This window comes from Drosophila persimilis, unplaced genomic scaffold (assembly GCF_003286085.1).
Source record: "Drosophila persimilis strain 14011-0111.01,24,50 unplaced genomic scaffold, DperRS2 tig00000000-arrow-pilon, whole genome shotgun sequence".
In the NCBI taxonomy this organism is placed as follows: Eukaryota; Metazoa; Arthropoda; class Insecta; order Diptera; family Drosophilidae; genus Drosophila; species Drosophila persimilis.
The window spans coordinates 19,303,675-19,424,832 of record NW_020825288.1 but is presented as its reverse complement, the minus strand read 5'-3'; the positions used below and the strand labels follow the sequence as shown (position 1 = coordinate 19,424,832).

Genomic DNA, 121,158 nt, shown 5'->3' with positions numbered 1-121,158 from the left:
TGGTAGCGACCGAACGGATAACGCCACAGCGTTCACCACAGCAGGAACGCATTGTAAAACAATATACAAAATAAGCACAAGCAAAAATAAAAATAGCAACAAAAGAACTTCCACGTCCAGTTTAGCTACAGAGAGATGAACGAAGCACAGAGTGGCCAACACAGAAAGGCAGCAAGCGCGGTGCGTGTGTGTTAGTATGTTAAGATAAGCAGAATGTAGAATAATCGACTCAGACAGAGTACAGAGTAAAAGGCCTAGGTTAGGTTATGGTGGTATCCGGGAAGGAGGACCGATCTGCCAGTGTCCTGTGATGACTGTGAGTAACTGCAGATCACTGTGCTCTACTGGGGCCATATAGCTCCACAGATAGCTTCTTCGATCAATATGGCCATATCGATCTCCCAACTTTACAGGAAGTGGACCAGAGCTGCTTGCGGCGGAGACGAGAACAATAAAAAGACCGAAGAACGACCGTTTTTCATTAATGTGACACTGCGAATCCCTCTTCGTTTATTACCCCAAGCTATGCTGCAGCGAATGTTGCTTCATTATTTTGGGCGTATGTGACTATGTTAGGCGGTAGATCTTAAGGGTAGCGACTTCATTCATTTTCTTTACAATTTAAACTAATTTATTTCAAATTTGCGGCTGCATCCACCGCTGTACCGACACTGGGGTAGTTTCCCCGGTTTAATACGAGTATGAGCATCTGAGTGGTCAGTAAATAACTGAAAATAACATAACTGATCGTGATGTGCTTTGGCGTTGCACCTCACAATTAGACCGATGTCCTTGGTCTCTCAGTCTATAATGGCGCACGGAGGGGCGCCTGTGGAGTAGGGTCAGATTGGTCATGACCCATATCCGTGAAGCAGATCCTCAGTGAGCTCTCCTGGCTTTCGGGGCTCACTGCTGTGTGGTCTTCATTGCTGAAATTGCTGGCTCGACCTTCGGTTTCCAGCCCTTTAATTCGGGTTTTTACAGAACTATGGTTATTTTTTTGAAGCCATAGTCTACAACTCCGTCCATACTACAGAGGAGGTGTATCGACGATCGACGACACCGATCGGGTGTAGGACGATAGGGGTTGCAGATCTGCAGAGTCCGCAGAATCTTTTTCTGGCTCTGCAGGCTTCGCCAAGACTCATGCTCTGGTCTCGCTTTCGTGTAGAGGGCCCCGCGTGGCTGGCTAGACCTTTTTGGCAGTATCTTCCTTGGAGCGTTGCCACCTATTTCAAGCCTTGGCTGCGCCCTTACCAGTTTTGGCCGACTGGTCATCTGTCAGGATCGTTTTAGTCCACTGCCTCAGCTCGATCCCTTGGATAAACAATGGAAATGCTGGATCTTCTTTAACCAGGATTAAAGCCGTGAGTCTTCTCTCTTGATATTTTGAGACAGCAGCGCCGTCTGCTGAGGTTGTCAAGGGCTCCTCGGTACCGGTAATCGATTCGCCCCTGGGGCCCACGACGTGGATTGGACCGATGAGCTTTTCGAACCTATCCTCGCAGCGCTTCTTGCCTCAAGACGGTGGACCAACTTAGTATCCTTGCCCCGCTCGCCCCGGGAAGTCTGACTTAACGTGGAAGTCGACAGACGATCCGGAGTTCGCTTATTAGCGACATATGGCATATGGCATTAGGCATATGACAGCGTCACCTTTGGATTGGGGTAATTTCACTGAGAGTTGTCTTTTCTCCGCCCGACTACAATTTGCTAGCATCCATGGCAGACACATGACCGTACCAGCACCTGTTTCGAACCGCCCTCCCGGAGAGAATACTATTATATTATATTGCACTATTGCAAACACTATTATATTTGCAAGACTACGATAAAATAGCCTGTATACGCGGTTCAGCCGAAAAACCCAGCGACGAAAAACAAACGCTTCCCGTTTTCTCTCCTGCTTTTGCGTCAGCTTCTAAGGGCTTTGCACTAACACAAACGAGAAAAAACCAGCTTTTTGACGGGGCTTTTTTTTGCCCTCAGCTATAAGAACGACTGCGCTTATATATATGTATATGTATGGCTACAGCCTTTTTAGAGCACGAACTTTGCAGTGAACAGTACCGAATTGCGTTATGTCGAATATCACTGCTTTGTGTGTTTCTTGTGTTTGTGCGCAAACAGATCACGTCGGGGTCACTAATATGTTTACAGAAAAACATCAATTATATCACTTTGATATAAATAAAGACGCACGTAACAGTAAATTAAATGTGTTAAATGTTTATAGGCTCTGCACACTGAGCCCATCCCAGGGGAATGGTGGGATATTTTGACAGATGTGAAACTCCACTTCACACTGTCACCATCCATCCATATTATTATTATACACTATAACCAAATTAATAAATAACATCTATATCTATTAAACCACAGGAATTTGCTGCTCCTTCTTCCATTTTATATATATTTTCCAACTTTCGACATTTTTCATCTGTTTTGGAATGCTTGGAACGTTAAAACCTTATGGACCATCCCCGAAATGGATGGTGGAGCTCGTCAGTGTGAATATCCTAGTATACTGTGTTTGTGGTCGGCGCTACTCCGACAGCGCGGCCCGGCTGCAGCAGCAGCCAAAAGCTCAGATCAAGCGCAAGACCGACAAAGCTAACCAGTGAGCAAGATTTAGCGGGGAAAGCGCTAATGGAGCGATATTTAAAAAACATGCAAAATAGCATAAACAAACAATGATGCTCAATTTGTTGTGTTTCATTTGCATTGTTCCAAATCATAAATTACTTGCTAACTTATCAAATGTTTTTTTAAATTAATCGAAAAAATTGTTTTTCGATATAGGCGTAGCCATTTTCTTAAGAATCAAACAAAGGTCGCGTAAAACTATTTATTAGGAAAAATGGGGACATTAACTGATTTTGGACAGATTGCTTTAAAATGGGATCCAAAAAATTTAGAGATACGTACCATGTCAGTAGAAAAGACATTGGAACCACTTGTGCTTCAAGTTACAACTCTTGTAAACACCAAAGGTCCCAGCAAAAAGAAAAAAGGTAAAAGCTACCGCTAATTTTACAAAACTACGGTCTTAATAATTAATAAAATAAAAAGGTATTTAATAAAAAAATAAAAAGGTATTTCTGTAATCAATAAATAAAATTTGCATGGACACGCAACTTACATACACGGCAGGTCATGGATATGTATCTGTCTATTAGGCGATGGTATACACATACATATGTATAAGATGGTATTGCCTTTTTTAATTACTTTGAACGGATACCATACTTTAAAAAGGATATTTTTTTGTAAAAAAAACTAACCAATCTGATTTCGAGCAATTCCAGCGCATTAAGTGATCTGTATGTATGTCTGTTAGTATGTCTCTTGATGCTTCAATCATCATAAAATATGTATACATATATTAATATAATATTGAAACTAAAATATAAAAAAAAAGGTTTTTTGTCCGAATATGTTGTGCGTAAAAAAGTGGCCGTTTTGATACTTTAAGTTTTTTCATATGCCAAAGAAAGTTTTTTTTTCTGTTTTTATGTTTAAAATTAGTATTAGTATCATTGATCTTCATAATGAAATAAAATATTTTTGTTAAAGTTAAATAGTTTTCAAGTCATTTATAAAGAAAGTTGAAATAGACGGGTGTCCGAATAAATGTTGGCCTGACTGTATGTGTGTATATCTTCTATGAACTTTCACTGCGGTTCATCTTCATTGGACGTACCACCTTCATGAAATGTCATGACATCGTTCTATATCCATTAGATCGGTAAATTTAAACCTCACTTATTATCTAATGGATGCGACCAAAAATATGAAAAAGAAATTTTAAAAGAAAAGCAGCTCAAAAAATTTGTCTTCGAATCCGGCATACTTAAAAAAGAGAACAAAAGTAATTGTATTTAGCAGGGAACTGTAACAAGTTTAAAAAAATTGCAGTATAAAAATGAATTTTTAATTAATTTAATAAAAAAAGACAATTTCAATTCAAAGAGATCCTTTTCCTTAAGATATTGTTCAAAAAAAAGAGCATGTATCCACTCTTGCACGCTTCAAATTTGTTGTTCCAAAGGGCCTTAGCTTTTATCATATTCTGAATAAGTATTGGCATGCTCTCGACTAAATTTAGTAGGTGCAGGCCAGGTATCATGCGCCACTCCCACTTCAAGCGCTCCCAAAGACACCCAATCCCTTTAGTGCAGACTCGTACTTTTCCAATGTTTTTTAAACAGAGCCCATCGATTTTCAATGGGATTTAGATCTGAACTATTCAGCAGGCCACTGGAATGAATAAATTATATGAATTAATATTCATAGATTAATAGATTAAAATAGTTTTGGAACGTCGTCGGCGCATCAGACGAAAAGAGGTGGAAAAAGTAATTTTCTGATTGAGTACTTTCGATGATTTGAATATTTAAATTTGAATTTTTTTAAAATAATGGAACCTTTCAGAAAATAGAATTTTCAGTTCAGGAGGTATGAGCATTCAAAGATGAATGCTAGTATCAGTATCTAGCAATTTACTCGGTTAGTATGCAGATACTGCGTCTTTCGGGTCAAATGCAAAATAACAGTAAACAAAAATTTGACTTAATTTTTTTTTTTTTAAGTTTTTGTTTGATTTTTTAGGATAAAAGCTCGTGAAACTTTCTCAACAATATAAATGTCTAACGAAACACATTAGAAATTTGAATTTAAACGTGTTTGTTTATCCTTACATAAATTAAAAATTCACTCTGGTATTCACTTTTATTATTGTACGGAAAAATTCATTCTAGGTTTGTAGTCTGAAAGTAAAATGGTTTTCTATTACATTTAATTCTATGAATATTGAAGAGTATGAATTAGTTAATTAGTGACAGCCTTTACATATCCTTCAATTAGTGCCAGATACCCAACTCTAAAATAAAAAAAACATCCCCAGACCATCCTGCCTTACCATTCGTTTTAGGCATTAACTTTTATAGCGTTCTCCGACCTTGCGATGATCATTCGTCCTACTTTTTCAACATCGCGTTTAGCGAAATTTCGTATAAAATTGTTTAAAGAAGACCTATCCCAAGTTTGGGGCGAATCCTGAGAAAACTAATGTTTTCTGACCGCAATGCAATATAGCTGCCCCATCGACTTAAAGTTACATAACACGAGTCTCCAAATTTCACTGTCCGCCACTATAAATACATCTGTATGTTAGATATGACTCTTGTCTTGGTCCTACAAATAACGGTTGACACTTTCGAAGTGTCTGAAAAAAACCTCTCATTTACGGACACGTTGAGAAAAGAGACAGAAAAGACCAGATCAAATCTGTTTTTGCTCAACTCGCTCAAGCCAAGACCGATTTTTTCACATCTCATTTGCTACACTTTTTGGTTTTGCTCATCTACTGACACTTTTTCTGTGAGCGCTTGAACAAAAGTGTATCTCTAAGTTGTCTCTAAGTTTGTCTACAGCAAAGGGAAAAAGTGTTGACCGTTGTTTGCGAGCTTTGCTCTTAACCCAATACGGGTCGCTCCCAAACTTTTGGAAACACCCAAACCGTGTAAAACCAGAATTAGGTTTACATATCATAACATAACTTAAGACCGTAAGCCATAATGTTACCACCAACGTGATACTCCCTTAAGCTCAATTTCTATTCTGATAGGGAATGCATTTTATAAAAACGACGGCATTTGTGTAGGTCAGAAAATTTCAAAAATTGTAAATTTTATTTAAGGCTTATTGATTTTATTTTTTAAGGTAAATCCAAACGTGCCAGTGCATTAGTTGCAGCGGTTGAAAAAGCTACAGAAAACTTTATTCAGAAGGGAGAACAGATTTCCTATGAAAATCCAGACATTACACAAGAAATGCTCACCGCTGTCGATGAAGTACGTAAAACCGGAGATGCAATGAGCATTGCAGCCAGAGAATTTTCTGAAGATCCGTGCAGCTCGCTAAAAAGGGGAAACATGGTTCGAGCAGCCAGAAATTTGCTTTCAGCTGTAACTCGTTTATTGATATTAGCTGATATGGTAGATGTTCATCTGCTATTGAAATCACTTCACATAGTGGAAGATGATTTAAACAAACTTAAAAATGCATCCAGTCAGGACGAGCTTATGGAGAACATGAGGGTATGTCTGAAGTCCTATTTTTTATTTTGCTGTCTCATTTATCTGTGTTTTTCATTTACCCTTAGCAATTCGGGCGAAATGCAGGAGAACTTATAAAACAAGCAGCAAAGCGTCAACAAGAACTTAAAGATCCCCAATTGCGGGATGATTTAGCAGCCGCTCGAGCTATGCTTAAGAAACATTCCACTATGCTTCTAACCGCATCCAAAGTCTATGTTCGTCATCCGGAGCTGGATCTAGCAAAAGTAAATCGAGATTTCATTCTAAAACAAGTTTGTGATGCTGTAAACACCATTAGCGATGTCGCTCAAGGCAAGTCATCTCAACCGACAGACATATATAGCGGCGCCGGGGAGTTGGCTGCTGCTTTGGATGATTTTGATGTAAGTATAATTCATTAACGATGATCGGTATAACTGCTTCCATTGCACATACACCAAAATAACCAAATACAAAAATTAACAAAAAAAAAAAAAGCGAATCAAAAATTAGCACAGAATATGTCGATCACAAATTCCAATTATGAAACTATATATGTAACTATTCTATAGTTGCATATAATAGCTATAACTATAAGAACAGGTCAAAAAGATAAATGGCACTTTGAAATCCTCGGAAGAAATATCCGTTTTTACTACGATCAGAATCCGACCGGAAATTGTACGACTCTTGGGTTGAATCTCTTGGAAGAAATTCATGCAGAGGCCATGTTTACTGTTCCAGTGGTTTAGATATAAGATAATCGGGGAGGAGAATTATAATGAAGGAGATGTTACGCTTATCGGTAAAACCTCCGAAAAACGACCTGTATAAATTAGCTTTATACTTTTATAAATAATATAATTGTGAACAGAGTATTTAAAACTAAGTTCATCTTCAGGTCTTTTCTTCTTGTTTTCATGAGCACCAAAATTGATTGATGACTACATATGCTGCATTATTTGCTCTCATTCGTAACTAATTTTATTTAATGTGTAGGAAGGTATTGTTATGGATCCCATGACCTACAGTGAGAAGCGTTCTCGTCAGCTACTGGAAGAACGCCTGGAGAGCATTATAAGTGCAGCAGCGCTAATGGCGGATGCCGACTGTACAAGGGATGAGCGACGAGAAAGAATTGTCGCTGAATGCAATGCTGTACGACAAGCTTTACAGGATTTACTCTCCGAATACATGTCCAATGTAAGAATTACCGCAATATTTATACTTTACGTCTAAAATTATTTAAAAAATGAACTTCAGATAAGTCAAAAAGACAACAGCCCCGGACTGGTTCGTGCGATTGACCAAATGTGTCGCAAAACTCGGGATTTACGGAGGCAGCTGAGGAAAGCTGTTGTTGATCATGTTTCCGACTCATTCTTGGAAACGACTACACCCCTTCTGGATTTGATTGAAGCTGCTAAAAGCGGCAATGAGAAGAAAGTGCGCGAAAAAGCCGACATTTTCACCAAACATGCTGAGAAGCTTGTAGAGGTAGCCAATCTGGTGTGTAGCATGTCTAGTAACGAAGATGGTGTTAAAATGGTTCGGTATGCTGCTGCCCAGATAGAAAGTTTATGCCCACAAGTAATAAATGCAGCATCCATCTTGACTGTGCGCCCAAACTCAAAAGTTGCTCAAGAAAACATGACCGCCTATCGCCAAGCATGGGAGGTCCAAGTTCGTATTTTAACTGAAGCCGTCGACGACATTACTACCATTGACGACTTTTTGGCAGTATCTGAGAATCATATTCTTGAAGATGTAAATAAATGTGTAATGGCCTTACAAGTGGGCGATGCTCGAGACTTGCGCGCAACTGCTGGATCCATTCAAGGGCGTTCCGCTCGAGTTTGTAATGTTGTTGAAGCTGAAATGGATAACTACGAACCATGTATTTATACCAAACGGGTTCTGGAAGCGGTTAAAGTTCTTCGAGAGCAAGGTATGGAATTTAAAAAGGCCACATTTCAGATAAAAATAATTTTCGCATAGGTAGACAGTTTCTGTACTTTGCAGTTTATGGTGTGGAGTCTCCGAAAAAACATGTTTTATTATTTTAGCACTAGCTTAAAGAACAGTTTTAGATTTTTAAATCGAGTTTTAGTCGCGTTTTTTAGATGCGGTTCGCAGATGAGATTTCATAGAGGTCTCGGAAGTAGCAATTTTAGTTCGGTTTTTTATGTTTTTGCCATAATGTTTCAGAACACACCTAGTTGTACCAATTTTATCACTTATTATTCATTATTTTTCAATGTGAATGTCGTATTCATGTGTCGCATTTTTTAAGAACGAGTTATGTCAATTACATTTTTTTTCCTCAATCTACTTTGATGAATATTATTATTTTTTTTTTTATTCAAAATTCAAATTCACCGTTTTCTTTGGCTTGTGCCGGAAATATTGGTGACTAAAGTGTACATTTTTGTGTTTCGAATTCAAGTGTCGAGGAGTATATATGTATGTATATTTTTATAAACGTAATTAGAAAATGCTTTAGAGGAATACAGAGAAAGTGAGACAAAGCTACCAGTATATTTCTAGATTCTAGTAGATCTGTAATCTGCATTCTCTGCCTACTTGATCTACCCAATCCGTTATAATATGATACAAATTCGTTTCTTCCAGTAATGATTAAATTTGAACAACGAGTGGAAGCTGCTGTTGGAGCTCTTTGTACTAATACTAACAAAGATGTCGACGAAAATGAGTTCATTGATGCCTCCCGACTGGTTTACGATGGAGTTCGCGAGATTCGCCGCGCCGTTTTAATGAATCGAGTAAGTAGAGTAGTGGCTACCAGTTATTTTCCTTTTCCCTGCATGTTACATATAATATATTAACTGATTATAAATAGCACTACGTAACAAAATTTATCTTTTTAGGCATTTAAAAAGGTACAACCCTTGAAAAACATTAAAAGAATACGTTATTTTAAGTTTCTTTAAAAACCATATCATGACAAAACCCTTTTTTGACCCAAATTGTACACAGCACGGAATATAGTTATTCTGAAAAGCAAAATCTTTTTATTGTATCAACTTTTTTGGTTCCCAAGATAACACAGCCATCGTGCGCGGCTGACCAGAGTATCATAACCCTATAATTATTTTATTCCCTGAACACGAATCCAAGAACAGATTTGTTCCATCACGTCAGGTTTTTTTTTTTCCTAACCTCAAACATATTTGAAAAATTAATCGGATTCGCTTCACTCGTGGGCTGTGTTTTCCAAGCAAACGATACAAAATTCATCTAAATATATTACTAAATTTTGTAAAAGTACTGTCAACTGATTCGACAGATTCTGATAGGTAGGTCTACAGAGTTCAGTTTATTAAGCATTTAAGACAAGTACCATATTTATATTGTACATTTTGTGTATTGTATATTTATATTATAACAATTTTGTTTAAATAATTTCACTTTATTTATAATTTAATTTTAGAGTTCAGAAGACCTAGACACAGATACAGAATTTGAGCCTGTAGAAGACTTAACCTTGGAAACACGAAGCCGATGTAAGAGTTTTCCACTTTAATTTTTGTATGCTTGCAGTATTAAAGCTTGATTTATCTTTCAGCAAGTGCACATACTGGGGATCAGACTGTCGACGAATACCCAGATATTAGTGGTATTTGTACTGCTAGAGTGAGTTCAAATATTAATTGATATACTATACTATACTATTTATGGCACAAAATATTTTTATCAGGAAGCAATGCGGAAAATGACCGAGGAAGACAAACAGAAAATTGCCCAACAAGTGGAACTATTTCGTAGAGAGAAAATGACTTTCGATTCCGAGGTCGCAAAATGGGATGATACTGGCAACGACATCATTTTTCTAGCCAAGCACATGTGTATGATTATGATGGAAATGACCGACTTTACAAGGTTTGAAAAAATTGTCTATTATGTTTTCTTCTTTTCGTTGAAATGACTGCCAAAAATGGTACCCTAAAGAACATATCAGGTTATCGTCGATGCAAGGGTGGGAGTATTTAGCATGCATACATATATACAGAAAAGACACTTGCCGTTCGCTCGGGACAAAGTGCTGAGTGAGTAATAAAAGATAAGTGTACAAATCTGTCTTTACTTGCGCGAAGAAGGAATTGAGCAAATATATATTTGATCGGGTCATTTCAGTTTTTTTCTCAATGTGTCCGTAAATGATTTTTTTTTAGTGTAAGTGTAAGGGTCAACCTTTATTGGCGAGGTCTGGTCTTTAAAATTTGCTGCGATTGCTCTCCACTTTTACTCTACACATAGCTACCACAATTTCGGTGTTCGAGCTTTCAGAGTCGGCGATCCTATTTGTCCTATTTATATGTATGTATAAGAATACTGCTGGTTCTTGCACTTCTTGAACTTACACTCCCCGACACTTAAATACGACATACTAAAATGTACACTTTAGGCACCAATATTTCCGGCACAAGCCAAAGAAAACGGTGAATTTGAATTTTCCTCAAATCTCTATTCAATTTAGCAAAAATTAAAAAAAAAATAGTAGCAATATTCATCAAAGTAGATTGAGGAAAAAAATTTAATTGACATAGCTCAAAAAATGCGACACTTGAATACGACATTCACATTGAACAATTTTTTATTTTGGATATGGTCGCGACCGGACATCGAATAAATTATCCAAAATCAATTAGAGTGTCCTTATTACGAGAAAAAATTTGGGTTGTGGTAAGTCCTTTTTAAATGATGAAAAGTCGACAATAAAAGCCTCGAAGGAAGAAGTTTTTGGGTCTAATTTATAGCTATGTATTTTATGTATCAGAACTGCAATTTTTTTTACAAAAACCTCAACAAAAGTCATTTAAAAATTTAAGGGTGATTTTTTTAGTTACATAAGAATTGTAAAGTAAACAGAAAAATATAAAGATTGTGGTAAATGGAAAAGGACAATATGGTAAATTTAAAATTTATGCTACATTTTCTCAGAGGTCGTGGGCCCTTGAAAACTACCATGGACGTCATCAATGCCGCTAAGAAAATTTCTGAAGCAGGTACGAAACTAGACAAGCTAACCCGAGAGATAGCGGAACAGTGTCCAGAAAGTAGCACCAAGAAGGACCTATTAGCTTATCTGCAACGAATTGCTCTTTATTGTCATCAAATCCAAATTACTTCGAAAGTCAAAGCAGACGTACAAAACATAAGCGGGGAGCTAATTGTTTCTGGGGTAAGTAAAATAATAGATATTTGAATTGTACTTTATAATAATATTTTGATTTCATTCTCAATTGAAAGTTGGATAGCGCAACATCGCTTATTCAAGCTGCTAAAAATCTTATGAACGCAGTAGTTCTTACTGTTAAGTATTCCTATGTAGCTTCGACTAAATATACTAGGCAAGGAACTGTATCAGTACGTATAAGTATTTCTGAAATTTTACCCACGTTCATTTACAATTTTACATATTTATTTATTCAAGTCTCCAATTGTTGTATGGAAAATGAAAGCACCAGAAAAAAAGCCTTTGGTGAGACCAGAAAAACCCGAGGAGGTTCGAGCTAAAGTTCGAAAGGGCTCTCAGAAAAAAGTTCAAAACCCTATACATGCTTTATCTGAGTTTCAGAGCCCCGCTGATGCCGTATAAGGAAATTTAATTTAAATTTAGTTTTATAATAATCAAGTAAATTATATAAAATAAATTAAACATTAAAATATTTTAGTAAAAGTCTAAGTTACAGTTTCTCAATACTAAGGATTACAAAAAATCATAAATAAACATTGGTACTAAAACTTGTTCCACTGAGAGTTAGTCCATTTAACGGGTACTTGTGACTTCTTTTTCATGTCAATTGGCCTGACCTTGCGAGTCCGAACTCTGATTTGCACTCTCTGCACTTAGAGGATGTGCACTGGGAAACTCTATGCCCAGATTGAAGGCAATTAATGCACAGCTGCTTGACCTTTGCGAATTCGAACCACTCCAACACGGGTATCGCCCCAAATCCAATTGAGTCCAATTTAGAATCGAGTGGTTGGAGCCACAATATTGTGACGGACCTATTTCAGGCTGAGGTATGCACAGTCAAGTCCAGGGGACATCCACAAGAAATTTGTAGAAATGGATGGTGGGCTGATCTGTAGTTTTATTGCACGTTGGGAGAGGCGTTGTAACGAGTCCTTTTAGATTCATTACAATATATGCACTTTGGATCGATAGACTTTAGGACATCATAGTCCTGCTGCATAGACCTTGACAACGCCAGATGTACGATCATAGAGTTAGCAACCTCTTGCTCGTCTCCTAATGATAAGAGCGACTCGAAAATTGCTGACACGAAACCTATAACTAAGCGCAGAGAAGAGGCGGACGGCATAGTCATGGCCGGGATTCGAAACAGCTGGGCAAGTGTATCGAAATATATTAAGCACTTGTTGTCATATACCCCCTTCAAAATTTCTATAGCCTTCGAATAGTTTTTATCTGTGACTTGGAATACCTGTATCGTTCCCAAGGCTTCATCGGACAAGCACGAAATGAGATGGTTGAATTTCTCAATATTGGCCAACGACCAGTCGGAAGCTACCAAACTTTCGAACAAATTAATAAATTGTTTATATTCCGCGTGCTTGCCGCTGAACTTTGGCAACTTTAATTTTGGCAAATTGGAACGGTGCTGCACGGGAACTAAAATTCCTTGTGGTTGGGAAGACCTGTTTGGCGCTGCCGACATGTACAACGCCTTTGTAATCAGACACGTTTCTTCTAATTCCGACCTTTCCGAGTTATCTGGATCTACACTGTCGATCTCGGACTGCAGGGCCACTTCTTTGGTAATGTATGACTCTAATGATTTCCAAACGACATTGGATTTGTAGTGGATCTAGCGAAATTGCACCCTCCTCGAAGGCTATTCTCATTCGATTAATATCTTCGGTAACCTTGTCCCGCTGCGTATGTAATTTGGTCAGTTTCGCGCTTCCACACATCCAGCCCGCGTTTGTCTTCTATTCACTATTCTTTTAGCCATTTCGTTTTTTGTTTTAATTTATTAAATATAAGGCAATAAAATGTTTAAATAAAATATTCGAACGCTTGAACGAAAGCACTTCGAACTGTTCTAAGCGAACGCTACCAACAGCAAAGCTTTGGCTCGAACCACGATCGACACGATACGAAGCGTGCGATGCGCGAAACGCTAAGCGCGCGCAGAAATACGTATGTAAGTTAAAAGACGTTAAGTTAAGTTGCCGAAGACGAAGCGGCAAACAATGTTCTACTTAATCCCACAAATTTAAGAGAATGTTAACCATTTCCACGAACAAATAACGGCAATGCGCATTGACTTACCGCTGCAAGGGTCAACGTTTTCTCGAAACGAAAGTTACGTTTATCTATAGCATCACTCAAGAGGCCAGAAAATCCAGCGCATTTTGCGTGCACCACGCTGTCGCAGAGCCAGAAGGGAACATTCGGCTGATCGTGGGTAATCTGCTTCTTACAATTTTTTTTTGGCGAAGACCACAGCGTATTCTATTTTTATTATTTATTTATTTACAAATTTGCAACAAAAAATTTCAAAAAAATTGGTATCAGACCAATGTGCCAGACAATGCTCAAAGCGGAATTAGTAAAAAAGAGAGCAGGTTAAATAGCGGTTATAGCGAGAGGTACTAAACAGAGAGAGCTATTGCTCAGAAAGTTTAAAGAGCGAGAGAGAAAGAACAGTTGTTTGAGTTTGGATAATAGGGAGAGAGTGATAGCTACAGCAAAGGCTACGGGATAAGAGCGGCTTAAGCGCTGCGTGAGCGTACTTAACGAAAGCAACACTTCTGAACTTCCTTCGGTTTTATTGGCCGACCTTTACTTACGAAATAAGATTCATTTGCATCACAAAACTGCTTCATAGTAAAAAAGTGCATTGCTGCAATACTGTTTTGCTATTCGCGGTGCTGTAGGCCTGATTTAAAGTTTGTACCGCGCGCCAAGGGCGGACATCCGGAAACAGTACTCCTTCACTGTTCTCTTCGATCGTCTGGTTGTATTAGCCATATTAAAATGGACTTCTTCTTCTTCGTCTGGGTTAGCTTCATTCTGTACCTGTAATCTTGTATAGTTGCAGCGAAGTTGTTTCATGTGGTGTGTAGAACAGGCGAAGAATCGAACCACATTTTGTTGGGACCCTTTGACCGATGCTTGCCTAACGTTCAGCGTCTCCTCATGTTGACTAGTAATTCCAGCTCCTTGTGGCAAACTTACGTCTTCAGATTTTTCATACTCAATTAGTCGTTGTATTAATTCGGGTCTGGACCCAGAAAACGCCAAGTTCCTCTCTCGTATCAGGAACCTTAACTAGTCACCCCTAAGTTCCCCTATTTCCACCATTTTTCTTAATATGCTTGTCACTCTCTCAATGAATTTTGTCTGCTTTTAAGCTTTTCTTGAGCTTCTCTTACAACTTTTTTGCTCTACACATAACCACTGAGAACTGTGAAGGGATGTCTTTTTGATTAATATTATAGTGTTTATTGATAATGAGAGTTGAAAATATATGTACATAAAGTTCTTAATTTTATCTGTTTTGCGTCGCTTCCTCTTTTTTTCTGGTTATCTTGAAACTATCGATGTTAATGTCTATGCTGACACAGCCACACTGCGGCTCGTTCGCCATGCTGAGTATCTCGTCGTCATCTATCCGGTGAGAGATCATCCAGTCCTTTACCTCTTCTATGAAGGTTACGGGATTGGGACCCGTCGAACCGCACGCTCGGGAACCAACCAAAGAGAGGCCCCAGTCCCTGGCTCGAACGGGTCCGCGCTACGCTGTCCTTCCTCTGCTGCCCCGGGTATTAGAAATAGGTTTCCGAAAAATGTAGTCCCTGGTATTTCCGTGTCACCTAAAGTTTAATTGGGGGATCTGCAAAAAACTAGACTGAAATTGTCCTTGGCACCGGAAAAGGGATTGATAAAAAGTAACCGATACGAAATTAATAAAACCGATTGATTGTATATAATGAAAGCATGTCTAATTTTATTAGCAAATTTAATAATTTAATAAATAGTTAAGTACATTTTTCAGTCTTCTAGAAAAATTATATATTCGGACTACGCCTATTTTCATCTGAAAATTCTTTAAACGAAAGTTATAAACCTTTTTGTGTCTATTATTAATTCTAAAAATCTTAATAAGACCTAATCCAGCGGTTTACTGTAAGAGGTGAAAAGATATATGTATTTATAAATGAATAGTTTATATGTATGTATGTTCGAGTCTTTGCAAGATATTATGCTCTTGGCCACAATACTAGAGGAAAACATTTAGCCGGCAAGGCTACACTGGCATGATTAATATTAATTTTGGATATATCAGCACTGGTAATATTATAAGACTGCACAATATTTGCTAATAAAACGAACCCAAATCCCCGCACTAGATTTTGTCCTATGCACGTGCGCTTGCCTATACTAAAAGGTAGGAAATGAGGAATATTTTTTTTTAGTTGGTATCCACATTTATCATTAAATATATTTTTGCTTTTTTTTGAATTTTTTGTACTTGTTAACTTATCAATAATTATTTTGTGTACATGCGTGTCTTTTTCGAACTCAATACCGGAGTCGGATCCCTCAGAACCGCGTCTATTGTCGTTACATTTTACAACTTTCCAGATGTTCCTTCTATAATTTTCATCAAGAAATCGTTCTGGTTCAAAATGGTCGGGAGAGTTCCAATATTTTTCACTCATATTTAACATATAATTATTAATGAAAATGATAGTGCCTCTAGTTACGCCAAATCCAGCAATAGCTGTGTCTTCCATTGCTACATGTGGAACAATAGGTGATGACGAATATCGCAGGACCTCAAAAATTGTAGCCATTGTATAGGGCATTGCGTCCATGTCATAAAGGTTTATTCTGCGACGTCCTTTATTTGTAACGATATCAGCTTCATGTTCAATTCTACGACCAATCATTGGATTTTTGGCTATGTATGCAAGTGCTAACATAACCAGATTTCCGACAGCAGAGTGGCCACCAATAAAATCTTCGAGCATAAATATAATCGTGTTACGCGATACATTCTGGTCTTCTTTAAGACTTCTTAGCAAGGCATCTGTGAAGTCATTTTCAGGTTCGTCTAAATCGAGCATTTCTTCGCGTTGATGAATAACCCTATCCAAAATAAATTTACGTATTGTTGTAGACCATTGCACTATTTTTTGAGTATGATTCTTATAAAACGGTAGCATCCATGGTAGGAAATCTAAAGAATATCCTTGGTTAATTTCCCAAAATATTTCGTCAAAATATCTCACTATTCGCCGAAACTCCTTGTCATTATAATCAAACCGTATTGAGCACATATATTGGCAAAACATATTGGCGCTAGCTCCAAGAATTATTTTTTTTATATCGAAGGGTTTTCCCGGTTGGGCTTTATTCAGCTCACGCATTAAGTGATTGATCTCATTGCAGCCTATATGAGACATTTTATTAAAATACGGAGACGATTCCCGCGGAGAACAATGCCGTCGAGCTAAGTTTCGCCGTTTTTGTTGCAAGTTTGACCAGTCGCACAGCGCAAGTGCTATAAAATGTAAATAGAAATATACATATTACTTATATACATATATATATATCGGATTTTAAAAAAGTCGTATCGTATATAACATCTATGTATTCGTATTATATGTAGATGTATTCGTTATATTAAGTAGTATCTAATACACATGGAAATTCATACAAAAAACACAACAAAACTCATAAATAATAATATAATCTATTGGCTTCTCAAAACCGTTGTGATCGGATGAATATTATAGCGGGCATGAGGAACATAAGCGGGGCAGATTATCTCGCCCACTCACACTTTGTCCGGCATGAACTCAAGAAGAGAGCACCATCATCTTTATCTCCTTCCTTGATAGGTCACCCTCAGTGAGATTCGTAAAAAAAAAGTGAAAAAAGCTAGCTGCCACACCTGCACGTTGATGGTTGTTTATTGTATATTGGTAATTAAGCTCTCGACATGATGCTGAGATTGCAATTGAGAGACTCATGAGGGATACAGGGTTATCGAAAAAGGCATTCTTTGGTCCTTGAAAATTCCTTTACGCTGAAGATGTTGAGCATGTTACAACGCGAATTCTGCATTTTTTCTGATTTTTTATGATTGAGATTCAGCAAACTATGTCGTGTAGACAATCAATCAATTCAATTTCAATAAATTTGTACATATCATTCCTGTTGGATGAGGACTTAGGAAGAGTGAAACTTGAAGTTAATCCTGATGCCGAATAACTACACTATGGACGATGACATGCAATGACTGCATCTTAAAAGAGGCGATGCAAGTACTGCACCGTCAAGTAGACAGTGTGACACCAGCAGAAGGCTGTTACGCGAGGATCCCAGGCGAAACGCAGCCCTCCTCCCGCCCAACCGAGCGAGGGGCGCTGCCGCATGACGCGCGACGTGTTAACCGAACCGAACGCGAACATGGAGGAAAGATAGCTGTTAAACTAATATTCGAGGACCTTTGACCACCTCTTTATAAACCCAAGCACGCCCATGGCCTTATTTACCATGGTAGAAATGTGTTCGGAAAACTTTAACTTGGGGTCTAACATAACACCCAGATCATCTACCAGAGTAATTCTCTCAAGAGAACCACCAAATAGGGTATAGGGAGCCAACAAAGGGCTAGAACGATGAAATGTCATAACTTTGCATTTCGAGTCATTGAGGTTTAACAGTTTACACAACACCATGACTGACGGATTACAAACGAGAATGAAATAAAATGTCCTTACACTAGGCCCAGAGTTTAAAATCATCCTCATACATATGTACTCGTGTGTATGTTAATAACGACGGCAAATCATTAATAACGAGTGTGAGGATGAAGGGGCCTAGGTGGCTGCTATGTGGTACTCCTGAAAAAACCTTTACTGGTGAAGAGAGTGACTCTAAACTCTAACAAATTCGTGGTGGTTGATCGCCGCCTTATAAATCCATGCAGAGTTGGAGCTATACATAAGTGAATTGCAGAGGTGTCGCAAGTGCGGAGTTAAGACTTTCTCAAACGTTTTAGAAATATCGGATAACTTTGATATACTTTGATGCTACCTTTTTTATGGAGAGAAATTATAATCGATTCTTTCCAGATCGGGAAGAAGCAAGAAGATTAAATGGACAAGGTGAATAGTTTAAGCAAGGGTCCACACAGTGCCTCGGCGCAGTACCTGAGTACACAACATAGAACCCCATCTGGACCCGGTGAAAGCACCGGCTTAAATAGTCGAAGATCATGAAGTAAAGAACATTCATTTATCAAGGGACTGTAAATGCCGTTCGAACTCGGTAAATCTTATGGGGACGGATGACCAGAGTAGCTTTCCTCAGAATAGGTAGTCTCGAAAAATTGGGCAAAAAGATCTGTAATTGCCTGATCATTATTTGCCGACGTACTACGAAATGATAGCGAAGATGGGTGTGGGGACTTTCTATGATTACTGCTTACGAAGCTTTAAAACTGTTTTGGGTCCTGTGAAAAACTTATCCTGAATGGAGATAGGTAGTTCTTATTGCATTGAGCATTAAGAACTGAAAAGTTTGACCGAGCTATTACATAACGAGAGTGAGAGGTAGGAGAACCAACTTCTTGCAATTTTATATAAAGTCATGATTTTAAGTTTTTAGACTGGATAATTCTTTGGTAAACCAAGGGGGCTTTCCAGATCTAATCGGACAAGAAAGCGGGACACAAGAATCAAAAAATGTGCCAAGAACATTGTAAAAAATGTTTGTGCCTTTTGTGACATCAGTGCACAAGTACAAAGCGGACCAATCAAATTAAGCTTATTAAATTAAGCTTCGCAAACTTGGCTTTACGAAATCAGCGGACATATATATCTAGCGACACTTCGAAAGTAGGATGGTAGGCGTCTTAAGGTATAGTGAAGCAAGCCGTCAGCAAAGTCATGTCGTGACATTGGCACTAGGTTACTAGACTCGTTAACTGAAAACCAAACAGTACCAGGCGAGTTGAAATCACCAAGAACTATCATATGATCTTTATCTGATAAGTTAGAAATTACCTCATTAGATGTGAGGTCAGGGGCCTGCCGTAAAACAAAAACTTGTCGCTTTGGTGGAACCCCCACCACTGGTTGGGGCACCACAGGCCTAGTACCTGTGGTCACAATATCCGGAGGTTCGGAACTTCTATTCACTGGTGGGATCGGAATTCACGGGACAGATAGTGAGGTTGCGGACAACATGGAGACGAACGTTATTGGCTGCACGTTCTACGAGGCGATGAATTCGGCTACGAATCTGCACCGCCAGCAGCTGTCGTTGCCTGTGGGGTGGCAAACGAAATTAGCTGCAGCACACTTTGAGTGGTTGGAGTCAGTTTGACTGAGTGACTGTTGGCATTTGCAGATCGCTCAGAGTGACCGTTTTGCGCATCGGAGACTCATTCAGCAGTTTCGGACCGCTAAACTTAGCCTCCATGGCGCCTTTTGGCGTAGACCACAGCGAATTCCTTTTAATAATTCCATAAAAATTCCATATAATAATTATATTTATTTATTTAAAAATGTTCAATACAAATTTCAAAGCAACTGGGTATCAGATCAAAGTGCCAGACAAACCCTCAAAGCGGAATTAGTGTAAAAAAAGACCACAGAGGAGACTGGTTACAGCAAGAGCTATTAAGCGCTGTTGCTCAGAAAGTATAAAATGCGAGAGAGAAAGAACAGTTGCTTGCTTATGGCCGTTCGGCCCAGCTTAGATTCTCCATTAATAGTAGCTGTAGTAACTTGAGTTATAAATGAACAAGTCGATATCTATGTCATTGCATAGAAGACAGGAGAATTTAATGCAAACCTGGACATCCATAGCATAGTGGTTGTAGATATGAGAGTTAGATTTCACCTAAAGGGCTTATGTACTGCAGGTTGTTGTAAAGACTGGCTCCTCTTAAAACTAAAATAATAAAAAGCCTTTGTCATTTGTTCCAAAAAGGTAGCCACAACAGAAACAATCTTAGTCATACATCTTAGTCCTGTGTACTGAGCAAAATAAGCCCCAAAAAGAGAGTGCGTTGAGTGAATACACAAGCGTGCATAATTTATAGCCAGCAAAACGTGTCAAAACGGTAGGGGAAATTTGTAAACGCACTATTCATAAGCTGCGGACGAAACTGATTCTGTTTATAATCAAATTTACAGTTCTCAATTTGGAATTCGAAGCACCGTACAACGAGAAAACCCTGATGGTTGGATATATCAAATGAGAATTTGTTCGATTTTCCACTTTTGCAGATACAACTTCACCACTGTTGAGTATCAGGTGATGTCCTTTTACTCGTTTTATGACAGATTTGAAGAAAGGTGGATTAGAAATTGAAATAATTTTCATAAATATCAATATCAACTAAACAAAAACGGAACCTAGGTTATAAATGAAATATAAAAACGATTTTTCCAGCAGACTATCTGTGGGTTCTCAAAGATCTACGAGAATAGAACAGAAATCTGGTTAGACAGAGTACAGAGCTCTACTAAAATTACTGGTTGACTTTATCAAGTAAACGGCTAAAAAAACAAGGCGTTGTGAAAATATTCTATAACTGAAAATATTAAAGCAAAACTTTAACAAGCTACCATTCTCCATGGCTGCACCAATTATTTCAGTCGCATACGAACATACATACTAACGATTTACCTTTATTAACCATTCTTTGAAATTTTTAAACTAATAACCACATCTTCTAAGACTTTATAATGCATTTAGCTTGTACTTACAATTGTTTCGATCACCACCGAAGAGCTTGTGATATCGTATAAAATCCGGACGTCCACCAATAAATTTGCCATTTTTATTAAGAACTTCTCGAATTAAATCTAAGCTATTTACTACCAAGCATCTTGAGTGACCAAGAGTCAATGAATATATATCACCATACTGCTTTGTTAATGCTCCAAGACCCTCGAATGGGTTGCTTTTAAATCGACCTAATAGATCGAGGTTCCCGATAATTGGCCAGGGTTGCGGACCAGGAGCCTGACCAAACTTTCTAATTGCTTTTTCAGGAATGGAAAGCCCGATTCGAACAGTGGCTTTTTCATTGCACTTAAATATGATTAATATGTAAGAAATCACTATTGCTGTAATGCCAATAGCGATTATCAAATAGCACACCGAAAAAAACATGCTTGTTTCCTGCGCAAATTTTCACTCAAAGAATTTACTAGTTAGCTCAATATTCTCGACTAAACAGATAACTGTTTTTGCTACGTATTTATATGCACTCTCAGCGACAAAGCTTCTGTCGCATTTTTAACGTTCTTGTTATTCGAAGCGCTTTCTTTAGTCTTCACATTTGAATGTCTAAAGTTAAAGCGCAAAGTTATATATCATTCTTATTTGAATGTACATACATATGTACATGTATGTATGAGCGTACGTAAGTCAGATCAACGTGAGGCAACTAAAACCTAGGAAGTTAAAAGTACATATGTATGCAAATACATATATTCATGGGCATACACACACACTCGCACATTTATATTGATGTATGAACGTATTCAGGTGTTCTTAAGGTGGTGCTAAAAGTTTGATTTTACTCATGTTAAACGAATTTCCGATTTGATTAAATTTGGGAATGTCTGACAGTTCCTATTTTATTTAAAGTAATCCAAATTTAATATTTAGCTGTGTACATTTACAGGTAGCTTATTTGTACAAAATTAATAAGAACAAAACTAAATGGTTTTTGTAAAAAAAATATCTTTTGATATAGATATAAGATTGAGCAAAGATTTTTTTATTCTATTATATTTTAATGTCTAAGTTTAAATAAAAAAAATTTTTAAATTAAAAATATTACCTTTTCCTTTGTCCGCTATATTTCATTATCAATAGTATCATTCAATATAGAAAATTAACTTTTTGATCGTTTTACATTACATAAAAATTGTTTTATATATATTGTTTGTCATATATAGCCCTTTTCATATTCGTGCAGCTACCACTCTACAGGAAGCTTTCCGTGTAAAATTAAATAATACGAGCAAGAACGTTGTGAGTCGCGGCAAGCCCCGCGGCTCTACTTTTATACCCGGCTCCCATTTAGTATATACAATAAGCCAGGCTGCGGTTTTCATTTGCACAAAAGTTTTCCGATCTATTTTTTAAATCACATAAATTAGTGCTCCCATTTTCACAATCCGCAAGATTTCTCCAAATGAATCAATTAAACAGATTTTTATAAAAAAAAAATAGATACTTAATGATGAATTAACATAAATTGTACACCATTAATATGTAAGAAGCTTGTGCTTTCTGCATAAATAATTTTAGTTTAACCCAATCTTAAATTTGGATCGGAAATAACTCGTCAGGGCAAAAACACTTTTCGTTTTCGTGCTAACAGCTGCTAACAGCAACAAAGTAATCAGTTTACAGTTAAATTTCCATAGTAATGGTGTCAAATTTATGTTAATGCATCAATAAGTCATCTATGTTCCTTTTGCAATTATGATTCGTTTCGTTGTATTTATAGCCGTTTACTTATCATTTCGACGAGGAATATTTTTCCGTTTTGAAATCAGGAGCACCAATGTATGAGTTTTCAATTGGAAATCAGAATATTTTGTGAAATTGAAAACCGAAGCCTGCCTGATTCTGTTAGTTTCGTTTATTGTTAATTTAAATATATTTAATCTCTTGTATTTGGTTGCTAACCTTGCATTGATTTTGTTTTTTAGCTGGCTTTATTTTGTGTCTGATGAAAAGAAAACATTTGCTAGCAAAATTTTTTGCTGTTAGAGACACATTATTTAAAGCAAATTTAGAGATGAAGAATACCAAGAAATTAAAAAAATGCACCCTCTAAAAAAATAAAAAGTCAACTTTTTATACCCGATACTCAAAATGAGCCCGGCTGCAGCAGCATCAGCCGAATGCTCCGATCGAACGGAAGATGTGTCAAAGCTAACCAGAGCGCATGCTTTAGCGGGGAAAGCGATAATCGAGAGAGATAACAAAACATGAAAAAGAGCAAAACAAAAAAGGAAGCTCGATGGCATTTACTTTAGAACAATTCTGTTGCGTTCTGCTACGAAAAAATTGATTACCCTTTCAAAAATTTTTGATTTTTATAAACTTTTAGATATATTTATGTATGTATGTACATTAATAAGAAGTATATTCTGTGGCAGGAGCGTATTTTTGTATATGTATATGTATATCGCACTATAATCTTGAACTCGTAAGTAACTTACTCAAGCAACTCCTTTTAGAAGTTTGAACTTTACCTGGACTTAACTTCATCCTTTTTTTACCAGATACTCAAAATGCGAATAGTGGTATATTAGATATGTGCTGAAAGTGGATGTGTTTAACGTCCAGAAATAAACGTGTCCGGCCCCATAAAGTAAAAAATCAATTTGCACTGGCTACGTAGTGCACGACGACACGTTCTAATTGATTTTCTGGCTCTCTCGCACGAAATCTTTGTCGTGTTGTTCAAAGCTAGCTCCGCCTGGCGATATTGATTATGTATCGGGTATAAATGTGCTAATTGATTGTCCGTGATCTTGTGGACAATGACGGCCATGATGTTAGTGGTGAAAATCCGTAATTTCAGGACGAGTACCACCGAGAAACTTTCAGTTGATTTGGGATTTCGAAGTTGAAGCAGATTAGTTAGACGAGTAGTTACAAAATGCATTTGCGATCGCCAGCCCAACATTGCATGAAAGTTCCAGCGCTGTTTTTGACGAGAACGCCGACGTTGGCTAATTACATAGCATCAGACGGCCTCTGGATATAACAGCCGGCGGCAAGGAGGGCGACAATGGTGGGTATGTCATGGTTGCGTTTGTGACGATTCATTTGGAGAAACAGATTGGAATGAAGGAAATGCAAAAAAATGTGGTGCTTCGATTGGCAAGTACGGCAGGGGCCTGATCAATACTTACCATTGTTTATTGTTTAGAGTTTATAGTTCAACAATGATCAGTTAAACTGTGTATAAAAAAGAATATGAAAATCATAAATTATATACTACTGGCAAGTTCGCTAACATAATTTAGGACACACGAAAGTTAACTTAAATTATTCATTAATGAAGATTTGACTTTGGAAGCACAAGTATGAAAAGAAAATAGGAAGGGGTAGTTTCAGAAAATTCCTCAGACCGACTTTTGATAAAACCAATGACTTCTTTTGCTTTATTCGAAATAGCGGATATATGAGAATTAAAATATAAGCTACGTTCAAAGGTAATCCTCAAGTCATTAAATTTGTACAGGCGTTCCAAGGAAATGTTGTTAATTGAAAAGTCCGAAAGGTAAAGCTTGCTGCGATGGATGGTCATGACGTTACATTCCGAAATGTTTAGAGGAAGAGCCGTATTAAAACGCCAGTTCAGCCACAAGAATTAAATACATGTTATAAGATTAAACCAAGTCTCTTTTTTATTTTGGAAACAAATGGGTGTCAAAAAATCTCATCCCATCTCAAACCGTGTTCTTAACTGGTTTTCTTTTTCAATCCATACCTATCGCACCGTTCACTCACGACGTGAGACCCGCTTACCACTTATCCTGCGCTATTCCCCGTCAACTCTTTCTCCGACGAAAGCGCCGTTGATGTGGGGTTTTCCCGAGGATCCCGAACCAACTCCCTCAGCTTCTCGTTCTCTGGATTGTCCCCAGCTTCCAACCAGCATTGCTCGGCTTCCACCGCCGTAGACGGCGGCGTCGGTAGCTTTCGCCTTTCTTTTCTGCTGCTGCCGTGTGGGTTTGTTGCTGCGTTCTGCTCTTTCTTGATCCGCTGCTGGCACGACGTTGCTGTCTCATAATTTACGGGTCTTTCTGGGCCTTGCCTCTTCCCGTCCGGCGATTGCCTAAGCCCTCTCGGTGATGCCTGTCGGCGTCCACGTTTGATTCCGAGTAGTTTGTAGTCCCGTAGGATCCCGAAGGTGCTATCCGGCGATTGCCTAAGCCCGGTCCCCAGTGTGATCGCGACCCCGTAACAATCCATGGTCTGATGGGTCCAGAAGGTGCTGTCCGGCGATTGCCTAAGCCCTCTCGGTGATGCCTGTCGGCGTCCACGTTTGATTCCCTGTAGTTTGTAGTCCCGTAGGATCCCGAAGGTGCTATCCGGAGATTGCCTAAGCCCACTCGGTGATGCCTGTCGGCGTCCGCGTATGATTCCCAGTAGTTTGTAGTCCCGTAGGATCCCGAAGGTGCTATCCGGCGATTGCCTAAGCCCTCTCGGTGATGCCTGTCGGCGTCCACGTATGATTCGTCGTAGTTTGTAGACCCGTAGAATCCCGAAGGTGCTATCCGGCGATTGCCTAAACCCTCTCGGTGACACCTGTCGGTACCCAGTACGGTGGCGATCCCCGTAACAATCCATGGTCTGATGGGGTCCCGAAGGTGCTGTCCGGCCCTTGCCTAAGCGCTCTCGGGGACGCCTGTCGATGCCCCAGTGTGGCCGCGATCCCCGTGGTAACCCAGAGACAGATATTCCCGCAAGGGCCGTCCGGTGATTGCCTAAGTGCCCTGGTACGTCTCGTACGGTCCTCTGGGCTTCAAAGTTGACCACCCCACTTGGAAGAGCCAATGGGTGACCTCTCTGGGTCTTTTCGGGGCGACTCAGCCATTCCCGCCCGCGGGACAGACTCTTCGTCCACCATTGTCGGTTCAAAACTCCGAGTCAAACTATAAATATTGCTGTAATTTCGACCCTGGAGAAGATTGAGATATTTACCCCAGCCAAAATCACTTCCTTACACTTTTTCAATTGCTTGTTGTGAAGCAAAACGACAGCAAAAATTGCTCTAACTAAGACGATGAAGACATCTTAGATGCAACACGTTGTGAACATATCTGACATCATATTGAAAATTAAATTGCTAGTGGTTAACAAATTAATTTTTTGTACCAACATTTTCGTTTTGTTGTACAAAGAGCCATTTCTTTTCATTTCGGCGAGGAAAATGTTTCCGTTTTGAAAACGGAGAAATATTGTGTTTTCTGAAAACGGGAGCACCAATTCATGTGATTTCAAAAGTATATCGGAAAATGTTTGTGCAAGTGAAAACCGTCGATTACGTGACGCAATAAATTTAAATTTCTTTGCGAAGACGATCATGATACTTTCTCTCGCTTATTATAATTTGAGGGCGTAAGTTGGGGCGATGGGATGAACCAGCTCACTTGGACCTGTTAATGGTCCATTGTGTTGTCGCATGGGCGCATGGCATGCCCTTCGAAAAGTTCCGAAATGTCCATAAGGAACGGCGCCCCAAGAAGACGATTTCGATGATTTCCTAGGGCCGCGCAGTGGCAGAAGAAGTGGAGGACTTCTTCCTCCTCTTCCTCGTATCGACAACTCCTGCAGAAGTCATTGTGAGGGATTGACAGTCTAGGGGCGTAAGTGCCGATCTGTCAGTGTCCCGTGATGGTCCCAGATGGTCCTATTGAGTCTATATAGCTGCACCGAGCGCGGAGTAGAGATCATTCATTTAACTGTTTGGGTACAAATGACCAGAGTAGCTTTCCTCGCAACAGGTAGCTTGGAAAAATTGGGCACCAAGATCGGCAATTGCCCGATCATTATTTGCCGACGTATTACAAAATGCGAATTAGCGAGGATGGGTGTGCGGACGTTCTACGCTTACTGTTTACGAAGCTGTAAAACTGTATTGAGTCACTCGTGCATCTCATGCACTCTCGTGCATCTCATGCACTCTCGTGCATCGAGATAGGTAGTGTTATAGCATTAAGAGCTGACAAGTTTGACCGAGCTATTACATAGCGAGAGTTATTGAAATTTGTTATACATTTGTTTCAATTTTTTTGACTGGATAAGTCTGTGGTAAACCAATGGGGTTTTTCAGATCTAATCGGACAAGAAAGCGGGCTACAAGAATCAAAAAATTTGCCAAGAGCATTATACAAAATGTTTGTGCCTTTTATGACATCAGTGCACAAGTACAAAGCGGACCAATCAAAATTCCTAATGAGGTTATTAAGCTTTGCAAGATCGGCTTTACGAAAGTAGCGGACACGTTCAGATAGCCTACTCGACGGAGTAGGATGTTAGGCGTCCTCAGATATAGTGAGCGGTGCGATCCGATACAAAGCACAGATCAAGAAATCGACGTAAGGAATGTTGTACGTGATTGACATGAGACAGGGACAGGTCAAGCACGCTGCCAACAAAGTCCTGTCGTGATATAGGCAATAGGTTACTAGACTCGTTTACCGAGAACCCAGCAGTTCCTGGCAAGTTGAAGTTAATGCGGATAAGTGCTGCCCATAGAAGAATATATCCGAAGAATGTGGAATATAGCGAAAGCAGAAAGAATCAGTTTTACACACAGAATGGCACGTTGGACTGATTTTGGCGATTTATGGGGAGCTATTATTTTTCTTAGCCTTAAACTCTTTCACCACAAAATGCTCCGGGGAAAAATTGTCAGAACAAATTGTGTCGAATTGAGATGGGGAGACGCTTATCTTAATGGAGGCTATCCACCTTTAAACATGCGGCTTTTATTTGGATTTCTATAAAAGCAGTAACATCATCATGTGAGGTCAGGGGCCAGCCGTGAAACAAAAACTTGTCGTTTTGTTGTAACGGCCACCAGTGGTTTAGGCACCACAGGCCTAGCACCTGGGGTGGCAATATCCGTAGATCCGGATCTTCTATTCACTGGTGGGATCTCAATGGAGGGGACAGATAGTGAGCTTGCGGACACAACGGACGCGGACGCTACATACGTTACTAGCTGCACGTTCTCCGAGGAGATGAATTTTAGTAATATAATAGTGTTTGGTGGCTTTTATTTGCATTGGCTACAGAATTGTAACACACAGAATGAAACATATCCAACCGTATTTAGCTCTTTAAAATAACAGAGTATTAAATTAGTTATAATTGGTAAAAGTGTAAATATTTTAGTTATTATGTAAATACATATGTGAATTAATTTGAAGTTTGCGCCTTACATTGTGTACAGATACAGAAGTGCAATCGATATTATCGATCCAAAAAGGTCTGATATAGAGATAGATTTAAGAGATATACGAAATAAAACGAACGAGTAAGGAACTACATTGAGTGGTTAGAGGAAGTCTAAAATTATAGACGGATCCCATTGCAAAACTGTGGGGGGACTTAGCTCGTACAAATTAGTCTGCACAAATGAGAACTTTTGGTTGGGGTTTCTTCAAAAACAAAACAAAAAAGTTTTTTAAACAGATTTAAACATTACAGTGTGGTCATCCTGCCATGCTGATTCCAGCGAAAAAAGTTAATATCTAGATTTGAAAGCCTCTTCAGCTCAGATGCACTTTCGGCCCTCTTTCAGCTAAAGTGTGCGCGAGGCCTCGGAGTATACAAAATTTGGAGCGCCAACACTAGCGTTCTTAAAAGTAACTGGCCGCTAATTGAATTGAAAGTTCATTATTTAAGTCTCAATCAAATATTATATTTAACTGTTTATATAATCCTAAGCTCTTAGAACAAACCTACTTATTTTAATATGTCATTAAGTTAAATTTTTGTTTTAATTTTAATTTTTATCCAATTTAATTAATTGGCCGTTTCGCATGCATCTACCCAATCATTATAAACGTCAATTGGCTCTGATAAAAAATTAATTCCAGTTTGAAAGTCTTCCAAACACACTCGACACGTGATTTTTGCTGTGTTTCTTCCTTTATCCCTGAAAGTTTTGAAATTAAAGATGTAATTGGTATACAAGAATTTCAAGCCATTTAGAATAAAAACCTTAAAGGGAGAGTAATATTCCCGCCGTGATATAAAGTTTAAAAAAGAAAACTCATACTTTTATGTACATATTTAGGTATATGTACATACAACTGAAGTGCTGTCTGAAGTTTTGAATGTCTGAATGTGTCGTGCAATTTTAAACACCTTGGTGTTTACCACAAGCCGCATACTGCCCTTTGGCATTTTTTTTTTTTACAAAATAACAATTTCGATCTATTATAATCTTTATATGTTAAATGCAAAGGTATGCTTATATCAACTGTAATATGCTAGGTTTTAACTCTTAATGGCTGTAATAAACACATTCGTGCGTGTCAGTAAAGATAATTACATTTTCACTTCACAGGATTTTTCATGGTTGCAGAACGGACAGTTAAATTGCTGGTCCAGTGGTTCTATATTTTTCCTTTTCGGTGGCGGCTTTCTTTTAGATTTTCTTCGCCCCATCGTCGGCACAGATTGACAACAAAGTTTGACTAAATTGCCTAAAATTGCTAAGAGAAAATATAGTTGACATTCTATTGCCTTTGGAACAATGGTAAGAATCTCTGAAATAACGTTCCAAGCATGCCATACCATTTTCCAAAATTGATTGTTCATACTATTTGCTTTTGCACACTGAGCACAGACCATGATGCAATTATACAATTTCCCCAGTCTGTGCTGGGGAAACGGTTGATAATTTTGTCAGATGTAAAACACCATCCATCAAAAACAGATGATTTATTAATTACTTGCTCTCTTAAAAAATTGCATCAGTCCTTCTGAAATTTATTTTGGGTGCTGATCAGGTCCTGAATGCTGCTTTTGATGAACTAGATTTTTTTTTGTCGTTTTCTAGCGATCTCTGTGAGCACAGTAGACCAACCACTTTGTACGGGCGCTGCAGGATCTGTCCAGTTGACGTCGATAGAGTCCCAAACGAATTTATTAACATCTGCAATGAACGCTTATAGTTAAAAATAACATCTGGGGTTTAGGAATATCCCACATGGATGGTGGAATAACTGGGAAATTTTCGGAGCGGCAAAACCTTGCCATCCCAGAAATGGATGGTGGACAGTGTGAATAGGCTACTAGGGCTGCTAATTATTATTCGGCAATAGCAAATAAAAACCAAAACTTTTAAATGAAAAAGTCTTTACTGTTTTTCAAAATACAGCAGCTTATGATCAATATACTTTTGCATACGTTCGAACCATTGCTCAAAGCTGTTTTTTCATTCCTCTTGAGACACCTCCAAAGCATGGTTTTTAAACGCTTCTTCGGCGCTCATCAATTGTTAACCACGCATTTTTTTTTTTATGTGAGTGAATCAAATGAAGTCATTGGGTGCCAAGGCAGGACTGTAGGGCGGATGAGACATCATTTCGATTTTTTGACTGTCTGAGAGCTCGCATTGTCATGATGGAGAATGATTCGTGTTCGGCAGTTGGTTTTGCGAATTTCTCCGAAGACCTCCGGCAAAAAAATGGTCGTGTACCAATCAAAATTTGCAGTCCTACGTTTCTCTAGCGGAGCAACGGCATCATGAACAATTCTCCCGAAGAAACAGTCGATCATTTGCTTCAAAGTTGAACTGCTATTGGAACACCCACACGGTCGATTGCTATTTAGTTTCCGGCTCATACGTATATATCCATGATTTATCACCTATCCCGATTTTATTAATGTCTTTTGAAGCACCACCGTCGAACTTTTTACGCATTTCATCGATTGAACCACCACGATTACATTCGGCAAACCAGCGATAAATTGTTGAAGATCATCAACCCATTCTTGTTGGGAAAAATAATCCAAAGAAAAGCCTCTAGAGAAATTTCCTTTGTTTTGGCAAATTAATTTTTTGAACTGATTGTAAACAAAAAAAACCATTGTACGTATATATGTATATGCTAAAAAAAAGACAAAGTTCATTATGGCGTTGTCAGATTTTACGTATTGACATTAGTATTGCCAATTCCTGAAAACAACCTGTATTTTACATTGTTTTGTTTACCACAGATAGCCCAACTTCCAAATGTGTTTATACATACTACCAATGGAAAGTGATCACAACCACAATAAGTAGTGTTCTTAGGTCAGTTGTTTCTTGTTTCAAAAATTCTGCTTACTTGCCGACGCTAACTTGACTAAATTCCTATCACTTTGTCCACTTTACTTAATTCACCCAAAAATTTATATTTATATTTGGGACAATTTGTAAAAATTTCGTGGAAAATGCCAGTTGAAGAGAAAGTATTCCTTGAGGATAACGTCGGAAAACGATTAGATCGCTGTGTATCAGATACCATTGTTAAAGGAGGTGAGTAACTACTTATGTAATGCACCATCGGTATATGCAGAAAAGTTTAAAGAGTAAATCCAGGATTTGTTCTAAAAAATGTCGCATTTAACTTGTCGTAGTGCAAGTAATAAATATTTGTGTGGGTGTATCATTGAATATTTATTAAAGTTCCATATCGGTGAAATCAGGGAAGAGGGTGTACAGTTAATTTATAATACACATACATGTATTCACAAAATCCATTTTTCAGGTGGAGGACTTATTATTGGATCTGCTGTGTCCCTACTCTTTTTCAGACGACGAGCGTGGCCGGCATGGCTGGGTACTGGATTTGGAATTGGCGTGGCATATAGGACATGTGAAAAAGATTTAAACAGTTTGAAGTAGAATGTAAATAAGAGTTAGTTTCATTCTGTTCAATTAATTCATGTGGTATAGAAGCAAATAATGTAGTATGTTAGAAATAAATTCATGACGGCATTCTCTGTTCGCTAAATACTGGGTGCCAAATAATAGCTAAGTTTTTCATGGAAATACACCCATCCTAATTACATATTTTTTGGTGGTTTAATATACATATATTTCGACCCTTTGGACAGACTGCGATTGAAGTTGATGGCACTAACAATTATAGCTGGAGAAATATCGATGCTAACATCGATGTTTTCTGAAACAGCAGAATGTTGTTACGCGCACATCTCAGGCAAAAACGAAGCCCTCCTCTTGTCCAAGGGGCGTTGCTGCATGACGCGCGGCGCGTAAACCGAATTAAACAGGAACATGCAAGAAAGAAAGCTGTCATAATAATATTCGAGGAAAATTAGAACTAAACTTAATAAAAGAACTCAGCATGCATTCAAAATACAATTACTAATTACGGAAAAGGTATGTGAGTATTAGTAATTTAATAAGAGGAATTGAATTAGTGGAAAACTCCGATTCACACTGGCACCATCCACCATCCGTCAAAAACAGCTAATGCCAATGACAAGTACATTAAATTTGAGGGGAAGATTTATTAATTTTTGTTCTTATAATGGATGATGAAGATGTAGGAATTATTTCGGCCGTGGTTCAACAGCAAAATATGCGAACAGCCTGATAGCAGCAACAGTTCTGGTGATTTTTATCACCAGAACAGATACGATCTGCCATCGCAAAATATTGTTTAGACCATAATGCAAATTATAAACTTATTTATTTGTATTTCTCAGCACTCTCAGCTCTATTTCTCTCATTTCTCAGCTCTTCGAGTCGCTCTCTGGCGATCTCTGCCATCCAAGAAGTGTCGTCTTTTTTGGTTCGCTTTGTCGGATGCCCTTGTTGCTAGAAAGGGTGATGGAGGTACATGATCCGTCCAGATCCAACTCGATAATGTCCGAAAAAAACTGATTATTAAAGAATAAATTATGTCAGTCGTCTGCCATTTATTCGCTACACACTTGCAACTTCAGCCTGGCAGACTCGGCCACGCCGCATTCTATCTCATCGCCAGCCTTGATTTTTTTGACTTCTTTTTTGCCGCCCCGGTACTTTCCACGACTGGAGGACGAGATCTGAACCTATTTCCAACGACCTAAAGAGGCTTTTGAGGCGTACCTCGTGGACATTCGACTAATGATGCAACGCGCCGGATACACCGAGGCTCAGGAACTGTAAAGGATATATTATAAATGCTTCCGGAATACTAGCTATTTACAAGACAAATGATTTATGAAAAACATGAAAACAAAAATGTAACATTTTTGAAGGCAATAATCGATTAGGAAATGTCGTTTTATCGGCTTATCGTTTTAAATTATTTTCTATGGATTGCCATTTCTCAGTTGTGAGCAGCTAGTTTTGAGCACCACTCCACTTTTTGGAGTGTTGAAGTCTTTTGTACTTTACAGTTGGAGTGGAGTATGCGTATCCGACGTCCTAACTTTCGTTAGCTTATAAGCGATAGTTGGAGATAAATCATTTGTCAAATCACATAAATCTTTAAGACCGAAACATAGCTTTAACGCATAAGGCGCGGATCTAGACTTTGGGTGGACCCATTTTAAAGCTATTCTTTGAAATTATGAATTCCTTGAAAACGGGAGCTTTGGGTCATTGTAAATGTCTTTTTTGTGTACTGTATTCTTCTAAATTTCATCTTCGACCAACTAATCGCCTCGGAGCTTTTTTCTGATCAGTCGCGCGCTTTCGCTCTCATATTTTCATCCGTCTGAATCGCTGTATATCGCCGGAATAACCCTCAGTGAAGAATTTCACTTCCTCACAAAGAGAACAAATTAAATTATTAATAATTGAATCCATTTTTATTATACATTAAACAGTTTACATTCAATAGTAATGTTATGAACTGCAAGCTATGGAATGAAATATGTTAGTTTCCAATCTTTTCAATGTCATCAGCGCTATCAGTATTTAAAACTTGAATGTCTTTTTTAAAATGTTTTTCAATGGCACTACACACTGCCATACATTTTTCTCCGCTTACAAGGTTTATAGCGATTCCAGACTTTCCTGAAATAGAACGCAATATAAGTGGTGATTAGATAGAAGTACTTTGAAATCAAGCTTCGGGTGCCGAAGAATCAATATAAATGCAAACGAAAGCACATATGTATGTATAAATCGTCTCCGAGGCTGAATACGTACATATTATTGATAGGCATTATGACAATAATATGGTCGGACTATCTTTATATTTATATGCGATTTTCGTACAATTGAAACAATGGGGGTGGGGGGAGATCACTCGCGGCATAGGCCGCGGCTCTACCTGCACGAGTGCATACTAATTCGTGCACAGTATCAAAACACGATTCATGTTTCCTTTTCACACTATCTTATAATTCATTTTCTTCCCTTCATTTGTTGACTACGATTTGTTAATGGTATGTTATTGATTCCCCTCACTGTTCTGTTCTATTGCTCTGTTCGCTGAAGTTAGTTCCCTAGATCTCGCTTTCACGGAAAGAGTGTTTTCCCTAGCAAAGAACCTAATTTGCGAAAAGAAAACCCATTTCAAGCAACTACGACATGGTGAACAAAACTATGTTTTTAAATATAAATAAAAAAAATATATTAATATATATATATATATATATATCCTTCTGCAATTTCATTTGTTCCTTCTGGATATAATAATGATCCGATCTGTTTCGACATCATCAAAACAGTGAATGACATAGATTTGTGTCCTTTGTGGGGGCGGGGCGAAATTTTGAAATACACTTGTAATATTGGGATATCACAGGAATCTGGATACAAAATGTTGTTTCTCTAGCTTTTAATTTCTGGGATATAGGCTCTCATCGGACCGACAAACAGACATGGCCATATCGACTCGGCTATTGATGCGGATAAAAAATATATATTTACTTCATGGGGTCGGAAACGCTTTCAAATTTGTTGTTTTAACTAATATGACATACCAAATCGTCCGGTACGTCCGATGCGATGCAAATATGTCTCGCAGTCTGCGTTGCCTCGAATATCTACCGGCAGGTCAAAATTAACGACAATTGTAACTTGTTCAATGTCAATACCTATAATGAAGAGTATAATTTGAGTAAATAAATGTTTGTTATATTCATTAAAAAATTACCCCTTGATAAGACATTTGTGGTTATGAGAACTTTTTCTAGTCCTGAACGAAATCGATCCAAAACAGCAAGTCGTTGATCAACAGTCAAGTCACCAGAAAGAACAGCAACAGAATGACCATCCGAAGTCATCTTCGATGCAAGCCAAGCAGCAGTACGACGCGTCTAAGAAATAAAATTTAAAAAAATTTGTAATCATCCCTGTCATGCATCGACATCTTACAAATAATGGCAAGGGAAAAAAGCGGGAATGTTGTGAACCGCGGCAACAGGCGCGGGTCTACTTTTATACTATGAGGATCCAGCTGGGAGCCTCACATTCATAAATACTTACACTCCTAAATTATCCAAGACCTAAGCCAATCCTAAGACACATCTCGTATTGAAGCGAGCCCTTTGCATAGAACACTGAAGTCAGAATTATATTTGCTCATAGCCGAATAAGGTAGAACGTATTAAGCCTTAGCATAGTCAAACACGCGCCAATTGATTAGCTCACCCACACCCAAGAAACAGCGGCGGAGAGGAACCACCACGGATAGCAACAGCAGGGAACGAAATTAATATCACAAAGAAAGAGAGACTCTTCACTCTTTATTAATGACTTGCCTTCGGTATTAACAAACTCTCGAGTACTTATGTATGCGGATGATGTCAAACTCTGTGCCCAGTATAAGGACATTTCATTTCATTCTCGCTTGCATGCTGATATCAATAACTTTCAGTCATGATCTTGTGAAAACTTGTTACTAAGCGAACTTCACCGAATTGTTTCGTGAAATCACGGCACGTCTTTAATAAAGTCGAGCGAAAGTGCTTCCTTACATTTTTCGGCATAAAAAGCCCGTTTTTCATCATTCAGAATTTTCAACCTTCGATGGCCTCATAGGACTTGACACATTAACCGAAGCTGGCGCCAATATTAACCTAGGGACAAAAAGACTTCACTTCGGAAATTAATCTGAAAAGATTTTGTTCCACAAGTGCCCCAGCGTCAAGTTCACAAAAGTGGACGACATCGAGGTTCCGCCAGCTGTAAGAGACGAATTTCTCAAAATAATGGCCAGTCGCATAAAAACATTTGCAGATCCAAACGAAATGATGCCCTTTAACACGGCTGTAGTCGCTACGATCAGAACCGAAGATGAAGAGCCAATTTACTCAAAAATTTACCCTTTCCCTGTATAATCCACTGATTCGTTAATGACGAAGTGAAGGACTTATTGCGGAACGAAATTATTCGGCCATCCGAATCTCCGTACAACAGCTCCATATGGGTTGTTGGAAAGAAAGGAACCGACGACTCAGGTTCAAACAAAAAACGGTTAGTCATAGACTTCCGCAAGGTAAACACAAAAACCATGCCAGAGAAATACCCGATGCCTAGTATCTCCATGATACCTTCGAAGTTGGGAAAAGCAAGATATTTTACAACCCTTGATTTAAAATCGGGGTACCAACAAATCACGCTAGCTGAAAGCGATCGTGAAAGATCTCATTTTCGGTAAACGGAGGAAAATATGAATTTTACCGTCTGCCATTTGGCCTAAAGAATACTTCAAGTATTTTCCAGCGGGCGAGTTGGTGCTTACGCTCACTTTTTGTACTTACTCTCTCACCATTATAAGAATTATAATAAATAGTTATTGCCTAATGCTCGCAGTAGTAGAGAAACGAAATTAAAAGAAAAAAAATTATTTAATCACATACACCAAATACGAACTCCCCCAAAAATGTTGGGAGAATTTAGTGGATAGTGTTAGCTTAAATCAGTTGTCTAAAAAACAATATGTAATTTTTACATGAAATTTAAAAAAAAATTGTTTTAGGAAAACCCTAAAATAAATGTACTCTATAGTTAGCTGTCAATTTTCGATAATAAGCATGAACTTTGTACTCACATGACAAAATATGATGGCTTGGCCAATGCTGATGCATCCATAAATATTTTGTATTGCATTATATTTTCCGTCTTCATTTTTACATTTAACGTAATACTGTTTAATATTATCCAGAGATTCCTGCTCTCGATTCAATCTAACAAAAAATTAAGAAGTTCTTAAGTGAAAAAGTAGGAAATATAAATATTTACATATAAATATATACATAGATAGAAGGCACTCCGATTGAAAGCCGACAGCTTAAATGAATCAGTTATACCATTCAAACCATCTTTCCATTGTTCATTCAGGTTCTTTATTTCAACCTCTGTTGAAATGACGAACCCGAATTCTAAAGTTAGACATGAAGGAGGACATGGGCTTTCGTTATTATTAAATAATACAACAAATACAATAATAAAGATTTAGTAACTATTTTGATTGCTAGTTTATAATTTTCTGTAAAAAAAAAATGTCCAGAAATTAGAAAAGCCCGAAGAACAAAGTGACTATAATTTTGAGATTCTACGCAATTTTAAAAGACAACAAAATTATGTGATCAAAGACTAATTCAAAGATGTGGATTCTAGACCATCAGTACGAATGTTACGAATATACGAATGTACGAATATGTTATATGTTGTAAGAATATGTTATATATATATATATATATATATATAGAACTAAGAGCTTAATTACCTTATAATTGTTGGCTCAGTAACAATTAGTTGAGCAAAGTCCATTACTTCCCTATCATAGGTAGCAGAGAAAAACAACATTTGGCAATGAGGATTGAGCATTCTGAAATACAAATACATAACATTTTAGAGGATTTGTAATGTAGGTAAGGGAGGGAGGTAATTTTGTTCGTAATGATATGACAACAGTATGAATAGAGGCTAGCAGTGGTCTCAACTCGAAACTCGATCGAAGCCAAAGTGTAAATTTTGTACTATCTTTCTATTGCCAACAATTCGTTTTCTGTGACGTTTTGGTTACTAAGCTAACGTTACGAAAGAGTACCTTTGCCTTTGCTCGCTCAGTACCATGCTCTCATTTCATCATATATTCTTTATCTATACTCGCTCTTGTTATCTTTTCTTTCCTAAGCCGTCGCTAAGCCAGCAGCAGCCATCCTGCTGTAGTTAATTACTGCTTGATATAGTTGGAGGACAGACCTTTTTGTCTTCATTATATTACTTTAGCTCGAGATCGGCTCGCTTGTCTCATTCAATCATTCGTTAATACTATATAGTAAAAGGCTCTGGTATCTTCGGCCACCCTCAACATACAAATTACCTACAATAAAATTTATAACGTAGTTGAAATCATTAATTCGTGAAATTATTTAAAAGCTAGTCAGCGAAAAAGCTCGTTGTCTCAACAAATTTCGACAAGTTAATATTGAAAGTCCTTAAGCGGTGAAAGCAACAGCATATTTAAAATTTACATTTTGCAAGGTGAAACGAATGAATGAATAATAATAAAAAAAAACCGTATGCACAGTCCAGAGTAAAACAAAAATGTCGCAGGAAATAAGCGACACAAAATCTGACAATGACACTAAGTTGTTCCTGCTGTTCAAAACACGATATCTCTTATGGTTTAGGAAGCCATATCCGCTTTATGAAAGACTCATTTTTTAAAGTTTTTCAAAAGCATATCCTTTTCCCTGGATGACCTGACATCTATCCTTTCCGGATCCAAGTCCACTGCCTTAACTACACTGGACTTCTGCATGTAGGGTTTCATGCTGGAAAAACGCAAAAGCCCAAAAAATATGCCTTCAATGACAATCTCATTGTTCAGCCAAGTTTAAAACAAAGGCACTGATAGTTTGTTAGTTTTAAGCATGAATTGATGATTTTATAAAATTAAATGTATACATACTTATGTATTCGAATACACTGATCATGGTGACCTTGAGTGGCTATCATAACATCTGCTTCGTCCAATACAAAAACTGAAATTTTTTTCATGTCAAAAAGACGAAACTTGTATCCCCAGTCTAACATTTTGCCTGGTGTTCCAATTAGGATGTGCTCAGTAATTTTTTTATTACGATCAACTGAAAAAAAACAAATTTCGAAAGTTTTCAATCTTAAATTGATATGAGCTTCTTATGTTTTACAGACCTTCTTCGCCGCGAACTGCAAATCTTAGTTTGATGTCGGGACAGTACTGACCCATACGTGCAGCAACTTCCCCTGTTTGGATTGCCAATTCATATGTGGGCGACAAGCACAGGACCTACAATTAAATTTATGAATTAAATATAATTTACATTTTGGTCAAAAATTCATTTATAAATCTAAGTAATACAATATGGTTTTCAGAATTTAAAAAATACATTTTGTGGAATGTAACGAAAACTGTAAATTTAAATCTACAAAAAATAACTTGCGTGAAGTCTGCTTTGACAACTCCACTTTCTTTTTCAAATTCCCTGGCTGTCGATCTGGCACTAGGAATGCTTTTTACTCCTTCAGGCCCGCGTAAGCTTATAATAAAAGAGCAATACAAGCGACTAACAGACAGATACATATGTGGAAATTATTACGACAAATAGATAGAAAGCGCACCTTTGAGCTCTGCAGACTTGGCAGAAAAAAGGGCAGTCATACATTGGCACGAATCAAATATACCATGTGCTCTTGCAGTACCGGGTACATTTACCTGTGGGTGATTTAAATTAACGTTCACACGGCTAAGCATTGCCAAGACAAAGGCAGCCGTTTTTCCTGTTCCAGACTGGCTTTGAGCTATCATATTTTGTGGTGGATCTGCAAGGAGCGTTGGCAAAGCAGTCTCTTGTATTTTCGACGGCGTGTTAAAGCCCATTGCGTAAATGCCTTTTAAAAGTTCCGTCTTCCTATAATTACAAATCTTGAAGCATTTAAGTGTTTAAGTATTTTTTTAACTTACAGATTTAATGCTTCGAAAGTTTTCACAGAATGTAGGGGTGAATTCGGATTTTTTTGCTGTACATCAAGAGATAATTTTGTGTTTACCAATCCTTTTCCCAATATTTTAATTAGGAGGCTGGTTTCAGCAGGGCTATAGGATAAAAATGTGTAAACAGTTCAGTAAATTCAGTAGTTAATTACATTGTAAAAGCTTAGCAACCGCCTGAGATTGATTTCGAGCTATCTTTGTTTCAGGTCTCAAAGAGTCCTCTTCAAAAAAATCCTCTTTTCACCAGCCATCTAGGCCCCTTACTCTTGAGCTCTGTGTCCAGTATAAGGACATTTCATTTCATTTCATTCGCGCTTGCAATCCGATCTCAATAACTTTCAGTCATGGTGTTGTGCAAACTTGTGATTCCTTAATGCCTCAACATTTCAATTTTCTCGCCCCTTGTTGGCTCCCTATACCCTATGCGGTGGTTTTTTTGAGTGAATGGTGGATGATCTTGGTGTTGTATTAGCCGCCAAGCAAGGGTTTTCCGAACACATTTCTAACATGGTAAAGAAGGCCATGGGCGTGCTTGTGTTTATAAAGAGATAAAACACCAGCTATGGTCGGATTCGATACAAAGCACAGATCAGAACAGATTCCCATGGTTAACTTGAAACATCATATCGCGACATAGGCACTAAGTTATTAGACTGGTTTGCTGAATACCATACAGTACCAGGCAAGTTTAAGTCACCAAGATCTATCATATGATATTTATCTCATAGCGAGGAAGAAAGTTTTTACAGCGGACAGGTGCTGCTCTTGAATTGAAATATCCAAAGAAGGTGGAATATACGGTTTAACCAGGTCTTGGTTAACACAACAACTTGGGATGGAAATGAGACGAACACGGACGCTATTGACATTTCTGGCTGCATGCTCTCCCAGGTCATAAAGTGCCCTTGCACTTGCAAAGCTGATGAACTAAAGGCGTCAGCGATTGGTATTGGTCAGCGATAGGTATTTTAAAGCAATCCAAATTGCACAAAAGCTTTTGAAACAAAGCATTACAAATCAACTGGTTGCCTGTTTGTTCGAAAACTGGTCAACAACAACTGGTAATGTATCAAATTTAAAATTTCAATAGAGGAGTAGGAAGTAGGAAGATCAACTCTGAGTGGTAATCTGGTAATTCTGGTTATCTCGTGATGACCGTTGTTGTATCTTAAAATGTAGACGCAGACACCGACAAAACAAACATTTCTGCCTGCATATTCTCCAAAAGGACACTATCGACAAGCACATTTAACACATCGAAGGCCCTCTTTGGTCTTCGAGTGGAACATTTTTTAGAGTCCCAATTTAAGTGGATCGTGTCGGTTCTTAGAACGGTGTGGTCGGAGTTGAGTTGAGCGATCTATGCTTTGTATCCACTCACCACTTTGCGAACTCTATTGTGTTTCACAATTCATTTCGACCGGAAACGACTCAGGTACTCGATAAATATTTGTTGTACATATAAATGTACTCATACATATTTTTTTTATAAATATTTCTATAACCTTCTATGTAAAATAAATATATGTATGTACTTGTACTATGACTTTTCCTTGCTATGGCCAAATATATACAGATATGTATGGTTGTATAAATAGTTTTATATTCTAGGTACTTACTCAGCGACGTCCGGTTCGGATTCTTCATCATTTTTCGTTGCCGGCAAATCATACACAGAACTGTTGTTCCTGATAGCAAACGCATTCTCATCAGATTGAATTTGTAGTTGGTCAACCTATAATCGACAAATTATAAATATATATATTTACACAAAAGGTTCAAGTACATCATTCCATACCAGCTTGGTTACTTCTTGGTCTTCTGCTTTTTTAACCCAATCCGTCATATTTAATGTTTAGCTCACAACAAAAGAATTGATAAAATTTAAGCGTAAATATCAATAAGTCGATACTCATTCGATATCGAATTATTATCGATTTAAAGAACTAATGCAAAGTTAGAACACTAAATAATCGAACACTGGATAGCATTAAAATATTAAGGTAGACTCCAGTTTTAAATTACATTTGGGTTTTTAGGTAATCCCGCTTTCACAAATTTTTCTCATCTATACATATGTTTCAGTATTCTCTGATAAACAACAATAGTTGACCTTTCGTAAGTATACAATTTTTTTTTTTTAATAATAATATTTTCCATAGCTTGTTTAGACGGAAGAAAGTGCGTGATTGAAAAAGATCAAGACATCTTTAAGCTATTTTAAAATTTGTTTTATGAATAATAGTTGTTTTTTGTGACAGTCTATATATATTATATCTGTATTTTTTTCAAAATGGTAACATTAATATTTCAAGAAAACTGGAAAAGTTGAACGATAAAAAACTTTGAAATGCGATTTAAGGAGGTTCGCCCATTTTCTAATTTAAAAGTTTAATATATTCCATACGGTATGCCGGAGCTACAAAGAGATATGATTTTAGATTTTAGGAATTGCAAAAATTCAATGCAAACAGATATAAGATACTTTTATGTGAAAATAAGGCACTAAGATTAAAAATAAGTGAAACAAATTTAAAATCTTAACAATTAAAAAAATAAATGCTCCGGTTTTCACCATCTTTTTGGACAGCAATAAAAGAAAAGGCAGTAAAATTTGTTTAACGGAACTTTGGCAATAAATAAATATTTACGCATATCAGCACAAATGTGCATGTAACAGCACTGAGTGTTCTCGTAACATGCGCATAACAAGACAGCGCGGTAAGGACAGCTATTTCCCGCCACATTTAACTTTAAATGTTGCTGCAACAAATTATTTTGTGATAATTAGCAATTTCATTTTCTGAACCCGAGCTCCCTTACTATGTTGTTTCATTTACTTCGTTCCACAATCAAAGTTTATTTATTATGTCGTAAACGCTGTGTGTCGGTGCAACTCTGATTGTATTTTCGCTCGTCAGAAGCCAACTTCACGTCCTTCCTTCTTTTAGAATTTGGTCGTCTTGTAAGCAGGGTGTGTATAATATTGGATGTAAAGAATCTAGTGATACCTTTGCAATCTTTCGTTTAGTGTGTTATTTTTCAATTTATTGTGTCGATCAGCAATACCGGAGTTCATTTTTCTATATATATCGTAGACCTCGTTATGCGGCAAATATTTCTTGCATATTTTACTTTGGCTGGACGACCTTAATATATTTTTAAATATTTGAAGCTAGTCTACCTTCTGAATAAATTTGAACATATATTAAACCCTTATTGATATTTAAATTATAGATAACAAAATGCACATCTTTGGATTTAAAATGACTTTACAGTCAAATGAATTGATGGACCGATGATGTGACTGTTATTAAATATATAAATAACATATAAATTTGTTACTAGGTCTATCAAGCATTGGAAATGGGGGCCTATCGTTATATGCAAGAACTGTATAGGAAGAAGCAAAGTGATGTTATGCGTTACTTGCTGCGTATACGCGTCTGGCAGTACCGCCAATTGACGAAACTTCATCGTTCGCCTAGACCCACGCGCCCAGACAAGGCACGTCGTTTGGGATACCGGGCCAAACAAGGATTCGTTATTTACAGGATTCGTGTCCGCCGTGGAGGACGCAAGCGTCCAGTGCCAAAAGGTTGCACCTACGGCAAGCCAAAAAGCCATGGCGTTAACCAACTAAAACCCTATCGCGGATTGCAGTCAATTGCCGAGGTATGTAAAAAGAATAAAAAAAAGGGTTGTACAAAATATAATTTTTCTTCTCATGATGACAAAAATTTTGGTCAAAAAAAAAAATGTTGACATAACTTCCTTAGATGTCTGAAATTATTTTCCAATATAAATAACTATATACCTATATGTTTCATTAAAACTAATAGTTGAACTATTGTTTTTTTTTCCTAGGAACGTGTCGGCCGTAGACTTGGTGGATTGCGTGTCTTAAATTCCTATTGGATTGCACAAGACGCTTCATACAAGTACTTTGAGGTCATTTTGATTGACACTCATCATAGTGCGATTCGCCGTGATCCTAAAATCAACTGGATATGCAAACATGTGCACAAGCATCGCGAGCTTCGTGGTCTTACCTCTGCCGGTAAGAGCTCCCGTGGTATTGGCAAGGGCTATAGATATTCCCAGACAATTGGCGGATCTAGACGTGCTGCCTGGAAGCGCAAGAACCGTGAGCATATGCACAGGAAACGTTAAATTGTAAAGTTTCATTTCCGTCGAACGCGGCTTTTGAATAACAGTGATGTATTTGAAAGAATAAAAAAAATGTATATCGCATTTTGTGTGTTTAATTTAGTCGCGCAGGTAACGAACCGCCGAACCTGTGGATAAAAATCTATTGCAAAATATGAGTTCTGAGATGAGTCTCTGAGATCGACTATAAAAGCTAGAGCAACCAAATTTGGTATCCACACTCCTGTGATATCGGACCTTGACCGTTTTGTGTCAAAATTTCGCAACGAGCCCAACTGTATTCTGAGTACCTTGTATCATATCGCTATCGTCCTTTATAAATGACTTTGGTTTAATTCCTGTTGGTGGTCACCTGCGATACTCAACTCTTTGATGCACGCCAACCAACTATTTTGCCCATTTCGTCATCATCACGCCATTTCATCGGACTTATCACCATGCTGGTCCGCAGTCGGGACTTTGAGCGAAAATGCCTCATGTACTGCCGGTCCAGACCTCGTCTTGTGGAACAAAACATGGCTGCCTTACCGTACGACCGAGTACTGTAGGACCTAATCATTGCTGCTTTCTTGAGCGCATCATTCCCCGATGCATTTTGTCGGTGCCCCGATGCCACCAATTTTGTGGGAGCAAGGAACGAATTAGAGGAACTTCGATTGCTATTTATGAGCGAGAAGCATAGTGCTGAAGCTCAGAATTAATGCAGCACATTGCATTCACAACGCCTCGCTCGCCGCATTTCGTCGGCTTGTTGAAGGCAGCAGTGAAGACGGCCAAACAGCATTTCTATCGCGACTTGGGATCGTTTCGCTTGAATCAAGGATGAAATCTTGCCATCGTTGAAGTTGCCCTTATCATCATGGAGCTGATGGCGCTGTGCGAGCTGCCATCCTGCAGACCCCATCTGGACAAGCTGTGGGTCCTTCCAGTTGAGGATCCTGTTAAATCTTGGATCCTGGACTTTCAATGGGGGGGAGTATGATCGGAGCAGCAGCCGTTAAAAGCTCTTAAGACACGGTAAGAACTTTTCTCTTAAGTTTTTGGTACGTACGCTCTTACTATTTATAATCCACTGCGTCGACCCTTTCGTTAGTCAGTCGGTCAGTCCTCTTCGTCATCGAACACCTTAATCTAAGTTCACGCCCACCGCTTCTACCAAAAAGACACAAACATCGAACAAGAATGAGGCTGATACATCAAAATTTTGAAATTGTGTAAATCTATCATTTTTGGTCGGTGTCTATAATTCTTGCCTTGCCTAATTGTTACAAATTACTGGTGACCCGGCAAACATTGTTTTGCTAGTCGAAGAAATACATTTGATATAAATGCTCGATGAAATTGTTGGCGTTGTTGGTCAATTCCTCTATGTCTGTCGACTATATATTTTTGTGTGTTACTCTCCGTTCTAGTTGCCTTTGTGGATTTCGTTCGTCTCGACTGTGATTCGCGTAACTGCGCCATGCTCACACGCTCATCTGCATTGTTTTCTTGGATTTGTTCACCTTAAATTTGTACTCTTATATCTCGCATGGTTCCAGATTTGATCTTTGACGACTCAAATTGGCACCTCTGCGTCTTATTGGCATTGCTCAAATATATTAAATTCTTGGGTTACAATGTTTGTTATTGAACTTGAAATTTTATCACGAAAATCGGTCGTCATTTCGGAGGAGTTCATTGTGCCACGAAAATAGCAGCCCGATATGTCCAATCAAAGTAAGCGGAAAACCGCCTTCTTCAGTTATATGCATTGAACCATTGTGCACAGACTTAAAGTCGAGACAGTTGTGCATATAAACATCCCAATATTCATGTCTCTTTATGCTGGTCAGGAAGGTGAATCCTTGATGTAGTCACAGATGATTTAAAAATTCACCACTGCACTTTGTCCATTTTACAAGGGCGTGTATAAAATGATACATAATATAATTATAAACGCCAAGCGTTTTTATTTAATTTTTTTCAGCTACTTTTAATACGAGATTTGTTGGATCATAGCGAGTCATTATGCATCATCTCTTGGAATACCCAACTCTGAATTGGTCCATTTTGATGGGGTAGGGTAGTCGAATTCTCCCTATTAATTAAAAAAACTTTAAATATTGCATATATATTTATAGATAAGGTCATACCGTTATGTGATCGGGTTCATGCCATAAGTGCCATATTACCCACCACCACATTGCTCCACCAACGACTACAGCTCCGATTTTAGTTGCCTTTGAGTGCTCCGGAGGAGCACTTCGGTACGACACACTGAATAATATTATATAATAACATCAACTGAACTCGGATAAAATTATTAATGAATACTTACACATGACTACCTCTTTTTAATATTTGATTGCCCAGAGCATTGCGCGCATAATAACCAACAGCGAGACGGCAGGACATAAAATTTCGAACAATATTCATATTGTACGAATTATGATTTTAGCACTAACAACCAGAACGATTGACAAATATATAATTTTGATATCGTTATCGAAATAGTGAGCTGCGGAACTATTAGACGGGGAACAATAGAAAGGAACAAAAATATAACTTCTGCAAAATCTCAAACCGCTCAAAATGAAAACGGACTGTTTTATTTTAAAAAGTAAGACGCAAAAATAAGTGACAATAGAATGTCGGTTGGTTATGTTTTTATAATTTGACCGGCTGATAGGCAGAGTTTCAGGTTTTTGCATTACATATCATTGTAGCAGCGCTGCCTGTTGGACAATATGAGCGATTTTGCCACATCGTTGGAACAATCGCCCCATCATTCACGGTCGCGACCCAACTGGCGGTTCCACTCCGAATGAAAGCATTTATCGGCTTGAAACGATATTCAAATTATAGCAAAGCTATCCGCTATTCGTAAAATGTTTGAGAAAATTGTAACTTCGCACTTGCAAAAGTTCTGCAAGTCTCTTATATCTCCAACTCAGAATGGTGGTCTAAGGCGGCGATCAACCACCACGAACTTTTTGGAGGCTTTCATTATTAAAGGCTTTCAAGGTAACTTACAGACGGATGTTATTTATACCGACTTTAGTAAAGCATTCGACTCTGTGAACTATTCTTTTTTAGTATAAAAACTTGACCTTTAAGGATTTCTGCCCATCGGGAGTACCACACGGCAGCCATCTAGGCAGCCATCGAAATGCAAAGTAATGACATTTTATCGTTCTAGCCCCTTGTTTGCTCCCTATACCCTATACTTCTCTTGAGAGAAGTACCCTGCTGGATGAGCTTGGTGCTATATAAGACGCCAAGCTAAGGTTTTCTTAACACAGTTTTACCATGGCCAATCTAAATAAGACCAAAGGAATTAGACGACCCCTACACAGACTCTCTATACCTCGCTGTTTCTTCCGATCTTAGAATACAACTCCCGTGTACGGTGCACTCAGTACAAAGTACAACTGGACCTTTTAGAATCCGTTCCTTTTTGCTCTGCTGGGCCTTAACTGGGATGTAGGTGTGAGAATGACATCTTACTCTAGTAGACTGCTATTATTATACCTCCCATCCTCAGTTAACCTTAGAAAAATGCTTGGTGTAATTCTTATGCTGAACTTGATCAACGGAGACGTAGATAGCCCTGATCTTTTCAACCGCATAAGCTTCACGATTCTTGTGGATTGAATTATTCCTTGCATGAACCGTCAATGGTCTTATATTTGGAAATTCCCTCTACTATATTATATCTACCACTTATACCAAAGACTATACAATACCAAGATGTTGCATGAGCGACCAAAAAGCTGTTCTATGGCGGGTCCTAACATTAGGACCCAAAAGGCACGAGGGAGCGCGCGGGGTTTCAATTCTCTTTTCGCCTGTACTTCGTCTCTACCGCGACCCCGCTGCCAATCGGTTTCGTCTGTTCGGCAATGCCTTCACCAGCCACGAATTAATTCTGGACTCTCGAGCCTCAGCACCGTCGAAGCGGTGGTCGCGATCACGCTGCCTTACGGTTTCGGCACGCAGACACTGACATGCTTTCACACCGACTCGACGCTGACCGAGGCATTGACGAAGCCGAGTAGCATTTCGGAGGCGAAGGTAGCGTAAAAGAGAATTGAAGTACTAGACCCGCGCGCCCGGGGCTTCAAAACGAAAATTGAAAAAGCATTTGTTCCTCATGCAACATCTTGGTATTGTATAGTCTTTGCTAATACCCTTCCCCTTCTTATATTACCTATACTGGTATACCTTTCTCGTAATTAGTAATTGTATTTGTATTTTGAATGCATTCTTAGTTCTTTTAGTAAGTTTAGTTATAATGTTCTTAGAATATAAGTCTAAGGTATTCTTTAGCTTCCGTTCCGAACAAACTGTGTGCTCCGGCTGCCTATTTTTGTTAACAGGCATGACAACTTATAGTCGTTACAATATATTTTGCCATCATGTTTGCGATCGGTTCGGCTAACACGTCGCGCGTAATGCGGCAGCGCCCCTTGTTTACTTGGATGATTTTGGAGCCGGCTTCTGTCACCAGACTCCTAAGTTCTTCCGGTGGCGCGGGCCTATTGTGTGCCATGTAGCAGGAAGATGCCATAAGGCACTTTTCCTCACTCTCCAGCATCACTACCATCAGGTCGTCCGTGCTGTAATTAAACATAAGATGAGCATGGATTCCCTTCCGTACGAGTACGGCGGTTCTGTTCCTGTTTACCGATGTTGAGTAAAGAAGGTTGTAATTTGAGGACTTTAGTCCGCCCACTGAATTGCCTGACGCAATCCACGGCTCCTGGACTAAAGCAATGTCAGCGGTCCCTTGCTCTATGGCAATGAGGAGCTCCGCCGACGCTATCTTGCTTTTATGGAGGTTGAGCTGCAGCACCCTTAGTGTTATGGGTGGCTAACTCAACCTCACTCGACGGGTTGACTATAATTGTCAGGTCACCGTCCTCCGAGTCGTTCAGCGCAAGATCCTGGGCGGCCTCCACTATGGTTTCAAGACCTAGGTCTTTCTCGACATCGCCTAACTGAAGGGTGTGCGCATCATTATCCTCGGGGTGGCTCTTTTGCAGTAGTAGGTAGACGCTACCTACGCCCCACTCCATCTTCCCGAACTTGAGATACAAAATATCCTCTGCCTCCTTGCTGATGTGGAGGATAACATGCTGGCCCCCCTGGTTGGGTAGTGGGCTACTCGCATACAGCACCTTCCAGTCAGCCGTTGGCACGTTCGGATTTTGCCTTTGCAGCAGCTTCAGTGCTCGCTCCCCCTGGATAGCAATGGGGAAGAGCACCTTCGCCTTTGGTATTGACGGGATCAGCTCCCTGTCTACCACCTCCAGCTTGGCCCCCTCCCGCAGAGCTTCCAGTAGCGGCACCTTCTGCACCAGCCACTGCCGCGTGGGGTCGTCGTTACATTTGAGGATCTTGACCCCGTTCAGCCATCCCGCTCCATCGAACGTGGGCATGGGAGCGCTGGGGTCCTCCCCCATTCGCGTGAACTGTGATTCAACAAGCTGCGCGTGGACTAACATCCACTGCGCCGCCGTCATCTTCCCGTTCTCGTCACTGCGGTCGATCAAGGCCACAATGAGATGTCTCTTGGACACTTCGCTCATGGCCTTCTGTCTCGGCTTCCTTGCCTTCGGCTGGGGGGTGGCCGCCTTGGGCCCGCGTTGGCGCATGCTCGCCGGAGTATCTTTGGCAGCACTCTCGATCGAGCGTTGCCTCTTGGTGGCCAACATCTCCTCCACCTTGTTGGCGAATCCACCGTTTGCTGCCTTCATCTGGGGCAGCTGCGCGTAGTGTTCGCGACCCTCCTGTACCCGTTGCTCAGCCCAGGCTAGCTTAGACTTCTCCTCTTGGGATATATCCGCCTTGCACTGGAGCCGGCTCATTAACTTGAGGGCCGCCTTATACTGAGCTTTTGACTTCATCCCCTCCCTGAAACGCTTCGGCCCTTCCCTACGCAGGGAGCTGGTACCTGGTTCCGGCGAGCGGAGAAGGCTTTCTTTTTCTGTTTTGCTGATGGATAGCACGCTCTCCGGGTCCGAATCTGTGTCGACAGCAGCACCGCGCGGCTCACCCTGCATCGCGTCGTTTTTGTGGCAGTAGTATTACAACTGACATGGCCGGCTCCGCCATGCCCGAGGTGTGACCGTTGGCGACACACAGAGAGGATTGCTCCTCCCCGTGCCCGCCGGTGGTAGCAGTCACGCTTTCCACCGACGTTTGGGTTGACATCCCAACCCGTGTTCGCTCCTTTTCAGCCTCCATGTTTGGTCCGAAGGTCCATAGGTTAATATTTTTCGAGGGGACCACCCCCTAGCGTTTTATGTCTGGCCGCCAGGCACCTCTAGCCACGGCCCTGGTTCAGTTCCCCCGACTCTAGATCGGGAAGGCGATGGACCATTGCCTTAGCTGGACATTGCATTATCCCGGGCAGGGCAAGCGACAGTGCATTACCCTCGCCCGGGATAATGCAGTGTCCATTGCCCAGCCGGCACCCTCGTGGAGAGTTCAGCTAGAGGATTTTTGCCAGCCTTGGATGTCTATAGATCTTTATATATAAACTTATAATATAACAAGTTTGCTCATAAGTTTGCCCTTTTTTTTAACAATCATTCCTTTGGCAGCTAGAGTATATTGTCGTGCGATCCGGCCGATTTCGAAAAATGACTTGAGATAGTTGATAAATAAGGAATACATACGGATATCAATTTTATTTCGAATTGGACATTTGGTTTTGATTTCCTGCACTTTTTCTATATTCTACAGTTGTAGTCCAGTATTTTATTGAAATTATTAATTTTAAATGTTTCTTCTTGGTTTCAAAATCAATACCACAAGCTAATTTAAAAAAAAAATGTTTAACTGTTCTTTGCTATGCAGGCTTTGTACTTATACAATTCGATCACATCCGTAAAATTGCATCTTTCCATTTGTCCCCTTTAAAGCTGGACTTGCCTCGTCCAAATTGACATCATATCATTTAATATACAGTGTATAAAGTCGCAAAGAAACAGCAACTCAAACTCAATACGCTCCTGTATTTTTTCAAATGAGTTGCCAATACAGTCGTGTTGCAACTTATTTAATTTACATTTCGAAGATGTACGAATTTCTCGGTTTTGATTTGATGTTTGGTGGTCAATGTCTATGGACGGCTATGTCTTGCTACTCTACTGCCTAATAGTCTGATTAAAATATACAGTGTCATTAGTCGTTTTACTTCAAAGGGTATATTAAATTCGTATTGTCAAAGTTAAATTCCTTACTGGATTTTGTTACAGTTTATATGTATGTGTACCTTATATTTGTAGAGCACACGGTGTACATATGTATGTATAACAGTCAGAAAGAAGTGTTTTCCAGACCTTAAAATGCATATATACATGTACATATATGCATATATTCTCTATCGGATTCAATAGCCAGCCGGGTACAATAGCCTAAAAAACTACATACAGACTTTATAATATCCTAAATTTGGAATTTTTCATCCCTTTCCGAATTTAATATTCAATCGGGCACAATTACTACATATCCAAATTGATTTTTTGTTCTCAGCACACAATAATACTAAAGATTTTATTAAGTCTCATACCCTTGAATAATCATTTAAAATTTAGTGTTTCAAGAATTTCATGTTGAGTAAGCTATGGTCAGAATAATCCACTACTTCGTTCTACTTGTTTTGTCTTTTCTGAATTAGAACCGCATGCGGTGTACATACATACATATGTACATATGTATGTATGCATGTTTTGGGCATGCACATGTAAATTTTGTTGTAGATCACGTACCACTCCAGTTGAATTTTAATGAGGAACGGTAACCCAGAAGCACCGGAATAAAAATCGTATTGTGAAGGCTTGTATTTGTTTATTTATGTATGTACATACTTCTACGAACCTTTACAATTAGAGTTGCAAATAAAGACTAAAATTTATTCGAAATACAGATACCATCAAAGAAATTTCAGTGCTATAAAAATAGGAGTCTGCAATAGTTATCTTAAGCTTGCGCTTCAATACGCAAGATTTAATCGCTATATCAACATTGAGAGATAAACTGTGCTTGTGTTTCATATTTGTGGCATTGTTTTGCATGTTTATTTATCGTTTTTTGCATAATGTGAATGTGAATTTTATATTTCTAGATAGTAATGGAGCAGATATCAGTCTGTTCTATGTTTTTGAGAACACAAGTAATCTATCTTGTAAAATGCTTGGACCCAAAAAGTATACTATATGTTTGCATAATTGTTTTAGTAACTCTATGGTTGTACTGGTTGTTTTTTGTACCTTTTGTGTGGAAAAAGGTATGTATTCGTATTTTACAACTAACTCTACAATTCACAACATCACGACGGGTTTTTAATAGCTTTGAGCTCGGTCATAATATTTTCAGTTGAATAAACATAAAGCTTAGATCATGTTTAACAGTCGCGAGGGAGATGGTTTGCAAAGGTCTGTGGCAAAGTAAGGACAGATAGCTTTATAAGTGACAAGTGGGGAACAAGCGTCTTGAGCAGGCAGTGCGATTGAAGCAAGGTCCCAAAGTAGTTGTGCCCCTGAAGAGTATGTGCAAATTCACTAGCCTGAGCAATTGTAAATAGCAAAAATTTAGGGGAATTCTTTTTTTGAGGAAATTTAAGGGGACTACATTTTTCCAATAGACGTGTTTAGAAAAGACATTTTTTTATTCGGAAATATGTTTTTCCAACATTTCCCTTAATTTTAATAGGTTAAACAGTTTTTTCAGGAACCAATCTACCTTGTAAAAATAGAATTAGGTGATATGCTTACATACATATATATTTGGGGGAGTATTTTTTTTAAAACTGTAAAATATCTTTGCTTCAAGCTAGGACCACAAAGTTATGTTAAAATTAAAAAAAAAGAAAATAAAAATATTGTTTCTGTTTTAGTATTTGTACGATAAAAATGTGTTATATTGTTTCCCCTTTTAGTATTTGGACGATGTAAGTTACTCCAAAGTGACCCTAACAGAAGGTTTCTGTCGTAATGATCAAAAGCGCGATGCAATAAACCGCATACGAAAAGCGAAAAAAAACAGTTCAAATGAAATGCCGCCACCATTTCCAAACGGTTGGTATGGTATTCTAGAATCATCGAAACTCCAACCCGGTGACGCAAAGTTTATAGCATGTTTGGGAGAGAAACTTGTCGTCTATCGCACACATGAGCATAACGTTTTCATTTTGGATGCATATTGTCCGCATTTAGGAGCCAACTTAGGCATTGGTGGACGAGTTGTTGGCGATAACATTGAATGCCCATTTCACCAATGGAGTTTTCGGGGTGAAGACGGGGGATGCAATAATATTCCATATAGTACTTCGAGTAAGTATTTACTATTTAATTCGATTGTGCTTGAATGTTTATCATTGAAATTAAACATTACAGTTCCTCGAGGTACCAATGTTAAAAAATGGATTTCGCAGGAAGTTAATGATTTTATATTTATTTGGTACCATGCTGAGTCTTCGGAGCCTTGGGAGCTTCCTGTACCTATGGAAGCTCAGAAAAAAAATGTTTACCATGGGCGAAATGAATTTTACATCAATTGTCATATTCAGGAGATACCAGAAAACGGCGCTGATATGGCGCACTTTGCCGCTATTCACAATGAAAGCTTTCTTGCTGGTAGCTTGGCACCCAGAATTAGTGTTCTGAGCCGGTTTGGATGTCATAAATGGAATGCAAGGTAATTTGATCATATTTTTACAGACGTTGCCAGGACATGTAGACACTACCAGCTGTATTCACATTATCTCGGATTTCTTTTCCAGTCGTTTAGATACTAAATAAATAAATTATTTTTTAAATATAACGAGGGGGAACGTTGTGAGTTGGTGCGGACACCGCAACTCTACATTTATACCCGATACTTAGTCAGTATGGCTCTCCTCCGGCAGACGCCGCTAATATTAAACGACACGACAATGAGTGCGTGCGAGAGAGACAGAAAATCAGTCTGAGTTTGACTCATACGATCTGGTTCAGATTTGGTTTTGCACTCTAGAAGATATAATCATTCTCTACGATTCAGCGTTTTCAGTTTTCTCGTATACTTGAAATTGTGAATGCCACAGATTTTCGCCCTTTGTGGGGGCGGAAATGGGCGGGGCGAAGTTTTGAAATATTTTTGTAGCAGTGACATATCACAGAAGTCTGGATCCAAAACATCGTTGCTCTAGCTCTTATAGTCTTTGAGCATTAGGCGCTGAAGCGGACGGACAGACGGACGGACGGACAGACAGACATGGCTCAATCGACTCGGCTATTGATGCTGATCAAGAATATATATACTTTATGGGGTCGGAAACGATTCCTTCTGGACGTTACACACATCACTTTTACCACAAATCTAATATACCCCAATACTCATTTTGAATATCGGGTATAAAAAATAGTTTGTGCTTCCACTTGGCTTATTTTGCTCAGTTTCTGATTCTCAGCTGCTGATCGTCGAACGAAAGTCTCTCCATCAAACAGAAAACACGAGAGTAACAAAAATACGTGTTATGTTGAGTGAGGGGGCGAGTCTGCTTAATTTTTCATTTCGGAGTGCAGACAGTATAGCAAAAATTGGTTAAGCATATTGTTCGAGATCTCCATCACGTCAGGTTTTTTCTAGCCTCAAAAAACCCAAACTCGTAACATAGTGGAAAAATTCATCGGATTTGCTTGATACTCGTCACTCGGGGGCTTTTGGGTCAGTGATGTCAGTTCTCTTGTTTCGAGATGTATCGAGTTCTTCGACAGCGTAGTGGTGTCTTTTTTTTGGCCTCGTGAGTGATGCTATAGCCAAAAGTAATGGGTTGCATTACAGTTGCGAGGCATGCCGTGCGGTGGAGAAAGATATGGTGACTTTTATCAGGCAGACGCGGAGTGGCTTTAAGGAGCTGAACGTAGGTTTTAAAAACCAATACGATCGTGTTCAGGGCCCCAAAATACATAGGGATATGAAACTTTGGTCAGCCGAGCACGACACTTTTTTTTGTGGGGATGTGAAATGGTCCACTTTAAGGGGTCGAAGATGCTCCCTTCTGTCTGTTACGCCGATAGCGTTATTTTGGTATGTTTTTGAAAACTTTTTAGGGGATCGTTTAAAACTTTTTAATTTATGAATTTATTTATTATAGTTCTTAATTGTATCTGTGTATACAAATATAATAATAATATCATAATATATATATTAATAATGTCATAATATACATAATTATCATAATTTTCTGCTACTTTTTCAGTTGGTTTCCAACAACAGGAAAAGATAAGCATATTGCTGAAATAGCTCTCACTCACTCCCTAAAAATAATTGGAAAGGTTAATTGCTTTCAGATGAAAGTCTCCGGGAAACAGGTTACAATCTTAATTAAAGCATCGAGGAACTAAAGACATTTATACCATTTTAGATCGGTCCGTCCTACGTTTACCTAACAATGAATTCATCCATCTTTGGACAAATCCAAATCTTGCAAACGATAACACCAATTGAGCCTTTACTGCAAAAAGTGGTACATCGATTTTATGGACCACGTTGGCTAGGTCCCCTATTAAAAGTATTTATTTACGGAGAAAGTATAATGGTATGTATTTGAGTCTTAAACAATTTTTATATTATTTATTTATATAAACGCTTTATTTATATTTTAGTTTGAACGCGATATTAATATGTGGAATCATAAAGTTTTTCGCCGAAATCCGATACTAGCTAAGGAAGACACTTCTATTAAGCAATTTCGAGTTTGGTATTCACAATTCTATACATCCAATAGCAAACAATTCTCAGACGTGACCAACGTAGATTGGTAAACGTGAAAAGCGAATATAAAATTTCAAGCAGTAAATGTAAACTCCAAAAAAATTGAGAATTCTAAGGAGACAATGAATGACAATTTTTCTACAGTGTTGTTCGGTCTTTGAATAAAATTCATAGTAAACCTTCTCGTACATACATATATGTATGTATGTATATATGATGAGAATTAATCAAGGCGTTTGGGTCTGAAGCGGTAAATAAGCTAAGTATAGAAATAGTCATTTGTTTAAAATTATCCAACAGCCAAAAAAAAACACCTGTCATCAAACACACGTTTTTTGTAAATGGTTAAATTTATCCACATAACTTAACTATGATTCACCTAGTTCTAATGAACTTTACAATCAGCCCGCAAAACTTTGTAGCTTGACCTTACCGTCTCGGAAATGTAAAGCTCTCAATATAGTGCTGCAGCAGGTATAACAAGAGTAAAGAATACAAATGATAGACAAACTTTTAGAGTATCAAAATATTTTTTTTTGTAAAATCAATTAAATTGACAACGATGTTCAATTGTGACAATTTATTGTAGAACTCCCAGGGTCAGGATTGAGGATTGAGACATTACTTCGACGCACTCCGTGCTTGCGGGCAAAGGTATTTGGTTGGTGGTGACTGGAATGCCCGACACTGGCTGTGGGGAGACACTTACAATTCCCCTAGAGGGCGAGAGCTAGCGGAAGCCATCTCTGCCACTGGCGCGAAGATCCTTGCAACTGGATCACCAACCAGGTATCCATATGTACTCAATCACACGCCGTCCTGCATAGACCTCGCAGTGCATCATGGTATTCCGGATTCAAGAGCAACAATAAGTAAGCTGGGATCTGGACTCCGACCATCTGGCCCCAGTCATCAGCATTGATACAGATGGCATTATAGAAAATCCAAGCCCTCGTCTAGTCACCAAGCACACTGATCTGCACGGCACAGTGGAGCAAGTCCATAGATTGGCTAGGCACATCCTACAGGCCTTCGATAATCTAGAATAATGCAATGCAGTCTTCATTGATATGCAGCAAGCATTCGATAGAGTTTGGCATATCGGCCTACTGAGCAAAATTAAAAAACTCTTCCCAGCACCATACTACGGAGTCCTACGATCATACTTGGAAGGATGTCAGTTTATGGCCAGGTGCAAGAACACCTATTCAACCCCTTGCCAAATGAGAGCTGGAGTTCCACAGGGCAGCGTCCTTGGCCCGCTGTTTTACTCTATTTATACCGCAGATCTACCCGCCCCAAGCGAGCACCATATGGAGGTTCCCCGTAAGGCTCTACTTGCTACTTACGCGGATGATATAGCACTGCTCTACAGCTCTAAATGCCGCCTTGAAGCAGCAGATGGACTCCAGAAGTACCTCCACTCTTTGGCAGCTTGGTGCAAGAGATGGAATCTAAAAGTCAACCCACTGAAGACCAGTAACCCATGCTTCACCCTGAAAGCGCTCATAGACAACAGCCCACCCATAGAGTATGAAGGCGTAACTTTGGACCAACCAGACCCACAAAGGACGAAAATCTGTGGCATATACCATTTTGAAGATACGAGAAAACTAAAAACGTACAATTATAAAGAATGACCATATCATTATTATAGCCAAAAGTAACAACTAAATTTGCCGTGGCTACGTAGCGCCCGACGACACGTTTCGACTAAGTCTCTCTCTCTCATGCACTGTTTGTCGTGTCGTTTAATGCTAGCGCCGTCTGGCGGAGGAGAGCCATACTGGCATACTGAGCCATCGGTTGCGGTCTCAGCAGCAACTCATTACTTTCCCCTCGCGTTTGATAGATTTGGGTCTTTATAAATCTTGTTTTTTACTGTTTTTTCAGAGGTTGAACTAAAAAATAAGTTAGATATTGAAAAAATACATTTATTTATTTTTCTAAGGGTACATAAAATGATTAGAATATTCGTATAGGTAAATATATATGATTCTAAGATATGCCTTCGGAAATATTAACATTTGAACTAAAGGGATTTCTCGAGGTTGTACTTTTGATTTCATAGGGCTCTTTTATTGGAGTAATATTTCTGGAAAATCCGCTATCGGTTGCTATTTCTACAATCCCCATAGAAATTACCTTTGAAATCACTGAAATGGTGTCTGTTGACTCTAAATAAACATTTTGGTCGGGAGAGTAATTAATTTCGCCACTGCAAGCAACACATATGGCTTCTTCCCCACGTCTCAACTTATTGTAGATAAGACATTGTTTATGGAAAGAATGTTGACAAAGGAAATAGACAGATTGCATATTTAGCGATTGGCGACAGATATCACATGTACTATTGCGAAATTCTATTGGATTATTTATATAAAGAGAAAGCGTAAAATCTGCTTTTTTAATTTTTTTTTTTAAATTTTCAATAGTTTGCAATTCCTTTCTTGAGTCCAAAATATTTTGGACTATCCTTTCCCTAATAAAAGGTTTAAGTTGCAATGCATGTATCGAATTATTTCGGAATCCACTATTTAAAATCATTAATAATGAGCTTGTCCTCAGTTCAAAGACGTGATTAAGATCTGGATAACTCTTAATAAGACTGTGTACGCATTTGTCCGATCCTCCATCGGTTACTATATCTGCGTTATTCAGATTTTTATGAAATTGTTTAATCCCATTCAAAAATATATAGAGTCGACATATAATTAAAACTTTTTCAAGACGTAGGCGACCATTATTCAAAAAATCTAAAACAAAACCGGTGGTTATTTTTTTATCACGCCAAAGTCCAAGATACAGAATTAGTAAATAATCATATAATTGCTCATCACATGTGGGGTAACTCCCAATTATTTCTGATAATAAGTTGGCACAAAACTCGTTATATTCCGACAAAATGGAAAAAAAACAAAGAATGTTTTTTGTCGTGTTTCCAATAATTACCGATTTGACAATCTTTAAATAAGTTTCTGGGTTTTTCATTAGTGATTCTGGTCCATATTCTAAATGCAAATGTAAAAGTTCATTGCCTTCAAAACTTTTGGATTGAGTTCCATTTGCAGAATTTAAAAGCGTATCCAGATTAACATTACCCGTGGTATTGAAAAAAACATTATTGCCAGGATTGAAATCATTGTTCGGTTTACACTTGTTCTGATCAAGTAATTTAAAAAGTTGTAGGTGCTTGTTTTTAGAATGATTACTTTTTAAAAGTTCATATACATATTCTTTTAGATATTCAGTGTACCTGGAAAACAGTAGTTTGGAAATCACATCATAGGGTTTAATAAAGCCAATTGTTTTAGTATATTCTATGACTGCTCTACTTATGTCGCCCTTAAGTACTAAATGATTTCCGTATTGAAACCGCACGCAAGCAGTATCATATGAAGAAACAAGGGATTCTCTTGATAACAATTGCAAAGCAATATTGTACATACTTTGTTCAATTAGAAGTCGAATTTTTGTATTCGTATTGTACTGCTGTAATTTGAATATGTTTGTACAAGAGCTATCCCTATCTTCAGTATTAGTGATAATGTAACATACTTCGTTTTCGCTGATAGTAAAAAGAAAATCTTCAAGTTGTTTAGAAAAAACAATAATTTTGTTTTCAGTATCCACTACAATTAGAGTCACCTTCGTCTTATCCGAAAAAAAAGTTTTTGGACTTTGGACTACAACTATAAGATAATGGCCTACCCAATCCAAACATTTTTTTTTCCCTTCAATGGCATAGCAAGGGCCCCTTCCGTCACGAGTGTAGCAGTATATAGCATCTTCTCGCCCTACTACTAACATAGAATCATCTAATTCTGCATTACTTGCTTTGCGCATCGTACAACAATGATTGTAAGCATGTTTATTATTATCCAGTATATATTTTTGATCAATGGCGCCCTTTTCTTTGATTGTAAAGCAAAACACGCCATCAAAACATGTCACAAACATATATGTAGTTTGTTTATCCGTGCTTTGACGTCTGATGTCGAAATGTATTCCATTAATTGCGTGTGCAGATATTGAGTGGCGGCGACTATTTGTCAAAATAAATCTGTTAATTTTTCCATAATGCAACAGAATGTCCCCATTCTCAAAGCCTAAGGCTAATATCAGTATTTTATCCTCAATGACTGCATTGATGCATGTGGTAGGACTTGTTGTATTAATAGTTGCGGATGCAATCAGTGGAGCTCCTTGTTTTTTAGTCAACTTTTTTAAATCGTATATATCTATGTGCACTACAAATGTTGCATCTTGTGTGACAGTTGCTAGTAAATTATTAGACGTCAGTGCACATTGCCTGATGTGGCGCTGGCAATGTTGACTTTTAAAGGATATGCACTCCCAGTTAGGAAAGTAAACATGTAGTTGTCCATTTTTGTCACAGAACACTAGAGTATTATTACTTTCACCAGCATCAGATTTGGTCAGATTGAAACAGTGACACGTAATTTCCTCAATATTCGGGAATTTTACAAAAGGCAATCCAACAATATCAAAAAAGTTGACTTTTTTCCATTCTAAAACTGTAGTATTCATCTTGTATGACTGAAAGCTTATACATACTGCATATACAGCAACAAGAGTATGACCGGATTTTTTATTCAAAAATATTTAATTACATCAAAATTATAACAATATAGAGGGTATTCCTCGATGTGTTGCACCGGATTATATTTACCCACCACTAAAGAGCAACGAAAATATTGGTGTTCCCGTTTTCGAACAATGCAAATTTGTATATCAGTTTATATATGTATATTGTATATACTGTTTTTAAATGCATATGCCATAGGTATATATGTAGGTATATATGTATATGTACATATATACGTAAACGTATATATATCATAGGTGATATATCACGCAGGCTCCGTTTTTCACGTACTTCCGGATTACGTTTTTAGCCAAAACGTTTCGTTTAAAAGTGCTCAAGTTTTCACATCAAATAAGTTTGCATCAAATAAGTCATATATTTTCTTCCTTTTGCAATTTAGGTTCGTTTTGTTGCATAGGAAGCCGTTTACTTTTCATTTCGTTCTGACAACGAATAAATCTTGCGGAATGTGTAAACGGGAGCCCCAATTTATGTGATTTCAAAATAACGGAGCCTTTTTGCTTTGTATACGTGGAAAAAGTTTCTCTCTATTCTAAACAAAATATTTTGCGTCGTCGTCGCCCGATATTTTACTCACGAGAAAGTAAAATTTCGGGCAACGACGACGACCCAAAACATATTTATGTATTAGAGAGATATCATAAATAAAACAATAATATAAATGTGTTTTTTTGTTTTTTTTTTATACCCGATATTCAAAATGAGTATAGGAGTGTATTATATTTGTGGTGAAAATGGATAGAGTCATGTCCAGAAGGAATCTTTTCCGACCCCATAAAGTATATATATTCTTGATTAGCATCAAAAGCCGAGTCGATTGAGCCCTGTCTGTCTGTCTGTCCGTCTGTCTGTCTGTCCGTCTGTCCGTCCATCCGTCCGTCCGTCCATCCGTCCGTCCGTCCGTCTGTCCGTCCCCTTCAGCGCCTAGTGCTCAAAGACTATAAGAGATAGAGCAACGATGTGTTGGATCCAGACTTCTGTGATATGTCACTGCTACAAAAATATTTCAAAACTTTGCCCCGCCCTTCCGCCCCCACAAAGGGCGAAAATCTGTAGCATTCACAATTTCAAAGATTCGAGAAAACTGAAAACGCTGAATCGTAGAGAATGATTATATCTTCTAGAGTGCAAAACCAAATCTGAACCAGATCGTATAATTATTATAGCCAGAATCAAGAAAACAGTTTAATTTTTTCTCGCTCTGTCTCTTTCTAACACACATTCTTCATGGTCGGTTTTGCCAATTGCAAAATATGAGTTCAAGGATCTCAGAACCTATAAGAGCCAGAGCAACCAAATTTGGTATCCACACTCCTGTGATATCGGACCTTGACCGTTTTGTGTCAAAATTTCGCCACACCCCCTTCCACCCCCGCAAAGGACGAAAATCTGGGGCATCCACAAATCTCAGAGACTATTAACGCTAGAGTAACCAAATTTGGTATCCGCACTTCTGTTAGATCTCACTATAAAACGTATATCTCAAAATTTCGCACGCATTCGTTGTCGTGTCGTTTAATATTCGCGGCTTCTGCCGGAGGACAGCCATACTGACTAAGTAACGGGTATAACTGTAGAGTTGCGGTACCCACCTCAATTCACAACGTTCCCCCTCGTTCAATTTAAATTCGTTCTTCTTTTTCCCTTCTCTTTTCATAAGAAATTCTACATTTAATAAATTACAACATTTCAAATTGTAAATAAAAGTTTAGTATTTTTTTGTTGGTATTATACTGTATTCTAAAAAAGTTCAGGGAGGAATTTTTCGTCCAGGCATCCTTCCAGTCGTCATTTTCTGACTGGAAGAGAGCTGTGAGGTTTCCAAGTGAATCCTACACCCAGTTTTAAAAGACAATCGATTTAACGTTGTTTTATAAGAACACAACTGTTTCAAAAGTTTTTTTCTTTATTTTAATATGTTAGAAAATGCAATGTACAAAGTAACATTCAGATGCATACATATGTATCACAGTTCAATTTGTCGAACATATAAATTTCCAGTACATTTTTGTGTTAAATATATAAAAAGGTATTTTACATCATTTGGTGACTAGTACTGTTTTTGGTGACCGTTTTTTGTGTAATTTGGAATAAATGTCCGAACATTGCAAGGCATGAGTTTGTCTTTCACTGTATAAATAACGGTTTACATGCAATGTAGAAGTACTTATTAAGTAAAAGTATGTATGTATATCGTTTTCACATACATAGTTTAATTAGTCGGATTTCATCCACCAGAGCTATTTAATTGCAATCCAAAGAGCTGTTATGTAACTAGCGATTGTACACAGATTTTATGTAAATATTCTGATAAACTTTAAGGGTTGATTTATTTGTAAGATTATGATATACTATTGTATGTATGTTATTACCAAGTACTTAAAAACAAATACGGCTTGTAGGTGTTCCGTTCACGGTTCGAAAAAATCGTACAATATCCCTAAAGGGATAGAGCTAGTTTTATTCCGGCTTCCGAAAACTTGTTCCCAAAGTCCTTTATTTGCACGCTTTCAACTTTGCAACAAATCGTAACTTACATACATACACAGTACATATGTAAGTCTCAGTGCACGTTTCGCGGTGCTCAGTATACATATGATTTATGCAACTTATACAATAAATATTGTACATAAGTCTGAAGTCCTTGGTGTTCTGCATATAACTATTAGTTTTATCTCAGTTTATGTTGTTACGGTGGGATGGGCAAAGAAGACCGCGCATATCTACAAATTTGTCTTGCAAATTTGATAGACCATTGATATTGTTACTGATCCATAACACCAACTTAGTGCGAAAGCTTTTAATTTTGTCCGAAGACGTTAAAATATTTGAAATCACAGATGCGCTAAGGGAAAAAGGCTTTGTAGCCAAGACAGTAAAAAATATTATTAACAGAAGCAAAAAGCCAAAACGACTTTTCATGGTCGAGATCGAGCCAGACATACATATGAACTTTAAAGCAAAACGAAGTACACTCAATCTACAAACTGCAGTTCCTGTAGCACCCCAGAATCACTTTAGAAGAAACGCATAAACGCCATAGTCCAGGGCAATGCACAAATTGCCAGGAATATGGGCATAACAGGACTTACGTACTCTAGGGTCAGTCTGCAGAAATGTGGAAGCTGTGGAGGATACCTCACAGGGAACTATAGAGGCTGTCCAGTTTCCAAGGAGTTCCCCGAGTAATAGCGGCCAGCTCTCACAATAGACCCAACGAATTTGTATGATCCCAAATCACACCTGACCTAATCTTCGCAAAAGCGGCTAGGTTTTTGATCCCCCAAACACCATATAGATAGCTTTTTTTAGTGTTTTAAAAAAATGACTAGAAAAGCCAACCCAGCCGAATATGGTAAACTCTCAGCAGCCCCCAGATCAGTCACAAAGCCCTATTGAAGCAATGATATTTACTCTGTAGCAAAGTATGATAGACTTTATGTTATTTAGCAAAACAAGTGTACAAAATCTCATGCATCTCTGTAGAATGCCAGTGTCGTTTCACAGCATAAACTTGGGCTAACATGATTCCTATACGGCAAACACATCCATTATATGGAACAGATCATTCGGATGAAAAAGCACACGGTGGGACAGGCATCTTAATCATAAACCGCATCAAACACTACTTACAGGCTACATCTGTAAATCGGGTAATGTAAATTTTACCAGATGCCCAGTAAATGCAACTTCCCAAGTAGCCCGCCATCTGTTAACTGTGGAGAGGTGTCTTGCAGATTGGCGCATACAAGCGTCTTGTATTTTTTGCGGATTATCATCGTCAACACAAAGTGCCAAGAGTTGCTCCACCATTTTAGAACAATGGTTAAGATGCACAACCTCTGAAAAAAACATTAGAAACGGGGGGGAACGTTGTGAGTTGCTGCTTCGACCGCAACTCAACATTTATACCCGATACATAAAGCGATAAATGGCTACATTGAACTCAAAAGAGTACGTGAGTTAGAGACAGAAAACGTGTCTGAACGTGTCTTCGGGCGCTGCGTAGCCACTGCAAATTGATTTATTCCTTTTGGCTAAACAAATAATCTGATCTGATCCAGATTCGGCAATCTGGTAGAGATGGTCATTCTTTATGATTGCGCGTTTTTAGTTCAATATTATTTGTAGTGCGATATTGTGGATGCCACAGATTTTCGTCCTTTGTGAAGGCGGAAAGGGGTGAAGCGAAATTTTGAAATACACTTGTGAAGGTTTAATATGACAGGAGTGTGGATATCAAATTTGGTTGCTCCAACTTTTAGCAATTGGCAAAGCCGATCAGGAATACAAAATGTCGTTGATCTAGCTCTTATAGTCTTTGAGCGCAAGGCGCTTATAGGAATGGAGAGACGGACAGACGGACGGACGGACACACAGACATGGCTCATTCGACTCGGCTGTTGATGCTGATCAAGAATATATTTACTTTATGGGGTCGGAAACGATTCCTTCTTGACGTTACACACATCCATATTCACCCTTACTCATTTTGAGTATCGAGTATAAAAATACCAGTCTAAAAATTTTTAGAAAAGAATCCACCATATGAAAAAAAATCATAGTTCACTAAAAAAAATTAAAGCGCTAGATCTATCAGAAAAAGTTGGGTTGATTGACCTTTAAGCTTTCCAGTCTCCAGTTTTATTATTGTTTTTCCATTCACTAAATAAATTTTCAAGCTTAGCCCCGTAATGATATTCTTGGCGAATAAGAATTCAGTATTAGTGCTAGCGGTCTCTGCCTGAGTCTATGGAAATGCATGATCAGCATTAAGTGGCCTATTGGAAGAGACCATTAGCCTCGGTATGAGAACATTTGGGTTCTGCCTGTGTTTTGGAGAAATGCTTGATCAGCAGTTTGGGCAGCTAGCTGATCCGCGCTCAAGAGGCAGATCATGTTGCTGTTCAGAAGGAATGTGTAACATAAACAATAGTGGTTTATGTCACTGCGCTTATACACGCGCTTATATATGGGTTTATATGTATATATAACAGAGTATTACATATGTACATGCATGGGTTTGCTACACTTTACTGGGATCGTCAGAAAAGGCACAAAGCTTTTAGGATTGACGTTTGTTTGTTTTATTGACGGCAACATTTCTCTCTAAATTTGAGGAGAGTGATGATCCAACAAAAAAGCTTAATCACTAGGTGGAAGTATCGCCATAATTACTAATTCTGTTAAAGCTTTCTCACACATAATTTTTTAGGTCGATTGGAATATTTTTTCAACGGTGGAATAAGTATCGAAAGCATTTTTGGATGAATATAATAGGTTTTTTTAATACACTGCACGTGTAATTGCTCATTAGTATGAAAAATTGAATGTTAACTTTTTATTGTTGGCTTAAATAATAACCAATCGAGCTGAAATGTTAGCGGAAATTGCGAAATTAGCGAAATGTTAGTGTAATAAATCTTTAAAAAAATCAATTCTGCCAAAGGAACATTGGCGATTATTGTATTTTTCCACTCATACCTTATATGATCTTATGACTTTATATTTTACTGTTTTATACAAAAAATACAATTTGTATACTTATACTTATACTTGTATTAATAAGAGCAACTCTAATGTATTTACATACATATATATTTAATATTTAACTTACGCTATTGAATTTGTTTCAAATAATTATGAGTTTACAAAAACTTTTTTACAGAGACTACTAATAAGGAGAATTGAAATAAGGTTAACAATGACATATTAAAAGTATACATTTATATTCAAATTGTATGGCCATATGAAGCTTATAATCAAGATTATAAGACTATTTATTATGAGGCCAACATCAGGCGAAACGTTAAGAGCTTGGATTTTTTCCGCTCTAATGGTACATGGAGCAGTTGCAGGTAATCCAGATGCAAAACGGCTTTATGACGATCTCTTGAGCAACTACAATAAATTGGTCCGGCCCGTTGTTAATACCACAGATGTTCTTAAAGTTTGCATAAAACTAAAACTTTCCCAACTTATCGATGTGGTAAGTACCAGGAAGATGTGTATAAATTCTCGTATTTTTTTTGTTATATTTGACTACAATTTTAAATATTTATTTCACATTAATAGGCACGAGTGTTTTCACGTTTTTTAACTATAAAATTTGTACGCCAGGAGTATTGTACTTCTGAAGATGAGGAATGATAAAACCATTCAAAAGCCAGTCAAAGCCACTTTACTGATAGACTTGGAGCTGCAAAAATGTATAATAAATTATGCAGCTGTGCGCCGATGAAACTCTTTTTAAAATCTTTAACATCTTTAAAATCTGATATTTTTCTGTTTTTATACCCGATACTCAAAATGAGTATGGGCGTATATTAGATTTGTGGTGAAAGTGGATGTGTGTAACGTCTAGAAGGTAGCGTGTCCGACCCCATAAAGTTAATATATTCTTGATCGGCATTAATAGCCGCGTCGATTGAGCCATGCCTGTCTGTCCGTCTGTCCATCCGTCCGTCCCTATGAGCGTCTAGTGCTCAGAGACTATAAGAGCTAGAGCAACAATATTTTGTTTATTTCAAAAATTCGCCAAACCGCCTTCCCCCCGCAACGAAAATGTATGGCATCCACAGATCTCAGATTAATCTCAGATCTCTCCTATTAAGGCTAGAGCAACAAAACTTGGTATCCACATTCCTATACACTCTCGCTGTTACATGTGTATTTCAAAATTTCGAAAAAATTTGGAAAGGCCTTGAGACGGAGAGTGTAATAATGTATTCTTAAAGAATCGGGAGGTGTAGTTTTGTTTAGCCGAATTCATTCGGTACCCGTTTATTTCTGACTGATCTCAGTTCTTAGGGGCTAACTTAAATAAATAACTGGACGCTGCTTCGACAGAGAAGCCACTGCTTTAATTGTGCCTGCTACACTCAAGCGCGGTCATATTACATCGCACTTGGAATGTGTTGGGTAATTGAGTTTATTGGCTCAACAACAATGTGTAGTTTGTATTGAATAAATGTATGAATTATGAAAATGTATGATTACAGTATATGTGCGCTTGATATGTGCGCATACGACAAGACCCTTACTATGGATACATTAACTTTAATTAAGCTCTAACATGCGTTGAACTCTACTGAGCTTGTTGAGATAAGTTTATTTTTCTAGGGCTGACCACCATACTACCCTTCAATAAAGCATGACTGGTCGTATGATAGCGGTGTATAGCCACCGAACTATATAGGGGGTCATCCCCCATTTAAGTCCGATTGCTCTCCTGCATGTGTAAAGGGCAACTGTGACCTTCATTACTCTATCCTGTATGCTCAGTTTCCAATAGAGCTTTATGTCGAGGTTTAGGCTAAGTTACTTGCCATTGTTGCTAAAGGCTAACGCTTCCCCACAGAGTTTTAGGGGAATCAGTATCGCTACTTTGTATTCTTAGTGAAAAGCACAAGTTCCGCTTTAGACGGGCTGCTTCCCAGCCCACATTTGTCTCACCATTTGGACATCTTCATGAGAGGGCTTGTCATGCATTCATGCACACAACGTCTGCGGAAACTTACCAGAGAATGCTAGCAGCAGTTCGCTGCCACTGCCACGGCTCATAGGTGGGGCGAGAGGACTCCGCCCTGTTCCTCTGTTCACAAATCTCCCAAGTGATGCCTCAACCGTCCTACATTGTAGCAGCTGATCGGTTAGGCTCGACGTCATGGAGTCAACCCCCAGGTTCGTCAGTACGCCCGTGATGACGGTCGGAAGGATATTATTAAAAGCGCCTTCTATGTGGAGGAAGGCTACCAGGGTGAACTCTTTACAGTTAAGGGACGCTTCGATGATCGATGTAATCGTGTGTAGGGCCGTTTCGGTAGATCTTCCCTTCCGATAGGCATGCTGGGACTCCGAGATACTGGGCGAAATATTCTCCGTGCGATGCAGCCCCCCCGGAGCCGTTCCATTGTCTTCAGAAGGAAGCACGATAGACCAATGGGTCTGAAATCGGTGGGGGCAGTGTGCGAGAGCTTGCCAGCCTTGGGAATAAAAATTAATTTGTTCTGTCAGTGATGTACCGTGCGAGAAGACTCCCTCGTAAATTCTTTTGAGCCAATTAATGACTTTATGTCCATCGTGAATTAGTTGGGCAGAGATAATGCCATCTGGTCCCGCGGACTTGTATGGTTTAAAGCTTTTGATCGCCCAGGAAATGTTCTCCTGGCTTAGCAGGTTCAGGATGGCATTTGAGACGACAGAAGGCTCAAAGTAATTGGGTCTGTTTACATTAAAGCCAGGGAAGTGGGTGTTAAGGAGAAGATTTAGCGAGTCATTGCTGGACGCTTTCTAGGATTGGTCGACGTTCTTTAGGTAGCCCAGGGTGGATGTTGTCTTCGAGAGAGCTCTGCGCAATCGCGAAGCTTATGCGTTTTTCTCGATTTGGTTACAGAACTTACGTCATGAGGTAAGCCTTTGGCTTGCTTAAGTTCTTTATTGTAGGTGGACAGACTGGCCGTGTATTCGGCCCAGTCCTGCTCAACGGTCTCAGCCTTCGCTTTATTGAATAGTTTGTAGGAGGCTTTCCGGAGTTCACCAAGTTTTGGAGTCCACCATTCAGGTTTCTTATGGCCTCTGTTATTGCTAGAGGGGTTGGATTTATGGATTTATCATGCATCAGTCGGGAAAAATTGTAACAAGGTGAGTCGTGGTCCCTGGAAATCTCGTTCAGAGACTCTGGGAGAACACGATCCAGTTTGCCCTTCTGAGGTTCCGAAATTGAAGTGATTTCGGATTTGAGACCCACGCTCTGTCCCTCGGTGTGCTGGGTACATCTTCCTATTTAACGGCATCCAGTTTGGCCCCTTGATAGACCTTCTTGAGTGCAGTCACCGCCTTCATGGAGAGGGCTGCAGAGCGAGCGTCTTGGCAGGTGATGGCTTTCACGTCACCTTGGGCGGTGGTCCGCCATTCTTCTCCAGTTCTTAAGGTCTTGCTCTTTGCCACTTCACCTCGTGAGGGATGGCAGTATTCTGTAAAGTCATAGCCAGTATAGCTTTTACCTGCTCAAAGGAGGAGGTGGCACAAATCCCACTTCTGTTTCCAGATCGTGCAATTAGGGACATGCAAGGGTCATGCAACTTTCGAACACAATTACTCTGTCAGTATTTTTCAGCCCACAATCTTAGCCAGTTACCTAAGACTAAAGACTATGTAATATCAAAATGTTGCATGAGGGACCAAAAAGCTGTTCTATGATGAGGTTCTTCGTTACGCCCCTTAGACAGAGGGCGTGCCTAGGGTTTCAATTCTCTTTTCACTTATGCTTCGCCTCTGAAAGCATGAAAATACTCCGAGACCAGGATCTACTGTGCTTCGGCAAGGACCGTGTATTTGTTGTAGAATTATGGGACTACTTATTTATGCAAAGGCATTAACGAATAGCAGAGTAGCAGTCTGAGCCGATGGATAGTCGAAATGAAAATTGAATTGCCAGTACCCCGCGCGCCGGTACTACGAGACCAAGATCTTGTTATTGTATTGATAAAACCAAATTCCCACTTACCCATCACCCTCTTCGGACCATCGCAGAGGAAAACGGTCGACGTGCGACATTTACGGAAAAACCCAGTAAATCATAAAAACGACTGCACAGCCTTTTTTTCGGCATCGGGAACTTGCTGACGGCTTTGGCTTTCTCCAATCCAGGCTTGATTTCACCTCCTCCAACTTGATGACCCAAAAATGTAATGGTCGACTGCAGAAATCGGCACTTCTTCCACTTCATCTTCAGCCCGTATTCAGCTGCTGCATCAAAAACCTTCTTCAGCTTTCCCAGGCATTCGTCAGTTTCAGCGTGTATAACGATATCGTCCATGTACAGGTCAAGAATGTTTTCATTTATAAGGTTTTGAAATACAAAGCTTATTAAACGGATAACAACTGCTGGCGAATTGCACAAACCGAACTGCGAATTGCGCACGGTTAAACTCAAAGAGGCTTTCCTTCGGAAACGCCGTATATTTTTTGCTGCCTTCCTCCACAGGAACGTGGAAGAACCCATTTTCGAAGTCCATGATGGTGAACACCTTCGCATTTTCCAGTTTTTCCAGCACCTCTAGAACGGTTGGAACGGGAAAGCAATCTTTCAAGACCATCTTGTTCAACTGACGATAGTCCACGCAAACCCGGCTGCTCCCATCCTTTTTCTTGACAATTACTGGCGAGATTTAATGATGAGTGCCGTTTTATCCCAGCGTTGGCCCATTCATCGGGAACACAGCAGTCTGCTTCTTTTCACTAAAGTCCTGAATCATTGATTGGACGGCATCTCTGAACTGCGATGGAATGTCAGTATTTGCTTCGACCACGTTGTAAATACTTATCTGTTTGGTGTCCTCAGTTTCCTCCCCCGGCAGGGGAGAAAACTTATATCCTCCTGTCGTTGATGTCATTGTGAACTTGGATATAAAGTCGTAGCCAAGCAACAATTCGCATCCGACGGCATGATCGGCCAACCACAAGGAATTTGTGTGCCAGACGCATTCCGTCGGTCTCCACTTCTGCCGTAAACTGCCCAGCGGAGCGTGTGATGTTGTTTCCAAGTCCCCTCAAAGTTGACGAGCTGGCTTGCAGATGGACACCACTCATTTTACCGAACACTGACATCTTTAATAGGGAAACATCTGCACCGGTGTCTATAAGCCCCTTGACTTGCACGTCGTTAATTTTTAGAGACTTCAGGCGGTTTTCCTCGTATGCAACGTTTACGTCAGCAGCACTCGGGCAATCCTTAGACATGTTTCCAGTCTAATTGCAGTAAAAACCCTTTAAATTCAGTCCGTCGACAATGTATCGAATCACCGACTCCGTGCCTGTTGTCCCACGTGCAGCAATGCGTTTCATCTGCAGTATACATTCGTGAAAACTTTCGAGACAATTGATTGTGAATTTGCGCACTGCATAATCGCTCACACTCGAACTCCTGTTAAAGTTGGTGACGCAACTGGCCGTACTCATACATAGAGCGGCTGTACCTGCCAATTTTACTCGGTCTTGCACGTAATTTGTTTTGTCATTTAGTCCGTATGCTTCAGCGTTTAGCTCGAAGATATTAAACCATTCCTGTACCGACATATTTTCTCCGTTGAACTCTGGAATAATTTTGGGAACATTTTCCACTACCAGCTTCGCATCATTTTTCTTGTCTATTTCATCAGCACTTATTTTCATCGAAAGCAGTTGAACCAGCTGTTGGAGCGTCTGTGTGTTTTCTTCTAGGACTGCTGCTTCCTCGTTCGCGTTTTTCTGGCGATTGATCCTGTTTGCTCCTGATCCACTTGTGCAACCATTTTTATTGTTTGTTGTTTGTAATTGTCCTTTTTTTTAATAAATGCTTAGATCAGCTTAGTTCAACTTTTATGATGAAGCACCATAAATCAGGGTGCTTCAAAAGATGTTGAATATCAAGCCAAATCAATACTTTAAACGGCGGTATTTTACTGTTTTACTGCGAGCCAAATGTCCAACGACGCCTGTTTTTTTTTTTTTTGAAAACTGGCCATCGTCAGTTTACACCGAAATTCTATAATCCGAAATTTTTCGATGCCGAAAGATGCAGTCTAATACTTGTTGTACAAATACTTTCTACTGAGTTCCAAACAATAAAACCACCAAAGTGATTTTTTTCATTTATAATTGAACATAAGCTCCATATATATTTATCTTAAATAACAAATTTTTTACTATTTCCTTATAGAACTTAAAAAATCAAATAATGACTACCAATCTTTGGGTGGAGCAGGTAAGCTTTCTTTTATTCTTGCTCGGATTAATAATTGAAGGTTTCATTTCCATACTCAAAATCTTGAATGTGAATTTTATATCTCGAAGATGTTCACCTAAAATTGCCATGTTAGCTATTAAACTGGATTTGAGGTACCGAAATCCATAGTTTTTATACCCGATACTCAAAATGAGTATGGGGGTACATTAGATTTGTTGTGAAAATGGCAGCACATAACAAAACATGGATCTGGTGATTGCCGAATCTGGATCAGATCCAATTATTTGTATAGCCAAAAGGAACAAATCAATTTGCAGTGGCTACGCAGCGACCGATGACGACGGATTTTCTGTCTCTCAATGTACGCGTCGTCTGCCGGTGGAGAGCCATACCGACTAAGTATCGGGTATAATAGTAGAGTTGCGGTGGCAGCAGCAACTCACAACGTTCCCCCTCGTTTTTTTTAGTGATTAGTAATAATTAATTACGAATTAATTAGTTTAAGCTATGATCTTAAGCTTTGCCATGAAATAGTAACCCAAAGTTTGATACGTTTCCCTACTTCTACTACCTGTAGGATACCGATATAATCCATGCCCGCAACGGCCAGAGATAATTTGTCTCGAACCGTTGTGGCACCACTGGTGATCTTCCCTCTCCTGCATTGTAGCACATGGTGTCAAGAGTTATCACATCCATACGCTCTTACAAAGTTTGCGATCTCCCACCGTCTCTTCCTTTTCTTCGTCTCTGCAGGTGTCTATGGTCGGCTATGTTTGCCGAGTTATGCGATACTAATTGCCACCTATGTATGGTATATTATTGTATTGTATTGTTATTTTAACATAAGCTTACAAGTGGCCATTGCGATACGAACATCCTATTTATCATAGGAAAGTTGGATTGTAGTAGCAGATCAGGCCACTCGTCTGCTATACAGTTGCCCTCAATGTCCTGGGGACCCGGGACCTATATAAAGCTGACAGCAAAATCAGCCCTAGGCAGAATTAAACAACTATTAGTAAAACAGTCTAAGATTACAATCAATTTACTCAACATGATATTGATGTTAGCAAATAAATAATGAAAGTATATCTTCGTATAGTCACATTGAATGCCAATGGGCCTTCCAACCATCGCTTTCTTTATTAAAACCAACAACATTGACAAATTACTAATTTCAGAAACACACTTCACAAAGAAAAATTATATAGTCATTAATGGGTACGATATCATAAATGCTAATCACCTATTTGGAAGAGCACATAGTGGAGGGGGAATGTTGTGAGTCGCTGCTACGGTCACAGTATAAATACTAGAAACCAATTATTTTTAAAAGCACACATTTGTAACGCTTTTTCGTTTATTTTTACCACTAATCATACAGTATATAGATTTGCCAGTTCATACTAGAATGTGTCACACGCTGGATTACCAGTTTCAAAACTTCGGATACTGACGCGACATCACGAGAGAGCGCAGAGGCATGTGTTAGTACACACACAATATGTTTCGAGAAAAATATTTGTTGGTAGCCTTTTTCTGTTTTCTGGTGTACCTCCAGCATACTTTGGGTGTGTGTGTTATAGCATTGCTGGCCGCTAGAACTGAAATTTAAGTTTTCTTCTTGTTTTGGGTCTTTTGATGAACTAACCTACCGCCACAGAGCAAATGAAGAATGGGCAGGGAGTGGGGGTATGGTATACTAGGGCGCGAGAAATAAAATAAAAGCTCTTATTTGTTTGATTTGTATTTAATATATTTATGTCACTAGATTTAAATGTCACCCCGACTTGACTATGTCTGATTGTCTCAAACGGAACTGATTTCTCTATTGTTGGCTAGTTTCCATGAGCCCTTCTCTTGGAGCTCTCGACTTTGGCTTCGGGCGTTGCGTTCCTCGGCTGCATCTTCGTGTCGGTGGCGTACGTGCCTGGATAGCCGCTGCTGGCGATCGGTGTTGCATTACTTGAGGGAGCTAGGAATGTGATACTCTTTGGTTTTACGACTAGCTCTGATTGGTCGTCATGAGTGGCATGATTCTAAAGAATCGATTTCTCGAGAGTGGCGTGATTCTGGCGTTGATGAATCAATGGGGTACATTGTTTATATTAGTGGACTCTAGCTTGGAGTGTGGGAAGAATCAGTTATTGATTCTTGAGTGGTGTCCTGTTACTTTTGTGGATGGGGTGGGTGAATTGGATATAAACATAATGTGTATGTGAAGTGGAGAATTCTGGATATGTCACTCCCACAAAGTTTGTTATTAGCCTGTCCCTAGGCGATTACCCTCGCGTATAGTGACGGGGTGTCAAGTATGAGAGTTGAGGTTGGTTCTTCTTCCTCTTTTATGGTTTATGCATTTTACAGTGAACGTCTTCGGATGTTTCTTAAATTTAATGGCTACATGTGCAAATATAATTATTATTGTTATAATGAATGCAATTATAATTTTTGTTTGTAATACATTATACAATTTTGTATGTTCTATTAATTTTTCTTTTGCCTGTACATAAGACAATGGTTTTAATCTAGTTATGTTATTACTAATTTATTTGGTACTTGGAAGGTGTTACCAAAATGTTTGGTTCTATTTACTTTACTTGAATGTTCTTATATGTTTTTGTATAAGGGCATTTTGCAGGTTTTTGTTGTATGATGCCATTTATGCAATCGTCTTTTATTATTTGTCTAGTGGGTTTATTGAATACATTATTTTTAATAATGGAATTAATATTGGAATATTTTAAACTATTAATATTTCATTAGAATCTACTTTTAGCCATGTTGAAGTTTTGATGTGTAATATTTTCTCAGAATGTATATGTTTCAGATTATCTTGTTTTAATAAATTTGGGTTGAATATACCAAGTCTAGATAGCTGCCATAGATACCCAACTCTATATCCTCAAAGTATTCTGTGAAGTGTTGGAGGCTAAATATCAAAATTTTTAATTGTTGGTTTTTATTTTTTTCTTCGTTTAAATTATTTATCGCCTCAAGTCCTTTGTTTATCGTTTCTATTACTAGGTTTAACTCATTGGTTTGGATGCTGTTTTTGGCTAGACTGTCTATTTTGTTTTCTAGTTCTTTCCTATCTTCTTGGTCCAATGTTCCAAATAAGTATTTATAAGCTGTACCGACTATGTTTATTACTCCTCTTTTACTTCGTTTGGCTATTTTCAGCCCGTTAATTTCCCTTGTGAGCTTGTCTACTAAATATTGTATTTGAATTACTTCTTTGAAATTGTTAGCCTTTCCTCCCTCTATCCCCGCAGCAGTTCGTTCACTGCCACGTTCCATAGGAGGGGCGAGAGGACGCCACCCTGCGGGGTGCCTCTACTGACGTCCCCAGTGATGCCTCAACCGTCCTGCATTGTAGCATCTGATCGATCAGACTCACCGTCCGGGAGTCAACCCCCAGGTCCGTCAGTGCACCCATGATGGCTTTCGGGAGGATGTTATTAAAGGCGCCTTCTATGTCGAGGAAGGCTACCAGGGTGTATTCCTTACAGTTGAGGGACGCTTCTATGATCGATGTGATCGTGTGTAGGGCCGTTTCGGTGGATCTTCCTTTCCGATAGGCATGCTGGGAGCCTGAGATTAGACCCAAAAGCCGTTCCATCGTCTTCAGAAGGAAGCACGATAGACTTATGGATCTGAAATCTTTGGGGGCAGTGTGCGAGGGCTTGCCTGCCTTGGGGATGAAGACGACTTTGGTATGAAGCCAGGTTTCCGGGATATATCCATGGGAGAAGATTCCCTCGTATATCCTTTTGAGCCAATTAGTGGCTTTTTGTCCAGCGTGAATCAGTTGGGCAGGGATGATGCCATCTGGTCCCGCAGACTTGTATGGTTTGATGTTTCTGATTGCCCAGGAAATGTTCTCCTGGCTTAGCAGGTTCATGATATCAGTTGAGGCAACGGAAGGAGCCGCCATGTAGTGTGGTCTGTTTTCAACGCAGCCGGGAAAGTGGGTGTTAAGGAGAAGATTTAGCGACTCATTGCTGGACGTTGTCCATGATTGGTCGGCATTCTTCCGGTAGCCCAGAGTGGGTGTAGTCTTCGAGAGAACTTTGCGCAAGCGCGAGGATTCTGAGGTATTCTCAATATCGCTACAGAACTTACGCCATGAGGCGCGTTTGGCTTTCCTCTGTTCTTGCCAGAGGGGCAGGATTAATCGAGCGCCTCATTGCAGGCGTCGGTAAATAGTTTAACAAGATGAGTCGTGGCTTCCCTGGAAATCTCCTCCTCAGGTGGAGTCTCAGGGAGAACACAACAGAGGTGGTCTGAGTACCGAATCCAGTTTGTCCGCCTAAGGTTCCGGAATTGAGCTGGTCTCGGTAGTGAAAAAGAGAATACGGTTTCCACGTACCTATGGTCCGAGAAGGAGTGCTCTGCCAGGACCCTCCAGGATACGATGTTCCCATGTAACTCATGAGAGGCAAGTGTGAGGTCCAGATCCAGCACATGCTGCCTTACAATGGTGGAGGTTAATCTGCAAAAGTATCAGTGACATTCCTGAGGTTCACGTCCACCATTGTTTTGTCGTGGTCGCTCTCCGAAGAGTCCAGCTCCTCCCCGACCCCGATGTGCATGAGATCCCTAGTAAGATCGCTCACGTCTGACACATAACCATCTAGGATGTCATCGGACACCACTGATGTCACGTCCGATACCGACCCAGGCTTGTTCTCTATGCTAGGGATCTCCGGGGGCTCCAGGTCTGGCTCGACCGTCGGTTGCATGCCCTACCATATAATTAACTTGGTACTCCTTTTTCTGATTTCAGGGACTTGTTGAACAACTTGAAATTTTTATTTTGTATGTGCACTATGTTATCTCTGGCTATCTTGCGACTTTATTCTCCTGCTGCAGCTCTAAAATATACTCTTCCTCTACAAGCTTTTCTAAGTCACTGTCCTCTTTGTCCTCATTTTTATGCCTGTCAAAATCTTAAATGGGGATATCTTGGTACTTCTCGGACAAGTGGAGTTTATAAACCATTGTACCCTACCAACATTTTTGTACCAGGCTTTCGGATCTTCTGCGCAAAGCTTGGTTAACATAAAAGTAATGACCTTATTAATTCGCTCTACCTGTCCATTACCACGCGGCACTCCTGTCGCTATCAGCAAATGTTCGATATCCCGTTCTTAAAAATATTTCTCGAAAATATTAGCAGTAAATGCAGTGCCTCTATCTGTGATCACATGCTTCGGGTTTCCAAGCACTTCGCCCTGTTTCTGCAACCTATCAACCACGTCATCACCGCCTGCACTCTTTTTTGGATAAAGCCAGACAAATTTAGAAAAAGCGCGGACAACTTTCGTTCGCAGGGTATACAAGCCGCACGTGGCCGTGCGAAGTGTTACTGTTGTTGCTTCGTTGTTTGCTGCTTTCCTCGTTTCTGCACGTTCGCAATCTGAACGTCTCTTCAGTCCTCTTTGCTCTGTACTTTCGTCGTTGGTTTTCAATCTTTCCCGTTTGCCTTGCTCTTTTGACGAAAACGAATAATGTCGTTTTGCGTCCTCTTTCCGCTTTATTTTCGGGTCTGCGTTTATTTTGTAGCCTCGTCGTTTTGTAGCTCTGTAGCTCTTTGTCGTTAGCTACCTCTGCTCTCTGCACTTTGACGAAAACGAATAGTGTCGTTTTGGGTCCTCTTTCCTCGTCGTTTTCGGGTCTGCGTCGTTTTGTAGCCTCGTCGTTTTGTAGCTCTGTAGCTCTTTGTCGTTAGCTACCTCTGCTCTCTGCACTTTGACGAAAACGAATAGTGTCGTTTTGGGTCCTCTTTCCTCGTCGTTTTCGGGTCTGCGTCGTTTTGTAGCCTCGTCGTTTTGTAGCTCTGTAGCTCTTCGTCGTTAGCTACCTCTGCTCTCTGCACTTTGACGAAAACGAATAGTGTCGTTTTGCATCCTCTTTCCTCTTTATTTTCGTTTCTCACTGCCGCTTCTCGGCATCTGCTTTCGTCTTCGTTGCTTCGTTGGTCGTAATTTCACAATTTTGCGCAAAACTTGATGGTATTGGCAACTTGTACACGAATATACATTCACTTGTGGTTCTTTCCCGGACGAGCCCCCAGATTGTGGGGATCCTTGGTGAGCCCCTACAAGTGATTAAGAATCCGCTCCAGAAACTCCATCAAATATAAGCCACACGTCGTTGTATTGTCTTTATTTTAATAAATGGTTACAATAAGTTTCTTTTTCTTAACACGTTCTTCTCTGCACGTCTACTCGCTCCCGCAGTCGAACTCTTACTTAGCTATCGATATATCTTCCTCTCATACCCTTGACTATCCCTAGCGATAGATCGATACTCATTAAAGGGCTGCCAACCCTACACACATTATAAATACATATGTATATCTTTATTCTTCTCTAATTCTCGGGAATAAAAAAGAATAAAGAAATAGAATGTAAGTCCGTACTATAGAATTACTATAAAATAAATTGTTATAATCTGCGGTGGGCACGAAATTTCAATTTGTGATCATTCAGCATCAAAACAAACAAACAAAAAAAGCAACAAAAAGTAACCCTTATTTGCGGCGATACCATGAGCTTTGACATTAACATGGAGATGTCCTAGGGCATATTCGATGACATTGTCATCGAGCATTGCCGAAAAATCATGCATTTTATAAGTGATGCCCGTACTGCAGGGTATTGTGTCTTTACTGACACATGCAAAGATGTTCTCTCTGCGTTGGCTCATGCTGACGCGGCGGTAGCCAAACGTCAGACCCGAACCCCATGGGACTCAATAGTCTGTGTTCGACGTGCGACAAATTCGTTCTAAGAGCTGGCTCATCTATTGTATGGTTCATCTATACTGTATGGTTATTGGCTTTTTCAAAGCTCACAGGATCATCAATAGACCAGTAACTGTGCTGTATTAAATAAAGCTTTAGACCTTTGAAAGTTGCTATAACGCGAAAGGAGTGCTATGCTCCTCCTAGAAATATTCATAATACCCTCTGCCAAAAAATAATAATTATCTCCTTTCGCTTATCAATTTCACTCTAATCTTTTGTAATATATCTTAAATTTATAGTCATGGTATGATTACAAACTGCGATGGGAGCCAAAAGAGTATGGAGGAGTTCATATGTTACATGTACCATCTGATCATATTTGGAGACCGGATATCGTTCTCTATAATAAGTAAGTAAGAGAGATGTAAATAACATTTCATTAATACTTTTACTTTAGTTTTATGAATTGGACATTTATTTTTAAGTTTGTTGTACGTCATAGATTAAAAGTTCAACAAAAGATCAAAAAGTCTTTGAATATAATGTCGTCCAACCGTCGTAAAATTGTCTACTAGTCTGAAACACTAAATCTCCAAAGAATGGGGAAAAGTTCATATTAGGTACAATTATAGGGAATACAAAAAATTATAAAATAGAAGGCTATTCAAAATTAGCTTAATTATATATTTAGATAAGACTTATTTAATGTAAGATTGGAAGCAGTCTGCCAGAAGTCGATTGGTTTAGTTCACTTTGGAAATGAAGTAAACCCCCTTATCTTTTTATCTTTCATATCTGACTTTGAAATCGGGTTGAGAACTCCAACTCCACATTAGGGAATTGCGAAAAATACTTTCTGTCGAGTTTTGAATGATCAGTAACAATTGCCTAGAAGTGGTTTGTGTAGAACCAAGATTACACCAAACTATAAATAAAAGCACTTGTTGTTTGAAAGTATACATTTTACAAATTTCTAATTCCTGGATAGTTGTCAAAGTAGTTCCACCGAAAATACATTGTGAAATTCACAACAAACTCCTGACTTACAAATTAAGATACTCTCAAGCCATACACATATTACAATACCCCTACACTTCAAAGTAACTGTTTAACCAACCAAAGAAATAATAGTTGTGCTACAGAAAAGTAGTACTGTACTATTTCACAAAGAAACCAACATATAACCAACCAATATAACAATCGGACTTAAGCGTCAGACTCTCCAACTACAAAATTTATAATGACGTATGGCGTATACTGTATGTAAGATAGATTAGGCTCGGCGATATGGACATGTCAATGAGCTGCAACATTAACTCAGAGTTTCTACAAGTGAAACAATTTTGTTCAGCCACACGAAGCGATTGGTTCGCGCCGGTTCGAAATGAACGGGTAAAACAAAAACACCCAAGAAATCATACATGGTTGCTTATGAGCGTTCGTTGTTCATGAGCTCTACCCAAAGCGGCGGTTCGGGTTTAGGTCCATTTTCTTTTTGCATGAATATTTTTCTTCCACCTTGCGTGAATTTTTGGTGGGCGTTTGTATCAAAGTATATACGATTTATAATGGATATCAATTCAAAAATTGTTTCTGAACAAATTACGAGTGCCACCTACACCCTGCCTGGTGAACATTCGACAATTCTGTGCTGCTTCGTATTCTGCCGTACGTGCTCAAATGTGTTAAAAAGTTCACTGCAAGATAGCCATAGAATTTGATAGCCATGAAAAATTGAAAACATTGAAAAATACACATCGTGGGTTATTGAACACTGCCATATATTTGTATAGTACAAATAAAACAAATGTTTAGTTTTCAACCCTTTAAAATCAATTTTCTTTGTCAATCAATCATTTCTTGGTTTCACTCTTAATGAATTCATGTGCAAGAAATCCAAAGTCAAAAATGTTCACGCTTTTTCGTGACATTGTCCACTTTGGTAACAATCATACTATTCGGATATACTTAATGTAGCTAAACAATAAATATTTACACCTTGTGATAGGCAGCGAAACCTTTTAAATTAAAGAGTAAACAAAAAATAATTTTTTTTTCTTATTTTACATTTTTTTTATTAACTGCTTTTTTACGTATTTTAAAAATAAAAGTTTCAATTTAAAATATTCTGAATGAAAATAATTATTTCATTTATACGGAGTATGTGTACATATACTTCAAAAAGAGATATGTTATTAAAACAATCTAATTCTGCAATCTAATTTACAAACTGCACAAGCAAAACAAAAAAAATCAAGAAGAAAAGACTTATATCGTATCCAGTGGTAGACTTTGGAACTTTTGAGTTCCACTCTACTAAAATTTAAAAAGTTGCTCGACAGTGTTAAAACCGACTGCAAGGTCATAACACCATTTTCCAATACAACACAAGACAAAGAGCACAGGATACAAAAGCGAATAATATTTTGCATGGATCCAAAAAAAAAAATAATAATAATTATTTTATGTACAAATTGGCTTGGGAGCTTTATAACTTTCTGTTTGTTTTTTATTTTGTTACGATAAAACTAATACTTTCTTTAATATTATAAAATGGATCGATGGTCATGGTATGGATAGACAGAAAAATGTGTTTTTTTTGTATTGCAGAAGATTTATGACCCAGTTTGTACCAGCTGGAAAGCATACATGTGATCTTTACTGGCTAGCCTGCCGGTGAGCATGCTAAGAGATATCCTTACGGGGAAAAATAATGTATTGAAGTAAGCGAAATATATGTATGCCTTAGTTTGGCTTTCTTGTCATGCTGATAGCAGAGCAGCGGCAGAGATGATCGACTTTTACACTTTTGAAATCCAAATTAGCTAGCAAGTTGGAATGCCCAGTGCGCCGAGCTAGTTAGTTTAGCTCATTTTAATGTTAAACTGAAACAATCGATCATCTCTGTCTCGGCGCTGCCACCCACCAGATTGGAACAAAGCCTTCCAACACGAATATCCGGTTACCTTGGCAACTTAGGATCTGCGTCTGTTTACATTAGGGATGCGTTAAAGCGTTTTAAAAAAACGCAGTTTTTGTACATAAAGCATAAACCTAGTGGTATCAAGAATTAACGTTACAAATTTGCCTCTGTACCTTTCTGCCTATCAGCGCAACTATCACCACTAGTAAGAAAAAAAAAACAGATCTAAAAATAAAATTATGGCCTCTAACCATTAAAGGAAAAAGGTAAAAATATACATACCAGGTATGCTCCGATTTCACTTACTTTTGCGTTTTCAACCAAAACGGTCAGTTTTATTTTTTAGGTGCTCACGTTTTCGCACATTTTTAGTTTCTTACGACCTGTTAACGGCACAATTTTTATTTAATGTTATTAGTGTAATACAATTATGTGTAAGAGAGAGCATAAAATCTCCTGTTATTTGTAACAGAGATTTCATTTCGATGTAACGATAACCGAATCTGGCTCCGGCGGCTGGCTGTTATGTTAGTAAAAAAAATGTAAAGTGTTGTTGCCCTGACCAATTGTTTTGAGGGCACAACCTAAGTTGATCTGTTAAAAGTGTAAATTATAATGCATCAATTAGTGATTTATAAATTATTTTTTTTGAGTTAAGATTTGTTTTGTTGTTTTGATTTTGAAAACGGAAAACATTTGCGTAGTGCGAAAACGGGAGCCCCAAATTTTTGGGTTTTTAAAAACAAAAACAGAAAGTTTTTGCGAAAGTGACAACTGGAGCCTGCGAATGTCCTTAGACAGTATTTAAATGGAGTGAGTAAAAGTTCCCATTTCTACAAAGAAAACATAAAGTAAATAAAATCATTGAGTTTTACAAAATTTTGTTTATTTCTTTCCGTGTCATCAAACACACAAATCTCATAAAGTAATAGTGTGCGTTTGCGAATATAAACGCATATTCTGCGTTATTGCATTTATTCTGATATCAATAGAAAACTCGCGTCAGTATACAAAGGCAATGAGACAGCGAAATGTAGAGCAAAGAAAAAAACGATAAGTATTGATACCTTTAAGTTATGATCAATTTGAATAATTTTCTCATCTCGATTTTTGTTTATTTTATTCAGCCAGCATCCGTTTTTCACTTTCACAAAATTTTTCCGATTTACTTTTACTCCCGTTTTCACTATCCTCAAGATTTCATACTTTTCAAAACGGAATCATTTTCCTCGACGAAATGAAAAGTAAACGGCTTTTGCAAAATGAAAATATAATATATAAATATTATTGATGCATTAACATAAACCTAACACCTATATCAAGGCAAATTGGCTGGCGCTTTCTTTGTAAATACATTTTTCTTAACCCAAACTAAAATTTGGCTCGTAATTGGTCAGGGCAACCACTTTTATCTTTGTGCTCCAAGCAGCTGAATCAGTCCGATTTGGTTAAGGGAACGTTGGCAAGCACAATTATGCTTGTAACAGCACAGACTGTGCTTAAAACACGCACGTAACAGAACATCTGGGTAAGGAAGACTGTTTCCTGTCATATAAGATTTCTTGATGTTCTTAACTTGCGTACTTTCTGCCGTCTTTTTGCTTCAAAACAATCAATTGAAAAAAATCCTTTTTATCACGCTGTATATTTTCAAAATAACCAGGTCAGTTTTTTTTTGTTTGCCAGAACCGAGGAGAAAAATACACATATCGATGCCAAAAATTTGTGAAACCGGGAGCTCCTTAAAACGAAAAGTAAACGTGTTGGCTGAAAACGTAATCCGCAAAAGTAAATGAAAATCGGAGCCTGGCTGATTGTTCTGTTTTTGGATGTGTATGTGACTCTTATAAGAGTATTCGACCGGTGTCTTTGATACAAATTTTACTGAACGTTATCAAGTATGGTCATTTCCGTAATTGCATCGCACGGATCACTGTTCAACATTTAAAGTCAAAAAAGTTCAAATAAAACTGATTTCTAGTTTAACAAGAGGCTTTTTTATAAAGGTTGAAGCTTAATTTATAAGTTTGATTTTACCAATTATTTGTGCAAGGTTGATTTGAAAAAATGTTTCGATTTCAAGACAGTTTTAAGAAACCAAGGATTCGTACGAGACAAAAAATTAAGCTGTCGTAAGCAGATAGCGAACTCGTAAGGCAATATTTTAATGTGACTAAGCTTAGAATATTTTTCATTGGTATAAGTCAAATTTTTTTTGTATTATTTTATACTTTTTTTAATTTAATGTTAAACCCGGAACATATCTGACAAGATCAAAAATTTCTTGGGTTAATACATGCTAAAAAATAATCCCTTATATGCTCTGCACACTAAGCACATCTCGAGGGAACGGTGGGAATTTTTGACAGATGTTAATCGGTGTCTATGTTATTTGCTATACTAAAACAATACATATGTGTACAATAAACTTTATTCTTTGGACTCCCTTACAAATTGTAGCAGCTCTGTTTGAAAGTTGGTTTGGCCTGGGCTGCTCGCAATTCAATGGAGTATCTCTCGATCGGTTTCCTGCTGCTCCATCTGGATTGTCCAGATTAATCCGCTTCAATGCGGCACTTTGGTTGATGAAAGAATAATAGAGCTTCAGCTGGATCTTTCCTGGTCGACATTAACGGATATGTATCGGAATTTTTGTTATTTATGTTTTTAATGGCTGCAAAATAATAATCAATACTAATCTACCACAGACTTCTGCTTTCTCCATTTTATATTGTTCCTGGTTCATTTGTTTTTTTGTTTTTTAATATGTCTAGGCGCGAACTATTTTCTATTAAAATGCATTGATAGCTGATACGTGACTATGTCAAATTAAAGACTTATGTCATCTTTTGGCAATTCCCAAGACACGGAGGTGTCTGCGATGGTAATTGTCTATGAAGACAAACGTTAAATGGTGATTCTTCGAAAAAATAAATGGATCACGAGCTTTATTAATCCACTGTATTAATCCCAAAAGAGTTCTAAACCGGAGACTACAAGGCTTTGCTACTTATTGACTAATTTTTCATCTAAAATTGAAGACTTCTATCCTCAAAACTTGCACAAGCAGCGCGGAACCATTTAACTTCAGCTTCTGTATGTCAATCGCGATCAAAGGTGACAAAAGATTTCTAACAAAGCAGATGCGTCTGAGCTGCACGTTCACTTTTCCACGCTGAAAAAGGGTTAAGAAAACTCGTCACAGGACACCAGCAACATTCTGGCAGAATTATATCCACTTCGTCTTGAACGTCTCATCCTAGTTAAAATTTCTCCACATTTTCTGAATAATTATTTTCGACCTTCTTAACTTTAATTTGATTAAACTAAAATTGGCCTTTGCCTGCCCAGAACATATCTCTGCGTGGATCCCATTACCCCATTACCGTAATATTGAAGCCGTCGAAAATTGCCACGACCAAGGAGTTGTGTGGATTGAGTCCTGACATCTTGAAGTCCTCCAATGAAATTTTCTCTTGATGTATTCCACAAAGAAATTTCGCAAAACAATTGGAGTCTAATGGATATGACAATTGCTTTGTACCATACGTGACTATGTCAAATTAAACACTTTGGGTACTATCTTAATAGAAATCACGATATGCTTGAATCGGTCTTCACAAAACAGCTTAGATTTAGCTGGAAAAGAAGTTATATTCTCAGAACCAACACCAACTCATTTAAATACATGACAGGGCTATCCGATCATCCTTGCAATGTTGGGAACGACGACGACTTGGGGATTTGATGGCAGCCGTTTGTTCTTCAGACCGACAAGTACGATCTACTAAAGATCTACGTAATGTGTCTTATCTTTGCAAATTTAGTCATTCTCGATAAGAGTAAGCTCAGCCTCATTTTCATGGGCAGCTATTAGCCACGATGTATGGACTATAGGGACAATGAATCGAGACTCACTGGGTTTCGTTTGGATAACAATCCTCGGGCTGACAAAAGAAGACTTAAAAGTAAGTCTCTTTAAAGAACGTTGATCAACAAGGTAGATACTAACATAATTATGTAGTTTAAATTTCAAATTCAAATAATTAATTTTTTACCGATGACTGCTATTTTTTCTTGACACAAACATACAGTTGGACAAAGTTCATCTCTTGTCGCTGTCAAGCATCGACATACTTTGCGACCTTGCTTCCAACTGCTTCCATCGTTCCGTATAACACGGCACTTTGTTGCTCGACTCGAGAAGCATAAGCAAATGCTGCAAAAGAGAGTGCTCGATAATACAAAAAGGTGTACAAAAACGCAGATAAGGGGTTTTTTGGTTTATGACTGATCCAACATTTAAAAGCCTGGACAGTGCTGCTTTATGGCATCGAATACCCCTTCTTCTGCCATTTAAACAAAAGGTTAAAATATTTATATCCCCTGGAAGTGTATAAGAATAACCTAAGCTTCGTAACATATCTCGTTATTTGCCCCAGCAAGTTTGAAATCATATTTAAAAATACTGAAAGCAATAATGAGGACTAATTTATAAATTAATGAAAAAAAAATCAATATTTACCTAAAACTTATAAAAGTATAGAATTATTGTTTGACACAAATCATAAAAAAAAAACATATGTATTGTGTTTGGATGGATCTACGAGAGCCATAAAACGTCTATACCTAACAATATGCTGATATAATAGTTAATTAATCTATCATACTGAGACATTCTTCATTATCATTATTTTTGTTTTTTTCTTAAAGTGAACTAGACACTTTAATATGATAATATTGCATCTTATTTAAATGACACTATTATCGCCCAAAATTATATACTCATTCAGATGCGTGTGTATGTATATTTTAATATTACCATTTGCAGAAAGATTAATAGCTGAATTTCAAGAAATAGATTAAATTAAATTCTAAAAATACACTCGATTAACCTAATATACCTTATAATTACATAATACAAAAAATAATCATAATTTATACGGATATTGAAAAAATATCATGTAGTGCTGATGGTAACTTCGAAGTGACTCTTGCAACAAAAGCCACAATTTACTCTGAAGGATTAGTCGAATGGAAGCCGCCAGCTATATACAAGTCATCCTGTGAGATAGATGTAGAATATTTCCCATTTGATGAACAGACATGTGTTCTAAAGTTTGGCAGTTGGACTTATGACGGGTTTAAGGTAGGTCTGTCAAAATCTGCCTATTATTTACTTAAATTTAATATAAAATTATATATTTTTGATTTTATAATGTATATGTATTTGTTTTTGTTGTTAAAAAATCGAATATTTGAAAGGAAGCGAAATTTCGCCCTACGTTCCAAATACACAATATTCTGAAATTGCATTTACGTACAATTTTAATTTTAATTTCAACGCATTTTACTATTTTTTTTTTTTTTTAATTAAGTAATTGAAATACCAATGACCAATACAAATAAATATAGAAAAATTTAATGCACTGGAGACGGTTCGTGAAATCATTCACACTTATTTCATTTTCTAGTTAATATTTCTGTACTCATTGTTACATATAATTAAAATTTTCCAATGTTGAATACATAATTTTGTACATAAAAGAAATTAACATCTATTATTTGTATACTGATTCATGTTTTTTCAATTATTATTATATAGAAGATATTTAAATTTGATTTCATAAAGTAAATGCGCATATATTATATGTAACTTGATTTTTAATACATAAGCATACATAAAGGTATATTCTTAAAAATATTTTTTCAAATATTCAGGCAGGCTCCGGCTTTCATTTTCACAAAAACTTTCCGATTTACTTTTGAAAACGCAAAAATTGGTGCTCCCGTTTTCGCAAAATGCAAATTATTTCCGTTTTCATAACTGAAACAATTTTCCCACCGAAATGAGAATTGAACGGCATGTTATACAACAAAACTAATCTTATTTGGAAAAGAACAAAATATATGTCTTTTTGATGCATTAACAATTAATTGCTACCATTACCAGAGAAATATAGCTTTTGCATTTCTTATAAGCACATATTTCTTAATTTTCCGTTTTCATGGTAAGTGCTGTCGCATATTGGGACATTGGGCCATTTCGGCTTGATAAATAAATAACTTTTGAACAAATCAAGGAAAATTTTGTTAAATGACTTAATTCTTAAGTCAATCGGGCTACGATAAATTATTAAAGTTAAAATTTTGTCTAATTGTTTATTTTTGTAAAATAATCATCCACATTTGAAACAATATGTAACTTAACGTTCCTAAGGAATAATTATTTACCAATTTTTTTGGTAGACATGTGAGAGTCTAATTGATGATATGTTAGGATGTACTAGTATATGGATGTCGTTTTTGGGTTATGTTTCAACATTAATAACTTGAATTTACAAAAATATGTTCCTGAATATCTCTGAAATCGTTTTCTATATGTTCTTTGAATATCTGTTTTCCAAATTGTAGAACAGAATTTTTCGGTGCTGCCTCACCAAAACCGGCCGAAATAAAGCTACCCAAAGGATTTTGTTCCTACTGCAGCTCTTTTTTGGCCGTTTATCGTGCAAGAATTCGTCATTAAAATCGATCTAAAAGTTGAACCGCAGAATGAGATTTGAAATTTATCAGCTCTTTTGATTATCGATACATCGGAATAAAATCTCTATTACGTATAAATGAGGCTTTTGTACGCGCAATGCACTAAATTGTACGCTTAACACGACATGAGAAAATTATACATATCGGGAGCACCTAAAAACGAAAAAGGACCGTTTTGGTCGAAAACCTAAAACGCAAAAGTATGCGGAATCCGGAGCCACTTTAATTCACCAGTCACTTTAATTCACGCGTGCATACAGTGATAGGAATGAAACTAATTGTTGTTCAGAAGAGGTAGCCGCCAAAAATATAAACAATGTAACCGATCCCAAATGTATCATTACAATAAAGGTCAAGTTTATAATTTACCAAGAAAGATGTAATATTTCCAATTAAAAATGTGTATGTGCTAAGTGTAGCTTATATAAGAAATATGTATATATAATAAAATTTATTTTCGATTAGTAATTGCAAATACTTACCTGGATTCAAGTTGAAGTAAACTTGCTTATAAATTACGCAGCCCCAGAAAAAAAAACGAGGGGGAACGTTGTGAGTTGCTACTGCGACCGCAACTCTACTTTTACACCCGATACTTAGTCAGTATAGTCAGTCTCCTCCGGCAGACGCCGCTAATATTAAACGACACGACAACGAGTGGGAGAAACAGAAAATCAGTCTGAGCGTGTCGTAGGGCGCTGCGTAGCCACTGCAAATTGATTCGTTCCTTTTGGCTATAAAAATGATCCGATCTGATCCAGATTCAGCAATCTGATAGATATGGTCATTCTCTATGATTGTGCGTTAGTTTTAGTTTTCTCGATTCTTCAATATTGTGGATGCCACACTTTGTGGGGGCGGAAGGGGGTGTGGCGAAATTTCGAAACAAACTTGTCACGGTCCGATATAGTAGGAGTGTGGATACCGAATTTGATTGCTCTAGCTCTAATAGTCTCTGAGATTCTTGAACTCACATTTTGCTATAGGCAAAGCCGACCATGAAACCTGTGAGTTAGAGAGAGACAGAGCGAGAGAGAATTAAATTGTTTTCTTTATTCTGGCTATAATAATTATACGATCTGGTTTAGATTTTGCACTCTAAAAGATATAGTCATCCTCTACGATTCTGCGTTTTCTGTTTTCGGGGCACCAAAATGACACTTTTTTTGTGGGGCTGTGTTATTAAAGAAGAAATTATTATATATCAGGGTTCTACAAAAAATAGCTATATAAAGCTATTTAGTTTGAGAAAATGCAACCAACCGTTGAAAGTTATTGTTAGTATATATTGAATTTTAAAAAAATGTTTTCCAATTTTTGTCAATCAGTTCAGCTATAGTAGTACCAAGCTTATATGACTGACAATATGAAACATACCTGAAATAAGGTTAAACAATTGAAATTATGCAAATATATCAAAAAACAAGTATGTAAGAAACTCCGCTTTATTTTCTGTAGTTTGACTATTCAAACGGTACAGATTGACAAAACTCTAAGAAATCTTTTTATCACAGAATTGATATCATTGTTTCATTCAGTGATGTAATTCAACCTCTCGATTTCGCTACGAAAGTCCCTTCGAATTCTGGCGAACCCAGAAAAGGTCGCAGGGTCTAAAAATGAATTTTTGAATTTTTTTTTACTGATTTACAATATGAAAATATAATTAATATAATATAAGAAAATATAATAAGTTAATAGCTCGCTGTATTATTCACCACTTTTAAATTTGTAAATATTTTTAAGCATATTGATAGTTTTCATTATTATGTAATTTTCTTTAAAATTTCTCTATAACAAACGTATGCAAATATTTATCGTTTCAAATTATGCGTTATAGAATAGTTTCGTTATAGTTTCGACATCCTCATCATTATTTCACATAAGGAAGACGAGGAATTTTTAAGAGTACCAAAAAAATTGCATCTACTGTTGTAGAAATATTAAACGTAGCTTTGATCTTATTGATGGAATGGTGGATCGTTAATAAAATCAAAACATTCTGTTGTTAATATAACTGCATCCAAATCTGGATAAATTAACAGCGCTCCATTCCTTCTACAGAAACTATTAGACCGAAACTTCTAATGCCTCCCATTAGATACTATTTGGCGGGCAGCATTTGAGTCATGTGTCGGACCTGCATCAGGTACAAATGTTTACTTCTTTGCCGATCCCTTCGGAAAGTGCCGGGGCTCTACTTTTATACCCTGTACTCAGACAGAATATACATACGTGAGTTTATGGTTGATGTGACCTATATACTCCTGTGATATCACAACTTCTTCGTCAGCGCTCGTAAATCGTAAACGACCCCGTTTTTCTTCGATGTGAGGGAATAAAAAGAAGTCATTGGGTGCCAAGTCAGGACTGTAGGGCGATTGAGTAATCAATTCGATGTTTCGACTGCATAAAAATTCACCTGTTTGTCGAGATGTGTGAGAGCTCGCATTGTCACGATAAAAAATGATTCGTGCTGGGCAGTTGGTTTTGATAATTTCTCCGAAGACCTCCGACAAAAAAATTATCGTGTACCACTCAAAATTGACAGTCCTACGTTGCTCTAGTGGAACAATGGCGATATGACCCATTCTCCCGATGAAACAGGCGACAATTTGCTTCGAAGTGCTTCGTACTCGAACAACTTTTGTTGGATTTGGCTCATCTTGGAACACCCACACGGTCGATTGCTGTTTAGCTAACGATTAAATACTGTGATAAAATGAATTTTTTGATTGTGTTTTCTCGTCATACAAAGAACTAAGTTAATCGACACATTCTTGTTGCGATAATCCACGTCGAAAGTTTTGAAAAATAATCAAATGAAAACCTTCTCGAGAAATTTCAACTTTTTTGCCAAATTAATTTTTTTCTCTGGTTGTTAGCAAAACAAAACAAGCAATTGTACAAAAAAAACGTTGTACAAACATATGTGCTAAAAAATTAAAAAAAAAAATATTATGGCAATTAGTATTGCCAAGTCTCGAAATATAAATAGCAGCCAACGTAACTCAGAACCTCATCAAAATGGCTTAAAATATTTAAAAATTTAAAAGAGGTTAATGATACAGTCGGGCTAGCTACTGAACTTAAAAAGAACTATCAGGCAGGTTCCAGTTTTCACGTTCATGAAAATATTTCGATTCACCTTTGAAAACGAATAAAATTGGTGCTTTCACTTTCACAAAACGCAAGATTTTTTTTACCCAACCTCAAATTTGGCTCTTAAATAACTGGTCAGAGCAACAATACTTTCCGTTTTCTTGCCAACAGCTGTCGCAGCCCGATTTGGTTATTTGGCAAGAAATACATTTTTGGGAAAAGCAGCACAAATGTGCAAATAACAGCTCAGATTGTGCTCCTTATGTAGTAAATTTTCCACGTAACTACACAGCTATGTATATATGTATTTAATTTAAAATTTATGTGCAACATATCAATTTTTTACCGTTAGCAATTTAATTTATAATTTTCATGCTGTTACTCACAGCTTGTTAGCCATGTTAAATCTTCTGGCGTTGTTTCGCTTCAAAGCACGCAATTAAAAAAATAACATGCATTTTTGGCGTGCTGTTTTTATACGCAACGGATACAAAAAGGATGATAAAGGATATATTCTCGCATTTTTTTTTGCATACAAATAAGCACAGCCTTAATGTACATACATATGTATATGATAATCAATCGACTGGTTTAACTATAAATTTATATGTTTTGTTCTTTTATATGTTTTTTGACGGAAAGGTTTTAAAAAACCAAAAATCAGAAAAAATAAATTACTTAGCATATGTACATAGGTATCAAGGAAGCAGATGAATGTGATATCATTGTATACAGCCAACCAGGCTGTAGCTGGCTCTAGTCGGTGGTTTAGCAATTGTTATCTCATTTGACAAATTTTTCTTGTTATCGCTAAATCAGTTTTAAACAAAAGTCTTTACTAATTGGTCATATTATCTCATACTATGCCATATTCATATACTAAACGCAGCGCCCGACGACTCGCTCAGACTGATTTTCTGTCTCTCTGACACGCACTCTTTGTCGTGTCGTTTAATATTAGCGGCGTCTGCAGGTGGAGAGCCATACTGACTAAGTATCGGGTATAAATGTAGAGTTGCGGTCTCCTCAGCAACTCCCAACGTTCCTCCTCGTTAATTATATGAATATGACATCAAACAATTTAGTATGTATTTTTGTTAGGCACCGATTTATTATCAATCAAATAATATTTAAGGGAGCCCTAGGCTGGAGAAGTTAAAAATTCATGAAATTTCAGAGTTCGCCTTTTTTTCCTGGGTGTAATTAGAAAAATGTGTGTTTAATTTAATTTTAATTTGTTATTCTCTATTAAGTTGGCGCCTACTTACATTTCATTACTATTATATTCTTTTTCATTTCTTTTAACATAATTTTCATATAAAAGTTGTGATCTGCCTGAAAGTGGATGCACTCAGTTATTAAATTTAATAACTTCTTAAAACAAAAACTTCGTAAACAAAATTGATCACTACACTAATGCAGAGTACACAGTTACTATGTATCCATATTTGATAAATACAAGTGTACTCAATTACACTTTGAATGCAACCCGCATCTGGGGATAAAAATATTTTATGTTTTTATTTGCAAGTTTTAGCCGTTTGACGGGATTGTAAAGCACCATGTTGGGAAGGGTAGCTTTAATGGTTGCAATGCTGCTGTTAACTATACCTTAAACGACGCTTAAATATCCACCTACACATTTACATATACATACGTGGGTTGCTATTTGAGTTTCCCGCCTAATTATGAACATTTTAAACATATTTTCGCGGCAGTCCAAAACAAGGCTTTATCAGCCTCTTTTGGCGCTTAAAAACGTTGAACACTCAATTTTTTTAAATATCTGGAAATAAAAAGATCCAGTTAGATGTAAGGAAATGTGTGCAATGCAGAAGACCTCTCGATATTTTGGGTGGCTAAAAAATCTGATGAGTGGGGCGATGTGCGAAACTCGGACTGTGTTAGTAAAATACAGTCCGTATTTAAAGTTAGGTTTTCCTTAATTCTCCAAAAACTTCTCGTCAAATAATAGTTTTTTTCAAGCGTAACCATTATCTCTCTAATATATAAAATAGTTTTGGGTCGTCATCGTCCGTAATTTTTTTGGTCACAGACACAACAGTATCTTACAAATGCAAATATATATCACAGATACATGTAACCGGCACGTTAATTGTTGAAAAATCGCTGTCCATCGAGTGTAATTTTTTGGGTTGCTTCTTAAACTGTAATTTGAAGTCAGACTTTATAGCGGATCCAATATGATCGACATATATAAATAGATATATGCAATATATAATAAATATAAATACACCCGTGCTTTAAATGTCCATGACATCAGTTTGGCATCATTTGAATGGGATGGTTCAGTATTTTATTTCTGATATCTAACACGTCAGGGCCAAAATCGCTTTTTTTAACGGTTTCAACCCCTTTTTTCGGAGATGTGGATTTTCGGACAAAATAATGCAGAATCAATTCCGCCAAAACGTTACGTTTTTGTTTTTAGGTGGTCGATATATTTAATTTTAACATTGCTTCTGGCAAAAAAAAACAGCTGACATAGTTGTTTCTCAAATATACAGAATGATAAAAATTACTTTTAGTTTTTCAATTGCTTGTTTTGAAACAAAACGGCGGCAGAAAATACGCGATTTATGAAGATCAGGACATCTTAGATGCAATCCTGTGTATTTGACATACGAACTGTGAGTAACAGCAGGCCAATTGAATATTAGAATTCTTGTGATCAAGCTTTCAAATTTCTGATGTAACTTCGAAACGATTTTGGAGAAAGTTCAACCCCATCTGGGTGTTACCTCAAACTAATTTGTTGCTCATTTTTAAGTCCGAATAGTATGTGCCGGGAAACACTTGTTTCGCAAAATTTATTATGTTACGAGCACAGTTTGTGCTGTTTTGCGCGATAATGTATATTTTGGCAATCGTTCCTTTAACTTTGTCGGGCTGCGACAGCGCAAAATTTTGTTGTTTAAACAAATTATTTAAATTTGAGTAAAAAAATATAACCAAAAAATAATGATTACACTGGGCAACGAAATTCTAACCAACCGACAACCGCCATGAACCAACCCAACTTTTTCTGATAGTTTTGGAGCCTTAAAAATGTTAATTACTGATATATTTTTCTGTTACATTTTTTTTTAAATTCTTAAAGTCTGGTATTTTTTTGTATTGTTGCTGTCAGAGGTTGTGCTTCTTTTTTTCATATAAATGTAAATAAATCGTTATAAATCGGACCGAAACACTTTGTAGCTTAAGCTTGCCGTGTGGAATATAATAACCTTTTAAATTAACAATTGATAATGTTTGCATAGCTGCATTTATCAGCTTTTCAGAATTGCAAAGTTTAATACAACCAGGTTTAAGATACTTCAGATATGTGAAAAATTCACAACCTACGGAAAAAAGTAAAAAAATACCGGATTTTAAAAATTAAAAAAAAAAATGATTACTAAACATTTTTAAAGCTTTAAATATATCAGAAAAAGTCGGCTCTGGTGTTGCATAGTGTTCATTGATGATTTTTATTTTTTCGATTACAAAAAAAAATAAAAGTTCAAAAACGGTGGAGAGCTGAAAAAAATGTATACATATCCTTATTTTATTATGGTTAGTTATTAATAAAAATTTATAAAAATATTTATTACCAAAGATTACCCGTAAAACTGAAAATATAAAAATTTAAGTGGATATGCATAGATTATCCTTAGAGCACTATATTTTTATATTTAATTTTTCTATGCGACTATTCTAAGTGGCTGATTTTATTAACGATCCCTGCTGAAAATTGATCTTCCTAACTTTGCAAACATTACCAGTTGCTGTTGACCAGTTACCGAACCAACCCAACAGGCGTTGAATTGTTGAGTATTTGGCTCGCTGTGAAACACCCATAGCGTCGATTAATGTTTAGTTACGGGATCAATTTCATATATAGGTATTCATGATGTTAAACACAGCCTCACAATCGTATTTTTTGATAATTTTCTTACACCAATCGACACGGGCTTCCTTTTTAAATTGTGTAGAAACCAGCGTGAACACACCTTTTACACCATGAGGTCATCTTGGAAAATGTTATTGATGGACGTCATACTAATACTAAGTCAGACGACGTTGTAGACGTACCCACACAGTAAATACAAAATTATACAGAAATTTCGAAAACTCAGTGCTGATTATTTTAAATAGCTGTGAGGCAAAAGCTTTTAACTGAAAAACGATTACATTAAACTAAACTAAACATTAAACATGGTCATAATTGTCTTTGCCCTTCAGATATGAAGGCACAAAAGCCGAACAAATAAATTCCCGCACGTTCGTTGTGATCACCACATAGGCTTGTTTTAAAAAAGCTAAAACCTATCGATGTTATATACTGCATATGTTTAGGTATAGGTCCGCAACAAGAATAGCCAATTTAAGACAAAACAAATTTTCAAATTAGTTTCAATATTTGTTCAGTTTTCTTCATATGAATACACATTGTAATTATCAAAAAATTTTGAAAAACCATCAAGCTAGACCATATATTCTAAACAGGTCTCACAAAACATAAGTAACTATCTATTCTTCTTCGTTTATTTTGAAGCTATATGATATAATAAGTGGTCCGACCCGATCGATTCCTACAAAATATCTACATCCTGTCTATATAAAAAACGAAACTTAGTCATGAAAGCTTCCTTTTGTGCGTTAGAAACTTCGTTCCAATGTGATAATAACCTCCAATAATCTACTCTACTTTCTGGGAACTACATATATATGAATATAAACCTGAAATCGAATGTAAAAGGAAACAAAGAATTAGCTTAGCAAGTGCGGTTCCATTTTTTCAACCAGGGGCTATAGAAATGTTTTGACTGATCGGATTAAATATCTGAAAAGTGTAACGATAAAAAATAAGCTATGATCCACATACATACTATTTACGAATAAGATGTATACCCAAAAATTTAAAAGTGCGTTTCCAAAAATTATTGACGAATTATTTACACTAAAAATAAAAAGTCAAAATCTTTTCAAAAGATATTTAATTATTATTCTAAAAAATAATAATATCTAATAATTTTATGTGTATTCCTCTTTATGTATGTACATATGTATATATATATATACAATATATAATTAATATCTATGTATAGATATACTAATCAAATACAAACATGTGTATATACGTATATGTATATATTTTGTATACATATGTATGTATGTATGAATTTATGGAATATAATGATTATAGTTGTATATTAGTTTGCAATACAAATTATTGGCGTATTCTTACATGGTAACAGGAGTTGTGCCTAAAAAGTTGTGTCTAAAAATATATATTTTTCAGTGCTGATGGTCATTATGAAGTCACACTTATGACAAAAGCAATAGTCTATAGTAATGGACTGGTGATTTGGCAACCACCTGCCGTCTATAAATCGTCTTGTTCAATCGATGTTGAATATTTTCCGTATGACGTACAAACGTGCATCTTAAAATTAGGAAGTTGGACCTATGATGGTTTTAAGGTGCTAATCTAACTTTATTTAATTTTAGACCCTTGACTTTTATTTTATATTTTTTCTAAAGCCAAAAAAACCTTTCACTTCTTTAAATTTAAATATGCATGCAAAAGTAATTGGGAATGATATCATAAGAATGGCATTTGTTTTGTTAATGAATTCACTCAATTGAAATTGTGTTTTTAAATAATAAAATAAGTTTTTGACATAGCTATAATTTGAGCTTGCTTGAATTGTATCAAAAACTTCTGTCCATGCATATATAGAACACATATGTAAATACTTATGCATTTATCTACAAAAGTACCTTAAAATGCATGTGTGATTATACTTGTTGCGAAAGCAAAGCGATTCCCATGCTTGTTTCAAATGCTTGGAGTGCATGTGCCATGCTCTGAAATTAGACCTTTCAATATTGTTTTGAAATTATTTTTTTTCCGTATAGCATGTGATATATAAAAATACATACTCGTAAATGGCCAAGCATGAACATTAAATTTTACTTTTTTATGATGATGATTATCATGAAATTAGCTGGTAGAATTTTGACCTTTTACTTCTGTATGAGTGATTGTATATTTGAGACGGCGCATGCTGCATCTCAGACTCTAGCTTCTCTGCCAGTGGTGGATGTGATCTTTCGGTGACTCTCAATGGCCTTTAATATTATTTTCATCTTTAAACATTTTTTTTTCGCAAAAATGTATGCATAAATTTTAAATTATACATATGTCAACTAAAAGACTTACACCAAGCAAACCTATAAGTAAGACATAAAAAGTAGTATACAAAATTCGGCTAAAATTAGGGAATGGCCTTCCACGACTTGCTGTTGTTTCTATTACTTAGTGGCGAATTTTAAACAATGACCGGAGAATATTGGGAGTAACGCAAAAATACTATTGCTGCCAGAAGTTAAAGTTGAGTTTTGGTGTTGCCATTATTGGTTCTTTTTGATATTTTATTTAAAAATGGTTCATAGGTTGAGCATGGTAATATTAAATTAGAAGTGTTTTACATGATGCACAAGATCTAATGGAGACCCCAGATGTCAAACACTGTACAAAAAAACTTATACACATTAATAATATTATTAAAAATAAGGTACGAATTACATAAACTTACGAAAATCTCACATAATACATACGTCTTCGAAACAGAAAAATAAGTGATTTTTCAACTGAAAGGCAAATTGAAAGCGAAGAATATCAAACTAGAACTGTGATATAGGTTTATCCGAGGAATGCCGACTAAATATAAATACATATGTATATGTACTCTTTTATCAATATCTATTTAAATTACTGATGAATGCTTCGCCGACTGATCATCACATTGTATGCAGTTTCTGTTAAATACTTAACAAATGCGATACTTTTTCGATGTATTTCCTTTCTAGCTATATTTCTTTTCATGCCTTGTTCATGGCCATATTTTGCCTGTACTCCGTTTATAAATAGTTTGAAAAATCTCGCACGTTTTTACAATGCTTACTATTTTTTATTTAATAGTATTGTTTTTGTGAAAAGTTATATATTTCTGAACTCCTAGCTACTAAGCCCCTCTATTGAAATTGCTTTACTATGTTATAAAATGGTTAGCAAAATTGATGATTTTATAGAATTCCATTTTGGAATAGTGCGTTAGTAAAAAAGAAATGTTATAATTGTATTGACAGCAGTATGGATTTAAAAGGATCCCTGAACTCCTTAGAAACAATCACTGACGTGAAAGTCAAGTCAATACCATCGATGAGCAATGGAATTAAAACCGAAATTCCGGCTCTTCTAGATGACGACCATCTCCATCCAATCTCGGTAATCTCTTTCTCGTCTTTTGACAACTGATCTCTTTTTCAATACATATTCTGGGTTTGATTTTTCATTTGAGCATGGCATTTGGGAAGGTGTGGAACGGTATTTACAAACGCCTAATTAATGTAGCTATACATAAAAAAGGAAAAACACAAGAAATCATTTTTTCGACTTGTAAGTTTTTAAAGATACTTTTTTGAAAAATCTACCGCAAAAAGTGATCAATTTTGAATTTGTAAGCCCAATATTTTCCAGACGGTAAGCTGAAGCTACAAAGTGTTCATGTAAAATTTCTAGCTACATTTATCAGCTTTACAGAATTTCAATATGCAATACAACCAGATGTAAGATACTAAAGTTATGTGAAGAATATTACAACACCACCATTTTTAATTTAAAAAAAAATCACAAATTTAAAGCAATAAATCTATCCGAAATAATCGGTTTGGTTCGAAGCGTAAATATTGTGTTGCATGTGGTAATTAGAGAAGTAAAATAATATGCTAAAAAATGATTGTTGATGTAACAACGTATTTATTGAAATCGAATAACGTTTCTGATCCGTTAAGAAAACATTTATTTATACCAGCTATAATAACCAAGTCGAGGCATTGTGTCCGTCCTTATACATACATATATGAAAAGGTTTCCCTCAATGATCGAATCCTACTGATCACCTTTTCGACCAGTGGGCCTATTCGGATTGTTTCCTCGAACCCTCACGTAAGTCGCCTAGTACCGTGCTTAATGAGCACTAGGATTTGATTTATGGTGGCTCGTTTTAGTCCTACCGGAGCTGCTCATCCAATCGACTATTTTTTCTGAATGATTTCCAGCTACTGAAGTTTTATAAGTACTGCTTTTATTGAGTAAAATTGTGCGATATATATACATTTTTTTACGCTTACAATTGTTTACTGAGGTCTACAGATATACAGTTAGTACCCATATCATGAATTTTATCATCTGTATTAATAGACACATCCTGCTGCCTGTTGCATATTTATTTTGGTCAGCAGTGCATTTTCCGTTAAAATCTTAGCGCCTTATGGCCGCCTTATTTAACAGTCCGTCTGTCCGTTTACTTCCCTTTCAGATAGGTTAGGAAAACATATTATTTGAAACAGTGAATTTTAATTGCACCAAGCATTCGAAAAAAATGTTTTTTCTATTCGAGAAACGTATTCTAATTTAATCCTTTTTTATGATTTTTTGGTATAACTTAACGATAGCGATAACTTGATCTCGCGCACTATTTGAATTGGTAATGGCTAGACAGCAAGACAATAATAGAGGAGAAGATTAAAGTCATTTATGATTGTTATTAACGACTAAGTATCGTATTCTGTGATTATATTGAGAATTACTGTAAATGAGGAGAGGAAAATATCCGAAATATCCGGTGCGGAAGCACGAAAGAAACCAAGAAAATGTTACACCCCTAAAAGGAATCCCCATGCTCAGGTTAAATGTTTTTCAGAAACAAATTATTGAGAAACCTATTCTAATTTAATCGTTTTTTATGATTTTGTGATATAAATTAACGATAGCGATAACTTGAACTCGCACACCATTTGTTTATTTAAATTGACAAGAAGAAATTATTTACTAAACAATAGAGTGAGACGTTTTTGTAAAAAAAACCTATTTTGCGGTTGCTCACAAGATAAATCTGAGGAAAAATCGAAATCGAGCATTTGAGATTCGTTTTTTGTGGATTTATTTTTGTCGTGTTTCGCATACAGCTTTATAGCTCTAAATTTTCGAAAACTTTTTCATCGATGGATATTCCAGAAAGTTGTGGTGAGTGAAATTTGTATGAATCCTCATAATTTTAAGCCAAAGGTATATGAAAAATGTTTCACTGCCTATACATACACAAGAAGTATATGTACTAATATATTTATATTTAATCAACTCCTGCAAAAAATCGGAAACGGCTATACAATTTAGATAATCAGGCAGGCTCCGTTTTTCACTTACTTTTGCGGGTAGCGTTTTCAGCCAAAACGTTTCGTTTTAAGGTGCTCCAGTTTTCACATATTTTTTTTGTGTCTGGCAAACAAAAACAGCTGATCTGGATGCTTTGTAAAAATACGGTGTGATTAAAATGCCTCTTATTTTTTCAATTGCTTTTTTTAAGCATACGACAGCAGAAATTTTGTGATCTAAGAAGTACCAGACATCTTAGATGCAACACTTGTGTATCTAACATGTCTGACGAACTGTAAGTAACTTACAGTTAACATGCAAATTGAAAATTATATTGCTAATGGTCAAGATTTCCGACTTTCAAAATGATTTTGGAGAAAGATGATGTATGCATTCCACTGGATATAAAGAAGCGGGAATTAAAAAAAAAAAATTATTTGCGGCATTTACATTTTAGAGTCAAAATTAAATGGGGCGGGAAACAGCTGTGCTTACCCAGATGTTCTGTTAAGCGCATGTTAAAAGCACAGTCTGAGCTGTTACATGAATTTTTGTGCTGTAATGCGTAAAAATTTCTTTCTTTCCAAATCGTACTGCGTCAGCTGTTTGCACCAAAACGATAATTGTTGTTGCCCTGGCTAAATTTGAGGTTGGGTTAAAATTATTTTGTAAAGAAAGCAAAAGTTTAATTGCACTGATATAGGTGCCAAGTTTATGTTAATGCATCAATAAGTCATCTATTGTTTTCCTTTTGCAATTAAAATTCGTATTGTTGAATAAAAAGCCGTTTACTTTTCATTTCGTCGAGGAAAATGTTTTCGTTTTGAAAAGTAAGAAATCTTGCGGATTGTGAAAAAGGGAGCCCCAATAAATGTGATTTCAAAAGTAAGTCGGAAAACTTTTGTGAAAATGAAAAACGGAAACTGGCTGAATACATATATTTTTTCGTTTTTTTACAACAGGAAAGTTGTAAAGGAAAACAGACAAACTTAAGTAAAAACGCAAGCACAATTAAGTATTAAGAGGTCGATGTTTGGGAGGATTGAATACTATTGTACTACGTCAGTCATAGCTCAGACTTGTTCAGAATCACATATTATTAAATGCTCGCAAAAAAATTGGTTTCGTCATCAGCAACAAATAAGGATCGAGAGGATAGCTTTTGAATATCACTTACGTAGACATCCAAACGGGAGACGAGCAGACTAAGCACCATTCAGATGCGTTACACGAGATGACCAAATCAAGTCAAAACGTGAATATTTATTTAATTAACAATTATCTGCTAATAATGGAACTTAGTTACAAAAGGAGAAAAGGAGGAAAGAAGAGACGTTAAAAGTTTGTTAAATTTAGATGATTATAAATCTTACATGCTATTAGCTTAAAGGATAATTCAGGGGATAAGGTATGACAGAGGGAGTTTTAGTTATGGCATAAAAGTACGGGTAGGTCTAGATGGAACGACAGCTTTATGGCTGTTAAAACACATCTTATGATCAAATAGGACTCCGAGGTCATTTGAATTCGAAATTCGCTCCAGGACATGATTTCCTCGAAAATATGAGACAAAATGTCATAAGCTTGCAGGCATGAAGGCGCACATACCAATCAGATTAAGGCAGACAGATTTTAACATCATCAGCATACATTAGTGTAGTAGAGTATTTTATAACTTGAGGAAGGTCATTCACAAATAGAATAAACAGAAGCGGGCCCAGATGACTTCTGTGTGGCACTCCTGAAGTAACATTAACGATATTTGACAGAACATTAGAAAACATAACACGTTGAGTACGGTTAGAGAGATAGGACAAAATCCAATTTAGAAGATTCTTCGGAAACCCTAATAAAGAGAGCGATCGTTCAACATCGACCAACCTTCTCGAGTTTTCTAACTTAATCCACTGTGGTTTTTAAAGTAGTTTGTAGACGGATGTAGTTTTTACGGACTTTAGCAAAGCATTCCATTCTTTGCTCTGCTTATTCACAATAATAAGGAATAAAGGTCTACGGTATCGCAGCCAAATCTAACGTCAATATAATCAGGGTGTTCCAAAGCAAAATGTTAAGCAAGATTTCTGGAGCTGATTGGTACATCCGTAACTATAAAATAGCCAAGGACCTCAGGGACCCCCTAGTTGGTGATGTCATAAACACACAAGCTACTAGATACCAATCGAAATGACGTAATCATTCAAAATGCAGAACCAGGCGTAGACTTGTCCGTACCATTCCGACAGACCTGCCCAACAGGAAGATATAATTAACTCCCCATAAGCCGTCCCTGACCACCCACCCTCCATTTTGATGTCCACCTTGATGCCCCGCATTATCTTTTGAAAAATCTTTGTAACTGAATTTTTGCATAGACTACTGTATAGTTGTTTCAAAAATAACAGTAAATAACATAATTGTACTTTTTCTAGTCTGGGACATTTATATTTTAAAACAAATATTTATCTTTAAAACAATAACAAAAAATTAAAAATAAATATAATTTATTAAAATTGTTTGATACTTAAGTCTAACAGACAAAATGAGTCTGATGGCAGCTGTTAACTATCAATTTTGGAAAACACAAAATTAATCCGACTCAGTACTGACTCAGTGTGAATTTGACTTTTCGAAATCATCTATTCAGAATATTCCATTTATCAAAAAAACTAACTTTAAATTGAAGACAAACTGGTTTTTGGTAAGTCTTGGTAATGATGTTATTGACGAAAACGAGCTGATGCATCTGCTTTAATTTTGACAGTCGCATACAAGCTTATACATACATAGTTATAGCTTTAAACGAGGGGGAACGTTGTGAGTTGCTGCGGCGACCGCAACTCTACATTTATACCCGATACTTAGTCAGTATGGCTCTCCTCCGGCAGACGCCGCCAATATTAAACGACACGACAAAGAGTGCGTGCAAGAGAGGCAGAAAATCAGTCTGAGCGTGTCGTTGGGCGCTGCATAGCCACTGCATTTGATTTGTTCCTTTTGGCTATAAAAATAATCCGATCTGATCCAGATTCAACAATCTGATAGATATGGTCATTTTCTATGATTGTGCGTTTTTAGTTTTCTCGAATCTGCAATATTGTGGATGCAACAGATTTTCGTCCTTTGTGGGGGCGAAAGGGGGTGGGGCGAAATTTCGAAATATCCGTTTTATAGTGAGATCTAACACGAGTGTGGATACCAAATTTGGTTGCTCTAGTCTTAATAGTCTCTGAGATTTGTGGATGCCGCAGATTTTCGTTCTTTGTGGGGGCGGAAGGGGGTGTGGCGAAATTTTGAAATATACAGGTTCGATATCACAGGAGTGTGGATACCAAATTTGGTTGCTCTAGCTCTTATAGTCTCTGAGATCCTTGAACTCATATTTTGCAATGTGTTAGAGAGAGACAGAGCGGTAAGAATGAAATTGTTTTCTTGATTCAGATTCATTCGTTCAGATGCATTCTAGAAGATATAGTCATCCTCTACGAATCTGCGTTTTCTGTTCTCTCGTATCTTTGAAATTGTTGATGCCACAGATTTTCGCCCTTTGTGGGGGCGGAAGTGGGCGAGGCAAAGTTTTTAATTAAACTTGTAACAGTGACATATCACAGAAGTCCGGATATCAAATATCGTTGCTCTGTCTCTTGTAGTCTTTGAGCACTAGGCGCTGATAGGGACGAACTGACAGACAGGGCTCAATGGACTCGGCTCTGATGCTGATCAAGAATATATATACTTGATGGGGTCGGAAACGATTTCTTCTGGACGTTACACACATCCATTTTCACCACAAATCTAATATACCCGAATACCCATTTTGAGTATCGGGTATAAAAATGATTTAATCAAAATCGGTAAGTTGGTTGACAAAATATAGCGGCTTGAACTTTTTCAGTTTGTTAAGCTATTAAGCGTTTTTAATAACTGTTACAATTTGAAGTTAATGAAAGTCGAGAGGTTGTATATAATTCACAATTTATTTGCATATGTAAACCAACTTATCGCGTAGGTACATATGGGGATGATTGGGCGAACGATTGATGCGAGGATGTTAATCTAATAGCTGCGACGATTAGCTCAAGACTGACAATGCAAGGGCTGACGGGCCAAATTGCCGGGCCCTATGCAGCAAACTTAGACGCGAGCGAGAGAGTAGGATAGCCCGAGACCGTTAGAGCTGCTCGGGGCCGCTGTTAAGCCGAGTACGAGAGATTGCGATATAAATAGACGAAAGAATTCCGCTGTGCATATGCGGTAGCAAATGATCTTTACAGTGGGGGCAAAGGAAATGACAACAACAAAATGCATTTCCTTTGGGCCGCACCACTGGCATCCATTTACAATATTTAAGCTGCTTGACCCGACACAGTTGAGCAATGTACAATGTACATATGTACATATATTTCAGTGAACCGAATTCATTAAATTTATATTTGTATCAAAATGGTTAATAACACATCTCCACAAAAATATGTCTGTCCCGAGAAGGTTCGAGTCAATTTGCATATATTTTGGACCGCTGTATCCTATGTCCGATAACATTATTTAAAATTCTTTCGTTTTTTTTTTTACCAATTACCTAGTACCAAATTTCAAGTCAATTTTTTTTCAATTATCTCTTTTTCCGGCATTTGAATTAAGACAAAATATTCAAATTTCATATATTTTTGGTTTCTGAATTTAAATCGTCATTTATTTATCATCATCCTCATGTTAAAAATAGCGTATTTTCATTAAAACCCAAAATATCAATAATCTCTGTTCGTATCGAATGATTGATTGTTTAAAATTTGTACAGTGAGTCAATGTAATTCCCAGTTTTCTCAAGTGCTTAATTAATGGTTCCATTCAAATTTCCGCCGTTCACGCATGACTGGAGTTCGTTAATTTCGTTAAGTCGAAAAAATAGAATTTTTCGTTTTATATTTATTTTTTAATCTTTTATTTTATTTATTATTTGTTTGTTTTTAATTGCTATGTTTTTTTGCTATGCAGTTTCTTTTGTATAACAAAGTTTAGAAACGTGTAGCAGAACAATATAATAATAACTTATTACATGTACTTGGTGTAATATTATATTAGATATTTTTCAACTAAACCAAACTGCATAATTTAAAATAAATTAAAAAATGTAAATTAATTAAGTAATGCCATAATGGCAATTATAATTTTTTGCAGGTCGGTCGATTTTTCGATTACTCATAAGAAAAGTCATCTATACAAATAATTATATCATATCTTAAAGTCTTTGCGAAACAAACTCTCTTCCTTGTGAAGGCGAATACTGTTGAATATATAGACATAACTGTCTAAAATAATCAAAATCGAGTGACTGTATCATATATTATGTATCATAATATATAACGGGTATTAAATGCTTCGGCCTCCGAAGCAGAACTTGTTGTTGCATTTTGTATTTAATTGTTATAAATTTTCGTAAAATTATCTAATCTTAATCAACAGTAACTATGTTAAATTTTTGAATGAGGTGTAAATAGTTTGCATGTGATTCCGATTTATTATCTACATACGTTAAATTGGCAAACTACATAAATGTCATAAATATACCATTGTTTGGTTTTAAATGTTTAATTTATCGCAGAGATTACTCTTTTCTAAAAATTCTTTGTGATGATATGTAAAAACATAAATATCTATCAACGTAACAATGAGTCTTACATTTTCCTCTTATTAATTTAACACATTTTATAATGAATTGTATTGCATTTTCTAAGGTTGACTTGAGGCATATGGATGAGCAATTGGGAAGCAACGTCGTGGATGTTGGTGTGGATTTATCAGAGTTTTATATGTCTGTTGAATGGGATATTCTCGAGGTTCCAGCTGTAAGGTAAGAAAGTGAAATATATTCAGATAAATATTTTAATAAGGAAGCTAGCTTATGCAAGCCGAAGTTTATATAACTTTGAAATTTCGCGACCAATGAATCTATATAATAACCAGTCGAAACGTTAGGGTTGATGTTCATGTGCCGCAATACAATATAATAACCGAACCTTTGTTCTAGCCAATATAATACATCATTTATTCCAGGGTCGTTCCTTATAATACGTTTCCGGTTTTCTTTACATTTTCTTATGTTAGAGAATTTTTGCGACATGTCTATATTGGTTAGTGATTCTGATTGATAAATTGCCTCCTTGAGGTTGTAACATACATTATGAATTTAATATAACAACAATTATGAATTTAATATAAAAACTGGCAAACAAGTTAAAGCGCAGTTTTGGAGATACGAGAAAGCCGAAAACTTATAATCATAGAGACTACTAAACAGACTACTGACATAAACACATAAGGTTAGGTTAGGTTAAGGCGGTAGCTAGGGAGAGGTACGAACTTCGTCGCAGCTCACTTGATTCCCCACAGCGGGATTTGTGTGTGAAGACCGGCAGCTTATTTGTCGCTTTGCTACTTTGTAGCTTTCCGCTGCTGGCCTCTGCTCGGGGGTGTGAGAAGCCGGTATCTCCCCTTCTTCCTATAATCCTTGCTGGCTTTGATATTGTCGTTTGGCTATTTCTGCGCTAGTCAGGCTCTCTTGATTTGGCTGCGTAGGCGTTCATCTCTCTTGGCGCCGCTGCTCTGAGAGTGTGACGTAGGCGTGATTTCCCCGGGCTTTTTCGTGGTGAGCTGATGCTTCCCCTTCGTTATGTTGAGGTAGGCCCATTGCTAGTTATGCTTTTGGTGGTTCTCTGGCACTGGTTTTGGTTTTTAATTCGTTATACCCTATGGCTGCTCAAAAAAAGGATCTCACCGTTTTGGTTTTCCTTAGTCAATTTACTCAATCTAACTGGGGAGTACCTACAAGGGGATAAACAAGGATTCATTGATGTGTCAAGGGTAAATGAGATAAGTGTAACGGAACAATAAAGCCCTATGGGCTCGTTGAACCCTGTGAGCAGTCCACCACCGACTAGTCCAGGCCCAGTGACAGGTCGCTGTTTCCCTTTGGTTGGTAAGGGTTTCCTGGTCCTGGCACTCCGGCCGCGCGGTCCATTGTTTCTGGGTTCGGGACGTCGCAGTTGGTGGGAACTGGGGATAGCCAATCCATCTGCTCGTAGTCCAGGGGCTGCCAATTAACCCGGCCGAGTCTCTCTCCTCTGGTGGCGGGGATACGGCCCATCTCTTCGTTGGGATACTCATGATTTCACGGGGCCTTCGCCACCTCCTACGCATCCCACTCCTGCAGTTGAGCGTGCCATCCCTCATCCCAGCTGCTGTCCGGGATCGGGCCAGGTCCACCCTGAAGGGCGAGGACCCCGAGCCGTCGGGGCTACTCTTCGCCCAAAATGCCGTCGCTGCTGCGTAGCAGGGTGGTGTCGTCTTCCCCTATGCGTCGCGTCTCTTCGTCGCTTGCTGTGTCGTTGTCTGTGGCCGAGCATACCTACCTCTCGGACCTGGGTGGGGTAATGGGCCATGGGTGGGCGAGAAGCAGCTGCAAAGTTTCGTCGGCGTTTTCCCAGGTGGTCCAGGGTCCCACGCCAGCCGCTACGCTGGCTGGAGCGTCCTTCTGGCGGTTGTCCGGCCCGTCTCTGTCGTCGCTAATGTCCGAGTAAGAGCCCGTCGTTGCAACGACGGCTCCAGTTGAAATAAGGGTTTTGTTTGAGTTTTAGTTCTGAATGATTTTTATTCTTTAGGTTTCTTTTGCTTTAGCCTGCCTATTTGGAGACGACGGTCAGTAAAGAATGCTGAATCTTGTTATTGGTATTTAGCTCGTCGCATTATGGCTCGACGCGTCTTCGAGACGTGCGTGGGGTGACGGCGGCGCCTGCTCCTAGGCCATGATTCATACGGCAGCGTGGGCTTTTGGTGGGCTTCTGCTGTGCTCGGCCTACTCGGATCTCCTCGTCCGAGTCCGATGACAGCATCGTCACCGTGGGATACCGGAAAGGGTTCGTCGCGACTTGCTCTGGCGGTCGATGTCGTTAAGCCACCTCGCGGAGGTGAAGAGATCCTCGAGGCTCTTTGAGTCGAGGTGTTGCTCGTCCGGGCGTCACTTGTCCTCCGGTTGTCCATCTCGGATCTGGTGGAGGAAGAAACCTTGTTTGGTTAGAACCTGACCACTGATGCCTACAATTGGGTTTCCCTGATCGGTGCGTTCTACTCTAATCTCTTAAGAGGAGTTAAGGCTATCTTACTGCGTGTGTACGCGGTTGACCCTTGCAGGGCGACGTCATTATGGCAGCGCACTACCATAAGCGGCCCTCATGAACTCACGGTTTTTTTAGTGCTGGGGTCGTCGTCGTCGTCGTATTCGTCGTCTTCGCTGGTGTGGGTGTTCTCATTGCCGTGGTGGGCTTTGAGGTTGGCTAGTCCGGCCGTTCGTCACTGTCTTCCCGGAATCTTCTGGAGTCGTGCTATGATGGTAGAAATAAATTTAACTCATGGGTCTCCAATACGTAGGTTGTAGGTCCTGCTCTGCGTCTGTGATGCCTGCTGGGTATTCTGGGCGATCATGGTTTTGATCATCCTGTTGGCTCGTTCCGTCAGGTTTTGTTGTGGGGTGTAAGGCGCCGTATACTCCACTTCCGCTTGCATAACTTTCGGAAGGAATTGTGAATTGGGTCCCGTTGTCGCATATGAACTTCCGTGGGGTTCCGAAGTGGCTCAGGATCCGTTCCCGGAAAGCTGTCTCCAGTAGTGCGGTGGTGGCCAAACTTCACCCACTTGCTGAAGGCGTCGAAGAACACCAGCAACATAGTGTTGCCGTGCTTGGAGCGTGGCAATGGTCCTTCGTAGTCGGCGCATACGATGTCCAGTGGTTCCCGGGCTTGGCGGGTGTATATCTTCCCTCTTGGTTTGGTTTGACTCACCTTGTACTGCTGGCATTTTGTACACTGCCGGATATTTCGGGCGACATCTCGGTGCAGTCCGAGCCTCTGGGCTATCCGTGTTCCTGTCGTCCTGATCCCGAGGTGTCCTGCTGTTGGATGGTCCTGGTTCTGCTGCTGGCTCGCTTGTATATCTAATCGCTCTCAATCCACTCGTTGCAGGGTCGCTACTGGTTGTCGTGAGAGGGCGTCTGCCACACCGTCTTGGTTTCCTCGTCGGTGGTGTATGTCACCCATATTGGTGGAGCTCCAAGGCCCAGGGGTCGATGCGTCCCGTATGATATTCGATGGAGTTTATTCACTTCAACGTGAGGTGTTCCATGATTCGAAGAGGTTGCCTTCCAGAAAACATCGGAGCTGTCGCATTGCCCAGACAAGGCAAGGCACTCTTTTTCTGTTGCCGAGAAGTTTTCTTCTGTCTTGAGTAGTTGACGGCTTGCAAAAGCGATGACTCTTTCTGCTCCTTCGATCTGTTGTGTCTACACTGCTCCGCGTCCATACGTCACGGGTTGGACCATCTTGTCGATACCACGATGCCATCCCGATGCAGCGTCGCAGCTGCTTCAGAGTGCTGGGTGCCGATAGTTTCTGTACTGCGCTGATCTTGTCTGAATCCGTGTGGATGCCTCGTTCGCTGATGACATGGCCGAGATAGACTAAACTCTCCCTGAAGAAACTACACTTGTTTCTGTTTAGTCGGAGGTTCGCCTCTCGCAGCCTCCTGAAAACTTCTCTAAGGTTGCCGACGTGTTCTTCTAGCGTGGCTCCGATGAAGATGATGTCGTCGCGATACGCGAACGCGTACGGCTTTATAGTAGGTCCGATGACGATGATGTCGTCGAAATACGCGAACGTGTACGGCTCCATGGCGGGTCCGATGACAATGTCCAGATATGTAGCGCGCTGTAGCTCCGATGTCTCTCAAGGATTTGATTAATCCGTGGTAGCGGATAGGCGTCAAGTAGCTAACGGTCATTCAGCTGGCGATAGTCCAAGCACATTCGCATCTCCCCGGTCTTCTTTCCTACCAAAACGATCAGAGCGTTTTGGGGACCTATGGATGATTCGATCTTTCCATCCCGTAGCAGCTCGTCTACCTGTGCGTTGATGATTTTCTGCATGATCGGGTTCTTGGGGAAATTGCTCTGCTTCACGGGCCTGTAGTCCGGCATCATTACCGTGTGTTTGGCGATGTCGGAGCATGCCCGTCGAAATTCGCCAATTCCTCTTCTAGAAATTGGGATGGTTCGGAGTCTGGGTCTGGCCGCCACGGCGATATGTCCTCCAGTTCCAAGGTGGTAACGACGGATGTCACATATGTAGGAAGTCGAGTTCCAAGATGAAGTCGACTAATACCGTGGGTAGTATAAGAAGAGATACCTATGTGTCCTCAGTTGGGCGGAGACCCGACCTGTTTCCCGGGTTTCCGGCAGCAGTTGATGGTGCGGACGGATCCTCAGCGGCCACATTCCCAGCAGAACTGCTTCTGTCGGTTGGTGCACGCTGGCAGGCTCGTTGTACATCGATCGCCTGATCTTCCTCCTGGCCGTTCCCCCAGTTGGCGGTCTCGGTTCCCCGGATGCCACGTGTGCGGTGCCTCGTTCCGTGGTTGTTCCATTGCCTGTGTATGTTGAGATGAGATCAGCTGGGTCAATTCCTTGAGTGAACGAAAATCCTTCCTGCTTTGTGCGTCTGATACTTCGGGCGGAGATTTTTGTAGATCCGCTCGAGTTCCAATTCCCGAGTATACCGAGTTGCGGTGTCCGCAGCAACTCACAACGTTCCGCCTCGTTTTTAATCTAAAAATGGTTTAAAAAAAAAAAAATTAAAATACAACTTGAACTATCTGTGTTTTATTATCACTCTACAGCTTATATGAATGGATTAAATTGGGACGAGACAACGTTCGCCGTATCCGCACTTTTAATATATAAGTGGAGTGTTATCCTTTTATTGGTGGCTTAAATATCGAGTTAGTCTATCAAGTTAATATTTTCGGAGCGGGACTATATTTTCATATTCTAAATCACACAATTTAAAACTGATCAGATCAGTATATATTATAGCTGTGATAGAAACCATAAGTCAAACATCGTATTTTTTTTACCCGATACGCAAAAAGAGTACACGGTATTATAGAGTATTAGATCTATGGGGAAAATGCATGTGTGTAACGCTCAGAAGTAGGCGCTTTCGACCGCATTAAGTATATATATTATTGATCAGTATACGCCCTCACAAAGAACATAAATATGTGGCATCCACAATTTTGAAGACACAAAAAATACAGACTGCCGAATTTGGATCAGATCGGACCATTATTATAGCCAGATGGAACAAATTAATTTTGCAGTGGTTATTTTCGAGATCTTTGAGATCAAGTCTGCACCGCTAAGCGTGGTCAAATCGGGCTAAACCTTTCTTTTTATTTTTGTATATCAAAAGGTAAATTTTCGCCTTGAATTTTCATAAACCGCACGTTTAACTGCCGATAAATTTAAAATGCAACACTAAATAAATGACACTTCGAATTTTTTAAATTTGCTATGAAAACACAATGAATGACAAGAACTGATGAAAATCCATTGAAACTTGTTGAAATTTCACTGTTTTGTATTTCTTGAAAGTTAATGACGATTTTATAATCGATACTCAAAAAGAGTTAAGGGGTATATAGGATTTGTGGTGTCAATGAATGTCTGTAACACCCAGAAGGAGGCGTTTCCGACGCAAAAAGCATATATATTCTTGAATTTCATCAATTGCCGAATTGATTGAGCCATGTCTGTCTGCCCAGACGCCGGTTATACTAGACTGTTACAAGTGCTTTTCAAAATTTTCCTCCTTCTGGCAGAATTTATTATGAGTATTTAAAAAACTAAAAAAAAGACTAAACTCGGTCCACTTAAGAGCTGACGGTAGAATTTTTTCCGAAAAATTGCCTTTCGGTACACTCTGTGGAAATACTATAGGCCAATATTTTATATAAATAACCTGTAATTAGACAATGTAAATAGGACCGAATTGATTGCGGTTGATGAGTGGATGAAGTTGAATTTGTACTACTACTAACTAGTTACTACTGACATTTAAATTTTAGTTCGCTGAGAAAATTTAAATTTAAAATGCCTATCATTTATATTTTTCTAATATAGAATTAAAAATACTTTAGTTTATTTTTAATAAATATTTTACTATATTTATATAAAAACTATTATTTATTGCTTTAGAAATGAAAAGTTTTACACTTGCTGCGATGAACCTTACCTGGACATAACATTCAATATAACAATGAGAAGAAAAACTCTTTTTTACACTGTTAACATAATTATACCTTGTATGGGGATTTCATTTTTGACTGTGCTCACCTTCTACTTGCCATCTGATAGCGGAGAAAAGGTTTGTAAAATATGTCAACATTTTTATAGTATTATATATTGGAATTTATATTTCTAGGTTACGTTATCAATTTCCATTTTGATTAGCCTTCATGTGTTCTTTCTTCTGGTTGTCGAAATCATACCTCCGACATCGCTGGTTGTACCTTTGCTGGGAAAATACCTAATATTTGCTATGATACTCGTTTCAATAAGGTAATGTTGTATTTTTTAAATAAATTCATGCATTTAATTCTGTTTCATCTACTTAAAGTATCTGCGTTACTGTCGTCGTTCTTAACGTTCATTTCCGTTCTCCGCAAACTCATAGAATGGCTCCCTGGGTAAAACGCGTTTTTATTGATTTTCTGCCAAAATTTCTGTTTATAAAGAGACCAACGTATAATTTTGAAACAAGGTAAGAAAAGAATGGTTAATTTAGTAAGTTTTGTTAGTGGCTGTTGTGCAATGTTTAGATTAATAAATAACATTTCGTCTTTTTTAACGCCTAGGCTGAGAGACTATATATTGCATATAGCAACGAAATTTTGTATTCAGACTCCTGTGATATCAAAATTTTGCCAAGCCCTTTTCCGCCCCCACAAAGGACGAAAATCTGTGGCATTCACAACTTTAAAAACACTAGAAAACCAAAAATCGTAAAATCGTAGAGAATGACCATATCAAGCAGACTGCCAAGGTCCTAAATAATTTCCGTCTTATTTTTGGATAAGCAACTGAACATGCTCACATTATACAGATACATTATTAATTAATTCTAGCTTTTTTATGAATTCTTGGGGACAAGCATAATCATAAAAACCTTTCATTTCGAGTGTACGTATGAAGATCAATGAAAAGCTAATTAGAGGATCATTGTGTCGAAAACTGGTAAAATGCGATAACAAACGAGATAACATATGAAACGGAACTTTTTTAACGCAGATTCGCCAATCTGGAATATTTGGTGATTGCGTTTTTGATTTCTCTCGTATCTTCCAGGTTCTAGTTCTGGAATAGCAGCCACATTGTTAGATAGTTATTGTTAGCCGTATGGTTCATTCAGCATTAAAATTACCGTTAAATCTTCAAAATATTGATGAACCTATATGTAATATTGAAAAAAACTGCAATGGCCAAAGTCGAAAATCGAAAATCGAAAATCGAAAATCATCATCTGGGACGAGTGCGCAATGGCGCATAAGCGTGCATTAGAAGCACTTGACCGAACATTGAAATATCTACGCAATGACTTGAAATATTTTGGAGGCGTTATGATTTTATTTTCTGGCGATTTACGCCAAACACTGCCAGTAATTCCAAGATCAACCCCTACCGACGAAATAATTTTGCCTAAAATCATCGAATGGCGCTATGTGAACAAAATTCAACAAATATGTACATCTAATGATACATCAATAGCCACATTTAATTAGGAACATTTTTTGGTATGTGCGGTATCCAGAAATCTGGATACAAAATGTCGTTGCTCTAGCTTTTATAGTCTCTGAGCACTAGGCGCTCATAGGGACGGACAAGCGAACGGACGGACAGATGGTCAGACGGAATGGGGTCGAAAAAGCTTCCTTCAGGACGTTACACACATCCATTTTCACCACAAATCTACCACTCTCTCGTCACTCTTGTATATATCGTATAAATATCATTATAGATAGTTTTATACCATAAATATAATAATCTCTTTAATAATATTCATTTTATCTTACGAATTTTAAAAATATTTATTTTTCATACTAATTAACATTTTTGTACCTCTTTCAGTAAACTGCTCCTAAAGGAAACACATGCATGCTTTTACCCATACTACTCGTCGACCAATATAGATCGTCTTGTATCTTCACGATACACCCATACACAATCTAAGGAAGAGTTGTCGCAGAGGAAAGTATTGAATCCATCACTAATATTTACGTGTTAATCATATATATCATAATGCTTTACTTGATATTTGCACAAGTATGTGATATCGAAGAGACTGACGCCGTCGTATTGACTTCGAAACTTTTCATACAGTTTCAAATCGGACAGTGGTATATTAAGTTCGTATAAATCTTCGTAACAGACAGAAGATAGCGTTTCCGACCTAATAAAGTATATACAAATATATATTCTTGATTAGCATCAATAGCATAGACCATATAGCGATGTTTGTCCGTCCGTCCATCTTGTTAAGCGCCAAGATCTGAGAGAACTTAAGTAACTGAATATTCTGTTCAGAACACTATGAAGTCACACTATATGACAACATATGTATCATATGTTTGGCCTTCCACTAAAATCGCGAGATCCATTGTGTGTGTTTAGTTTAACATACCCCAACATCTCTTTTTACATAAAGAAACTGCGATTTTGTGACTTTGTGTACTTCCATAATTTTTACTCGGCATCCGCATCAAGGAAATCCTCAAAAATGAATGAATTCAAATGGTATGACCTTTCACAGGATTTTCTATTCTATTTAAAAAAAGATGAAGTTTGATACCATTTTAAATGTTTTTTCAACGTTAAAATATAAAAAAAAATGTAAATTGTATGGTTCAAAATAATAAATGTTCAAAAGATGTTAAAGGTCGAGATATTTAGTAAATCAATCAGATTTTAAATTACAATAAATACTTGTTTACTTTAAATGTAATTCCAAATCGTGTAAAAGGTCGCACAATTCTCTTTCTAATTCATTAATTTCATTATTCAATTTATTAAACACGATATTCAACTGGAACTATCTTGTCATCTCAAATAAGAATACAATATTGAATAATTGTGTGGTATATATTAAAAATATTTTCCATTTTGAAATTATAGCTTAACTGCCAATGGCCCATTTGGTGGAAGTTGTCAAGTTCATGGCCCACTACCAACACTTACTAATTGTAGCTCTGACGATTTGGCAGCTGTTCCAGACTTGGATATTGGTTCTTCCGGGATAAAAAGTCCAATATTAAACAACCCAGCATTTTCACACTCTAAATGTCCACCAAGAATCCACAAAAGCTGTTTCTGTGTCCGTTTTATAGCGGAGCATACCAAAATGCAAGAGGACTCAACAAAAGTAATCTAAAATAAAATGTTTAAAATAAAATGTTAACATTTATTTTAATTCAAAAAGGTAAAGGAAGACTGGAAGTACGTCGCAATGGTTTTGGATAGACTTTTTTTGTGGATATTTACGTTAGCAGTTCTTGCCGGAACAGCTGGGATCATATTGCAGGCACCAACATTGTACGACGACCGGATTCCTATCATAGAGCAGAAAGACTTGGACTTTTCTGGAACATCAGCTGGACGCTGTAGACCTCCACAATAACATTTAAAAAAAAAACGAGTGTTTACAAACTAAAAATGTTTCAGATAATTGAATCTGTTAATATTTATAGTTTCATTATTTTCATGCATACATATATTTTTGTGAGAACACAATATATATTGGCATTAATACTCTTTGGATACTTTAATACTATTTTGGATGTTATATGTGCTGCTTTATTTATCGGGGATTCTATGCTCTATGCGATTCGATATCACAATGTCCATCTGTCCGTGTGTCGGAGTCCACGAATCACTGATACTATAGGATTAAAGACTACCCGATTTGAAATTTATTGGTATGCTCTTTACTTTTTGACGATATAAAGTATGCACATAATTACAGCTAGAGCCCTTGTGTAAAAGCATAATCCTTGAGAATTTAAGTTATTTGGCCAAAACATTGACAATTTCTTTTTATGTACGTTCTACATTTAAACAATCTGGTGGGCTAGTTTCGGACACTGCAGATCGATCGTTTTTCTATAATCATAGTATATTTTCATACAATTTCAATTATTTATAGCTGATGTTATATAACATGCTGCATTATTGTTTTGCTACTAAATTGCTTATCTACATATAAGACAGACTTTTCAAGTTTTTGGGTAAATTATCTTCAGGAAAAAATAGATTTTTTAACAATGACTTGTTTATCAACCGGTCGTTTCTATCGCAGGTACGTCATCTTTTGAATACATAAAACTTCGAAAAAAACGATCTCTGTACATTTTGCAGAAATAAACACTTTCTCTAGATCGTTTATTCTTTAATGTACGTTGGATCTTACAAATATTCATTTAAAAACTATAAATACAGTGCCACTCAACTGAATAGGTTCAGGAGTTTAAAATTTCAAAAAGCACATCTTTGAATGTTTTTAACATACAGAAGTAATCATGAGGTATAAGTTAGTATATGGTAGTCCCACCATGGCTTGATATTACTTCATATATTCGATCTTTTAAGGACATGTAATAATTTTCTAGAACATTGATCGATATAGTTGCCAATGCTGATTTAATGGCGTCAATTAGGTTCTCAGTGTCTTGAAATTGTCTTCCGCCCTCATATACTTTTCGAGACATTTTGTGGGGTCGAATAATATTATTTTTCCATTTTAATTGAGAAAAATTCAATTTGGTTTTGCCATTTTCTTTATTTTATATTTTTCTTTCTAGTGTCATACATACAAACTTACACCCATTTTTTTTAATTAAATGAATTATAGTTCAAACGCTATGAATCAGAAATTTATTGCAAATTTTCTACGATAATACTACAAAAGCTGATAACGAAATTAGGATAGCTACTAAAATGAGCCAAATCTACATTTTTTACTCGGACTTACTTTCGGACTATCCGAAACTGAACATTTTTGTGCTTGCAAAAGACAAGAGTAAAAAAAAATGAAAAAAACACCAACAACTTTTCAGTTATGTGCAATATTCTGTATACTGTTCGTATTTTTGCAGTAAAAACAAGGCGGGGCTGTTCAAGTGAGCGGCTTATTCAATGTATGTATGTATGCCAGTAGTATGGAAATAAAATGCCGAGTGCTAGAGCTATCTGAGCTTATAGTTATTAAATTTGTACACAATGTTAGCGATTAAATACTAATGGAAATGACATTCTTAATGCTTGCGATATTTAATTCATACATATTTGCTGATGGTTTAAGTTTATATTAATTTATAGCTTTATTTTCGTATATTTGTTAAATTATTTCTCAAGTTTCTTTTTAGTACAATTTAAATTTGTAAGAGTAACTTTCCAATTGTACCCGTATCGGAGGTAACAGTGATAACTAAACCAACACCCCATTACCTATAAAAAAAAAAATAAACTACAACACAAGAAATTATTTTATTTCGACGAGTTTTAAAGTCAAAATTATAAAAAAATATACAGAAAACATGATAAATTTTAAATTTGAAAGCCTAATTTTTTGGTTCTTTTTGGTTCACAGAGTCCATGAAAGTTGGCATTTTAACAGAGCTTCGTAAGGTGAACTAATTGTAAAGTAAAGAGGCGGATTAAAAAAAATGGAAAGGAAGATTTTTATATTCAGGCTCCGTTTTTCATTTACTTTTGCGGATTACGTTTTCAACCAAAACGTTTCGTTTTGTTTTTAAGGTTCTCCAGTTTTCACATATTTTTCCTGTTGCACCAAAACGAAAATTGTTGTTGCTCTGACCAATTTTTTCCGATCCAAATTTGAGGTTGGGTTAAAATAAAATTATTTATAAAGAAAGCAAAAGTTAAATTATCCTGATATAGGTATCAAGTTTATGTTAATGCATCAATAAGTCATCTATTTTTAAGGGGTCGCAATTAAGGGTCGCTTCGTTGTATAAAAAGCTGTTTACTTTTCATTTTGTCAACGAAAATGTTTTCGTTTTGAAAACGAGTAAATCTTGCGGAATGTGAAAACAGGAGCCCCAATTTATATGTGTTCAAAAGTAAATCGGAAAAATTTTGCAAATGTGAAAAACGGAGCATTTAACAGCACTGTCGTACATTAAAAAAAAAAAACAAGATTATACAGGAAGCCGTAGAGTTCTACATTTTTTTAGCTTAAGCACAAAGCCCACATTACTTATTTAAATGAGTATTTCTTCATTTCAGTAGGTTACTACTTAATGAGGCCGGCTCCGGTTTTCAATCAGTTTTGTGTGGTTACGTTTTCATCTAAAAAATTCCGTATTCATTTTGGGGTGCTCCCGTTTTCGAAAATGTTTGTCATCAATATTTTTTCTTTTCTCTTGTACTTAAGCACACAATTCAGTGTGTTCAGAGAACAACTGAGTGTGTTATACGCACAAAAGTCTCTGTTATGTGTAACAGAGATTTTATTCCGATGTACCGATAACCAAATTGGGCTGAGACAGCTGTTAGCACGAAAAAAGTGTTATTATATTATACATAAAGTGTTATTGCCCAGACCAAATATGTCAGGGCAAAGTTTGAGTTTGGGTAATAATAAAATTATTTATTAAAAGGCATAAGCTTAATTGCTCTAAGTCATCTAAGCCATGTAAGTCATAGGTCATCTATTTTTTTCTTTTAAAGGTAAGATTCTTTTTTTTTATATGAAATGCCAAATGACATTCTTCCGGGATTGGGAAATTTAACTATGTATGTGTATTATAATTAAAATAGCTTCGGATAAAAAACACAAATTAAGATTTGAGTATATACACAAAAAAAAGCTACATACATATATGTATGTGTCGTATGAGTACATATACATTGAATAAGGGGCGAAATTGTGTCGATAGATGCAATATTGGCAGCCGTGGTATGATGTTAGACTTTGCTAACTTTGCTGCAAAGACAGAGACAGAATGGAGACAAAGCGCAGAATAATAGGTTTATTTTTTTAAGATCTGAAACTTATGTCCGCATGATATTGATTTTGCTAACTGATAGCCTTATGGGAATAGCTTGCAGTGAAAGCTGGGAGTCAGTTGAGCTGTGAGTAGTTGAATTTTTGGTTAATCTGGTTTCAACCCAGCGGCAGAGAGCTGTTCTTGTTGGTGAACATAGTTTTGACAAAAATAGTGCCAGAACTCTTCAACTGATAGTACTGTGGAGAAGAATACCAACACTAGCAGATTTTATCGGACCTGAAGTATTATTCCCCCAGACTATAATATATTAACATATTTAAAGTTTTTGTTAAGGGTACATATGAAGACTATTAATTATTATTTTATTCAGCTTATTAGTAGAATTAGTTAATTTGTTTGTTTTGAAAATTTATATTTTAAAATTGTGCAGGCGTTGGATATTAAAAATATTGTTAGTCTCATGAAACGTCCGATTAAAAAGTATAAAATATAATAGGTAAAAATGTGCCAAATATATATTGAGCAATAAAAAAAATTCATAAAAGAATAAAAGGAAGCCTACTCTCAAGATGTGTAAGCAAGAGGTATTTTCCCTTGTTGTTTACATCAAACGTCTTTGAATATTCTTTAAGGTAAAGCATAAAAAATAGCATGAAATTGTGAAATAGAAAGTTAACATTTTAGAAATTAGAAAATATTCTTAATAAAATGATGCATATATGTATAATATATGTATATACATATATACCTACGTATTTGTTAATAAATAAAGTTGAATTCAAAAGTTTGCAGCTTATTTTGAACACTGGAAACATCTAGTCAAAATCATTGTCAATATCTGTTTGTAGTGGAGCGGATCACCGAAACGGGTATACAGCAACGAGTGGGAAAATATCCAAAAGAATAGACTTCAGGTCGTAGTTGTTCTAATAAGTTTATATAATTTAGGTATTGTCGTATACAGATATGGAAATTGCAGGCGTGTGTATTTGCACGACGGAGCTTGTAGCGGTGTGGAATCGTAACTGATTCTAGCTTACACGCTAAGACAACGGTGAGCGATGTGCTTATCGTGAGAGCGCACAGAACCGAGAGAGCGAGAGCAACAGAGGGCGATGTAACTGGCTCTTAACTGAGCGCGGTACCCAGCAGCGATAACAGGCTGTTAGACTGGGGTGAAATAAAGCATTTGAAGACACATTCGTACCGAGCTTGTAACGGCTGAGAGGGAAACTTGATTATATTGAATAGACGTTCCGTGATAAACGTTGTCTCGGACCCCTGGTAGATTAGAGGCAAATATTAATGATTGCCGTGCCCAGAAGCACAGCCCTTTGGCCGGCGGCGAAATAATTTTGAAGGCTGGGGGCTCGTCGGAAGAACACGGATTTAGTACGACTGCCGAAGTGGATTCATTGGAAATTGGATTGCCACGGTACAGCAGCGAAGCAGTTGAGACAAAGTGTTTAGCTGCGTGACGTCAGGATCAGCGAACAAGGCATGAGCATGAGGGCCATCATACAAGCATTGTGCTTGTTGGAAACTGCCGAGCTTTTTCGGCAACTCCGACTCCACATTTAAAAATTAAAAATTGCTGCGTTGTTAAGTTTACAATTTGGCGTTTACTTTTCGATATTGTTTGTGTGTTTTTGCTATAGGCCGTGGCAGTGGACTTCGATTTTAGGTGTTAGGCGTCTTGCTGGCCGACTGCCTCGAAGAGGAACGACCGACTAGACAGATGGAAGGGTCGAAGCAGTGGGTTATAAGAAATTAGAACTTTACATAGGTGTGTGCGTGTATGCACTGAGAGCGTACATAGG

At 37.7% G+C, this 121,158-nt stretch overlaps 10 protein-coding genes across 16 annotated transcripts; 5 read left to right on the top strand and 5 right to left on the bottom strand.

The window, feature by feature from the left end:
- Positions 1 to 2,855: 2,855 nt before the first annotated feature.
- LOC6591732 (catenin alpha) lies at positions 2,856 to 11,846 on the top strand. Its single transcript, XM_026990244.1, has 12 exons — positions 2,856 to 3,014; positions 5,725 to 6,101; positions 6,167 to 6,484; positions 7,080 to 7,283; positions 7,344 to 8,028; positions 8,712 to 8,863; positions 9,532 to 9,604; positions 9,667 to 9,734; positions 9,799 to 9,980; positions 11,043 to 11,283; positions 11,352 to 11,468; positions 11,536 to 11,846. The coding sequence occupies exons 1-12, from the start codon at positions 2,861 to 2,863 to the stop codon at positions 11,698 to 11,700; spliced, it is 2,736 nt and encodes a 911-aa protein (XP_026846045.1). The 5' UTR covers positions 2,856 to 2,860; the 3' UTR covers positions 11,701 to 11,846.
- A 3,309-nt stretch (positions 11,847 to 15,155) lies between these two features.
- LOC6591731 (cytochrome P450 307a1) lies at positions 15,156 to 21,279 on the bottom strand. 2 transcript variants are annotated; one of them, XM_002016773.2, is made up of 2 exons: positions 20,871 to 21,279; positions 15,156 to 16,645 (listed from the first exon to the last, which is right to left on the bottom strand). In XM_002016773.2, the coding sequence occupies exons 1-2, from the start codon at positions 21,277 to 21,279 to the stop codon at positions 15,339 to 15,341; spliced, it is 1,716 nt and encodes a 571-aa protein (XP_002016809.1). In that variant the 3' UTR covers positions 15,156 to 15,338. The 2 variants fall into 2 exon arrangements, with proteins under 2 accessions (XP_002016809.1, XP_026849125.1); XM_026993324.1 differs by lacking the exon at positions 20,871 to 21,279 and having other exon boundaries at positions 15,158 to 16,321; positions 16,374 to 16,423.
- A 7,275-nt stretch (positions 21,280 to 28,554) lies between these two features.
- Positions 28,555 to 29,366, bottom strand: LOC6592151 (transcription elongation factor 1 homolog). The gene is made up of 2 exons (XM_002016771.2): positions 29,213 to 29,366; positions 28,555 to 28,813 (listed from the first exon to the last, which is right to left on the bottom strand). The coding sequence occupies exons 1-2, from the start codon at positions 29,326 to 29,328 to the stop codon at positions 28,681 to 28,683; spliced, it is 249 nt and encodes an 82-aa protein (XP_002016807.1). The 5' UTR covers positions 29,329 to 29,366; the 3' UTR covers positions 28,555 to 28,680.
- Positions 29,367 to 31,085: 1,719 nt separating this feature from the next.
- LOC6592150 (MICOS complex subunit Mic10) lies at positions 31,086 to 31,683 on the top strand. The gene is made up of 2 exons (XM_026992627.1): positions 31,086 to 31,186; positions 31,419 to 31,683. Exons 1-2 carry the CDS (start codon positions 31,102 to 31,104, stop codon positions 31,553 to 31,555), a joined length of 222 nt encoding a protein of 73 aa, XP_026848428.1. The 5' UTR covers positions 31,086 to 31,101; the 3' UTR covers positions 31,556 to 31,683.
- Positions 31,684 to 33,452: 1,769 nt separating this feature from the next.
- LOC6591845 (DEAD-box helicase Dbp80) lies at positions 33,453 to 41,466 on the bottom strand. Its single transcript, XM_026995289.1, has 11 exons — positions 41,401 to 41,466; positions 41,222 to 41,337; positions 39,573 to 39,704; positions 39,324 to 39,519; positions 38,783 to 38,897; positions 38,538 to 38,715; positions 37,347 to 37,448; positions 36,669 to 36,804; positions 34,770 to 34,932; positions 34,597 to 34,710; positions 33,453 to 33,682 (listed from the first exon to the last, which is right to left on the bottom strand). Exons 1-11 carry the CDS (start codon positions 41,446 to 41,448, stop codon positions 33,543 to 33,545), a joined length of 1,440 nt encoding a protein of 479 aa, XP_026851090.1. The 5' UTR covers positions 41,449 to 41,466; the 3' UTR covers positions 33,453 to 33,542.
- A 1,487-nt stretch (positions 41,467 to 42,953) lies between these two features.
- Positions 42,954 to 43,856, top strand: LOC6591844 (60S ribosomal protein L15). Its single transcript, XM_002016768.2, has 2 exons — positions 42,954 to 43,277; positions 43,470 to 43,856. Exons 1-2 carry the CDS (start codon positions 42,969 to 42,971, stop codon positions 43,773 to 43,775), a joined length of 615 nt encoding a protein of 204 aa, XP_002016804.1. The 5' UTR covers positions 42,954 to 42,968; the 3' UTR covers positions 43,776 to 43,856.
- A 1,525-nt stretch (positions 43,857 to 45,381) lies between these two features.
- LOC113567321 (NADH dehydrogenase [ubiquinone] 1 beta subcomplex subunit 2, mitochondrial-like) lies at positions 45,382 to 46,205 on the bottom strand. The gene is made up of 3 exons (XM_026994678.1): positions 46,093 to 46,205; positions 45,908 to 46,031; positions 45,382 to 45,852 (listed from the first exon to the last, which is right to left on the bottom strand). Exons 1-3 carry the CDS (start codon positions 46,188 to 46,190, stop codon positions 45,781 to 45,783), a joined length of 294 nt encoding a protein of 97 aa, XP_026850479.1. The 5' UTR covers positions 46,191 to 46,205; the 3' UTR covers positions 45,382 to 45,780.
- Positions 46,206 to 52,163: 5,958 nt separating this feature from the next.
- Positions 52,164 to 55,635, top strand: LOC113565812 (cholesterol 7-desaturase). The gene is made up of 6 exons (XM_026989030.1): positions 52,164 to 52,202; positions 52,702 to 53,095; positions 53,159 to 53,459; positions 55,006 to 55,117; positions 55,171 to 55,344; positions 55,412 to 55,635. The coding sequence occupies exons 1-6, from the start codon at positions 52,164 to 52,166 to the stop codon at positions 55,568 to 55,570; spliced, it is 1,179 nt and encodes a 392-aa protein (XP_026844831.1). The 3' UTR covers positions 55,571 to 55,635.
- Positions 55,636 to 57,433: 1,798 nt separating this feature from the next.
- LOC6591589 (vacuolar protein-sorting-associated protein 11 homolog) lies at positions 57,434 to 60,071 on the bottom strand. Its single transcript, XM_002016767.2, has one exon. It carries the CDS (start codon positions 60,069 to 60,071, stop codon positions 57,519 to 57,521), a length of 2,553 nt encoding a protein of 850 aa, XP_002016803.1. The 3' UTR covers positions 57,434 to 57,518.
- Positions 60,072 to 62,132: 2,061 nt separating this feature from the next.
- On the top strand, positions 62,133 to 117,614 carry LOC6591470 (acetylcholine receptor subunit alpha-like). Of its 6 annotated transcripts, none has more exons than XM_026984407.1 (11): positions 65,829 to 66,139; positions 71,852 to 71,896; positions 78,935 to 79,044; positions 96,512 to 96,692; positions 106,165 to 106,280; positions 112,512 to 112,680; positions 112,738 to 112,874; positions 112,933 to 113,076; positions 114,441 to 114,560; positions 115,485 to 115,731; positions 115,789 to 117,614. In XM_026984407.1, the coding sequence occupies exons 1-11, from the start codon at positions 65,900 to 65,902 to the stop codon at positions 115,984 to 115,986; spliced, it is 1,707 nt and encodes a 568-aa protein (XP_026840208.1). In that variant the 5' UTR covers positions 65,829 to 65,899; the 3' UTR covers positions 115,987 to 117,614. The 6 variants fall into 6 exon arrangements, with proteins under 6 accessions (XP_026840212.1, XP_026840208.1, XP_026840209.1 ...); XM_026984406.1 differs by lacking the exon at positions 96,512 to 96,692 and adding an exon at positions 86,527 to 86,707 and having other exon boundaries at positions 65,857 to 66,139; XM_026984408.1 differs by lacking the exons at positions 71,852 to 71,896; positions 96,512 to 96,692 and adding an exon at positions 86,527 to 86,707 and having other exon boundaries at positions 65,836 to 66,139.
- Positions 117,615 to 121,158: the final 3,544 nt, after the last annotated feature.

What these genes read in the sequence shown, in the direction of transcription:
- LOC6591732 (XM_026990244.1), top strand. Translation starts at nt 2,861, where the DNA reads ATGGGGACATTAACTGATTTTGGACAGATTGCTTTAAAATGGGATCCA. An exon ending in TAAAGTTCTTCGAGAGCAAG is followed by an intron (nt 8,029 to 8,711) that starts GTATGGAATTTA and finishes CGTTTCTTCCAG; the next exon opens with TAATGATTAAATTTGAACAA. An exon ending in GTGGTATTTGTACTGCTAGA is followed by an intron (nt 9,735 to 9,798) that starts GTGAGTTCAAAT and finishes TATTTTTATCAG; the next exon opens with GAAGCAATGCGGAAAATGAC.
- LOC6591731 (XM_002016773.2), bottom strand. Translation starts at nt 21,279, where the DNA reads ATGTTTTTTTCGGTGTGCTATTTGATAATCGCTATTGGCATTACAGCA. An exon ending in CGGTGGTGATCGAAACAATT is followed by an intron (nt 16,646 to 20,870) that starts GTAAGTACAAGC and finishes TACATTTTATAG; the next exon opens with CACTTGCGCTGTGCGACTGG.
- LOC6592151 (XM_002016771.2), bottom strand. Translation starts at nt 29,328, where the DNA reads ATGGGGCGAAGAAAATCTAAAAGAAAGCCGCCACCGAAAAGGAAAAAT. An exon ending in AAATCCTGTGAAGTGAAAAT is followed by an intron (nt 28,814 to 29,212) that starts GTAATTATCTTT and finishes CAAAACTTTCAG; the next exon opens with GGATAAAGGAAGAAACACAG.
- LOC6592150 (XM_026992627.1), top strand. Translation starts at nt 31,102, where the DNA reads ATGCCAGTTGAAGAGAAAGTATTCCTTGAGGATAACGTCGGAAAACGA. An exon ending in AGATACCATTGTTAAAGGAG is followed by an intron (nt 31,187 to 31,418) that starts GTGAGTAACTAC and finishes TCCATTTTTCAG; the next exon opens with GTGGAGGACTTATTATTGGA.
- LOC6591845 (XM_026995289.1), bottom strand. Translation starts at nt 41,448, where the DNA reads ATGACGGATTGGGTTAAAAAAGCAGAAGACCAAGAAGTAACCAAGCTG. An exon ending in CAGTGTATTCGAATACATAA is followed by an intron (nt 37,449 to 38,537) that starts GTATGTATACAT and finishes TTTGTATTTCAG; the next exon opens with AATGCTCAATCCTCATTGCC. An exon ending in ACTGAGCCAACAATTATAAG is followed by an intron (nt 36,805 to 37,346) that starts GTAATTAAGCTC and finishes ATTTTTTGTTAG; the next exon opens with ATTGAATCGAGAGCAGGAAT.
- LOC6591844 (XM_002016768.2), top strand. Translation starts at nt 42,969, where the DNA reads ATGGGGGCCTATCGTTATATGCAAGAACTGTATAGGAAGAAGCAAAGT. An exon ending in GATTGCAGTCAATTGCCGAG is followed by an intron (nt 43,278 to 43,469) that starts GTATGTAAAAAG and finishes TTTTTTTCCTAG; the next exon opens with GAACGTGTCGGCCGTAGACT.
- LOC113567321 (XM_026994678.1), bottom strand. Translation starts at nt 46,190, where the DNA reads ATGAATATTGTTCGAAATTTTATGTCCTGCCGTCTCGCTGTTGGTTAT. An exon ending in TTAAAAAGAGGTAGTCATGT is followed by an intron (nt 46,032 to 46,092) that starts GTAAGTATTCAT and finishes AATATTATTCAG; the next exon opens with TGTGTCGTACCGAAGTGCTC. An exon ending in ATGAACCCGATCACATAACG is followed by an intron (nt 45,853 to 45,907) that starts GTATGACCTTAT and finishes TTTAATTAATAG; the next exon opens with GGAGAATTCGACTACCCTAC.
- LOC113565812 (XM_026989030.1), top strand. Translation starts at nt 52,164, where the DNA reads ATGTTTAACAGTCGCGAGGGAGATGGTTTGCAAAGGTCT. An exon ending in GAGATGGTTTGCAAAGGTCT is followed by an intron (nt 52,203 to 52,701) that starts GTGGCAAAGTAA and finishes TTCCCCTTTTAG; the next exon opens with TATTTGGACGATGTAAGTTA. An exon ending in TATTCCATATAGTACTTCGA is followed by an intron (nt 53,096 to 53,158) that starts GTAAGTATTTAC and finishes TAAACATTACAG; the next exon opens with TTCCTCGAGGTACCAATGTT.
- LOC6591589 (XM_002016767.2), bottom strand. Translation starts at nt 60,071, where the DNA reads ATGAATACTACAGTTTTAGAATGGAAAAAAGTCAACTTTTTTGATATT.
- LOC6591470 (XM_026984407.1), top strand. Translation starts at nt 65,900, where the DNA reads ATGAAGCTTATAATCAAGATTATAAGACTATTTATTATGAGGCCAACA. An exon ending in GATATCGTTCTCTATAATAA is followed by an intron (nt 79,045 to 96,511) that starts GTAAGTAAGAGA and finishes TATATTTTTCAG; the next exon opens with TGCTGATGGTCATTATGAAG. An exon ending in CTCGAGGTTCCAGCTGTAAG is followed by an intron (nt 106,281 to 112,511) that starts GTAAGAAAGTGA and finishes TTATTGCTTTAG; the next exon opens with AAATGAAAAGTTTTACACTT.